The sequence below is a fragment of the Leopardus geoffroyi genome, chromosome A1 (assembly GCF_018350155.1).
Source record: "Leopardus geoffroyi isolate Oge1 chromosome A1, O.geoffroyi_Oge1_pat1.0, whole genome shotgun sequence".
Classification (NCBI taxonomy): domain Eukaryota; kingdom Metazoa; phylum Chordata; class Mammalia; order Carnivora; family Felidae; genus Leopardus; species Leopardus geoffroyi.
Genome location: NC_059326.1, coordinates 92,086,290 through 92,230,468, shown reverse-complemented (window position 1 = coordinate 92,230,468; position 144,179 = coordinate 92,086,290). Strand labels below are relative to the sequence as shown.

The following is a 144,179-nucleotide window of genomic DNA, read 5'->3' as shown; positions in this document are numbered from 1 at the left end:
AAATAAATAAACGTTGAAAAAAAAAAAAAAACCCACAATATAACTATTAGGTGTAATTAATATAATGCTACTATTATAACCAGGTATTTCTTTATTATTTAACATCTTAAATATTTAGACTAATTAGAGAATAAATTAGAGAAGATTTCCTAAGTATTAGCAAAATGGCTTCCTAAAACTGAAGATCCCGTCAAGACATTAGATATTTATACATGCGTGGAAACTCCATTTTTTAGTTATACCCCATAATTAGCACAAATATCATTCTGTGAAGTGGATTTTAGGGTGGTATGAAGAGCAAATGAGATCATTCGTGTGAAAATATTCTATAACTACAGGACAGGGGCACCTGGGTGGCTCAGTCAGTTAAGTGCCCAACTCTGGGTTTCAGTTCAGGTCATGATCTCACAGTTCATAGGTTCCAGCACCACGTTGGGCTCTGCACTGACAGCATGGATCCTGCTTGGGATACTCTCTCTCTCTACCCCTCCCCTGCTTGTGCATATGCTCTCTCTCAAAATAAATAAATAAACTTAAAAAAAAAAAAAAAAACCTACAGGACATAATGCAAACCTAAAAGATTAGCTCCCTTTCTCTCTTGCCCTTTCTTCAGATAAGACAGACTCGCAGTAAACAGGGATAAAATCTGAGTCTGTCCCTCTCATAAATAACATATTGTCTCAGTTGCTAAAACATACTCACTACTGCTTCATGCTGAAGCTTGATGTTTGCCTTCAAATTAATATGGTATCTACCAACATAATTAAATTGAATTACCCAAAGTTGGTTCAACCAAGTACAAAGCATTAACTTTACTTTTAAGAGTCTGTACAATTACAGACATTATAAAACTTCATTCTTCTGATTCTGATAGGATTTGTATGTATAGATAGATGAGAGCTAAATTATTCTAGCAAATGGGGGTCCTCCAGAAGAACTTGGAGGAGGGACATAGGATATGGGCAGCTTTTCCAATTGGGTCTGACTGGACCCAGGAACCTACATACCAGGAGGGGACTGGCTATGTCAAAGAAACCTGGCATAATACAGTCTATGCTGTCATTTGGAGACATTTTGCCACCAGCCTGTAATAGGATATTGAAAGACTTCTCTCTTGTCTCAGAATTTCAACTAAAGCCCAAAGCTGAGGATAATCGGTACTAAGAATCCCCACATTGTAAAAAGAACTGTCAGGCACATGTCTGCAGAACTTAACATTTGCACAACTATCACCCTGTACTCCCACCAGCCTGTGTAATTAATAGATTCGAAATTCTGGAATTCTCGTGTGTTAATGGAGATGTTGGACTAGCAAAGGTTCTCAAACTGAGGTCGAATTGGAAATGTGAGGAGGCATTCCTGGGAGTGCTATTGACTTTGAATGGGCAAGATCCAAGGATGCTAAATATCCTGCAATATAAGGGAGACCTCTGCACAGCAGAGAATTTTCTCACCCAAATTCTCAGTAGCATTCCCACTAGGAAATACTGGCATAAGGTGAAAGTCCTGTGGCTTCTCCATTCCCCCCACCCAAGGACAAGACTATTCTCCTACCCCAAATCCCAGCAGTAGGGATTCAAGAAATTAGCAGTGGCTGCAAAAAGGGCAACTGACATCCATTCCCCAGGTAGACTCTACCTATGAATGGACTTGTTAATCTGTTTCTGTGTCCCTTTGAGAAGAGAATACAAGGGAATTAATTGCAGGAATATAGCTGGCTGAAGAGAGGGGCAGCAATGGAATGGACTGCCCCTACCTTTAGTTATGCCTCCTCTGGGCCAAGTGGACACCCCAGAAGTTATCTAAGCTTAAGCTGCATAGTTATCCAGGCACGTTCTGGCTGCCCACGGAGCAAGAAGAGAATGGCCATTTGATGTCTGCCACATGGTGGACATGGCTAGCCAACAAAGAAATGCAGCACTCTTCTTACATAGGACACATTTGTTCTTCCTCCATTCTTCCTCCCAAACTCAACACACTGGAGGAAAGACAAATCCCAGGCGACGGAAGGAAAGAGGTAACGTGAAGGAGACAGAAGCAATCCAGCCCTCCACCAACACAGGTCTTGTGAGTCTCCAGCCAAGCCTAGTGTAGAAGAGTTCTTTATTAGATAAGAAGATGAGAGTGCAGCCTGATTAAGTTAAGCTGGACACGGGGTGGCTGCGTGGCCCAGTTGGTTAAGCATCCAGTTTTGGCTCAGGTCATGATCCCGTGGTTCATGGGTTCGAGCCCCGCATCGGCTCTATGCTGACAGCTCAGAGCCTGGAGCCTGCTTCAGATTCTGTGTTTCCCTCTCTCTCTCTGCCGCTCCCCTGCTCATGCTCTGTGTCTCTCCGTTTCTCAACAATAAATAAATGTTAAAAAAAAAATTTTTTTTAATTAAGCTGGACTGGAATTTTATGCCCAACTGTCCAGTGGGATCTCTCCAAGATAGTGTTGAGATTGGAAAGACTTAGCTCATGTTTGGTGGCAGAAATAAAAAAAAAGGGGGGGACATAAGAAACAAAGCTGTTTCATTCTTACATCTCACCAAATCCTGGTTAATAAGGAATTCTTGGCTGATAACTTTCTATATAAAGTATAGCAGTAATGCCAATATGTGAATAGAGAGACTTTTCAAGTAACCAAAAACTGCTTTTAAAAACTTTATAATAGCTATCTGTGTTGGCCAGGGTCAGTAACCACATGTGACAAATACATAGTAGCTCTCTTAGGCAAAGAGTAAACTTACTAAAGAATATCACAAGCCTATAGTGTTCATTCATTCAATAAATATCTATCAAAGCTTCTTTTTCTTCTGTAGACTTGTCTTTCATCTTGCTGTCATTACAGGCAGTTGTTCCTAAAATTTCAGTCACTTAAGTGCACCCATGAAACAGGAATATAGAGTTCTTCATGTCCCCTGGACTTCAGTTTGCCTCCGTGTTGTGGCAGCACTGTGGTACCTGACGGCCATGGTGATTTGACCTTGTCATGCCCCCTGTGCCTACCTGAAGGACATCTAAGAGCCCTTCCTCTTCCTGAATTTGAATCATAGCCTTGATGTGGTCTTTATTGTTTTGTGTCCTCATTCTTAATATAAAAAGAGTTTAACTGCTTCTTGGTTGTATTGGAGAAGCATTGGGATAAAATTTTAACTGGGTATTCTTTAACCAGTTTAAATAATAAATAAATAATTTTATTTATTTATTTTGAGAGAGAGAGAGAGAGAGAGGCAGGGAGGGGCAGAGAGAGAGAATCCCAAGCAAGCTCCACACTGTCAGTGCAAAGCCCGATGCAGGGCTCAAACTCACAAACCGTGAGATCATGACTTGTGCCAAAATCAAGAGTCAGACGCTTAACAAACTGAGTCATCCAGACACCCTTAACTGGGTGTTCTTGAATCGCTTTTACAATAAACCAATTCTATAATCTTGAAAATACATACATACATACATACATACCTATCCAGCACTATGTGACAGGTATTATTCTGGGCATCAGGATACAACAGTGAACAAGAGACAAATTCTTTCCCTCCAAAAAGCTCAACTTCCAATGGGAGAGTCAGATAAAACAAACAAGAATGTATCCAGCATGGTAGATCATGCTAAAAGAAAAATCAAAACAGGGATGGGAAGAAGGAGTTCACTTGCGGGGGTGGGATGCATATTGCATATTTCTCTTTTAAATAAGAATGGTTAGTTCTGGAACATAACATGAAGTTGACATTGCAAAGACTTGGAGGACATAATGGCACCGAACAATGTGGCAGGAGGTGAAATACCACCACCACTAGATGCTGCCGCTGTCACGGAGATGAACACTAAGGGCTGCAGCTACCAACAAATTCTAACCATCCCTTCATTTTTGTCTCTCCCATTCATTTCACCACCTCGCTCCAGGCCAAATATCTATGTAGCTGAAGGCAAGCAGAATATGTCATCCCAAGTATGCCTTTTTGACATAAAAAAGATTTTTAGCTGAAGCAGGATTTAAGAAGCAGCAAATTCAGGAAAAGCTCTCTCTATCCTCCCCACTTTCTGCCTAAAGGCAGGATTTAAATTTTCTTACTGGAGACAGAGTCTTATCAGCCCAGAGACAGAACAAGAAGAATCTGCAAACAAACCTCACACCATTAGTTTCCTCCCATAGATTTATCTTCCCATGGTTTGCTGCCCTTGGAAGCCTAAAATCACTTTCTTATGTCCTGTCATTTCTCCACAAATATATTTTTCTTTGTTGAAGATGCTACATAAGCTGGAGTTCTAAGCCACCACTTTGAGTTACTCTATTTGTAAAAGACGTGCTATGAACACATTAACAAGCTGTTTGTCTCTTGTTAATCAAGTCTCATGATGCTCACTCTTTTTTTTTAATGTTTATTTTTATTTTTGAGAGGGGGGCACAGCAAGAGAGGGGGACAGGGGATCTGAAGTGAGTTCAGCAGCGAGCCCAATGTGGAGCTCGAACTTGCTAACTGTGAGATCATGACCTGAGCTGAAGTCAGATGCTTAACCAACTGAGCCACCCAGGCACACCCCAAGATGCTCACTCTTATTTTAGGTGTTCTTCTAGGATTTTTTGCCTCCTATTTTCTCTGCAAGTGGCCAGCTCCTAATCAAGCCAGATGGTAATTTGCTCAGTGTTTCTCAAAATGTGGTCCTTGGAACAGCTGCATCAGCATCATAGGATAACTTGTTAGAAATAGTAATCTCAGACCCCACATCTGCTGAATTAGAAACTGGGGGGTGGGATCCACCATCTTTGTTTTAACAAGCCCTCCAGAGGATTCTGACAGAGGCTTAAGTTTGAGAACCACTGCTATAGGTCTTATAGCTATTCTGGATACTGTACCTTCTCAGAGTGGTTCCCCACACCTGGAGCAGCCATCTGCCTGACTCTCATTAGACCTCACATCCCTCTCACAGACATCTGTTGACCTCTTTCATGAAGCTTCCCCAACCCTGGGCACAGGAAATCTCTGCCTCAAAAAGTCATTAAGAACTTGTCCTTACCTATAAAGTTCACATCAAACCTACAAAACCTTAAGAGAATAAAATGTGCAATATTGTATTTTGGCAAACAAAAAGTAGGATGGGTACCATGGTACCTGAGTTAGGAGGCCATTGAGAAAAAACATGTATTTTCTGTATGGCATTCAAGACATTGACAGAGCTGAGCAAATATTATCAAAATGCTTATCTATTTATTGGAACAGTTGAATCCTGGATGTATTGTTGGCGAACTACCTATCATAGGCCCTTCATGGGTACAGAGTTTGCTCACAGTACAATGAAATCCATGTATGGTGAGATGATTAAAAACAAGGTTCTGGTAAAAATTCTATAGCTTTTTATAAATGCAAATTTACACCCCTAGGTAATCTTCATGCAGTCCTTTTTCACCAGAGCAAAATGAGACTCCTGAGTTTCCATGGATTTATGATTCTCCTGAGTCTTGAGAAAAACATTCTAGTATTCTTCCCCAGTGAAATTTTACTTTGGAATACCTTGTAAAATGACTTTTTTCCTACTTCTCTCTAAATCACCTGCACATGTCTTTTGATAAGTTAATTTCTTTATTAATAACATTTAATTTTTCTTATTACAGAAACAAAATATATTCACTGTAAAAATGAGAGATTGATTTCAAGTCACTGTTGTATTTTTCTTTTATTTTTATAATTCGATTTTATAATTAGTAGTATTTATCAGGAAAAAGGAACTATTTTGTAGAGATTAATGCAAGAAAGCAACTTGGACCTTCTGTCTTTAATGACAAAATGGCAATCTCTATCCTTGTTGTTTTAAAGATGTTGGTTGCCAGGGCACCTGGGTGGCTCTGTCAATTGAGCCTCCAACTTCAGCTCAGGTCACAATCTCATGGCTCGTGAGTATGAGCCCTGCATCGGGCTCTGTGCTGACTGCTCAGAGCCTGGAGCCTGCTTCAGATTCTGTGTCTCCCTCTCTCTCTGTCCCTAACCACTCACAGTCTGTCTCTGTCTCTCTCAAAAATAAATAAACATTAAAAAAAAAAAAAAAGATGCTGGTTGCCAGTGTGTAATAATGCACACTGTATTTAAGTGAAAGTTTATGGTCAAATTAAGTAAAATGTCATTATTTAATATGTGTTGAATATCTCCCCATATCCTAAATGGAGTCACATTTTTGTCCAAACTCTTTTTTTTTCCTTCCAAATTTTTATTTAAATTCTAGTTAGTTAACATATAGTGTAGTATTGGTTTCAGGAGTAGAATTTAGTGGTTCACCACTTACATATAACACCCAGTGCTCATCACAACAAGTGCCCTCCTTAGTACCCATCACCCATTTAGCCTATCCCCCACCCATCTAAGACCAGTGTGATCTCTAGAACCCAAGAGGGCCTCAGGCCCAAAGACACTTAGAAGCATGGTCCTCCATCATTTGGCCAAAAGGATATGAATTCTGCCAACAACCTGATTGAGTTGGGAAAGACTTTTCCTGGTCAGGCCCCCCGCTGAGAATGCAGCCCATCTAACACCTCAACTGCCACCTCATGAGGGCTGAGGTAGATGGCCCCAGTAAATCTTGCCCAGGTTCCTGACTCACACTAACTGTAAAATAATAAATGTGGGTTGTTTCAAGTCGTTAAGTTCATGGTAACTTGTTACACAGCATAGGAAACTAATACACTGAGTCAACATGGAACCCTTTTCACTTGGAATCAACAAAGCTCAGTAACACCATTCCTTCATGTATGTGTGATGATTCCACTACAGAATGTGTGCCACTTATTTCTGTGAGGTTTCCTTCCTTTCAGAAAGGTCTGAAGTTATAAATGAACCCCCAGAGATACCTTTTCATTATTTCAAAGAACTAAGGATCACCTCTACTGAAAGACTATTTAGACTAATCTTAAAGAAAGAACTAGAGGGGCACCTACATGGCTCAGTCAGTTAAGCATCTGACTCTCTGTTTCGGCTCAGGTCGTTATCTCACAGTTTGATGGGTTAAAGCCCCATGTTGGGCTCTGTGCTGGGACCATGGAGCCTGTTTGGGATTCTCTCTCTCCCTCTGTCTCTCTGCCCCTCCCCCACTCGCACTGTCTCTGTCTCTCTCTCTCAAAATAAATAAATAAACTTAAAAAAAAGAATGAAGAACTAGAAAAATCAAGAGTAGAATCTTTGATCTCTTCACCCCCTCATTCTATAAAGCAAAAACATAAGGATTTATTTGAACAACAACAGTGACTCAGTTAGCTATTCTTTCAATATACACTAGAAGAATTGGGATCACAAAATAATCACTGAGCAGAGAGCATTCCTGAGGTATTTTTATCTTTAAAACTCTTGTATACTTTTTGTATAACAAACATCTATGGAAACACGTATTTACCAGGCTTGAGGCACCACTGACAATTTTTCACTCATTCAACAAATATTTACAAAGAACTGTGTGCCAGGCATTGTTCTAAATGCCTTTTTTTAAAAAGATTTTATTTTTAGGTAATCTCTACATGCAACGTGGGACTCAAACCCACTACCCTGAGATCAAGAGTCACAGGCTCCACCAACTGAGCCAGTCAGGCGTCGCCCCGCAAACACTTTTTAAATTTATTAGCCAGTAAATAGAATAGCAAAGAACTTTGCCCATGTGACACTTACAATTTAGGGAGAGGAACAAATAATAAGCCATAAGAATAATAAACAACTAAGTTATGCCCTTAAAAGTGATAAGCATAGGGGCACCGGGTGGCTCACGTGGTTAGGTGTCAGACTCTTGATCTCAGCTCAGGTCTTTGAGCTCAGGGTCATGAGTTCAAGCCCGTCATTGGGCTCCACACTGAGTGTGGAGCAAAATAAATAAAGTGATAAGCATAATAGCAAAATACAGTAAAGAAGGGGTAGCTGAGCACGGGGAAGGGTAAATGGGGTACAGTATGAAAGATGGTGGTGAGTCTAGGGCTCCATATACATATGGGATCTGAGCGAGGACTTACTGCAAAGGATGAATTCAGTCAAGCAGACATCTGAGGGAGGCACACTTCAGATGGAGAGAACAATGCAAGCCAAGGCCCTGAGGCTGGAGCCGTATCTGCCACTCCTCAAGGAAAACCAAGGGGCCACTTACAACATTAGCCCAGAAGGTCCCAAATTTTCTAAGTTCGGGTCACTCTTAGTGTCTCAGTAATTTTTTTGCCCCATGCCAGAATAAATACCTAACAGCTCCTTTCATGGAGTCATGATAGCCAAAAAACCAAATACATACTTATATCCTAACAGTTTAGTAGCCATTTGGAAAAAAACAATTCACAAACATTAAAGGACAAACTGCTCCCCTTAATTATCAAATAACCATAATTAATTACTTGCAAAGGAGATGTATATGCCTCTTAGACACAACAAACCTCCTTCAACATCGGCATCAGATTACACACTGCCATCTTTATTAACGATTCCATACTGAGTTCCATACAGACCTGCTTTTTATCCCATCAACTTCTGAAGACCCAGCTTTGCAAAAATATGATGTCACCCAAAGGCAAGTAGAGCAACCTAATATTTATGCTTGGAAGCCGTTTGCTTGGTTTCTGACAGATGTCATTCTGTTTCTCTCAAAAACCAGAATGTTTCAGGGACGCATGGGTGGCTCAGTCGGTTAAGCATCTGACTTCGGCTCAGGTCATGATCTCCCGGTTTGTGGGTTCCAGCTCCAGGTCCCCATATCAGGCTCCGTGCTGACAGCCTGGAGCCTGGTTCAGATTCTGTGTCTCCCTCTCTCTCTCTCTGCCCCTCCCCTGTTCATGCTCTGTCTCTCAACAATAAACATTTTTTTAAAAATGTGTGTTTAAGTCAAATGTATCAGAGCATCATAGTGAGTTTGCTGAGGTACCCCAGGGATGTCACAGCACCCAGTTTAGGAACCAGGGAGTTAACATATACCTAAACTTCTTTCTTTCTCATGGCACCAGCTACTTCTAGCCTCGTGAGTAGCTTCCATGGCTTCCTTTCTAAACTTTCTCCTTCCCAGTCGACTTTTTGAGTGGCCCTGTCTTAATAAAATCATAAGGCTCAAGGAGATAGAGGTAAAGAGGTATAGTATATGTAATTGTGCACCTGATTACATGAATGCAATTGTTCAGAGGCCTCTATCCTGGTGAAGGACTCTTCGCCCCCACCCTCTGGGTTCTTTAAAGGATTTACCCCATTTGAATGTTTTAAACACCAAACAGATCAAAACATAATGAACAAATTAAAATATGTCCTCTTACACCTATAAACAATAGAAGGCGGGGAGAATATTACCTGTCCCCTCAAAGATAATTCTGTGTATGGTGGAAACCAATGATCTCATCTGCTAGAATTTGCTTTTAGACATTACCTTAAGGCTTAACTGTTCAATTATTTTCAACATCATAGTAACAGTCTGAATCACTGAAAACTATTTTTTAAAGGGCAAAGAGGGGCACCCAAGTGGCTCAGTCAGTTAAGCATCCAACTTCGGCTAGGGTCATGATCTCAGGATTCATGGGTTCAAGGCCCACATCCGACTCTGTGCTGATGGCTCGGAGCCTGAAGCCTGCTTAAGATTCTGTGTCTCCCTCTCTTTCTGCCCCTCCCCAGCTAGAGCTCTGTCTTTCTCTCTCTCTCTCTTTTTCTCTCTCTCACAAATAAATAAACTTTTTAAAATTTGAAAAAATAAATAAATAAAAGGCAAATAAACGTTTTAGCCCATTCTGGGACTTTCCAAGGACTTTGAGAAAACTAATACAGTTGACCCTTGAACTAAGTGGAAGTTAGGAGCGCTGACCCTATGCACAGTTAAAAGTCCAGGTGTAACTTTTGATTTCCCTCAAAACTTAACTACTAATAGCCTACCAGTATTGACCAGAAGCCTTACCTATCACATAAACACATTATTTTGTATTTGATTAACACATATTTTGTATATTCTATGTGTGATATACTATATTCTTAAAATAACATAAGCTAGAGCAAAGAAAATGTTAAGAAAATCCTAAGCGAAAAGACGTTTACAGTGTAGTACTGTAACGAAGAACATCCACACCTAAGTGGTTCCGTGCAGTGCAAAGCTGTTTTGCTCAAGGGTCAACTGTACTTTTATGCCAAGGGAAATTGAGTAGTCATTAGCTTTCAGAGAAGGGGAGACCAGAAAACACGGTCTCATTGTTAGAATCAATCACGCACCTTCATTTCTCGCGATCTCAAGTCACCTTCCAACTGCTCGCGTGACACAGCGTTAGCGGCAGGAGGGAGGCTGTCATAGCCCATTACCAACGCCACACACTGTGAACGAGAGCTGGCAGCAGCCTGGCATTCTCTCCCTCAAAGTGAGAATTAAATCTAATTGAACTTGCTTTATGCAGAGGTAAAATATCATACGGTGGGTCCCTGACCCACCCCTGAAAAACTAAAAAAGGTCACGATTTCTTAACAAGTAAAATGAAGAGGAAATGAGTGAAAACTCTTGAGTTCTTGGCTAATTACAAAATTAGAGATGCGCTCTCCAACCACCAGCCCCGGGGGCCAGTCTTCCCCGGTGACCTGGCGCCATCTAGTGTCAATATCGTCTTAAGGGAATTCAAAAGCTCGTAAGGGGCTCGGAAAACACAATGGTGAAATCAAATGAAATCAACAAATATTTACTGAGCACCTACTGTCTAAATACGATATGCTGGTTTCTTTCCCCAATTCGTCATAAGCCTTCTGAAGCTTGAATTGCCCTGAGGTTTGTGGAGATTATTTACACCGTGGGTAGGAGGAAAGAAAGACAGCTCTTTTGGAAATTTTAATATGAGTGTGGAGGTGGTCATCAGGTTGCTCAGCTTGAGCGGAGCCCTGATTACATTCACCCCACCCCTTCCCAGAAAAATATGTGGCTACTTAGCATTTATATTGCACTTTTCGGCTCCAAACCACTTTACAGAACCTCTCTGATTAATTCCCCCAACACCCTTGCAAGTAGTTATTACTCCACACTATTAGTTTCTTTATGAAAGATTTTGATGATCGTTTCAACTGCATGCGGGTGAGTTGCATTTACTAAAGAGAATTTCTCCAAAGACTCATGTCCAGAGTCAAGGAACAATTACCATCTAACACCTTAATGTTTTCCCTTTTTTTCAGAGGGGAAAAAAAAAAGGCTTCTAATTAATGTAAACAGTGGACAAATTACCCCTTTCCCCTTCAAGGATAAGAATGTCAGAATTAAAGGGAAGGAGTGGATCATATGCGATTTCTCCCCAGTCCTGCCTCACTGCTACCAGAGGACTCTCCCCTAAAATAATGGCATTACTGTGTCCTCAAAATATAGAAAGCCCAGGAGACAAGTAAGACGGACAGGCTGCTAAGGAGGACCTTATAAACTAAGAGTCTTATATATTGAGGAGCTGACTTTTTTTATTTGAAATCTAAGCATCCACCACTCCTAACTCACTTTTCGTAAACGAACTATTCCTTGTAACATTTAAATTAGTGGTGTAATTTAGAACCAAAAAGAAAAAAAAATTGTAGAGAAGTTGTACTTTACAATTTCTTTTTTTTTTTTTAATGTTTATTTTATTTATTTTTGGGAAAGAGAGTGCGCATGCACGCACACAAGCGGGGAAGGGGCAGAAAGAGAGAGGGAGACACAGAATCTGAAGGAACCTCCAGGCTCTGAGCTGTCAGCACAGACCCCCACACGGGGCTCGATCCACTAGCCGTGAGATCGTGACCTGAGCTGAAGTCAGTCGCGCAACTAACTGAACAACCCAGGTGCCCCAGAAGTTGTATTTTAAAATGAGTAATATTCACATTTTTTTCTGTACATAATTCAAGTTTGAACATCTTAACTGGACTCTTCCCTTTTTAAAAAGAAAATGATAAAGCATTTTTAAAATCACAAAGCACATTTACTACGTGACTCCCACACAATAAGGGATAAAATACAAGTGTCCCAAGAGAAAGAGCACACATTAAGAAGCGTCCCAGGGTGGGGCACCTGGGTGGCTCAGTCAGTTGAGCAGCCATCTCTCGATATCTGCTCAAGTCATGATCTCACAGTTTGTTGAGTTCGAGCCCATCAGGCTCTGTACTGACAGCATGGAGTCTGCTTGGGATTCTGCCTCTCTTCCTCCCTCTACCCCTCTCTCGTGTGCGTGCACACTCTCTCTCTCTCGAAAATAAATAAATGTTAAAATTTTTTAAAGAAGAAAAAGAAGCAGCAGCATCCCAGGGAAACACAGAACAGAACAAGGTGAGAGAGCGGGATCCTAAGCAAAAGTATGATGATAGGGGTGGGAGAAGCCAAGACAAACCCATATCATCAGTGAAAGGCTCGTCTCCCTCCCATTAATTTTTCTGCTTTCATGTTTATTTGTCTTCATCCCCAAGATCACTGACCAAAGAGACACATGTGACAGGTATTTCCCAATGCATATCTGATGATGGGAAAACATTTCACATTAGAAATAATCATCCAATAATTTCAGCAAAAAAAAAAAAAAAAAAAAAAAAGATTATTCCATGGTATGTGAGAAGCAGTAAGTCAGACTTAACGTATCACATGCCATTTCCAAATCCTTTCTGCAGACCCAGGAAGATGTTTTTGGCGATGTCTCAATGCTAGTTTTTAAAATAATCTCTACTTCCAGCCACTTTTAAGTAAGGAGATTCATTGCCATCCTGTTACTTAATGTATTTCAGTATATTTTAGGATTTAGGAAGAAAAAGTAGATAGTAGGAACCAAAATAAAAACTCTAATGAACATATTCATTGGGCTAGATTATTTCCTAACTGGAAAACTTATAATTTTCATTAACAAGAGATTTTACTTTGAGTTGTTGAAGGGAGCAGTGTGAGTCCATCTTGGGCAAATTGGAAAGTTCAAGTGAGTAAAAGGGAAGAGGAGGTGTATTCATGATCTATAACGCAGAGATAGCCAACGTTACCAACAAACCCTCAAAACCCCCTCTCCCTCCCGCCATTGCCGACCAAAGAAGTCTAACCCCATGGCTTGTGTAGGATAATCACTGGATCACACTGCATTCAGATGTGGCCAGAAAGCCTAACTTCTTTCTGGAAAGCTGGCCTCATCTTCTTCATCAGGCTCCAACCTTGCTGAGTAGCATGGATAATTCAGATTTGCAATTGATACTATTTTAATTGCTTTTGTTTGCAACAGTTTAAATGATTTCATTTAAATACTCTGTCTATTCAAAGTATAGTGAGTTTCCACGATCTCTTTTGGTTTGGAATTTTTTTGTGTGTGTTGTTGTTGTTGTTGTTGTTGTTGTTGTTTTGACAGAGACAGAGACAGTGTGAGCAGGGGAGAGGCAGAGAGGGAGGGAGACAATCCCACATGAGGCTCCAACCCATGAACTGTGAGATCATGACCTGAGGCTAAACCAAGAGTCAGGTGCTTAACCAACTGAGCCACCCAGGCGCCCCTCCATGATCTCTTTTGGATGACTCAGACCCATTCTACCAAATTTCAGTCTTTCAGATTTTGCTCCCTCACCTCCAACTTCCCCCAAATGGCCACTATATATGTAAAGGGGGCTCACTGTCCCCTCCTGGCAGCAGCAGGGAGTGGTCCTCAGGTCACTATGGCATCCTCTGGATCCACTCTGATCTTTGCTGCAAAGCGGCTAGATTGCCCAACCCCCTGGGGTGCTTTTGGCCATATCTGGCTCTTTAGGGTGATGGGAGAGCATCCACCTCTGGGCCCATGTTTGTCCCCAGTGTGGAGGGCCACACCCATGGAATCTGTCTATTCTCACTCCAGATTTCCTTCAGCTCCCAGATACCTATCTAGAAAGTCCTATAATCCCTGATGCCTGACCTGCTTGGCCTCCCTTCATCCCTTCGGTAGAGGGGATGGTGGGACCTCAGACTTTTCTTCCTCTTTGTCAGTGCTTCTAATTCTTTTTCCTAGCAAACATAAAATGTGCTAATATTTGTACTGTACACTGGGGGAAACCAGAAGAGGTCTGGGGACATCTACAGGTGGATTTCTGAAAATGTGATCACATTGTTTTTATAATATACAATTATAATGAACAAAAGGCCAAGTATTAGGAAAGTTACTAAATTTTGAAATTTTACAAAAAAAATACAAGTAAGATATTTTCTAGTGTTTTAAGAGACACCTAAGGTTGATCCAATGGATATAAATTGTATATCAGTCCAATATCACTTGTCATCAGGGAAATGCAAATCAAAACCACAATGAGATATCAACTCATGTCTGTCAGCATGGCTAAAACCAAAAACACAAGAAATAACAAGTGTTGGCAAGGATGTGGAGAAAAAGGAACCTTCAGGGGCGTCTGGGTGGCTCAGTCTATTGAGCATCAAACTCTTTGTTTCAGCTCAGGTCATGATCTCCCAGTTTCATGAGTTCGAGCTCTGCATCAGGCTCTGTGCTGACAGTGTGGAACCTGCTTGGTATTCTTTCTCTCCCTCTCTCTCTGCCCCTCCCCTACTCACACTGTCTCTGTCTCTCTCAAAAATAAATGAACTAAAAAAAAAAAAAAAAAAGGAAACTTCATGCACCATTGTTGGGAATGCAAATTGGTGTGGTCACTCTGGGAAACAGTATGGAAGTTCCTCAAAAAATTAAAAATAGAACAGTATTTCACTATGATCCAGTAATTTCACTGGGTTTTTACCCAGAATTCACAAAGATACATGCCGCTCTATGTTTATTGCAGCGTTATTTACAATAGCCAAAATAGAAAAGCAACCCAAGTGTCATTATCAATTGACAATTGAATAAAGAAGATGTAAAATATATATATATATATATATATATATATATATATATATCAGCCATATATATATAATATATATATTATATATATATATCAGCCATATATACTATATATATCAACCATATATATATTATATATATATCAGCCATATATAATATATATATATAAAACTCAGCCATAAAAAAGAATGAAATCTTGCCATTTGCAACGCATGGACAGATCCAGAGGGTATAATGCTAAGTGAAATAAATCAGACAGAGAAAGCCAAATACCATACGATTTCACTCATGTGTGGAATTTAGAAAAGAAAACAAAGAAAGAAAAAAAATAGACAAACAAAACAACAGACTCTTTAGAAAACAAACTGATGGTTACCAGAGGAGAGGTGGGTGAGGGGATGGGCAAAACAGGTGATGGGGATTAAAGAGTATGTTTATCACGACGAGCACTGAGAAATGTACAGAACAAGTGAATCACTATACTGTACACTTGAACCTAATATAACACTGTATGTTAACTATACTGGAACGTAAACAAGTAAACAAATAAAGTTATGCTAAAACCAAAAAATAAATACATTGTATATCAGCTTTTATTCCTAAAATGGGCACAAGAAATGCCTGATCAAGTTTTATTTTGTTTTTTTGTTATTTTTTGAGACAGAGAGGGAGAGACAATGCACACACACTAGCACAAGAGAGAGCAGGGGAGGGGCAGAGAGATGGGAGAGAGAGAATACCAAGCAGTCTCCATGTCCAGTGTGGGGCCCACTGTGGGGCTGGATCCCATGAACCGTGAGATCATGACCTGAGCCAAAATCAAGAATCAGATGTTCAACTGACTGAGCCACCCAGGCATCCCTCCTGATCAAGTTTTTAATGATGAGTTGTTCAAATTCCAGAGACTTGAGACTGATGAGAAACTTTACTATCACAAATGGGTGATAAATTTAAAACCATTGTTTACACCACATATTTTACAACCCTTCCAAATTTTGGAATTTTCCGAAACTCCAAAATGTATATTAGTTGAAATGACATTGAGAGAATTAATCAGCATTTTCTTTTCTTTTGTAGACAAATAAATGTTATAACTCTTGATAATGACACCAAAGCACTTCATTTCCAACCCAACTTTTCCCCACGTCAAGTATTCATACTAATGGTAAAGATAATTTGCAAAGAGGCTCATGCATTGTAAGAGCAGCCACACTGTCGCTAGCTCGGGCCTATAAAAGGGTACATCTGCTGTACTTCAGTGAAAGCATCTAATATGCAGAAAAACAGCTACAAGAGGTCTACCAGAAGCTCTCACCAGATCTCCCTCTACTATGAACCTTGACGATAAATGCACAGGTTGCACCCCCTGCTCCTGAGCTCAACCTGGAAGAAGAGTGATCTCCAGCAGCATCAGAGGCCATGGGTCCACAATGGATAGCCACACACCCTACCCATCAGCTCGCTGCTGAAGTTCATGCCCGAGTGTAGAGCATGAAGGCCAAGCCCAGGGAGAGTACCTGATTCCATTCTGCTTAAGTCCCAGACAAGATTATCCATGTCCAGAAACTACCAGCCAAGGAGCCTGGTTACCTCAGGTCATGCCAGGTTTTCCTGAAGACCAAAGGTTAAAAGGTGCCTCTAACCCACTGGCAGGACACAGGTTGGGAAGCATCATTCTGTCTTAGTTTTGATTCCTACATGGGCATCAAGCCTTAGGGCCTAGCCAGGCCCTAAAAGGGACAGGGGAATCTTTTCTTTCTGTTGTATTTTTTTTTTTAAGTAGGATCCACACTTGGTGTGAAATCTAACACAGGGCTTGAACTCACAACCCTGAGACCAAGACCTGAGTTGAGATCAAGAGTCAGATGCTTCATGGACTGAGCCACCCAGGCGACCCCCACAGGGAGTCTTTTAAACACTGCAGGGGTGCTTGGGTGGCTCAGTCAGTTAAGTGCCTGACTTCAGCTCAGATCATGATCTCACGGTTCATGGGTTCGAGCCCCATATCGGGCTCTGTGCTGACAGCTCGGAGCCTGGAGACCGCTTCAGATTCTATTGTCTCCCTCTCTCTCTGCCCCTCTGCTGCTCGTGCTCTGTGTCTTTCTGAAAAATAAATAAGCATTAAAAAAAATTTTTTTAATACATAAATAATGAACACTGCAGCAGAATCCTATGACCTGAGTCCTAAGGGATGTGTTCTCCACCTGTTAAAGGAAGTCAGAAAGGTGTCTTCCTTTGAAGACAAAACTTGGCTTCCAAGCTCATTGTCTTGCTGCTAAATTCTATGTTGAGTTTCATAAGCTCAATATTAACACTTGCTTTTCATTTCCACCTTGAACTTTAAGAATGCAAACGTCTCTGCTCCCAACGAAGTTGTAGGCCTTGGCTGACTGCAGAGAAAGCCAAGAGCATGGAAATAAAAATGGAGAAGCTCATCACTATTTTTCAGTGGACCCTGCTACATGGGCATTCAATGTACCTCAGCCCATCTCTACCCTCCTCTCTCCTTGCGCTTCTCTGCACAGGAACGTTGCCAAACTAGACAACGTGGCACTTCTCGAACAGGTGTCGAGCAATCCTCCTTTGCTCATGTTACTCATTCTGCCTGGGAAGCCCCTCCCTTCCAAACAAAACAAAACAAAATCTATCCTTTTCCATCAATATCCATCCTTTCCCGGGTCTCTCACCCTATTTGCTCCATGCTACACTCGCACATCTTTAGCCTCAGCCCTCCGCATTTTCCATATCCTTCTGCATGTATCCAACTTCACCTTGTGCTGGCTGATTGTGCAAGTTCTTTCCATCATCCTGGCTGGTGGGCTCCTTGACAGTGGCGAGGAGGTCCTGTTTCCCTTTGTGTCTACTCTGTACTTATAGGCTCAAGTTTGAAATGATTAGGGCAGCAGTATCAGAAGTAGGTTTAGCTCTACTTAAAGAAAAATATTAGGGGCGCCTGGGTGGCTCAGTCAGCTAAGCCTCCAACTCTTGATTTCAGCTCAGATCATGATCTCATGGTTGGTGAGATGCAACCCCGCACCAGGCTCTGTGCTGACAGCGTGGAACCTGCTTGGGGTTCTCTCGCTCTCGCTCTCACTCTCTCTGCCCCTCCTCCATTTACACTTCTCTCTCTCTCTCTCTCTCTCTCTCAAAATAATAAAATTTGAAAAAAAAAAATACTAGGAGCTTAAATACATAGGGAGGATTCTGTCACAGCAGACGATCCAAGCATAGGGCTGTTTGTCTCAGGGTAGGCAGCCCAGGGCATGAAGTTACCGGGGACCCAGGCTCCTCTTCATTTCCTGCCCTGCCATCCTCAGAATCTGACGTACATGCTCAAGGACGTGTCACACAGCTGTTCCGGTTGTCATATATGAATTATAGTCAGCCAGAAAGGGAGAACGGGAAAAAGAGCAAAAAATAGTACACTTATATCTCCAAAAATAAAACCTCAAAAAATGGGGACAACAAGCTACACACACCTACACACACAATATACCTGACAGAGAAAGAAGTCACAATTCGTGCCCGTTGTTTCAGGGAGTGAAGGGATATGAGGGAGCCTGTCACAGGCAACCCAGAGAACAAAGGATTCAGATTACTGGCTTTGGTGCTTCCAAGTCCAGATATAAAGCACAAATATGGCTACTTGCAGAGACCTTTTTCCACCCATGACAGGGGCTCTCTCAGCTGCACCAGCAGTCGGAAGGAACGCAAGAGTGCCAGAGACTAGCAAGTGGCCCTGAAAACTACCTCTGCCCACTTCAGCTGAAAGGATCCACCGCTACGTTTGGGGATGTGTGATCATTCAAGAGCTGAACTTTGCTTCCTAAATGAAAGGCTAGAATTCATCCAGACTCTGCAGTGGTGGAGCAGACATGGCGACCAGATAGAGGGAGCTAGAGACAGCCCCCGCTGAGTTCTCATGACCCAATGTGGCTTCAAAGAGCATCACAAGTCTCCTTGACCTGACCCTATGGAGGCTCCGTGCAGCAGAGAAAGCCCAAGAACCTAAAGAAGTCTTGAGGTCAGTCAGATTAAAGAAGCAGGGAATATCTTCTAGAACTTTCACTTGAAGCCATTTGAGAAAGCCAGTATTTCATGGATGCTAGCAAGGATGGAAGCTGATGACTAAAACAGGCAGGAATAAGCCATTGTGACTGAGATAGACAGATGCCAGTATGGGCCAATGACCCAAGAATAAGATGCCTCTTTCCCTCCCTACAAGAAGTAGGACGACTCAGAATTAACTAAATGGGGCTCAAGTTCAATGTTAAATTCCATTAAAAAAAAAAATAATAAAGCTAGAGGCACCTGGGTGGCTCAATCCATTGAGTAAGCAACTCTTGATTTCTGCTCAGGTCATTATCTCGCAGTTTGTGGGTCAAAGCCCCACATCGGGCTCCATGCTGACAGTGCAGAGCTTCCTTGGGATTCTCTCTCCCCCCTTCTCTCTGCCTCTCTCTCTCTCTCTCGCTCTCAAAATAAATAAATAAACTTAAAAAATAAAGTTATATGTTAGATATACGGTATCTTTAAAAACTACACCCAGGCCATCAGTGATGAAAGTAACTGCCTGATCTTTCTGAGGAAAGACTTGAGGAGATGGTGGGGTAGCTGAGCTGAGAAGGCTTCACAAAGTAGTATCAGACCCAAGTATAAGGACCAACTAAAAACTCACCTTGCTGACAAGGTGGTCATAGGAAAATGTTCTTGGCAGAGGTTCCTTGTATGTAGAAGTGGTGGCGTCTCCAAGATGAAGGGAAGAGCCCCTGTGGGAGACAGACTTAGATCGTTCCCACCCTTCTCCTTCCATGGGTTTTGGCTATACACACTTTGGATCCGACTGTGTTGCATTATTATTCTTCTTTTAAATCAAAAGTACTTGATGGAATTAAAAATTTAGGGGCACCTGGCTGGTTCAGTCAGTTGAGCATCCGACTTCAGATCAGGACATGATCTTATGGTTCGCAGGTTAGAGCCCTGCATCAGGTTCTGTGCTGTCAGCACAGAGCCCACTTTGGATCCCCTGTCCCCCTCTCTCTCGACCCCTCCCCTCCTCATGTTCTCTCTCTCTCAAAAATAAATAAATATTTTTTAAATATTTAAAGAGAGTGCCTTGGATACCAGCTAGAGAAAGTTAAGTATATCTGTTTATGGATTCCATTTGGATGTTCATCTCTTCCTAAACTGGGGGAAAGAAACATGATCAAATAGGATGCATTAGCCCCAGCTACCCAATTCTTTTTTAATGCTTTATTTTGTTTCAAGAGACAGAGAGAGAGCGCACAAGCAGGGGAGGGGCAGAAGGAAAGAGAGAATCTCAAGCAGGCTCCACCCTGCCAGTGCAGAGCCTGATGCAGAGCTCAAACCCACAAACCATGAGATCATGACCTGAGCCAAAGTCAGACACCCAACTGACTGAGCCACCCAGGTGCCCAAAGCTGTCTTTACAATAATGCCAGAATATTATTTGCCTTTTTTTTTACTCTCCTTAGTCAAGAGTGCAGTTTTCTAAAGAATATGTGCAGAGCAGAAATGAGAACCCAGCTGTCTTCTGTTTAAGCTGAGCACTTAAACAATTTGCAAAAATATAAAACAATGCTACTCTTCTCACTAAATTGTTTGCTTATTTTGGAAATTTTAGCTTTTTTTTTTATAAACATGTGTTTGTATTAAAATGCAATGTGTTTATTATAGTTATTTTTAATGAATTAATAACTACTTCTTAAATTTCTGTTGTAATTTCTAACATGGTAAATATCAATTGATATAACCAACACAAACAAATGGTCTTTGGAGGGCTCCATAATGTTTAAGGTCATGTAGAGGGCTTTTGAAAGCAAAGAATTTGAGACCCCCTGCCCTGGTGAATCAAACCTGAAAGAGTCTGAATGTAAGGACATCCTGAACAGTAGAAGACAAAAATAAGGCATGAAACAACCAGAGAAGTACAGAGTCTATGTACTGATCTATAGAGACTCTCTGCCCCTTACCTCCATTCAGTGCCCAGATATCTGGGATTAAATCACCCCATTTCAGACAGGAGGTACAATTCTTTTCTGGGGAAACCAACCAAGTAAAGGGGAAAGTCTGACATTTGAGAGTCCCCTAATAAATAACTCTGTACCCCCAGGATCATCCTACAGTGAAGCTGCTGACAGGCCCTGCCCGCACATAGAGCCTACATCAGCTTGTTAATGCCTCACATAAAGAAGAATGGACAATGTGTAGAAAGCTTCTAATGTGAGAGAAAATATCAAAACAGGCAAACAAGACAAGAGAAAGGCCATGAAGCAAAAGAAAAACTTGAAACACAAAATACTCATTGACATCCTAAGAGATGACTTCAAGAAACAAGGAAGGATTGCTTAAAAAAAAAAAAAAAAAAAAAAAAAAACAGAGAACTTGGAAATTTAAAACAAAACTGTGGGGCACCTGGTTGAGTGGCTCAGTTGGTTGAGTGTCTGACTCTTGATTTCAGTTCAGGTCATGATCTCACAATTCGTGAGATTGAGCCCCAAGTCAGGCCTGGGGCTCTGCTCTGTCAGTACGGATCCTGCTTGGGATTCTCTCTCTCCCTCTCTCTGCCCCTCCCCTGTTCACACGTACTCTCTTTCTCTCTCTCTCTCTCCCTCAAAATAAATAAATGAACATTAAAAAAAAAATTGTAAAAGATCAGTGAAGGGTTAGAAAATAAAGTTGAGAAAATGCCCTAGAAAATACAGCAAAAACATAAAAACATGGGAACCAGGAGAGGAAAGGCAGTTGGAGGTTTAGAAGGTGCAGTGTCTGACTTTAAAAAACAAAACAAAACAGAAGATAAAAGAGAGGAAATTATTAAAGAAATAATTCAAAAAAATTTCCCAGAGCTAAATGACAGATAGAATGGGCTCACACAAATATAAGCCACCAAAGAGGAAAAATGTCAGAAACAAAGGATAAGAAATCAAGATGCCATCATCACTTCCCAGGATGACAAATGAATAATGCCTTCTAAATACTAAGGGGAACATTATTCAGCCATAAAACAAAGAAAATCCTGCCATTTTTGACAATATGGATGGATCTTAAGGGCATCATGCTATGTGAATTAAGTCAGACAGCAAAAGAAAAATACTATATGAACTCACTTGTTCTTGGAATCTGATAACAAAGCCAAAAAAAGCCAAATTTATGCCAAAAAAAAAAAAAAACAGTTTCTGAATGCTAATTGATGAAGACCAACAAGACTAAAATACAGGTGTTCTATCTGTAAGAATAAATTACTAAAGGGGTCCCTGGAAGGCTCAGTCTGTTGAGCATCCAACTCTCGATTTTAGCTCAGGTCATGATCCCAGGGTCGTGGGATCGATCCCCATGTCGGGCTCTGTGCTGAGTGTGGAGTCTGCTTAAGGTTCTGTCTCTCCCCTGCCCCTCTCCTGTTCACATGCACTCTCTCTCTAAAATAAAATTTTAAAAAATTACAATGAACCAGAACCCCTAATCATTAAAACTTAGCTTTGAGGCAGAATCAAACACGCAAGAACATCAGCACATATCTAGATATATGTACACTTTACACTGGCCTAAACCAATCAATTCTTGGTATTGTGCTGTCCATAGCCATGGGTTCAGTGAGTGGCCCTCTCACTGCAGTGAAGTGTCAGGAGACAGAGGCAATATGGTTGTGAAGACAGAAGATCTGTAGCTGCCCCCAAGGGCAGAACTTGTCTGAGAATAGAGCCCAAGTGGAGGGGACAGAACTGCCAGAGGAAAAGAAATTCCACCCCACTTTCATTTTTCGATTGTCTAACGAAGACATTGTGCCTTCTACCAGGATCTCTCAGTCAAGCATCTATCCACCAGTTTTAGGGAGGTCAGACGGACTTTTTTTTTTTTTTTTTTTTTTTTTGTCACAACTGAAAAAGTCCTAAATGATACAAAAATAAAAGATACTTGAGGCAGAGGCTCTTTCACGTTGGCAATGGCCTGCCAGACTGTGACTCCAGCCCAGCCTCCCACAATAGAGACACTTGAACCTGAAAGCACAAAGCTGCCCTCTGGCTGTGATGCATTTATGTCAAGAAGCCTGCATTTATCAACCTTATCCCTCATTTTAACATCTGCTCTGCTGCTGTAGCAGCATTAGGTAATATATTAGTTTCCTACAGCTTCCATGACAAATCACCAAAAACTGAGTGGTTTCAAACAATGGAAGTGTATTCTTTCATAGATCTGGAGGCCAGAAGTCCGAAATCAAGATGCTGGCAGGGCCACCTTCCCTCCAGAGCTCTAGGGAAGATTTTACTCCTTGCCTCTTCCAATTTCTGGTGAATATTGGCATTCCAGACTTGTAGGTACAAGCCTCTGCAGTCACATGGCCTCACATAGTTTTTAAAGACTCCCCCAAGTCGTTCTGACATGCAACAAAATTTGGAAGCCACTAGCTTCCTTTTTATTGTTATTTATTATTTTATTTATTTATTTTGTATTTTTTATATATTTTTTTAATATCTTTTTTTGAGAGAGAGAGAGACAGAGTGAATTGGGGAGGGTCAGAGAGAGAGGGAGACACAGAATCTGAAGCAGGCTCCAGGCTCTGAGCTGTCAGCACAGAACCCAACATGGGGATCAAACCCATGAACCATGAGATCATGGCCTGAGCCATGAGCAAACTGAGTCAGTTGCTTAACCAACTGAGCCACCCAGGCACCCCTATTGTTATTTTTTAAGTAGGCCCCATGCCCAGTGTGGAGACCAACGTGGTACTTGAACTCATGACCCTGAGATCAAAACCTGAGCTGAGACTGAGTCAGACCCTGGGTGCCTGGGTGGCTCAGTCGATTAAGTGTCTGACTCTTGATTTCACTCAGGTCGTGATCTCATGACTTGTGGTTTCAAGCCCCATGTTGGGCTCTGTGATGACAGCTCAGAGACTGCTTGGGATTCTTTCTCTCCCTCTCTCTCTCTGCCCCTCTCTGCTTGCTTGCTCTCTCTTTCTCTCTCAAAAAATAAATAAATAAACTGTAAAAATTTTATTCAAAACAAAACAAAAAAAAGTTGGCTGCTTAACCATCTGAGCCACCCAGGTGCCCCAGGAGCCAAAACTCTCCTAACAGTTCTTTGTTTCTGTAGATTTTCACTAATCTTCAAGTTCAAACTCTCCAGTCTACTTTTTCTGTTTGTTTATTAGAACTCTTAAATTTTCTCTTGTGATTTTTCATATTAAAATGAAGTCATTTAACAAAAGTAAAACAAAAGAATATCTTCTTGGCTATTTGGTTATGTTTTCCCTTGTGACTGTGTTTCTAGGAACCTAGAAACAGCTTTCACCCTAGAGACCCACAAATCTGCCAGTCTCTGCCTCAAGTAGGCACATCTCTGCCAAAGGCAAAGGCAAGTTGCTTTGGATTTAATTCCTTTGAGTAAAGCTTTGTACCCATTTGAATTACATATCATTTTCAAAGAATTGCTCTAAATTCTAAAAGGAATTTAAACATTTAAATTCCTAAAAGGAATGATTAAACATTTAGTCTATAAAATATTAAACCCAGAGAAGAAAAGCAAGGGATAGAATTTTGAAGGCATCTTAATATGAGTGTGGAAAAGAGATACTCCTATTCCTTCTATTTCAAGAGAGATGGTTTGGAATGCTTTGGAATGAGGTCTCTGATCTTTGCATTGATTTACTTTTTTAGTTTTTTTTAATGTTTATTTATTTCTCTGAGAGAGAGAGAGAGAGAGAGAGAGAGAGTGGGAGAGGGGCAGAGAGAGAGGGAGACACAGAATCTGAAGCAGGCTCCAGGCTCCAAGCTGTCAGCCCAGAGCCCAACACGGGGCTCAAACTCACGAACTATGAGATCATGACATGAGCTGAAGTCGGACGCTTAACCGACTGAGCCACCCAGGAGCCCCAAGGTCTCTGATTTTTTTTTTTTAATGCTTTTATTTATTTTTGAGACAGAGAGAGACAGAGCATGAGCAGGGAAGGGGCAGAGAGAGAGGGAGACACAGAATCTGAAGCAGGTTCCAGGTTCTGAGCTGTCAGTACAGAGCCCGACGCAGGGCATGAACTCAAGAACTATGAGATCATGACCTGAGCTGAAGTCGAACGCTTGACCGACTGAGCCACCCAGGAGCCCCAAGGTCTCTGATCTTTGAGAGAATCTTAGGGCACAGTATTGGTCCTGAGACTGGGTGCATTCAGGAAGATACCTAGTCTCTTTTTACAGAAGAAGTTTACCTTCTGTACATGTTACATGTACCTTCTGTTACATGTGAGCCACACATGTAGTTAAACTAGCTCTTACATACTGAAACCATCACCTATCTTCCCATTCTCCTTATTAATTTTTTTTTTTTTTTAGAGAGAGAGAGAGTGCATGAGCTGGGGAGAAAGGGAGGAGAAAAAGAGAGAGAGACAGAGACAGAGAGAATCTTAAGCAGACTCCCTGCTCAGCACTGAGTCCAACAAGAGGCTCAATCCCATGACCCTGGGATCATGACCTGAACTGAAATCAAGAATCAGATGCTTAACCGAGCCACCCAGGCGCCCTCTTTATTAATTTTTGAATTAAATTTGCCATCATTCTAATCAAATATTTTAGGTAAAGTATTTCCCAGGGCGCCTGGGTGGCTCAGTCGGTTAAGCACCTGACTCTTGACTTCAGCTCAGGTCATGATCTCATGGTTCGTGAAGTGGAGCCCAGCATCAGGCTCTGCCCTGACAGCACAGAGCCTGCTTGAGCTTCTCTCTCTCTCTCTATGCCCTTCCCCGACTCGCACTCTTTTTCTCTCTCAAAATAAATAAACTTTATATTTCTCTCCACTCACATTTTACTCCACTCTCCAGTTCATCTCCACTCACACTGAATCTTAAAGTTCTCAGCAAGGATATAACCAAAAGTTGTTGCATTATCCAAAATCCCAGAACAGAATGGATCACAGTTTATATTTACCAAAAGAAGGATTTTAGCTTTTTTTTTTTTTTTTTTTTTTTTTAGGCTGCATGGCTATCTGATATCCAGGAGGGACCAGCCTCCCTTTCTTTTTTTTTTTTAATTTTATTTTTTTAATTTACATCCAAATTAGTTAGCATATAGTGAAACAATGATTTCAGGAGTAGATTCCTTAGTGCCCCTTACCCATTTAGCCCATCCCCACTCCCACAAGCCCTCCAGTAACCCTGTTTGTTCTCCATATTTAAGAGTCTCTTATGCTTTGTCCTCCTCCCTGTTTTTATATTATTTTTGCTTCCCTTCCCTTATGTTCATCTGTTTTGTCTCTTAAAGTCCTCATATGACTGAAGTCATATGATATTTGTCTTTCTCTGACTAATTTCACTTAGCATAATACACTCTAGTTCCATCCATGTAATTGCAAATGGCAAGCTTTCATTCTTTTTGATTGCCGAGTAATACTCCATTGGATGGATATATATATATATATATTTCACATCTTCTTTATCCATTCATCCATAAATGGACATTTGGGCTCTTACCATACTCTGGCTATTGTTGATAGTGCTGCTGTAAACATTGGGGTGCATGTGTCCCTTCGAAACAGCACACTTATATCCCTTGGATAAATACCTAGTAGTGCAATTGCTGCGTCGTAGGGCAGTTCTGTTTTTAGTTTTTTGAGGAACCTCCATACTATTTTCCAGAGTGGCTGCACCAGTTTGCATTCCCACCAGCAATGCAAAAGAGATCCTCTTTCTCTGCATCCTCACCAACATCTGTTGTGGCCTGAATGGCTAATGTTAGCTATTCTGACAGGTGTAAGGTGGTATCTCATGGTGGTTTTGATTTGTATTTCCCTGATGATGAGTGACATGGAGGATTTTTTCATGTGTTGGTTTGCCATCTGGATGTCTTCTTTGGAGAAGTGTCTGTTCGTGTCTTTTGCCCATTTCTTCACTGGATTATTTGTTTTGTGGGTGTTGGGTTTGATAAGTTCTTTATAGATTTTGGATACTAACCCTTTATTTGATATGTCATTTGCAAATATCATCTCCCATTCTGTCGGTTGCCTTTTCATTTTGCTGACTGTTTCCTTCACTATGCAGAAGCTTTTTATTTTGATGAGGACCCAGTAGTTCATTTTTGCTTTGGTTTCCCTTGCCTTCAGAGACATGTTGAGTAAGAAGTTGTGAGGCCAAGATCAAAGAGGTTTTTGCCTGCTTTCTCCTCAAGGATGTTAATGGCTTCCTGTCTTACATTAAGGTCTTTCATCCATTTTGAGTTTATTTTTGTGTATGGTGTAAGAAAGTGGTCTAGGTTCATTTTTCTGCATGTGGATGTCATTTTCCCAGCACCATTTGCTGAAGAGACCGTCTTTATTCCATTGAATATTCTTTCCTGCTTTGTCAAAGATTAGTTGGCCATACCTTTGTGCGTCCATTTCTGCGTTTTCTATTCTGTTCCATTGATCTGTCTGTTCTTGTGCCAGTGCCATACTGTCTTGATGATTACAGCTTTGTAGTATAGCTTGAAGTCTGGGATTGTGATGCCTCCTGCTTTGGTTTTCTTTTTCAAGATTGCTTTAGCTATTCGGGGTCTTTTCTGGTTCCATACAAATTTTAGGATTATTTGTTCTAGTTCTGTGAAGAATGCCGGTGTTATTTTATATCTATTTTATATTACTAAGTGATTTCCCCCACACAAGAAGTTTGACACCAGTAACAAGCTATTTCTCAACAGTTCATTTTAACACATATTTACTAGATTAATATCACTTTTACATCATATTTTAATATTTGCTGAAGACTTTAATAAATCCTTGGGGCACCTGGGGGGCTCAGTCAGTTAAGTGTCCGACTTCAGCTCAGGTCATGATGTCATAGTTCATGAGTTCAAGCCCTGCCTCAGGCTCTGTGCTGGCAGGTCGGAGCCTGGAGACAGCTTCAGATTCTGCATCTCCCTCTCTCTCTGACCCTCCTCTTCACAAACTCCGTCTCTCTCTCTCTCTCTCTCTCTCTCTCTCAAAAATTAATAAACATTTAAAAAAAGACTTTAATAAATCCAAAATACTATTCTCTGTCTTCCAAAGTCATATAGCCATAGGATACAAGGGAACTCAGATCAAAGTCATCAATAGCTGTAATTTATTGAGTGCCTACTTTATTTTTTTATAAAATTTTTAAAATGTTTATTTACTTATTTTGAGAGAGAGAGAGAGCAGCAGAGGGGTAGAGAAAGAGAGGGAGGGAGAGAATCCCAAGCAGGCTCCACACTTTCAGCACAGAGTCCAATTCAGGGCTCGATCTCACCAACCATAAGATCGTGACCTGAGCCAAAATTAAGAGTTGGACACTTAACCAACTAAGCCATCCAGATGCCCTTAAGTACATTTTTCCATACAGTACATTTTTCCAGAAGTGAGATACCAAGAGGTCCAAAGGCACTCCTGAGTGAGAAAGATTTGCTTGGCTATAAGGGTAAACTAGTACTAGGATCAGAAGAGCCACTAAGCAAGAAAATCAGTAGGAGAGAAGGACCACAGACACAGAACTATACGTCTCAGGGGGCAGATGTTCAGGTCATTCTTTGTCTTGCATCCACTCCTTCCTTTTCAGGTAACTGCACTCAGCTTCCCTTGGAAGATCCACTCTCAGTTGGCCGCCATTACGGATCCTTGACCGAGTGACTGAGTGGGCAGTCAGACAAGAGCCAGAGGCAAAGACGGTGACAAATAGGTGACACATTAGAAGACTGAGGGCACAACATCTTCACTTTGAGGATTTTAACATCCTGGCTTTACAGTTTCCAGCTCCCAGAGGCCACAGGTGCAGAACGCAAGGTCTCCTCTTCAACCTCTGCCCCAGGGTAACCTATAGCTTCACTGGGATACATTTGCATTGTGGTTTCAACCCCCTCCTGGGGAAAGAAGCCATGACAGTTCTGGTAAGAATCTTGTGGGCTAAAAACTCCCCCTTCCAGCTTATAGGAGGAGTCCTTCTGATGAAGCAACCTCAGTCACCACGACCCATAATCTATGCAAACATAAAAAGAAAAGAAACCCTTAACCCAGAGCAGTTGACACCTCTGTGCCTGTCCACTCTCCCTCCTTGAGAGCGTACTCTCCTTAATAAACTGCTTTGTGCTCGCTTCCTTCCTTCTGGCTAGCTTTATTTGAGTGCTAATCCTCACATAAATCCTTCATGGGGAATCGAAGAACCGAGATCACTATTCAACAATGCAGGCTAAACCAGAGGATGCAAAACTCCCAAGTCAGAGTCAAAACACCTGGTCACTCACAGCAATGGCAGTTGCCAGAATATTTGCATTTTTTGTGTCAATTCTCTGAGCCCCACTTCCCAAAGGGCAATGCAGAGAGATTCAGGGGACACCCACCTGCACACGGGGGAGCGTGTGAAAAATTGACATGACTGGAGCCATTTTAAAATGGAGCAGGTACTGCAGAGAAACTGCCTTCTCCACCTTTGGACAGGGCAACAGGGCAGTTGTTTCAAGCAATTACTGGGAAAGGCAGTGAAAGAAAGGAAATCCTGATCACAAGACTGATAGTAAGAGACTTTCTGAGGACAGACTCAGTAGTCAGTCAATGTATATCCCAGAGTAACCTAGCCATTATCACACACACCCCTAGAAAGTTTTTTTCTTTCTTTTCTTCACCTCAGGTAGCTCCCTACTTTTCCTCATAAAAACCTCTTGCATTCACCCTACAAGCGGGACACTATTTGGATTCCTACCTGAATCTGTACTCCCTGAACTGCAATTCTTTTAACCCAAATAAAAGCACATTTGCCTCTCATTGTGCCTCTTTACTTTCAGGTTAACAGGTGTGTTGCAGGAACCCAGCCTTTTACAAGGACAGTAAGCATGCCTGTGCTGTGTTCCAGAGGGAGACGTTGTCTCTGTCTTCCAAGGCTGTTTGCTATACACACATCATTGAAAAGATAGCCCAAAGCAAAGTCACTCAGTGCCTCTGTTCACAAGACAGGCAAAAACACAAGAGACGCGGGAAGAATTGTCTCACAATATTGTTCGTGTTTTTCTTTTTCTTTCTTTCCTTCTTCCCAGGAAGTATGCTGAGTGTACAACCACTCAATTAATTGACTAGTCATCTAGAGCTTGTTTCCTTAATTCTCCAATGAGAAGTAAGGACCAGAATATCCATATTAGGTGCTGTGCTTAACCACACCTCAGAAAAGCAGAGAAGTCTTGCTGGGAAATTTTGTCCCCAACAATTCCCAAACTTTAGCTCTTGGGAGAGGGCTTTGGGTTTCACAGAGAGAGACAGGCTGCAGCCATTTTAAGAAATCATCTTGTTTTGGGGGGCACATGGATGGCTCAGCCGGTTAAATGTCTGACTCTTGATCTCCACTCAGGTCATGATCTCACAGTTCATGAGTTCCAGCCCTGCATCAGGCTCTGTGCTGACAGTGTGGAGTGCTTGGGATTCTCTCTCTCCCTCTCTCTCTGCTCCTCCTCTGCTTTCACTCTCTTTCCCTCTGAGAATACATAAACTTAAAAAAAAAATCATCGGGGCACCTGGGTGACTCAGTCAGTTAAGCGTCTGACTTGGGCTCAGGTCATGATCTCACAGTTCATGAGTTTGAGCCCCGCATCAGGCTCTGCGCTGACAGCTCAGAGCCTAGAGCCTGCTTCAGATTCTGTGTCTCCCCTTTCTCTCTTCCCCTCCCCCTCATGCTCTCTGTCTCTCAAAACTGAATAACATTGTAAAAACCAATCTAGGGGCGCCTGGGTGGCGCAGTCGGTTAAGCGTCCGACTTCAGCCAGGTCACGATCTCGCGGTCCGTGAGTTCGAGCCCCGCGTCGGGCTCTGGGCTGATGGCTCAGAGCCTGGAGCCTGTTTCCGATTCTGTGTCTCCCTCTCTCTCTGCCCCTCCCCCGTTCATGCTCTGTCTCTCTCTGTCCCAAAAATAAATAAACGTTGGAAAAAAAAAATTAAAAAAAAAAAAAAACACCAATCTAAATACTGCATTGATTTTTTGATGCAATAAACATGCATCAGTAATAAAAAAAAAACTGAATAATGTTAAAGAAAAAAGATTTTTTTTTAATCATCTTGGGTTTTTTTTCCTGGGGTAGAGAGAACAGTATCTTCTGTGCCTCTGTAAATAGTCGATTTCATTTGCCAGGTCACTTTCAAATGATCTCAATTTAAAGATGAATATGCATCATGGAAATAAAAATATGTTTTCCCTAATTTCTTTTGTCTGATAAAATAACAAATAAAAATGCTTGTGCTTGGGAGAGGTGGTTTTATTACAAATAAGAGGACTTTTTCTTCTTAACAGATAAACTGTGGGCAAAAACCGAGGGAGCCCATTACGTTGAAGAGATCATGCCAGTGTGCTCACTTCGGCAGCACATAATCTAAAATTGGAACCTTGAAACACAGAAGATTAGCATGGCCTCTGTGCAAGGATAGTACATAAATTTATGAAGCATCCCACATTTTCATTGTACATCCCCGAAACTAAGATAACACAGTTAATTACAATGGAAAATAAATAAATAAATGATTTTTTTTTTAAAGAGGGATCATGCCAACAGATTTTTTTTTCAAAGATTCAGATAAATTCATGGATAAGAAAGGGAAAGCAACTTACAGGGAACACTTAGATATTGGAGGCCATTATACCTAGCCGTGAGATGGTCTCTACTGTGACATTAAAAACATAGATACTAAGCTAATCTGTAACTGGTTTATTATGTGTCATGATCTTATTCTGACCTCCAAAAGCTGCGTTTAATATGATCAAACACAACGGGATTCTTGTTAATGACTCATTGATATCATTGTCTTTTTCTGCTCTTTCCTGACCAGATGAAACCGTGATTCACCATCTACTGAACAATGGGCAGATTCAGAATGAAATACTGCCAAGTACCCAGACCCCCACAGGACACTCACCATGCACCCCTACACACACAAAGAAGCCCCTCCCAGGTAGTTCTCTCCAGTTTATGACCTCATACAAGGCAGTAGAAGATTCACCTTTTTTAACGACAGTGAATATTTGTGAGCACTTACTAAACTGTTTGTACACCTTAAAACCATCCAAGGGAGGTGTTGGATCCTTCTGTCTTCAGGTGAAGATGCTAAGGAGTCCGGCAACTCGCTCAAGCCCTCCAGTGCAGGGAATGGAGGTGGCATGCTCTCCCCTCTACCCCCACAGCCTTAGGAATAGTAGTTGTTATTCCCTACCTGGTAAGGTACCCGTCAGAATCAACCCCCCTGCGTTTATACCATTTTCTCAACACATGTCTAGAATTTGAAATGTCACAAGGCGTCTCTTGCCCTCAACGTTAGGGCTATCATTTGGCACATTATATGGTCTGGGTTTTTTAAGTGTGTTATTGATTTCTTGGAGCTGTAAATTTCTCACCCTTCACTCAGATGGGTGGAGAAAATGGACACTTTTTTAAATCTTGCCTATCATTCTTCTTATTGTGCCCACAAGCACCCACCAGCCAGTAGTAGCAGAGGGAAAACATTTACGTTTTAGTGCAATCCAGCCATCTGTCTGAGATTTTGAGGTATCTCTTGAGGTAACATCTCTTTTCAGGACTACAAGGCAGAGCCCGCGGCCAGGATCATTCAGGAGACACAGCTAGATTTCTGCTTGGGACTCCCAGGTTGTGATAATGCCGGGCTTTCAGAAATTCCCCCATCTTCCCACCTGCCTTCAGATGGGATACCCACTCACAGCAGTGGAGAAAGGGATCTATGGTCTAGGTGGTGTCCTTTTGCTTTTCTGATCTCTACATCAACCACCCTATTTGGACTGGACACTTTTCTCTATACTTACATTTATTTCTTCTAATGTTTTTGGTTTTTTTTTTTTTTTTTTTTTTTTTAGAGAGAGAAGAGAGGGCAGAGAGAGAGAGAGAGAGAGAGAGAGAATCCCAGCCAGGCTCCACACTGTCAGTGCAGAGTCTGACATGGGGCTCAAACCCATGAACTGTGAGATCATGACCTGAGCCAAAACCAAGAGTCTGATGCTTAACCAACTGAACCATCCAGGAGCCCCTATGCCTACATTTATAGCACAAATTTACATTTATAATTACGGTGCTTCGTATAACTTGTGGTTTGGTCTCTTTGGCTTGCTCTGGGCCTAGCAGTGCTCACTGGTTAATTTGGTTCCTGGACATGTTGTGTGTGTAGGGGCCAGGGGTAAGTCACCCCTAGATGCGCCACTTTGGCATGCCAATTATTTAAAGCTAAAAGCCATCAAGGCCCAAAAGGCTCTGGAAGAAACTTTGACCTTTCCCTTAACCACCTAAAAGAATTTAGGGATAGAGGACCTGCTCCAGGAAGAGAGCTATCACCATAGATCACTATATTATATGAACTAAATGTGGTAGACAGGGAAGAACCTAGCAAGACTTGTTTGACCAAAGTCCTCTCTTGGTCCCATTGTTTCTGAGCAGCCCAACAAACACTGTCTACCAAACATTTACTCCTTTCATCTTCTTGTGAATTGCATTCCCTCCCCCTGAAGTCTCTTCTCCTTAGTTCAGGATGACACATATACCTCATTTTGTTTCCCTGTCTTTGGAATCTCAGGTTTACATGCATTCTCCATAAACCCAAAATTAAATTTGACTTTCTCCTGTTCATTTAATGTCAGTTTGATTCTTAGACAAGCCAGAAGAATTTGGAAGGGCAGGGGAAAATTTTCCCTCCCCAACAAATGTCTCCTGTGTGATCCTGGCCCAGGGGCTCTGCCTCGCAGCCTTCAGCTACATGGTGACATCCACCGCCCTGGCCCCCCCAACCTCCACCCCAATCTGGAGCAACTTCCTCTTAGAGGAAGACTCTAAGCAAAATTAGAGTCTCAGCAAAATTTCATGTACTTCCTAGAGATTTGGGAGCCTTCTAGATCTTCTCTAGACCCTCCATTAAACAAAGGTGAGTGGGAAAGCTATGCTTAGGTCCCTCCTTTATGCCTAACAACAGTGGGTCACTGAGTTTAATTGGATGTGGTTTCTGTCACAAATTAGGGGGGAAATTGCAAATAATCCCCAACTCTCAAGAACAAAATATCAATCAAGGATGCAGCTCCCTGCCCTTGGCATTCCCTTCATATTATTTAAATATTTTAGCCCAGAGAGGAGAGGTTGAGATGTCTCTCACTCCCTACATACTCTGCCTCTCTTGTCCTTCCTTATCCCATAATCCCTCAGTGAAATAGTATTTCATTCCATCCTTAGGGCAGCAAGTCTCATGGATTCATAGGTAGATGGGGGTGTTTATTTACCTTTATGGAAGAAACTCTGATACTCTGATCCAAGTTCTCTCTGTTTGGTTCTCGATATGCTTAAAATGTGAGAAAACTGTCTCTTCCTCAACAAAGTCTGTTGTTGCAAAATTCCTGCAAAATTCTGTCTTCAATGGCAGAAATTGAATGTTAATTCTTTATGCTCTTTATACTCCTACTGTAACAACCCCTTATGAATACCTCACCTCAGCCATATGAATCCCTCAGGGTATAGAGGAAAAAATACATGGAAAAAGATAAAAAAGAAAAACACAAATATTTTTAAGAATACCACTCTAGTTACACTCATCTTTTCTTAACTTTTTTTCTAACTAAAACAGTGGACAGTTTCATTTTCACATTTCACAATACAAATGAAAGTTGCTTTTTTTTTTTTTTTTTTTGGTCCCACTACTCCCCTGCCAAAACTATTCTCTCTTTGATCAGAAGGGGGAGTACTTCTTCCTTGTCATACTGTTAGAAAACACCGTAAGTCACAGCACTGGGATCTCCAGGTGAGGTAGGACACGTAATATAAAATGGAGATAAAGAGGTTCCCATCTCTCCTTATCTGTCTGGTCTAGTCATTTCTGAGCACCATCAGGGGACGGGTGGGAGGTCTCATCATGGGGGACCCAGGCATTAGAGGCACACAGCCTCTAATAAGCAGCCTCATTCCAGAAGCCATTCCCACTGGCATCTACCCAGGGGGAGGAGGGCCCATCGTTGGCATCATGGAAGGGCCCTCCATATGGGGTATTGGCATCATACCCGGGTGAGGAGGACCCAGGAGACTTGGGGGAGTCAGGATCATTGCCCCTGGAGGAGGGGGAGCAGGAGCAGAGAACAGAGTAGGAGGTATCTTTCCTTGTTGAAATGCTGAGGCTGTTTTGTTGATCAGATCCGGTTCTGACAACAGGTTTTCACAGTCTCTTTGTGTTTCCTACCGCCTCAGTGTGTCTTTCTCACAGATGGAGAGTCATGGACGAGGTGTGTGTCACAGGAGTCACCATAAAACATAGACCTGTTGCTCTGTAGGAATTGGCCACTCTGTCCTGAGCCGCCCGGAAATGACCCAAATACACTCATATTTAACGGCTATAAGTGCATGCATATTTTCTATGACTCTTTTAGGTAAATACAGCTTCTCCTTTTTTTTTTCTTCAAAACGTTCCCCTATTCAACTTCAGAGCTGTTCTTTTATCCCTTTATGCCACTTACGAGCTTTTCCGTTGACCTTTCTCTAGAGCAATAACAGGTACAGGTAAGTCTTTTAATCTTGATATAAAACTACTAGGAATGATTAAACTAATGTCAGAAAGTGTTCCTCATCTTCTTATCATTTAGCAACACTTTGCTTGAGGTATCATTTCATTTCTGAGGCATGTTTACCCCCGTTTGTGTGATTCTGATGGTCTGACTTATCGCGCATTCAGTGGGTATGGATTTTTATGGCTGAGAAACTTACCTCCACAGTTTCAGTATCAACAACAGTAGCAAGGCAGAAGCAAATGCCTAAGAGCTTCACTCTTCTGAAGGCAGCGAAATGAATACAGCGCACCAAAGAGAAGCAGCATGAGTTGCTCTAACGACATGTGGAAGATGCACAGAAATGATGGTGGCTACCGTGCATCCTGAAAACATCCTAGTTCTGAGGGAGGCCCAGCAAAGTGGGTGTGGTGGGGGGCGGGGGGGTAAAATAGTTGGAGTTCTCACTTTCCCACACAGGCTGGGGGCAGACCCAAGCCGGGCACTCACACCCAGGCACAGAACCCTGAGCTGCCTCCTAAGACACTAAGACAAGGGAAGCTAAAGCCAAGAAGGTTGGTTAGGATTTGAAAACTCCAACCAACCAACACTCTCTAAAGCTGATCGGGCAGCAGACTAATCTGAGAAAGACACTGTCATCAGAAAAAACTTTTTTCAACCGGCATTAATTTATAGGTTCTGTGTTTCAGGCTGTGTCCAAGCCTGTGAGAAGATCCTCCTTGTTCTTAAGCTGGGAGACTCTTCAAGGATGAAAACATTAACCCAAATAAGAATAATGCTCCAACGCCACCCAAACTATAGATACCATGTAATTTTGCAATGTAAAATACACTAAGCTCCTGAGGCACCTGGCTGGCTTAGTCAGTAGAGCATGTGACTCTTGACCTTAGGATCCCAAGCTAAGGCTCCCACACTGGGCATAGAGCCTACTTAATTTAAAAATAAAAAAAAAATTTCAGGGGCACCTGGGTGGCTCAGTTGGTTAGGCATCCAACTTCAGCTCAGGTCATGATCTCACAGTTCATGGGTTCGAGCCCCACGTCGGGCTCTGTACTAACAGCTCAGAGCCTGGAGCCTGCTTCAGATTCTGTGTCTCCCTACCTGTCTGCCCTTCCCCTGTTCATGCTTTGTCTCTCTGTCTCTCAAAAATAAATAAATGTTAATTTTTAATTAATTAAAAAATAAATTAATAATAATAAAATTTTTTAAACCTCTAAGCTCCTAAATGGATAGCTATTCACCCCTGTTCATGTAGCATTATTGACAACAGCCAAACAGTGGAAATAACCCAAACGTGTATCGACAGGTGGATGGATAAACAAAGTGGGCTATTCATACAATGGACTATTACTCAGCCTTGAAAAGGAAGGAAATCGTGACACAAGCTACAACATAAATGAAACTTGACGTCGTGGTAACTGACATAAACCAGTCACAAAGGGACAAATGTTAGATGGGGTACTCAAATATTCAAATTCACAGAGACAGAAAGAACTGAAGTTGCCAGAAGCTGGGGAGAGAGAAGAATAGGAAATTAGTGTTCTATGAGTTGAGTTTCCATTTGGAAAGATGAAAAAGTTCTGGAGATGGACAGTGGTGATGGTTGCACAGGACTGTGAATGTGCTTACTGCCAATGAGCTGTGCACTTAAAAATTGTTCAGGGGCTGGGGCACCTGGGTGGCTCAGTCAGTTACGCGTCCAACTTCGGCTCAGGTCATGATCTCACGGTTCGTGTGTTCGAGCCCCACATCGGGCTCTGTGCTGACAGCTCAGAGCCTGGAGCCTACTTCTAGTTCTGTGTCTCCCTCTCTCTCTGCCCCTCGCCTGGTCACACTCTGTCTCTGTCTCAAAAATAAATAAACATTAAAAAGAAATTTTTTGGGGGGCGCCTGGGTGGTGCAGTCGGTTAAGCGTCCAACTTCAGCCAGGTCACGATCTCGTGGTCCGTGAGTTCGAGCCCCGCATTGGGCCCTGTGCTGACAGCTCGGAGCCTGTAGCCTGTTTCAGATTCTATGTCTCCCCCTCTCTGCCCCTCCCCCGTTCATGCTCTGTCTCTCTCTGTCTCAAAAATCAATAAACGTTAAACAAAATTTAAAAAAAAAATTTTTTTTAATTGTTCAGGGGCACCTGGGTGGCTCCATCGGTTGAGTGTCCAGCTCTAGGTTTCGGCTCAGATCATGATCTCACAGTTTGTGAGATCGAGCCCCACATCAGGCTCTGCGCTGGCAGTATGGAGCCTGCTTGGGATTCTCTCTCCCTCTCTCTCTGCTCCTCCCCACCTTGCACTCTCTCCCTCTCTCTTTCTCTCTCAAAATACATAAATAAACTTTAAAAAATTGTTAAAAGGGAAATTTTACATTATATATATTTTACCACAACATAAACACACACACACACACACACACACACACCCTCCCAGAACTGTGTCCTTGTTCTGAATATAAAATGTTCCTCAAATATGCTCTTGTACTTGCTTATGTACGATTGAGGATTTGATTTTCTTTTTAAGGTCTCAGTCCTGGAAAGCACACTTTCACCTGCTGTAAACCCACTTCCTCTGCCTCAGGGGCACCCTCCTCACATTGGATTAGAGGAGGCAGAGGAGGACCCCAGGACTTCTGTCTCTCAAGCTAAAGCATCTTGGTCCCATTCTGACATGTCCCTGCTTGCCCCAGGTGACAGCTACCACTCTTGGTGACAGCTGAACCCAAAGGGCTCTTTGCCTGCTCAGAAATCAGCCTGGGAATGACAGGTATCGCTCTGAACATGCATTAAAGATTCAGAACAGTTTGAAACAGTGTGAGACAGGGAGGGAGGACAGCCAGGACCTCCAGGGCCTCACCCTAGCTCTTGACTGAGGAAGCAAAGGGAAGGGTCTTGATGGGGAAGTTAGAGAATACAGTAAAATCTTGGTTTGTGAGCATAATTCCTTCCGGAAACATGCCTGTAATCCAAAGCACTTGTATATAAATGCAAATTTCCCCCTAAGAAATAATGGAAACACATGTGATTCATTCCGCAACCCAAAAGTATTCACATAAAAATGATTACAGCACTGTAATATAATACAAAATAATAAAGAAAATACAAACTATAAAAAATAAACTAATTAACCTGTACGTACCTTTGCAAACCTTCGTGGCTGGTGTGAGGGAGGTTATTATGGAGGACGACTCTCATGATCACTAACGGAATCACTGCTATCTTTTGGCTCAATGGAATCTTTTTCTTTTCATGCAACTGTAACAAGGGACGTATCCAATGACACTTGCTTTTGCCTCCTTTTAAGGATGTCAAGGAAATGTGACATTACACTGATAATCACCCACAATCCTGCAGTGAGAGAGAAAAGAACCATTGGCTCAGTTGTGATCATGTGACATTCAGTATCATGTACAACTCCTATTACAGGACATCGCTCGTTTATCAAGTTAAAATTTGTTAGAAATGGTTGCTCGTCTTGCGGAACACTCCCAGAACAAGTTACTCGCCATCCAAGGTTTTATTGTACTCTAGTTGCCCTTCCTTCTGACCTTGCACAAGACCACATGAATGCCCCCCCCACCCCTGCCCCGCCGGTGTGGACCCTAACCTGCTTGGAAGTACCATATTACCTCTGAGTCCAAATGCCTTCAACACGAGTTGGAGTAAGGGTTACAAACTGAGGCAGTAAATTCATCTGTGGCCTTTAGAAAGTACCTTCTATCGGGAATTGGAATGTGACTAGAAACATGTTGAGGTCCTTTCATCCTGACAGCCCTATGTGCCTGGTCTTCATCCTGGCCCCTCTGTCAACCACTCATCTGTGTGGAAGACTCCAAGTTAAGCTTCAGGGATGCACTTCCCCACTTGTCATAAAATCTCATTGCAGGGGTGCCTGGGTGGCTTAGTCGGTTGATTGTCTGACTTTGGCTCAGGTCATGATCTCACAGTTTGTTAGTTTGAGCCCCGCATCAGTCTCTGTGCTGACAGCTCAAAGCCTGGAGCCTGTTTCGGATTCTGTGTCTCCCTCCCTCTCTGCCCCTCCCCCACTCATGCTCTGTCTCTCTCTCTCTGTCAAAAATAAACATTAAAAAAAATTAAAAATCTCATTGCAGGCAGCCACACATCTGGTTCTTCTTTCTTGGGGGTTTTAAAAACAGGTTGGAAATCTCAAAAGAAGTTATTGGATAAAAAATTCTTAGCTGGATCAATGTAATAAATTGATTTTTTTTTTTTTTTTTTTTTTTGGAAATAGACTTTTTGACAAGAATAGGTCAGTCCTGGTGTCCTTGCAGAATTTGTTCATTTCAAATCTGTGTGTTCCAGGGCTCACAGTGACAGAGTCTCAAACCTGAGACCTTTTGTGGGAGATTCAAGGAAAGAGGTGAAAACAATACCATATGAACAGGAAATAGGAGGGCACTTGGGATTGGCTCAGCTCAGGCTTGAATTAAACCATTCATTAAAGCTCTGAATTTTCTCTAAGCATTTGGCAGCAATTTCACCCACAAATGGCTTACAGTATCACTTAATTTCCCATTGGAGCTCTGGAGGAAATAATGATGCTAAGAATAAAATGAAATAATAGATGTGTAAGCACCTAGCTCAGTGTCTGGTACCATGTCAGCGCCTGGTTGAATCTGAAAAACAGTAATATCGTCTTTCATTCAACCAGTTCTAAAGCCATTTCTGTGTCGACACTTGATGGCGGTGTTGAATGGCAATGTTAAGTTGTCTGTTGGTTGCTTCGGTCTCCAATACACGTAACTCCTGGGTGTGGGAAGGAAGGCACACAACAGGGCTCCTTCACCTACCACTTCGCAGAAAGAAAAACCTAGAGGGTTCAGCTCAACTCTCTCTCCTAACCTCCAAAAATAGTTAAGCTTCAGGAATGAGACAAGTGTAAGATAGAGCAACAGGACGAAAAAATCACATTAATCCACTGTACCCCCCCTCCCCAGTCCTGTCCATAATAGGATTAAAAATGCTTAAAGGGTACAGTAGACCCCATGAAGACATGACTCACTTGTGGATTTAGGGAAACAGCTGCAGCCTCCTTGCACACCGTCTGCACTCTCAAGAGTGAAAGAAAATTGCCAGACCAAGACAACCGTATTGATACTGGCTTGTTTTTTCAAAGGATAAACCCTTACATGACAGAGCTTGGTTTTACAAGCCTAAATGGGAAAAGGTTCCTCAGTAGATATTGGAGTCCTCCTTATTTATAACTTGTTCAGCTAATGGCATGCTTCTTATGTCACTTGAACCACCTGAAAGTTTTGTTGTTGTTTTCACTGTTATTGTTTGAGAGAGAGAGAGAGAGAGGGCAAGTGCCAGCTGGGGAGGGGCAGAAGGAGACAGAGAGAGAGAATCCCAAGCAGGGCTTGAATCCACGACTGTGAGATCATGACCTGAGGCAAAACCAAGAGTTGGACACTCAACTGACTGAGCCACCCATATGCCCCAAGAAAGATTTTATTTTTGATATAGGCTTTTTGCTTGGAGCAGTAAGCCTAGGTTTCATTTCCTGTGTGCTTTCAGCATTATTTATTTTTCTTGATTTCTCTAAAACACTGTTGTCCTAGATTCTACTCCACCTCAGAGCCATTTTTATTCTTTAAAACCAGATAGGTGGTTTCTTTCCTTTGTTTGTTTTTGTTTCCTGACTTTTATGTTTAGTGGGAATGAAGCCTTATGCTAGGGTATTCCTTGTGAGATAACCCAGTATCCTCTTATTATCTGCATTCTTATTTCAGAAGGCTCTAGAACCACCCTAGACAATGTGTAGGCAGAGAAGAGAAAAACTGCAATGAAACTACTACTTGAGCGGGATCTGTAGAGAAGACAGAAATGTCTGAATATGTTCATACCCTCTCTCTTGGTCACCAAAAGAACACTAATTTTCTTTTTTTTTTTTTAACATTCATTTTTGAGAGACAGAGACAGAGCATGAGTGGGGAGGGGCAGAGAGAGAGGGAGACACAGAATCCGAAGTAGGCTCCAGGCTCTGAGCTGTCAGCACAGAGCCCAATGCGGGGCTCGAACTCATGGACCACAAGATTATGACTTGAGCTGAAGTCAGACGCTTAACTGACTGAGCCACCCAGGCGCCCCAAGAACACTAATTTTCTAGGTGTAAGGCATCTTTCTTTAGCCCCCAACTGTGTCTCCCCCTCTCAGAACCATTTTACGAGGAGATTGAAAGCTTTGGTGAGAGACTCTGGGTTTGGGCTGGAGCACACGTTCAATGCTCAAAACATTACAATTCTGTCTTAGCCTTCACCTCCTGCTTGCCCAGGTCCTCAAGGTCAACCAGGGGTTGAGGCCTTCTCAGGTCTTTTCTGGGTATGCTCACAGCCTGGCAGATGGCTTTCTAGATTCCCAGGAATAAGTCAAAGCTTTTCAAAGCCTGCTGTGTATATCTTCTTTCCCAAATTTTCCTTCTAAGTTTCGGCCAGGCTTGTTTGTCCCAGCTGGTATCACAGCTTAAAGCAGCCCAGATGTCAAACAATTGCTGCTTATTGTTCTTGACAAACACCTTGGAGATAGAGCCTTTCCCATAGTTTGGAGTCAGGTCAGGTAACTACAAGACCATTCCTCTTACTAATTGCATTTTGTTTCAAAATATGTAGTTCTTTTTCATTAAAAGTATGCTATTTGTGTTAAAATGTAACTAGTGCTTTTTCAATGAAGTAATATAATTCTTTCTTTTCTCACTTTTAATATTGACTACATTAAATATTGATAGATTGATAGATATAATCCATATAAATGACATGTCTTTTGGGTCCTCAATGATTTTTAAGAATATTAAGGAGTTCCAATATCAAAACATTTTAAAACTACCAGCTTAGCTAAAAGTAAGAATCTAAAGTTAAAGGATTTTTCCTTTAACACTTTAAAACTACTTCTCCATTATGTTCTTGCATTCCATGTCATGGAAGAGAAGTAAGCATCAATTTTATTCTTGTTCCTTTATGAGTTATCTGTTCTTTCTTCCTGGAAGCTTTTAGAATTTTAACTGCTTTTTAGTTCTTAAATTTTATGATAGCATATGTAGGTGTAGGTTTCTTCTTACTTTTCCTATTCTGTACTCTATGAATTCTTTCTACTTTCACTCATTCTGGAAAGTTCTCAGTCATTATTCCATAAAATATTTACTTCTCTGTTTATTTTTTTCTTCTCCTTTGAAGCTTTCTATTTTTATACAGACGCTAATATCTCTTTATTCACATCTCTTTACTTTTTGTTCCTTTTCTTAATCAGTGGCAGTTCCTCAAAGTAATTATATAGGGTTCTAATTTATGTTTTTATATTTTTGAGTTCTCATTCTATTCTATTATCTTCATCTCTTTCATTGTGAAACATGAAAACAGAGGAAAATACATAAAACATAAATATATAGTTTAACAAATTATTGCAGAGTGAATATTCATACAATCACCCCCAAGGCTGACTTCATGGGGGAGCAGTTACACACGGACTCACACTTAGAGGGGTTCCATGCTTGGTCTGATGACCTAGTGTCACTGTCTTGATATTTCTAATAATCTTAAAAACAAAGGACCCCACACTTCCATGTTGTATAGACTCCACAATTTATGTAGCTCCTCCTGATGACCATCCATGTCAAGAAATAAATAATTGCCTTATGTCCAAAACCCCACCCTGTCCCTTCCCAGTTACAATCCCTTTTCTTCCCACGAAGATAAGATCTATCTTGACTTCTATGGCAACCACTTTATTGATTTTCTTATAACTTTACTAGCTGTGTATGATCCTTAATACTATAGTTTAGTTTTCCCCGCCTTACTGAATATTTCATATTGTAGCACATCATCACGATTACAGATGCCACTAAAATACTATTTGTGAAAAATTATAGGGAATGGAAATCCTGACAAGATGGCTGATTATCATAGGCTCTTGCTTCCCCCTCCAAAGCAACCCTGAAGATGTCACGTAGAAAAGAGCCATGGGGCGCCTGGGTGGCTCTGTCGGTTAAACATCCAACTCTTGATTTCATCTCAGGTCATGATCTCACGGTCATGGGATCGAGACCTGCATCAGGCTCCAAGCTGGATGTGGAGTCTGCTTGGGATTCTCTGTCCTTCTCTGTCTGTCCCTCCCCGACTCGCACACACTCACGTTCTGTCTCTCTCTCTCTCTCTCTTTTCCCTCTCTCAAAAAAGAAAAATAAAGAAAAGAGTCACGAATGGAGCTAAGGAATTAATGTAAAAAGAAAGAGAAAGCTACAATGTCCCAAGCAGCATGTCACAATGATGACCTAATAAGGTACCTGCACAAACAATAATGAGCAAGCAATCCCACAATGAACATGTGTAATAAATGTCCAGGGGGAAAGTACCTGGTGCAATAAAGGCACATAATGGAGATCTGACCAAGCCTGAAGTGTCTGAGATCTTCCCAGGAGTTAACTTTTGCTCTGAGGTCCAAAGGAGTTAACTGAGATGAGATCCTTGCTTTTGGAAGGAGCACGACAGGGCTGAAGGATTCTAAGAAGACAGTATATAGCAAGCAGACGAACCTGGAGAGAGAAGCAGGGTCCAGATCAGACAGGCTTTATCCCAACTGCAAAGATTTAAAATAGGTTAGTGACGTGATCCAGTTAGGTTTTAAATGGTTACCTGAGTTACAGATCTCACAACTCATGGGTTCAAGTGCCACCCCCACCCCCCACCCCCCCCCCCACCCCCCGCCTCCCGTCAGGCTCTGTGCTGACAGCTCAGAGCCTGGAGCCTGCTTCAGATTCTGTTTCTCCCTCTCTCTCTGCCCCTCCCCTGCTCATGCTCTGTCTCTCCCCCTCTCTCAAAAATAAATAAACGTTAAAAAAAAAAAAAAGCTTTCATGTGGCTTCAGATCACACACAGGAGTTTATCATTTAAGAAAGAAAAAAGAAACAGAAGGAAAGAAAGGAAGGAAGGAAGGAAGGAAGGAAGGAAGGAAAGAAAAGAAAAGGCACAAAAACAATAGTTACTTCGTGCATCTTTCTTATTCCTTTCTCCAGTTCCTGGAGAAACTAATGAAGTCACAGGCACTACTCTTACTGGGACAGTCTCATTCTCAGGTCAGGACTCTATCTGAAGAGCTCTATAACCTATAACCTCTGATATACAGCTATTCCCAGTCCCTGGACATTAAATAATACTAATACTAATAATAAAAATAATAATAATACATTTAACAACAACTCGAGAGAGCTCCTTAAAGAGCACCGTATAGATTCTGAGCTCTTCTTTTTGGGTGCCTACAAACATATTGAACATAGGTGCTCGTGGAGAATGATGACGAGACTGGACACATAGCTCTTTCTCAGTAAAGGAGAGCAATTAAGTAGAAGAATCTGACTTTCTGCATCAATAGTTTTTCAGACAGTATGTGCATCACTTTTCCTTAAAAGGCTGCAGATGTATTCCATATGAATGTAATACTTCAGCACTAATCATTAATAATTCAAGAGTTCCCACCATACCACTATTCCAACAAAGTCTGATGACTTCCATTGCATCAGTGATCAGTGTTTAAAAATGGACACTCATTTTACTCATCTCACAAAGGGGTGGGGGATAAGTAATCTACCATGCTAGCATGTTAGCCAAGGTCAAGACACTCTTCAAGCGTTCCCTTTGTTCTAATAGCAATGTCCCATATAGAAACAGGCGTTTCTTACTTGCCATGTCTGCTTCTCCTTGCATGATAAATAAAATTCTCTTAGCACCAATTATTAATTTATTAATTATCGCCAAGTAAAAATCTGTTAAAAATACCCAGAGGATGGGTCCTGGAGGTTCACAGCTGCAGATCCAACAGAGTTTATGAACTTGTTGCCAATGAATTAGGAGGCTTCCATATGCTCAGAGGCCATTATATGAACCAAAAATAAAATTTCTAATTATTTCCATCCATAAAATGTCCAGCAGAATGCTATGCTATGCTAATTTTAAGAATATAGAGTAATGTAACAGATGTCATGGGTGGGCCACTACCTAGGAGGGACAAAACCCTTCAGTGAAGGAAGTGTTCTTTTTGGCATTATCATATTTCATGAGTTATGAGCTCCTGTTATTGAATAAGAAACAACAGTGCATTATTGGAATGTCCTCTCTTGCCCAGACTCTGAAACAGGTGTTTTCCATGGTATCTTGTTCAATCCCCACAATTTACAAGGTGCATATGACCTGTGTTTTACAAAGGGAAATCCTAAACACATTAAGAAACTTGCTCCCAAGTCAAGTGCATAAGTAGACAGCAGAGCCATCAATTAATGCTTCATCTCTGGACCACAGAAACTCTACAGGAAATAATGGTAAGGAACAAGTGGCACCCTGCACATGTTAGAAATTCTAGAAGGAGAAAAAGAAATCCCCCAATAATGAAAATTTTCAATGTGCTTTTCACTTCAGGTCAATTCTTGGTCACGTCACGATACAGAGAGCAGAAAAGACCTAAGCCACAGAAATCTTGTGAAAAGCTCTAAATCTGCTTCACGAATTCCTTTTCTTGTTTGGTGTAAGAGGTTAAATTAGGTTGCCAAGAACTAATGCACAAAGATCTAACATTAACTTGAGTTACAGGGAAACAATAGTCAAACAGAATTAGAGTCCACGGCACATGTGAGCAAATGACTTCAGAATTCTTCCAATCTCCCTCTTTCTCTACGTGCAAACCAGGAATTAGACATTTCCTCAAGACAGAAGAGCAATGACAGTTATCACATTTTCACAACGACTTTTTTGATCATTTAACGTCAAAACCCCTTGCTTTAGAATCTCTCTGCCACAACCTTCATTTTCCCCTCTTAGTTTTTGGGTTTCTTAATTTTTTTTTCCTTTCCATAGAAACCTAGGCTTCATATAAAATATTTTCTTATGAAGCTGAGGGATCTGCTGTTATGGGAACATACTGGTTCTGTGAGGGTGCTCTCTTAGGATCCTGGCCACTCTGATAGTCGTCTTATTCTGGGAGCAGGTCACCAACATTGGGTAGCCATATGATCCCTTTCAACGTCATCTCCTTTGCCATCTTTTGGAATAGAAATGTGCCCAGCCAAGGTCTCCATATTTCTCCCTGATCCACCCATGAGATTAATCCACCAAGTTAAAGATTACTAGAATCCACTAAATTCCATTTTTGAGATCTGTCCCTTCCCAATATCCAAGGATACAGCAGTCAGCTACGTATCCCTCTTCAATTTGGTTTAAATGATGTTGTATCTAGAAGATATTCTTTAACCTGTGACATGGCATTTAGCTGTTTCCTAGTTTCATTATAGATATTGCCCTCCTATATTTGATACATTTTATTCACTTCCATAGTTTTCAGAGACAGGAATAAGGTAAACTTGCTCTTATTTTATCATCTTTCCAGAAATTTCTCCAATATGAATATTTAAATACTGGAAAAAATATTGAATATTCATCAAAGTTTGATTAAATATTGTATATTTAAATAGGCAGAGCCAGAGAGTCTGGGTAGCTCAGTCAGTTGAGCATCCCACTCTTGATTTTGGCTCAGGTCATGATGTCACAATTCATGAGATCCAGCCGCACATCGGGCTCTATGCTGACAGCGTGAAGTCTGCTTGGGATTTTCTCCCTCCCTCTCTCTCTGCCCCTCCCCCTCTTGCTCACTCTCTCTCTCTCTCTCAAAATAAATATTTTTTAAAAATTTTTAATGTTCATTTTTGAGCAAGTGAGCGAGCGAGAGAGACAGAGCATGAGCAGGGGAGGGGCAGAGAGAGAGGGAGACACAGAATCCGAAGCAGGCTCCAGGCTCTGAGCTGTCAGCACCGAGCCCATCGTGGGATTTGAACCCATGAACCGAGAGATCACGACCTGAGCCAAAGTCAGACGCTTAACTGACTGAGCCACGTAGGTGCCCCCCAAATAAATATTTTTTTTAATTTAAATAAATAGGCAGAGCTATACACTACTGAATATCAAGAAAAGATACCAAAAATGCAAGCACCTAAAACCTCTTCTGACGGTCAATGTTGAGAGTACTTACCTAAGCTTTGTTCGAGTGTGAACCTTTGACACAGGCTTGAGAAATCATGTCACCCACTCCCTTTTAAACACTGGCTTACCAGTACTGGTCTCCTGTGCAGCGTGCTGGGACCCTATAGGAACACAGAGTTAGCAGGGAGGGTAACCATTCTACTAAGACATCCTATAGATAACCACCGACAACCGGGTGGTTAGGCAGGCAGATTAGCTTGCACCATGAGCAGGAACCACAAACTGGTGCTTTGCGTGCCGTTTAGTAAGGAATTATTTGATGAGCAGTGGAAATATCTTCCTAGAGTATGAATTTCATAGTTACACACTGCGTATCAACTGAACCTGAACCACAGCATGAAGCAGCCCCAAGACCACATGGCCTGGGTCACCAGACTACACCATAACCCTTGTCACAATGGGCTACTCACTTCTCTGCAGGTCCCACAAACATCCCTCTACCCGAACTTTTCCATTTCTGCTTGTCCATGTTACCCATCTTTCCAGAGCCAACTCAAATGCTTTTCCCCCTCCATGAAGCCTTTATCATTGCTTTCTCTGATCAAGATTATCCTTTCCCTACTTTGCATCTCTATTTTACCATCTGTCCTATGTCTCCATTCAGTCAATCATTAGTACCCAGCACCTATGATCGTCCAAGCCCTATTCTAAGGAGTATGGCCACAGAACCAAAAAAGGCACAGTTCTTGTTCTAGGAGCTCATAGTCAAGTGGATGACACAAAGTAACAATCAAAAATAATTTTATGTCAAGTGCAATTTGATGCTGTGAAGAAAAATTAAGCTAGGTAAATGGTAAGATGACTAGAATGAATGACCCTGAAAGGGATCAGGGAAGACTTCCCTGAGTATGTGACATTTGAGCAGAGACCAAATGGAGTGAGGGTGTGATCATGGTAAGGTGGGTGGAGAGCCTTTGGAGTAAAGAGAATAGTTGCAGAGGCCCCAAAGCAGGAATTAAATGCTCAGCTTACTTAAGGAACAGTAAGGGGATGCCTGGGTGGCTCAGTTGGTTGAGCATCTGCCTCTTGATTTGGGCTCAGTTCATGATCTCATGATTTGTGGGATCGAGCCCCACATTGGGCTCGGTGCTGGCAGCGTGGAATCTGCTTTGGATTCTCTCTTTCCCTATCTCTATCTCTGCCCCTCTCCTGTTCATGTGTATGCACTCTCTCTCTCTCTCCCTCTCTCAAAATAAGTAAACATTTTCTTCAAAAAAGGGAACCGTTAGAAGGCTAGTGTTGCCTTGGATGGTGGGGGAGACAGAATGGAAGGAAATAACGTTTAGGAAGGCTAAGTGGAGTAGAGTCTGGTAGGCCTTAATGACTTCAGGAACTGCTCTGGACACCTCAACATCCTTTTCTTGGGTGAACTCCCACCATCCCCCATGTGGCTCTATTGAATCTCCATCACAACACCCCGCTTGCTTCCCAGCTACAAAACACATGACCCACGTCAGGTCTCCTCTCACCCAGTCAGGAGGTGATCACGTGACCCAAGCAGGGTCAAAAGTTTCAACAACTGCATTGCCACCTTGTGCCAGAGGCTGTCTGCACCCCACTCACCACTGCCAATGGGAGTCCTTATTGTCAAACAATTCATGCATAATCCAGATCCAGAATCTTATCCCAGCATCTGCATTTTGAAGTCAGACTCTGAGGAGGAGAATGGTATCCAGGAGTGTTCTGATGATGGATGCCTGAAAGGGGGAAGCAAGGAAGCAGAGTTGGCCAGAGGAAGAAGATGAGCCTCAACGCAGTCCCACTGGCGGTCTCCATGCTTCCCATGGGAAGTCTTGATGCTGGGATGACCCTTCAGAGTTATCCTGAGTTGGGACAAGAGGACTGAGCCTTTGTGTCCCGGGTATTAATCAGCCACTGGAGATGGGCCACTCTGGGTAGGGGACATGACTTGGGCAAGGCAGTTCTGTTCAGCTGAGGCTGCAGACCTGTGAGGATCTGACATCTGAGGACTTCTGCCAGCAGCCCACCCAGTATGGGGGAATAAGTTCCTCCTTCCCAATGGTGTACAGAGTAACTAATCATGGTGTTCATCACAGAAACTATGACTAGCAGTAAATCATGGATTCTTATGAGACTGTTTTAAAGCAGACATACATACATAATAAAAATGTCAATGTTCTGGGGTGCCTGGGTGTCTCAGTCAGTTAAGCGTCCAACTCTTGATTTCGGCTCGGGTCATGATCTCACAGCTCATGAGTTCAAGCCCCACACTGGGGACCCGCGCTGACAGTGCAGAACCTGCTTGGGATTCTCTCTCTCGCTCTCCCTCTCTCCCTGTCCTGCTCATGCTGTCTCTCAAAAATAAATTTTTAAAATGTTTAAATGTCAATGTTCACCTATTAGGTAAACGCCTAAAGACTGTCAACTATAAAATGCTTAATTCAACTTAATGTTGTGATAGGATCAAATGGAATGAGAGACTGAAGCACCTCATGTCAAGCTTGGCACTCAGTATATGTTTTCAAACTAAGTATAATAAAATGTGACCATTAATGTTCCAGTTCAAAAATCTACACATAACTCCAGCATCATAAACAGATGTTTGTGAGGAAACTCATACTATAGACATTTCAGTGAAGCTTCTGGTTGAATAGGTCAGGGCTTGGACTGAAAACAGATGGAAAGAATAAAGAAATTTTAATGAAGTGTCTGTTTACAAAGGAGGCAGAATTCGGGAAACATGAGGCATAATGAGGCACCCCATGACTAGCAATAACAGAAAGATACTACCACCCTTAGGCTTGATGGAACAAGGGAAGGAACGAGAAGTTACTAGAAACGAGAAAGTCCTAACTGTGGCAGAGAGCTGCCTGACAGGAGCTATGGCTTTTAGCAGCAGATTGAGGACACGGCCAAGCTACCCAGTGACCCAGAGGACAGTGATTCAGGGAAAGAAGTTCTCCAGCTCTCTCTCTCACCTTCTCATCTCATGCTGGTACCTCCCATTGGCCAAACCCAACAAGAAGTCAGAGTAAAGGGGTGCCTTGGTGGCTCAGTTGGCTAAGCATCTGACTTCAGCTTCAGGTCACGGTCTCATGGCTCTTGTGTTTGAGCCCAAGTAGGGCTCTTTGATGACAGCTCAGAGCCTGGAGCCTGCTTCCGATTCTGTGTCTCCCTCTCTCTGCCCCCCACCCACTTCCTCAAGAAGTTGTCAGAGGACATAAAAGTCAGCATCCCAGGCACAGTTAGAAGCATGGGTCTGTAGAGACAAGTGGAGACAATTTCACCACAGCTTGCTGAAATTCAATACACGACATTGAGTTTTAGATATAGTCAGGTATGTGTATCAGTACAGATGAAATTGTTGTTGTTTTTAAGTACACTTTATTGATTCATATTGTTAGCTTTGGTGGGAAGAGGTATGAATGGTGAACACTTGGGTTCTTCTCTTGGTGTGGCTGAGGAGATTGCCAAAGACAGAAAGGATCTAGAAACAAAGAGAACAGGGAAGTGGGGGAGAAAGAAAGAAAGAAAGAAAGAAAGAGGAAGGAAGAAAGGGAGAGAGAGAGAGAGAGAGAAAGAAAGAGAAAGAAAGAAAGAAAGAAAGAAAGAAAGAAGAAAGGAAGGAAGGAAAAAAAGAAAGAAAAAGAGAAAGAGAAAGAGAAAGAGAAAGAAGAGAGAAAGAAAGAAAGAAAGAAAGGAAAAAAGAAAGAGAGAAAGAAAGAAAGAAAGAAAGAAAGAAAGAAAGAAAGAAAGAAAAGAAAGGAAGCAAGCAAGCACATCTTTTGAAGACTTAGGCGTGTCCAGACTCTTTTTGGGGAGAAACAGAAGATTGTCCCCGAGATAGGTGGATCCAAAGCACACGCCGTGGCCACTCTTCGTGTCTTTGTTTAGCGATCTGTACACAAAGGATGCTACAGAGAATCTGTCCAGCCACTTTCCCAGAGTGGTCTTCGCATTTGACTTGGGTTTTCTCACTCTTCCGGTCTGAGGAATCCAAACATCAATATTTATAGCACTTCCCTTATGTGTCATCAATATTGCTTACACATATATTTATAGGGTTACCACTGGCTCTGGAAAGAACATAATGCACATAATTAAGATATGTCTAAAGCCAACCAGGGAAGGGGGTAGGAGAGGATTAGTCACAGGGAAGAATCTGCCCAAGTTCCCTCCTTAACTAAAAAAGCCCTCTTCAGCAACACCACCAGCTCCCAGGGGAAAAGGGCCAAATTTCATGCCATGACTGTAACTGAAATATACAAATGTCTCAGAACCAAAGAATCTAAAGACTACAACCAGTACCATCCCCAGTCCTATGGGAGCCAAGGGCACATCTTTCAAGTACACTTTGGTAGGAGGAGAGCCCCAATTCCAGGGCATCCTTTTGACTTTTTAAAAGGTCTGGTCCCGGTCAAAGCTCTCCCTTAAACTTTGGGCATCAGGTTGTCTATCTATGAAACAATAAGACTGAACTACGTAATTTCAAAAATTCCTCCCAACCTAAAATGAACTTGAGAACTTGCCATTAAACCACTGCGCTTTTTCCACTCAATAAAACAATGAACCTCGCTATTGGTGTTTGAAAATGCGTAAAGCAGCACCATCTAGCGGACAAAAAGTAGTAATACTAGCGACGATTAAGACCAATGAAATGAAATTTCACAAGGATAAAGTAATTTTTGTGGGACATTCCAGGGAAGATCTCTTAACTTCTTAGTAGATTGTGGCCCTCTTGGAGAATGTAACAAAAGTTACAGACCCTCCTACCACCCAACAATGCAAAAGGCACACATACCAAAAATTCTGTGGGAATTTTGTGGGAATATGGGAACTTCCCCAGCTCTCCCCAATCATGCATGGGCCACAGTTTAAGAACCTCCTGTAGGGACACCTGGGTGGCTCAGCCAGTTAAGTGTCCCACTTCAACTCAGGTCATGATCTCACAGTTCATGAGTTCAAGCCGCACATCGGGCTCTGTGCTGACAGCTCAGAGCCCGGAGTCTGCTTCAGATTCTGTGTCTCCCTCTCTCTCTGTCCTTTCCTCTCTCTCTCTCACTCTCTCTCTCTCTCAAAAATAAGTAAACATTAAAGAAAAAAAAAGAACCTCCACTGTACACATTGTAAGGAAAGTGAAAAATGATCCTATAATCATCAGGAATCACTAAATGTTGTAACAGAGTTACAATTTTTTTTAACTTAACCATAAACCAAACCACCTTTTTTTTTTTTAATTTTTTTTTAAGTAGGCTCCACGCCCAACATGGGATTTGAACTCATCATTCAGAGATCAAAAGTCACATGCTCTACTGGCTGAGCCAGCAAGGCACTCCCAGATCCTTCTTTTTCCTACTGCGTAACAGAAAGGGTACCCACTTGCCCAGTCATTTGCTCCTACCACCTCTGATTCTTGACAGGATGTGACAAAGATACAGGGGATGTTATGCCCAGAATTCGTGATCCCCAAATACCGCCAGGGAGCCGAGTCCGATGCAAAAGCAAAAGAGCCTTTATTCGAGCTAGCTCGAGCTCAATCCCCTACCTGCACCGATGCAGCGGTGAGATGCCGGGGAGAGCGAGCGAGTTTCAAAAGCACAAAGGTTTTATAGGGGTCTAGGGGCAGTTGGTGAGGTAATGGCTGTGGCCTCAGCCGATTGGCTGGGGAAGGGTCGGAGTCCTGTTCCGCAGGTCTCAGGGCATGTTTTGATCGGGTAGTTTGAATGGGTGAGCGGGAGGTTACTCAAGGGAAGGAGGCATGGTCTGAGGTGTCTGCGATTTTCCCGGAAAGGGGGCATGCGGGGACATAGTCACTCAAGGTGGAGGACACAGAACAAGATGGAGTCGGCCGGCGTAGGTCCACCCTTTCAGGGAGGCTGGAAAACCGTTGAAAAAGAAGTGAGAATCTAGCACTGGCAGCACCCAGTAGCAGCAGAGCCAGGGGTGCGGTCCTGAGCCTACCTTTCCTGAGCTCTAAGTCCATCTACCCCTGCCTGTTTCCATGCCTCATCCTTCAAATCCATTAATTCTGGAAGCTGTTTGACATCCTTCCAATAAAGCCCTTCACCACTTTGAGTCAGTATGTGTTACTTACAATTAAGTAACACCAAAGGTTGTGATTGATACATACGCCAAATCCATAGGGGTGAACTGAAAAGGTAACTCTTCCTCAGTGCAACATACTTCATCATGTACTTAATAGCACTTTTTTTTTTTAATTTTTTTTTCCACGTTTTTATTTATTTTTGGGACAGAGAGAGACAGAGCATGAACGGGGGAGGGGCAGAGAGAGAGGGAGACACAGAATCGGAAACAGGCTCCAGGCTCTGAGCCATCAGCCCAGAGCCCGACGCGGGGCTCGAACTCACGGACCGCGAGATCGTGACCTGGCTGAAGTCGGACGCTTAACCGACTGCGCCACCCAGGCGCCCCAATAGCACTTTTAACTTAAAGCAAAAGACCAAAAACTAATCAAAATTTCCAGAAGCCACGTCTTCTCTAAGGATGATCAAAATATTGGCGGAACATTATAGGTGTCCTTCTCTCGCGGGATGATCCCGCATTATGCTGTTTATACAGTCCTCCAAGAAATCATTTCTTGTTTTGGTATTTTCCCCTACATTTCACACCAGAATTTGGTTTAATACAATCTCAAATCCTTTTTGGAACAAGGCAGAGTCTTTTACATATTTATATACTCATATAAGGGTTTCTGATGTTTAGCCAAGATAAATTAAGGGTGGATGAAACATGTTCTTAGGAAAAAAAAAACTCATAACTATAGAATTGTGTTTTTTTTTTTTTTAATTTATTTTTGGGACAGAGAGAGACAGAGCATGAACGGGGGAGGGGCAGAGAGAGAGGGAGACACAGAATCGGAAACAGGCTCCAGGCTCTGAGCCATCAGCCCAGAGCCCGACGCGGGGCTCGAACTCACGGACCGCGAGATCGTGACCTGGCTGAAGTCGGACGCTTAACCGACTGCGCCACCCAGGCGCCCCAATAGCACTTTTAACTTAAAGCAAAAGACCAAAAACTAATCAAAATTTCCAGAAGCCACGTCTTCTCTAAGGATGATCAAAATATTGGCGGAACATTATAGGTGTCCTTCTCTCGCGGGATGATCCCGCATTATGCTGTTTATACAGTCCTCCAAGAAATCATTTCTTGTTTTGGTATTTTCCCCTACATTTCACACCAGAATTTGGTTTAATACAATCTCAAATCCTTTTTGGAACAAGGCAGAGTCTTTTACATATTTATATACTCATATAAGGGTTTCTGATGTTTAGCCAAGATAAATTAAGGGTGGATGAAACATGTTCTTAGGAAAAAAAAACTCATAACTATAGAATTGTGTTTTTTTTTTTTTTTAATTTATTTTTGGGACAGAGAGAGACAGAGCATGAACGGGGGAGGGGCAGAGAGAGAGGGAGACACAGAATCGGAAACAGGCTCCAGGCTCTGAGCCATCAGCCCAGAGCCCGACGCGGGGCTTGAACTCACGGGCCGCGAGATCGTGACCTGGCTGAAGTCGGACGCTTAACCGACTGCGCCACCCAGGCGCCCCATAGAATTGTTTTTAAAAAATTATGGCCAGGGGCACCTGGGTGACTCAGTTAAGCATCTCATTCTTGATTTCAGCTCAGGTCATAATCTCAGTTCATGAGTTCAAGCCCCACATTGGGGTCCATGCTGATAGTGCACAGCCTGCTTGACATTCTCTCTCTCTCTCTCTCTCTCTCTCAAAAATAAATATTTAAAAAAAAATTATGCCACATGGAAAAGAAAGACCCACCAACAGTAAAAATAGGTGTTTGGTTTTTAAACCCAAAGAGAATAGGCCCAATATTTTTTAAAGGCGATTTTCTTGATTTAAAAATCCTTTTGAGGGGCGCCTGGGTGGCTCAGTCGGTTAAGCGTCCGACTTCAGCCAGGTCACGATCTCGCGGTCCGTGAGTTCGAGCCCCGCGTCGGGCTCTGGGCTGATGGCTCAGAGCCTGGAGCCTGCTTCCGATTCTGTGTCTCCCTCTCTCTCTGCCCCTCCCCCGTTCATGCTCTGTCTCTCTCTGTCTCAAAAAAATAAATAAAAACGAAAAAAAAAATAAAAATAAATAAAAATAAAAATCCTTTTGAAAAAATTTATCCAGGTATAGCTAAGACCATTTCCATACCCAGATCATTCTGTTTATGGAACCATATGCTCCACTGCTAGCTAAGTATACTTTAAAATAATGTAATATAATTGTTCATACCCTCTCATCTAGTAATACCACTGCTGGGTAGATGTCCTAATGAAATTATTTAAAATAAGAAAATGTTTGCATTAATACTAGGAAAAAAAGACAAAATTAGGGATTTTATTATAATGAATGAAATTTATTAAATATCACATAGCCATTACTATGAATGAATTAGAAGTCTGAAATAGCATGGGAGCAATATTATCATATAACTTTAGATGAAAATAAATAGAATAAAATATTGCTCCATACTAAAAAGAGACTAGGTAAAATTCATATTGAATAATGAATTTTTCTCATCGTTATTTTCTTTACTGCTCTTAGTAACTTTTTAACGTTTATTTATTTAATTTGAGAGTGACAGAGACAGAGCGAGTGGGGCAGGGGCAGAAAGAGAAGGAGAGAGAATCCCAAGCAGGATCCACACTGCCAGCACAGAGCCCACTGCAGTGCTCGAACTTAGGAACTGTGAGATCATGACCTGAGCCAAAGTCAGAGGCTTAACCAACTGAGCCACCCAGGTGCCCCTGCTGTTAGTAATTTCTTAAACATTTATTAAATACCTGATAGGCATTGTGCAAGAAACTCAGTATATAAAATGGAAAGATTCTCCACCTCCAGGCCGTGTATGGTCTGTGGAGCAGAAGAAGGCAGCACATGAAAACAAGGAATACAATTACTCTACTGAAAATATGCAAATTAGGAAAAAACTAGACCAATACCTAGGAGTGGAATGCTTTTAATGCTTTTATGTGTATGTTTTTATGTGTTTTACTTCTTCAGAAAATGCCCAACTGTTTTCTAAAGTGGTTCTATCATTTTACATTCCCACCATCAGGGAATGTAAACATCCTTGCCAACACGCTAGTTGCTCTAACAGATATGTAATGGTGTCTTATCGTGGGTTTTAGTTTGCATTTTCCTAACGCCTAATAGTGTTGAGCATAATCTCATGTATTTATTTGTCTTCTGTATGTCTTTTTGGGCGAAATATCTTTTCAACATGGCCCAGCTTTTTAATTGGGTTGTTTTCTTATTGCGGTTTTGAGAATTTTTTTTAGGTATTCTGGATACAAGTCCTTTATTAGATATATGTCTTCCAAATATTCTCCTGCAGTCTACTGCTTGTAACAGTGTCTTCTGAAGAACAGAAGTTTTGGGGTGCTGGGTGGCGTTCAACTTTGGCTCAGGTCATGATCTCATGGTTCATTGGTTTGAGCCCCACATCAGGCTCTGTGCTGACAGCTCAGAGACTGGAGCCTTGCTTCGGATTCTGTGTCTCCGTCTCTCTCTGCCCTTCCCCTATTTGTCCTGTCTCTCTCTCTCTCTCTCTCTCTCAAAAATAAAGAGTGAAGAACAGAACTTTCAAATTTTGATAAAGCCAAATTTATCCTTTTGTTCTCCCAGAGACAGTGGATGTAAGAAATCTTTTCTCCTGTTTTCGCCTAGCAGTTCCACAGTTGTGGCTCTTACATTTAAGGCAATGATCTATTAGGAGTTGATTTTTTTTATATTCTGTGAAATAGGGATCTAAGTTCATTATTTTGCATATGGATAGCCAGTTGTTCCCTCACCATTTGTTGGAAGGGCTATAACCGCCTCCATCACATTGCCTTTAGGCGCTTGTTTAAAAAAAAAAAAACACACACACACACACACAATTGTCCACAGATGTTGGGGTTACTTCTAGACTCTCCATTATGTTCCATTGATCTATTTGTCTATATTTATGCTAGTATCAAGCTGTTTTGTGTACTATAGCTTTGTAAGTCTTGAAATCAGGTAGTGTGAACCCTCCAAAGTCGTTCTTTCTCAGAGTTGTTTTGGTTATACTTGATCCTTTGCATTTCCATATGAATGTTGGAATCAGTTTGCTGGGGTCTACAAAAGGAAAAAAAAAAAAAGGCTGCTGGGGTTTTGATTGGGATTGTGTTAACTCTATAGATTTTGGAGAGCATTTACATCTTAACAATACTGAGTCTTCAACCCACGAACATGGTATTTTCTTAGGTCTTCTTTAATTTCTCTCAGCAATATTTTGTAGTTTTCAGCCTATAAGTCTTTCACATCTTTTGTCAGATTATTCTTCCTAGGTATTTGATATCTTTGATGTTATGATCAATGGTATTATTTTCATTTCCAATTGTTTGTTGCTATTATATAGAGATTTTAAAATATTTTGGAGGTATATTGACCTTGTATACTGCAACCTTGTTAAACTCACTAACTTGTTCTAGAAAGTTTCTTAGAGGGAAAGTTCTAGTTTTGGTATTGCATAGCTAATAATTTTGCCTGCCCCAGAATTTTCATTCTGGGAATATTACTTTGATAATCCTTTAGAGAACCATTTCTCTCCTATCCTTCGTCCATGTGTTTGAGGTGAGCATTTACTATACATTTGGTCAGTTACCACAGTGATAATAGACTAGTGTGGAGATAAGCACATGACCAACTGATCCAGGAAGAGTCAATCGTGGAACTTACAGGAAAACATTGCATTTTTCTAGCTAGTTCAAAGTCGGACATTACTCATTTCCAACTCAAGACCACTGTGGTCAGAGAACACACTTTGTGGCACGTGAATCCTTTCAAATTCATTGAGATTTTAAAACAAAACTACCAGGGGCACCTGAGTAGCTCAGTTAGTTGAGCGTATGACTTGATCTCAGGGTCCTGAGTTCAAGCCCCACATTGGGCTCTGTGCTGGACATGAAACCTACTTTAAAAAAAATTTTTTTTTTTTTTTTTTTTTTAATAAATAGGGATGGCTGAGTGGCTCAGTCGGTTAAGCATCCAACTTTAGCTCAGGTCATGACCTCACAGTTTGTGGGTTCAAGTCCCACATCAGGTTGCAAGCTGACAATGCAAAACCTGTTTGGGATTCTTTCTTTCTCTCTCTCAAAATAAACTAAAAACAAACAAACAAACAAACAAACAAAAACACCTTTAAATACATACATGCATACATACATACATACATACATACATACAAAATCACCATATTGACTCAGCAATCCTACTTCTGGGTATGTATCCAAAAAATTGAAATCAGGATCTCAGAAGGATACATGCTTTCCATGTCCAGTGCAGCATTATTCAAAATAGCAAAGACATGGAAACAATGTAAATGCCTATCAAGAAACGAATGATTGAGAAAATGTAGCACATACATATGATGGAATGTTATGCAGCCTTAAAAAAGATGGGGCGCCTGGGTGGTGCAGTCGGTTAAGCGTCCGACTTCAGCCAGGTCACGATCTCGCGGTCCGGGAGTTCGAGCCCCGCGTCGGGCTCTGGGCTGATGGCTCAGAGCCTGGAGCCTGTTTCCGATTCTGTGTCTCCCTCTCTCTCTGCCCCTCCCCCGTTCATGCTCTGTCTCTCTCTGTCCCAAAAATAAATAAACGTTGAAAAAAAAAAATTACAAAAAAAAAAAAGAAAGAAAAAAGAAAGAAACCCTGTCACACACACAACAGTATGAATGAAGCTGGAGAACATTATGTCAAGTGAAATAAGCCAGTCACAGGAGGACAAAGAGTGGGTCATGCCATGTACATGAATAAAATCTAAACAGTCAAAATTGTAGAAACAGAGAATAGCAGTTGCCAGGGACTAGGGAGAGAGGGAGATGAAGGGTTGCTGTTCAAAGGGTAGAAAGTTTCAGTTATACAACATGAGTACATTCTAGAGATCTGCTGTACTTATGGGCCTCTAGATCTGCAGATCTAGAGATTTGCACGTTGTTAACATTGTGCACTTAAAAATTTGGTAAGAGGGTAGATCTTCTATTAAGTGCTCCTGCCGCAATAAAATATAAATGTTTTGAAATTTGTTTTATGGCCCACGAAATGGTCTATCATGATACATGTTCTGTGTGCACTTAAATAAGGTGTATTCTGTTGCTGTTAGGTTGATCAGATCAAGTTGGTTGATAGTGTTCTTCAAGCCCACTGTATCTTTTCTGATTTACTGCCTACTTTTTCTATCAATTATTGAAAAGGGGGTATTGAAACGTCTGACAATAATTGTGAATTTGTCTGTTTTTCCTTTCAGTTCTATCAATTTTTACTTAAGTATTTTGAAGCTCTTTTATAGATGCCTAAGTGTTTAAGATTATTACGTCCATTGACCCTTTCAATCATGACTAAATGACTGTCTTTATCCCAGATTATATTCTTTGCTCTGAATTTTCCTTTGCCTGATATTAATATAGACATACTAGTGTGGTTTTTTTCTTTTTCATTAATGCTAGCAGGGGATAACTTCTTCCATTTTTTTTTTTAACTTTTACCTTATTTGTGTCTTTATACTTGAAGTACATTACTTATAGGCATCCTATAGTTGAGTGTTGAATTTTTTATATCCAATCTAACAAGCTCTCTGTTTTATTTTTATTTATTTTTTTATGTTTATTTATTTTTGAGAGAGAGACAGAGCGTGAGCAGAGGAGGGGTAGAGAGAGAGAGGGAGACCCGAAATCCAAAGTAGGCTCCAGGCTCTAAGCTGTCAGCACACAGCCCGACACAGGGATCGAACCCACGAACCGCAAGATCATGACCCGAGCCAAAGTTGGGACAATCCAACTGACTGAGCCACCCAGGCACCCCACAAGCTCTCCCTTTTAAATGGGATTTTTAAATTCTTTTTAATTAATTAAGTAATCTCTCCACCCAACGTGGGGCTTGAACTCACAGCCCCAAGATCAAGAGTCACATGTGCTTCCAAATGAGCCAGCCAGGCATCCCTTAGTTGGGACTTTTAGACATTTAATATGGTTATTGATTTTGTTAGGTGTGCATCTACCATCTTGCTACTTGTTTTATTTTTGTTCATTATTTTTGTTTCTATTTACTTCCATTCGTTGTTTCTTTTTTCCTCTTTTCTGTCTTCTTTTGGATTTTTACAAGTCTGGCTGATGGGAACAGGCACTATTCCCTTTAATCCTTTCAAACGTTTTTCCCCCTACCCTTTCTGCCCATGCATGCATTCCAGGGGGACCATCTACACATCTCTAGGCTTCTCTCTGTAAGCAGTTCTCCCTCTGGTATTCTGTTCTATGAACTTGAGCTGTTGGGTGTTCCCACTTTCAACTCTGTCTCCTCAACTCAGGAGTCTTGTCATATATATATGAAAAAATATATGTACATATATATGTTGTTTCGAGCAAGAAAGTAAATCTGGTCTATGTTACTCCATTTTAGTTAAAAGTGCAAGTCCTTAGGGCACCTGGCTGGCTCAGGTGGTGGAGTGTGAGACTCTTGATCTCCAGGTCATGAATTCGAGCCCCACACTGGGTGTAGAGATTATTTAAATTTATTAGTTAATTTTAAATAATTTAAATTTATTACTTTAATTTAAAAAACAAGTGCAAGTCCTCACTACCCCACTTTTAAAAATTGCTGTAGGGGTGCCTGGGTGGCTCAGTCGGTTGAGCATCTGACTTCTGATCTCACAGTTCCTGAGTTCCAGCCCCACATCAGGCTCTGTGCTGACAGCTCAGAGCCTGGAGCCTGCTTCGGATTCTGTGTCTTCCTCTCTCTCTGCCCCTGCCCTGCTCCCGCTCTTTCTCTCTCCCAAAAATAAATAAAACATTAAAAAAAATTTTTAAGATGCAAAAATATCTCAATAAAGAGCAGACTTCTCCACAGTGGTGTTGGACCCACTGGATAACCACATGTGTAAAAAGGACTGTCAACCTAAATATCACAGCTTGTATAAAAATTAACTCTAAGTGGATCATGAATCTAAATATAAAATATAAAATTACATAACTGTTAGGAAGAAACATAGAGGAAAACCTTCACGGGTGCCTGGGTGGCTCAGTTGGTTAAGCGTCCAACTCTTGATTTTGGCTCAGGTCATGGAATCATGGTTTGTGAGTTCAAGTCCCACATTGGCCTCTGTGCTAACAGCACAGAGCCTGCTTGGGATTCTCTCTCTCTCTCTCTCTCTCTCTCTCTCTCTCAAAATAAATAGATAAGCATTAAAAAAAGAAGAGGAAAACCTTTAGTGACTGGAGATAAGGTTCTTAGACATTACATCAAAGTCACGATCCTTAAAAGAAAAAAAAAATTGCTAAGTTGTAGTTCATCAAAACTTAAAACTACAGGGGCGCCTGGGTGGCGCAGTCGGTTAAGCGTCCGACTTCAGCCAGGTCACGATCTCGCGGTCCGTGAGTTCGAGCCCCGCATCGGGCTCTGGGCTGATGGCTCAGAGCCTGGAGCCTGTTTCCGATTCTGTGTCTCCCTCTCTCTCTGCCCCTCCCCCGTTCATGCTCTGTCTCTCTCTGTCCCAAAAATAAATAAACGTTGAAAAAAAAAAAACAAAAAAAAAAAAAACTTAAAACTACAAAAATATTGTGAATCTACAAAAAACTACAAAAACTACTATGAAGACAACGACAAGACAAGCGACAGGCAGAGAAAAAATACTTGCAAATCACATACTGGACGAAGAGCTCGTACTCCAAATGCAGCAGCCCTCCCTTTCTGCGGTTTCAGTTACGGACAGTCAGTCTCAATCCACAGGCAGACGATTCTCCTTCTCTGGCACCATCAGGTAGGTCGCAGCCTAACGCCATGTCACAGCACCTACGTCATTCCCCTCACCTCATCCCATCATGCGGGCATTTTATCATCTCACAGCATCATAAGAAGGGTGAGTACAGGACACTAAGATAGTTTGAGACCACATTCACATAACTTTTATTACAGTAGACGGTTATAATCGTATTTTATTTGTTGTTGTTAATCCCTAACTGGGCCTAATTTAGAAACTAAGCTTTATCATAGGTGTGTACGTATAGGAAAAAACGCAGTATATAGGGTTCGGTACAATCCATGGTTTCAGGCATCCAGTGGGGGAGCCTTGTACATAAAGGGGAGTACAGGCTATAAGGAACTCTCAAAACAACAGTAAGAAAATAACTGACTTAACTTCTAAAATGGTCAAAATTTGGGGTGCCTGGGTGGCTCAGTCGGTTGAGCATCCAACCTCGGCTCGGGTCATGATCTCACAGCTTGTGGACTGACAGGACTGAGTGACATAACAAGCATAATAAGCATATGAAAGATGTTCAACATAAGTAGCCATTAAAGAGCTACAACCGAAAACCATGATCAGATACTGATGCACATGTAAAAGAATGATAAAAACAGAAGATACTGACAATAGAATGGCTAAAATAAAAAAAACCAAGAGGGGCGCCTGGGTGGCTCAGTCGGTCAAGCGTCCGACTCTTGATTTCCGCTCAGATCATGATCTCACAGTTCATGGGTTCAAGCCCTGTGTCGGGCTCTGCGCTGACAGAGCAGAGCCTGCTTGTGAATCTCTCTCCCTCCCTATCTCTCTCTACCCCTGCTCTGCTCTCTCAGAATATTAAAAAAAAAAAAAAAAATGAAAGAAACAACAAGTGTTGGCAAGGATGTGGTGAAAAAGTAAAGCTCTTGCACCGTTGGTGGTAATGCAAAGTGGTGCAGCCACTCTGGAAAACAGTAGGGAGTTTCCTCAAAAAATTAATAGATTACCATATGATCCAGTAATTGCACTACTGGGTATTTACCTAAAAAATACAAAAACACTAAAATGCACCCCTATGTTTATTGCAGCATTATTTACAATAGCCAAGATTTGGAAGCAGCCAAGTGTCCATCAACTGATGAATGGACAAAGAAGTGGTGTATAATACACAATGGAAGGTTATTCAGCCATAAAAAAGAATGAAATCTTTCCATTTGCAACAACATGGATAGTGCTAAACGCTAAATGAAATAAGCCAGGGAAAGACAAATACCATATGATCTCACAGATATGTGGAATTTAAGAAATAAACAAAGGGAAAAAAAGAGTGAGCAAGAGAGAGAGAAACCAAGAAACAGACTCTTAACTACAGAGAACAAACTGATGGTCACCACCAGCGAGGTGGGTGGGGGAGGATGGGTGAAAATAGGTGGTAGGGATTCAAGAGTACACTTACCATGATGGAAGAAACAAATAAAATAAAAAGAGATGAAGAGAGGTTGTGAACATATCCCTCTTAGATATATTGGATTGCCTCTGGCAGGTGTCTTGGTGTAAATTGAATTAATTACAGTATACTAATATTTATGAAGTTATTGCGCCAAATAGGAAAACCTAACATGCAGAATAGGCACCTTGTAATAATAAATAGTTCCTTACACTGTTCTTCAATGGAACATAGCAACAATTTAATAAAATTGATGTGTATTTTCAACTTAAAGAAAAAAAAATGTCCTGACAACTGTTAAGTGCTGTCAAGCATGTGGAGCAACCTGAACTCTAAAATATCGCTGGTAGGGATGCAAAACAGAAAAGCCACTCTGGGAAATAGTTCGGCAGTTTCTTATAAAACATACACTTACCGTATGATCCTGCGATTACAGTCCTAGGTATTTACTCAACAAATGGCAACTTATTTTCACACAAAAAGGTGTGCACAAAATAGCTGTTCTATGTATAATCACGTGTGCGTATCCTAGGTCAATGACTAAAAAAATGGCATGTTCTATACAATGGGATACTACCCAGCAATAACAGGAAATGAACTTTAATATACACAACTGGGATCAGTTTCAAAGGCCTTATGCTGAGTGAAAGAAGCCAGTCACTGTGTGATTCTATTTATGTAATATCCTCAAAAGAAGAACACTAGAATGACAGAGAACAGACCTAAGGCTGGCTGGCATTATGGGTGAGAGGAGGCTGTTAAGTACAAAGAAATGGCATGAGGGAGTTTCAGGGGTGATGGAACTATATCCTCATCAAGGACAAAGTTCTACAAGTCTGTGTGTCAAAATTCAGAGTTGCACATCTAGGAAACATTGATTTTACTGTATATTAATTATAAAAGTTAAATGAGCTCTCGGGGCGCGTGGGTGACTCAGTCGGTTAAGGGTCTCTTGATTCCAGCTCAGGTCATGATCTCATGGTTCGTGACTTGGAGCCTCACATCAGGCTCCGTACTGTCAGCTCGGAGCCTGGAGCCTGCTTTGGATTCTGTGTCTCCCTCTCTCTCTGCCCCTCCCCAGCTTGTGCTCTGTCTCTTCCTCCCTCTCTTTCTCAAAAATAAATAAAAACATTAAAAAAATTGTTTTAATAAATAAAATGAAATAAAAGTTAAATAAGCTTCACAGAAAACTTTCCAGTAAACCTAACACTACATGGTGATGACCAGTTGGCCAGAGGTTCTAGGAAGAGCATTCCAGGCAGAATTAAGAGCTCACACTCGTCTCTGGGCTAGAACACACCTATATTCAAGAAACAGTCAGGAGGTCAGTATGGCTGAAGTGGAGTAAGTGTAGGAGTTGGGGAGAGACCGCCTGAGATACAAGACAGGACCAGATCATGTAGGTATCCGTGCCATGGGAAGGACTTTGGCTTTTGAGAGAAACGGGGAGCCACTACAGGGCTTTGAGCAGCCAAGTGACACAAATTGAATGTTCTTAAAAGGATCACTGGTTTCTGTGTGGAAAACAGACTGGTGGCAGCGGGGAGAGGTCAAAGAGGGAAGACAAATTTCAAGAAGCAATTTCAATAACCCAGGCAACAAGGACCGTGGCTCAGTCCAGAGTGGGTGTGACCGACGCGGGGAGAAACAGTCCGAGTTTAGATCTACTTTGAAGGTAGACCCGAGACAATTTTCTGATGGATGAGACCGAGAGAAAGAAATGCGTCAAGGATGACTGTACATTTTCTGGTCTGAGCAACCGAAAGGCTGGAACCGGCATCAGCTGAAGAGAGAACAGCTTTCAGTGGAACAGGCTGTAGGAAGGAACACTAGTTCCATTTTGAAAATGCAGCGTTTGTGGTTTTAGGAGACAGTCAAGCGGAAATTTCACCCTTGGCTGGAAAGACCAAAGCACACCTGGTGGCCCTGGGCACGCTGAGTGCACTGTGTGGTCCAGTGTGTGGGGAGGAGCTGTGGAGAGTGCTGGAGCACAGCAAGCACGTGTGCCACAGGAAGCTCACACAGACTGGCAGGTGTTGTCACTTGTCGGTTACATGTGTGGTCCGAGCGGATCCAGGGGTGAAGCTCACCTGACTTAGTCCTCAAGACTTTCCCTGCTGCAGGAAGTAAGATTTTATATGGTGAAGAATGAGTCTCTGAGGACAAATTCTTAAATTCTCAAATTCGGTCTTTTCTTGAAGTACACATTTCAGATTATGCCCCCCGCCCCGCCAATCTCTGCTGTAATTGGTAGAGTGAGGCTGGGGTGTTCAGTGGATATAGTGGCACATCACCAAAATGCAGTGTCCTGACTGAATGCAAGGTGAATGGCTGCGTAGTTTACCATATTCAAAAGATTTTATGTTGAACACATCTTGAGCTTTTTTTTCCATCCCCTTGTGGTAATGAGGCAAATTTTTTCAAGAAAGAGATACTGATGTGAAATCATCACCTTCTATATATCAATTTAGTATTCTTCAAGGTGTTTGAAACTCGTTAATAATATCTCAAGGGATATTATTGATAAGCCCTATTATAGAGCATCAGAAATAACAAGACCTAAATAATTTAACAGAATTTCATTTAATAAGTATATTTAAAGTTCATCTCTTCCAAAAACAGCATTTTAATTACATTCAAATTGTGTTCATTTTAAATATCAACAAACTCATCATTTACATACAGGGCTAGATATTAGAAAACAGAAGGACATTAAAACAAGTTTTATTTTTTAAAAGTTCTCACTTCCAAATTTAGAATACCATAAACTGTTAAATATATACCCAAACAAAATGTATATACAGTATCAGGAGAAAAAAAACACAAGTTGCTCTAATAGGAAAAAAAAAAAACCTGTAATACACATACAGCAGAACATAATTCACATAGGCTCAATTTACAAGTGTATCTCAAAGTATAAAACAAACCAACAAAAAGCCAGTAACGACAAACACAGGCAAAATTCACAGCTGCCATTCTAAACTACTGCACCAACACACAATACTTTCCAAGAGAAAGACGGGTTCCCAAGATCTTACGTTGACCCAGGACTTTTCACTTCTTTGTTTTCAAATGCAGAAGCAAAAAAGCCTTAAGAGTTTTCTTCTTGCCTTTAAATTAGATTCATGTTGGTTTTTCTTCAATAACCCAAATATATCATGAGAAGTGCTATCAAAGCTGTTCTATTTAGAGCTCAATAACCAAGACATTTCTTTCATTCCGTATTTCCCTGTACCTCTATTTTCCTTCAAAAAGCCACTGGGGAAACTTTACAGAGTGGTGGTAAAGAGATCAAATAATCCTGAGAAGACAAGGAAACAGGAGAGCTGGCACTATCACTGGTTTACCAAAAATTACACCCCCCCCCCCCCCGTTTATTAAACCATAAATGCAAAACAGTAAGAAATCCAAAAACGCAAGGAGCCTGAAAAGTACTGGAAAGCAAGCAGAAGGCATGCTGAATTGTGGTGTGGCTTTCGTTTGAAAGACATACACCAACCAGGCTCCTGCTAACTGCTGGGCACTTTTTGTAACATGCACCATTTGTTTACATTTTTAACTTGTCCAAGCTGAGTTTCTCTAGCCAAAGCAGAGAGGTCGTAATTACCGTGCTCAGGTAAGAGAGGTGTGAAGGTTGTAAGATGAGAGGAGGGGGTAAGATGCGGGACCAGGAATAAAACTAAGCACTAAATCTGATCCAGTCAAAGATAGGAAAGAACCCTGATTTTCTTCAGATTTTACTGCACTTTATAATCAAAGAAAAAAGAACATCTCTCCTTTTTTTCGTAATGTAGCTCAGGTTTAAAATGGCAGAATGAATAGTCCTTAATCAACACACACTATTTTTAAAAGGGACATTTTTAGAATTGGATTGTTTTTAATGACAAATCTTAAGAGTTATTTAGCTCTTCTAAAATGGTGCTCAGAGGTACTGATACAGGCCCTTCTTAAAAGGAAACAACTTACTTTGCATTAAAAAAATCATCAATAAGAGTTATGAGTCAGTGTTTTCAACAAATGAAATGTTTAACTTCAAATTAAGTATGTTTTTCAAGTAACTGCTGTTGTGCCAAATAGAGTTACCTGCTACTATTTTATTCAAGTATAAACATATAATTAACAAACATTACTTAATCATTCTTTATGATCACTATAAAAATTTAAATTACCCTTTTCTCTTTTATATGAAGATGGTGGTTCTAAAGTAACATTAAGCCAGAAAAGCCCATTCATTCATCACACACATCTATCTCCACCTCAGTTTTTAGAAGTCAGTGCATTCAGTGGTTATAAGTAGGTGCAATGTTCTTCTGTAGTTAAGAGATCTGAAAGAGTTAAAAAAAAAAAAGAGGGGGGGTAAGTAATTTGAAAGATATCCTTAACAATCATAAATACTGCCAGTACTCAAAGTCAAGTATAGTGTAACCTGAGTTCAGGTCAATCAGTCGTGGTTTTTTCTCCTGACGGAAGGCGTTCCCATAACTGGAGCAACTGTTCACCAACCTGAGGCTCGAGCTCCTGGATAAATCACAAGTCACACAACAAACACCAAGGGAAATGGATTGAATTTTTTTTAATCACCAAAACCTATGCTGATAGAAATGTAAGAGAAGTACTTTGAATTTCATTTTTCTACCAGAACATGATAAAATCATGCAACCTATGTTCAGGTTTGTGAAGTTCACTTCCAGACTTCAAGATTGTAGTTAACCCTCAAATACAGCAACTATTTGTGACAAAACGGTAAAGAGATTTCCATGGAGTTCTTCTGGAGCTTTTTACTATGTGGAAATCATGAATTTTTTTTTAAATGGAGATTTACCAAAACCACTCCACTTCAACTTTCAAAGGTTTACTGTGAAACCTAGCGTATTCGATGTTTGGGGGGGTTGTTAAGAAATTATGATGAGTATATAATATTCTTATCTTAGGAATTAGGCTTATTTCAAAATCCTTAGTATAGAATAAAAATTAAAATATTCTGATACAACTGAAAAGAATGTCATTTATAGTCCTCTTGTGATACGATGTGCATTTAAAAAGAACCCAAACACTTTTCATACGGCGATTTAAAGCGAGCCACACTGGTTTAAATAGATTATTAGCCGTGTGACCTTAGAATAATTTCTCCTATTTCTCCTACCTAAAATTGAGTAATAAAGCAATATGCATTAAATTAAATGACCTCATGGAAAGCAGCTAGCACAGCAGTCCATATATATGTTAATTCCCATCCCCTTAACCAGCTTAAAATACATGTCAGCAGCAATGATGAAGGCAAAGCAAACATAACAGAAACAAAACAAGTCACAAAAATATAAAAAGGCTGTTTTTATATTGCATCATTAGTTAAAGGCACAAAGATGTCAGATGCTGTTTTTACCCTCAGTGAGATTACTTCAGAATTACACTCCGTTTTGATCAGAGCTTCAGTTACTATGACAACAGGAGCCTCCATGAAGTAACTTATGAAAGACTTTGTCCGTAATGATGGAGAGAAGTCAAATTTACCAAATGTTAAAAAAGCAATGAGCTTTGCCAAACACCAGTACGAGCAGGTTTTTATACTAACTCTTTTACAAACCTGAGCCACCGTCTCCCGTGTGCACACAGAATATACAATTTGTACTCCTACGTCTCCCTCTCAAATGGACCACTGCGTAGCAGCAAAACAAAACCAAGAGACCAGAGGAAGGCAAATATGAAAGGCCACCGTATACCTGCCCGTCTCTGCTGATCTGGACCTTCTTGTTGTCGTTCCAGGGGTTAAGTAGATGGTGTGCAAACTGGAAGGGAAGACTCTCCTTCCGGACCCACTCCACCTTAAACACTCCTCCCAGTCCAGCGGAGCCCCAGTCCTGGCTCTTCTCCCTTCCTATCTCCGAAGACATCCTAGAAAATCCCTGTGGGTCAAATGAGGGCAAGGGGAAAGGTAAGGAGGATATTAAATGTCTGAATAAAATTTACCAGAGAAAGCTCTCCATTTTTTTTCTTTAATTTTAAGGTAAAGTGTAATATAAAAACAACAGATATCTAACAAAAACAAAAAGAAGTTGTTTTTTTTTAATAAAAAAGATGTGTTAGCACATTTCTAGCCTTCTAACATAATTTTAGTATGAACAGATATTTTCTAAATAATGTATTAACAGCCCTAAACCCACATTTATTCCATGATAAATGGATATACTCTAACCTATAAGTTTTACTTCCAAATATTATACATCAAGTCAAGATGAGTTAAGAAACATACTCAAGTTTCTGGATTGTCAATTCTAACATGCTTGCCTATTTAAATAAACATTTTACCAAAAAAGTCAAGCTTCGCATTACTCTTAATCCACCTGAAAAACAGTAAATCTAAAGTTACCTTCAGAAGGAGAAATGGTTTATCTAAAGAGATTCTGGTAAGACAAGGAAAACAAAGGGATCCCTATTATCATTCCCCTGAAGAGGTACAATACATTCCTCATTCTGTCAAGCAAAATGCATTCTTGCATTCTGAAGCAATAAAAAGGCAGGGTGTTTTTGGTTTTTGTTTTAATCTCTGTGGTCTAACCTGCAGCCAGAACAACCCCATTTTACTGGTTCAGGATGGCTCACCTGGAAATGTCCAGATCCTTGAACAGAAAATACCAAGTAAACCATGCTGCTTTCCCAAAAGGCTCGATTTAGCTTCCGCTCATTACTAGGGGTTGTAGACCAGATACCCTTCTGCTGAGAAATTTCAAGGTTTCTCAAATTGCTACTCTTCATTATGAAGTATCGAATAGGCATGTTTGGTCTTGGTGAAGGAGATTTTGAGCCCTATAAAAGAATGCATAAGTTCTTGAAAGGTAATTTGACCTTTCAAAATCAATAGGCTCCATTAAATAACATCTTCATAAACATATGAACCAAAGTATTTTACCAAATATCCAACAAAGTGCAAATAGCTCCATTGTGCCTGAAAAGCTACACAAGGCTCCCTCAGAATGAGGTTACAGAGCCAAAACCAAGCACTCATTTTCAGAGCATTCAAAATCTCTTATCAAGAAGGATTTGGGATTATAAACTTTGATTTATATTCCAAATGTATTTTCAGAAACTATTTTAATACACTTTCAAAGGCTGAAAACAAAGCAAAAATTTGCTCCAGCTTCCCGCCTGGATACAGCTTCCAGGCAACAGTGCAGGGAAGGGAAACAGAATCCAGCAGTCTCAGTGAACTGCAGAGAGAGAGCCTGGAATTGAGAGGCCAGGGTTAGAATTTGCACAGCAGTGTGCTGGATATAAGAGATTTGCACAGAAGGAGAGTTCCCAAGGAACTGAAGAAGGGTACCCACAAGTTTCTGACAAGTACTGACCTGCACGTGAGTGAGAAAACATGATTTAACGCCAGGGAAAGATCCTGACAAAAGCAGTAAACTAAGTAATTCCTGGAGCTCACACGGGGTTCGGAGTATTTGATGTTCTCCCCAGCCAGAATGGAAACAACTGTTAATACATAGGGCATCAGCCCACAGAAGGCTCATGCCTTAGTACTGAAACTAAATTAGTACCAGAATAAAATCTGCTCAGGACCTGCTATAACACTTAAAAGAAAAATCTTAAAAACATTTAACTGATTGCCACTTACTTAGTGGTATACCAGAGAGATGTCTGACACTACTTAAAGGAATACAACAAAAATCTAGCAGCCAAATGAAATTATAAGGAATGCAAAGAAACGGAGGAGAACAGATCCATAACCAGGGAAAAAATGAACCAACAGGAAAAGATTCACATCTGACAGATGATGGAATTAGGAGACAAAAAAATGTCAGAGCAGCTATTATAAATATATTCACTGTGTTCAAGAAGGTAAAGTAAACACGCATGTGCCTTAAAGGAGAAATGGAAAGTGTTTTTTAAAGGCCCAAAGGGCATTCTAGAGATGGAGATATAATATTTAAAGTGAAAAATACATTAGAAAGAATGCACAGCAGATGAAACACTACAAATAAAAACATCAGTGAACTTGAAAACATAGCCAGAGAAACCATCTCAAATGAAACAAAGAAACCAAAAAAGAATTGAAAAAAATGAAGACAGCCTCAGTGACCTATGGTATAGTTATCAAGTGGTCTTGCACTTGTATATCCCTAGTCCCAGAAAGGAGGGGGAAGCGATGAGACATAAAAAATACGTGAAGAAATAATTATCTTAATTTTTCCATATTTGATGGAAACTATGAATACATAGATTAAATAAGAACTACAAACGGGGCACCTGGGTGCTTCAGCCAGTTAAACTTCCGACTCCTGGTTTCAGCTCAGGTCATGATATTGCAGTTTGTTACTTCAAGTCCCATGTCGGGCTCTGTGCTGACAGTGCACAGCCTGCTTGGGATTCTCTCTCTCTGCCTCTTCCCTTCTCTCTCTCTCTCTCTCTCTCAAAATAAGTAAATAAACTTAAAAAAATTAAAATTAAAAAAAGTTCTCATCATAAGAAAAAACATTTAAAAAAACTACAAATAGAAACATATCAAAATCAAATTGCTGAAAACCAGTGATAAAGAGAAAATCTTAAAAGCAGGTAGAGGAAAAAGATACATTATATACAGAGAAACATTACATACAGAGAAACAAAAATGATAGTAAACCTCCCTCAGAAACTATGTAAGCGAGAAGATAATGGAGTGACATCTTTGCAGTAACAAAAGAAAACCACTGTCAACCTAGAATTATATACACAGTAAAAACATCTTTTGGGGTGCCTGGGTGACTCAGTCGGTTAAGCTTTCAACTCTGGCTCAGGTCATGATCTCATAGTTCGTGAGCTCAAGCCCCATGTCAGGCTCTGTGCTGACAGCTCAGAGCCTGGAGCCTGCTTTGGATTCTGTGTCTCCCTCGCTCTCTCTCTGCCCCTCCCCCACTCACAGTCTGTCTCTCTCGCTCAAAAAATGAATAAACATTACAAAAAATTTTTAAATAGCTTCCAAAAATAACAGTGAAAAATGGTTTTTCAGACAAAAGCTTAAAGAATTCATTTCCAGAATATCTATACCAGAGAAAATGTTCAAAGAAGGTTTCCAGACAGAAGCATATGATCCAAGATAGAAATCCTCATCAACACAAAAGAATAAAGAACACAAGAAATGGTAAATATTTAGTAAATATAAAACACATTTTTCTGACTTTTGGTACAAGATAATTTACTATGAAGTAAAAAAAAAACCAATACACTGCAGCAAGTATAACAAATATACAAATAAAATGTATGAGACAAGTAACACAAAGAACTAAAGGGTAAAATAAAAATACACTTTTGCAAGGTTCTCAAACTATACCTGAGGTGGCATAAAACTAATTCAAGATATACTAGGGAAAGTCAAAAAATGGCTACAGTAGTGAATTCTACCAAACATTTAAGGAAAAAATCATATCAATCCTATGCATCTCTTGCAAAAATGAAGTAGAAAGAAAACTTCCCAAATAATCTTATGAGGCCAGCATTACCCTGATACCAAAACAATACAAAAATAACACAAGAGAACTATAGAATATCCCTCATGAACAAAGATCCCAAATTTAACAGAAGTTCTGATTAAGCAAAATCAAATCCATTAATATTTAACACCATAATATGTCATGATCCTGCGAGGTATAAACATTAGAAAAGCAGTCAACAAAACCCACTTTATTAATAGAAGAAAAAAAATTGTGTTATCATTTCAACAGATGTAAAGACAAAAAAAGCACTGAACATAATTCAACATTTATTCCTAATAAACCCTCTCAGCAAACTAAATCCAAAAAGAAACATCCCACAGTTACATTATGATAAGTGGTGACAGATTTAATGAGGGATGGGGGTTAGGAGGGGGGGGTTGTTTTCCCTCAAAGGTCTGTTCTCAACACTGTTATTAAACATTTTACTGGAGGTTCTAGCCAGAGAGAACAGACAAGAAAAAAAATAAACAGAATCAATACTGGAAAGGAAAAAAGTGAAACTACCTTTATTAATAGATGAAATGGTTATCCATGTAGAAAGTCCTGAGAAATCTCATATAAAGCGAACAGAATTAATAAATGAAGTAAGATCACGGCATATTGGGTAAATATACAAAGGTCAAATGTATTTATAAATCATAGCAATGAACAACTGGAAATTAAAAATTTTACAAATAGCATCAAAGATATAAAATATTTAGCGATCAACTTAACAAAAAATGTATAATACCTGAACTCTGAAATTTACAAAACACTTGTGAAAAATTAAAGAATACCAAAAGAAATGCATATATATACCACACTTAATAGATTATAAAACTAAAAACTGTTATCAATTTTCTTCAAACTGATCTACAAATTCAATGCAATTCCACTCAATACCAAAATATGTTTCTGTAGAAATTAACAAGCATTTTCTAAAGCTTATATGAAAGACCATTAGAACACCTGAATACCAAAATAACTTTTTTTGAATGTTTCTGTATTTTTTTGAATGTTTCTGTATTTTTGAAAGAGAGGGAGACCAAGCAGAAGAGGGGCAGAGAGAGAGGGGAGGACAGAGGATCCGAAGCAGGCTCTGTGCTGACAGCAGAGAGCCTCATGTGGGGCTCAAATTCACAAACCATGAGATCATGATCTGAACCAAAGTCGGACACTTAACCCACTCAGCCACCCAGGTCCCCCAAAACAGTTTTTAAAAAGAACAAAAGAGTTGGAGAAAAAAATTAAATGGTTTCAACTTAGTATAAAGCTACTATAATCAAACTACCATAGCAAAGGCAAAAACAGAGAAGTAGTATACAGATCAATGAAACAGGATACAGTCCAATAAATTGACCACATATTTACAGTCAATTGATTTTTGACAAAGATGCCAAGATAATTTCAATGGGAAAAGGAGAATCTTTCCAACAAATGGTGCTAGAACAATTGTATAGGCAAATGCCAAATTATGATCCTTGATCCACCCATACTATAAACAAAACTTAACTCAAAACAGATCATATGCCTAAATATAAGAGCTCTCACTGTCACACTTCTAGGAGAAATACTTTGTAATCCTGAGTTAAACAAAGACGTCTTAGAACACAAAAAATATGAACCATAATAGAAAAATAGATGACACCAAAATAGAAAAAAATAGATATGGTAGACTTTATCAAAATTAAACACTTGCTCTTCAAAAGACACTGTTAAGAAAATGAATATGCAGGCACAGCCTATTAGAAAAAGTTGCAAAACATATATAATTAAGACTTGTATCTAGAAATATATTTTTAAATCTTACTACTAAATAAAGAAGACAACCCATAAACAACCAAAAAAGTTGAACAATTTGAACAGCTACTCCACACCAAAGAAAATTCAGGAATGGTAAATAAGCACATAAAAAGATGCTCACCATCATTAGTCATCAGGGAAGTGCAAATTAAAAACAAAATGGGAGATCACTATATACCCACTAGAATGGCCAACAGTAAAGAGATTACTATTGTCAAGAATATGGAGTAAATGGGACTCTAATAGATGATGGAAGGGAATAAAAAAAGTACAGCCATTTTGGAAAATGGTGGGGATAGCTTCTTGTAAAGATAAATGTACACTTAACCATACAACCCAACAATCCTATTCCTGGGTATTTACCCAAGAATAGAAACCATACGTACACACAACGACTTGCCCTCAAATATTATAGCAGCTTTATTCACAACAGCCCAAAAGTGGAAACAATCCAAATGTCCATCAACAGGTGAATGGATAAACATTCTATGAGTATGAGCCAAAGAGTGGAATACGATTCAGCAATAAGAAGTAATAAACTAATAATACACTGAATAATTTGGATGAATTTCAAAAGTGAAATAAGCCAGTCACAAAAAATTACACGCATAGGATTCCATTTACAGCAAATTCCAGAAAAGGCAAAACTCTAGGGACAGAGAGCAGTTCAGTTCAGTGGTTGTCATGATCCAAGGGTGATGGGAATGTTCTGTACCTGGCTGTGATACAGTTACATAATTATATACATTTGTCAAAATTCACTGGATTGTACAGTTTAAAGTGGTGAATTTTACTGTGCGTATCTAAATAAAGGTATTTTAAAATAAAAACCTCAAAACCTAAGAATGCAAATCCACAAAAAACATTTTATTTTCCTCTTATTTAACAAGAGTGTTTCAGCAGATATTTTCCTCACCAGAACACAACATATAGCTAAATAACCCTAACGAAATACTTACTCAGTACCAACAACAGGAGAAATAAAAGTAACATATTCTAAACATTTGAAATCATTTGTATTACAAATTTTTTAAAAGATACATAGTTCTCAATTCCCTACCAACATCTATCTTCCTAACCCCACCCTGTCTTGTATTTTTTTAATATAACCACTGAATTGGAAAAATCAATAAATAACTGAAAAAAAAACTAATTTGAGACCATCTTTTTAACAAAAAAGGTTCTAATAATACAGAAAGGAAATAACAGATGGCTGAGTTATGGCATATAACTCAGTAAATGATCAATTAGTTTTAAAACATCCCAAGATGGTAACAACGAGAAATGTTTGGCAAGCAAGAAAGACAAAAAAATTTACTCAAGGTGTTTCAAGTTTACCAGATTCAATTTATATCAAGAACAAAGACCATGATGAGTAACTGAAAAGTAGAACTGTTCTATAATTTTGCTTAAATCTGCAACATTAGATGTGCTAGGGATCAACTTGTGTATACCCTACCTTTCCTGAGGGTGGAGGAGAAGGGCTGGCACAAGGACTCGGGTAACTACTGCTGTCTGTAGATTTCACAGAAGACTGATCCGATCGGTCATCAGTGCTTCGTTTAGGATGTAAAATTCCTCTATCTTTGTACTTCTGAGGTGGGTGTAGTGCTGGAGATGGAGATTTCATCAATACTCTTGAGTGAGAAGGAGGAAGCAAAGATCAGTTACATACAAGCTCGTGATTGAAAGCAGACGCCATTTCAAACCAAAGTTTCAGGGGCGTTATGATTTACGGAATAGTATTTAAAAAGGGAATTTCATTCTTCTCTTACATTTTTTTTTAATTTTTATTTTTGAGAGACAGAAAGACAGCACAAGTGGGGTAGGGGCAGAGACAGACACACACACAGAATCCAAAGCAGGTTCCAGGCTCAGAGCTGTCAGCACAGAGCCTGACACGGGGCACGAACTCACAAACCATAAGATCATGACCTGAGCCGAAGTCGGACGCTTAACTGACTGAGCCACCCAGGTGCCCCCTCATACATTTAGAAGTTTAATACCATCAGGGACATTAAGGGACACTTACAAAAAGAGGTAAAAATATATTTATTAGCGATCTACAGAAGTCCTTAACTTAATGTTAACAAATACTCAAAGTATGATTTCCCTTACAAAATTCCTAGCCTCTTGTATGATGGTTTAGGAAAAGAGGTCTTTAACATTCCTGGCAGTCAGGAATTTTATAATTTTTCTAAAAGTATATGTCTTTGTGGAATAACCAGACATAAAAAAGAAAAGATATTATTGAGTACGTCCTAAAGTCATTCAATAGTAAAGTTCACAGCACCACCTATAAATTATACCTGTCAAAATACTGGATTTAATCAAGCTGTGAGAGCTAACTGCCAGTTTACACAAAATACATATGGTATGGCAACAAATAATGCCAAGAAGAAACAGACAAATCCAGAATGTGGTACACCTCACAGTATCACCACCCCACTTTCTTCAAAAAAGTCGAGAGGACCTGCTCTGGATCACGAGAGACTCAAGACACATGACGCCCTGAGAAATGCATGAGCCATTTTACTGGGACTGATCATTGGAATTCGATTATGTAGGAAAAATTCCTCTATTTTTAAGAGATGCATATTTAAATATGGAAGGGTAAGATGACATGATATGTGGGATTTATTTTAAAATATCTAAACCAGAAGCATTTGGGTGGCTCAGTCAGTGACTTTGGCTCAGGTCACGATCTCACAGCTCATGAGTTTGAGCCCCACCTTGGGCTCTGTGCTGACAGCTCAGAGCCTGGAGCCTACTTCGGATTCTGTGTCTCTGTCTCTCTCTGCCCCTCCCCTGCTCCTGCTCTGGCTCTCTCTCTCAAAATAAAAATTAAAAAATTTACAAAACTTTAAAAAAAAAATAAAATATGTAAACAAACAAAAAAAGCAGGAGAGAACAAAGAATATTTGGTTAGATACGGATATGGAGTTCATTACGGTATATCATTTAGTTTGCTATGTTAAATAATATTTATAATAAGCGTTTAAAACAAAAAACGATGTGTTCAATAATTCATAAGCTTCCAGAGAGTCTTGTAATTAATAATTACTCTTCCTTCAAGACAAGTTAAAATAGCTAATCCCCACAATTCACCCCTGCTTCAATCAGTATCTTTAATCCAGGATTATTTCTTTCACAAATGAAATAAAATAGCTAAAGCCTAAAGGTATTAACAAAAGAATATATAAGGAATGCACATCTGAATCATCAACAACTTAAGAAGTATAAAAAACAACCTTTCAGGGGCGCCTGGGTGGCTCAGTCGGTTAAGCATCCGACTTCGGCTCAGGTCATGATCTCACGGTCCGTGAGTTCGAGCCCCGCGTCGGGCTCTGTGCTGACAGCTCAGAGCCTGGAGCCTGTTTCAGTCTGTGTCTCCCTCTCTCTCTCTGACCCTCCCCCGTTCATGCTCTGTCTCTCCCTGTCTCAAAAATAAATAAAATGTTAAAAAAAAAAACAAAAAAAAAAACACAACCTTTCAGGGGTTTTTTCCTTCATGAATTGATGTCCAATGCATTATCTAAATTCAACCCCTAAAATCCCATCGTTCCTACCCTAGAACCTCAGAGACCTGAAAATTAGGCAAAAGAACTTAACGACGGTAAAACCAGGACTCAAACTCACAAACCATTAAGATCATGACCTGAGCCGTAACTGAGTTGGATGCTTAACCAAATGAGCAACTGAGGCACCCTAAAGTGTTTTTATTTAAAGAAATTATGAGGGCGCCTGGGTGGCTCAGTTGGTTGAGCGTCCAATTCTTGGTTTTGGCTCAGGTCATGATCTCACAGTTTGTGGGTTCAAGCCCCACATCGGGCTCATGCTGTCAGAAAGAAGCCTGCTTGGGATTCTCTCTCCCTCTCTTTCTGCCCCTCCCCTGCTTGTGCTCTTTCTCAAAACAAATAAAAAATTGTTTCATTAAAAAAAAATTATGTACCATATATCTTGCCAATGTACAGTGAAAACATGAACTACAGATACTTTTTCTCTAAGAAGTAATCTCACAGACTGTAATTTCTCCTTTCAAGTATAAATTTTCCTAAGACTCCTCATTCTTTTCCCCACCAAATATATCAACTTCAAGGCATTATCTATCAATAACACCAAAAGCCTGAAAGTAGATGAAGTTCTGTATCTCCCTGTTCAACAGGTAAGAATGAAGAGTGCCAGACTACAACTTGTAAGGAAATTAAAATGGTATCACAGGTGAAAAACTGAATTTATAAGACAAACAATATCTAAATTGTAACTAATATTACACTTTATAATTTTAATTGTATTAAATTTATTTTACTAAATAAGCATGTATTACTTTTATTGAGAAACAAGTAGCCTTTCTCCTAAAAATGTGTGTGCATGTGTGTATATATGAAAATATAGGCACACACGTATATACATCTGTATGTATACACACAGACCCATACATACACAACACACAGAGTCTCTACGAACCTAACATATTTTTATAGATGGGCCTAGGAATAACACTACCACCTAGCAATGTCTATGGAAATCTGTTCCCATATTCTAAACCATTTTTCAAGTAAGCTTTTAGATCGATATTTCCAAAAAGTGGGCAGTGTCTAAGAAGAAAATGTGCTTTTCACTCTTCTATCGCTCAGGAGGGCCTACATCAGAGAGAAACATTCAGGAATGCACATGATGAAAAGGTTTTCTTGGCAAACGACTGAATTATTCCTCAAATGCAGTATGTGAAGAACTTGGAAACCAGTACGAATTACTTCTCTGTAATTCAAGTCTGACCTAATGAAGCCTTATGCTTCATTCAAATGTGCAAATCTGACCAAAAGAAAGTACAAACAGCCCCATTCGATCCTTACAAAACAGTAAACGTCATGTATCTTTTATGTTTCCACTGTTCTATTTTTCTTTTTAACAATGAAATATTCTTACTACACAGACTTTCTACCAGTACTGCCGAAACCAGCATCACAGGCAAGAATGTCATGTTCATTATCAATTCTAACAGGGTAAAAAAAATTTTAAACTGATATAAAGAAATTCTGATTCTTATAAAATATAAATTTGATTCTAACAAATGGGTTTTTTTTTACACAACAAATATTTCTGAATCATGGCCAATGATTCATTATAACCAGTATTATATCATCATAATACGTTTTTTGATAAATAATTCAATGTAAGAACTCTCTTATTAATAATAATCATATAGTAAATAAAAATACCATGTATAATTGCTAAATGTTAGAAAGAAAAGAAGAACCTGGCTAAACTGTAATAGATTTTGCCACTAGAGTAAATTTGTTTACTTCTGTATCATATGTCTCTGCTGGATAAAATAAAAACTCTTTGAAGGAAGAGCTCTTGTCTGTTTGGTACACTGCTATCTCTCTTACACCAAGAACAACACACATTCAATGTGTCACTAAGAAAGTGAATGAATAATTGATCTTCTGTAGGAATACTAGTCAGCACTACTGATACCCAGGTAAGACTTGTGAAGAGGCTGTTCTTTTAAATGGCCATAACCCATACTTCTTGCTATAAGACATATGCGAAAGATGTTGCTTGCCATGTATCAACTAAAATACAGAATTTTAATATACTGCTATCTTTCTAACAGACCCTAAATCTGTGAAGTCTTGAAATTAAACATTTTTAGTCTTTCCCAATAAAAAATTTCCTTATTAAATGACTCACAGATACCAGTAGCTTAAAATCCCTCATATTATCTTACTACTTACAAAAACTATGTTTTAAAAGTAAAACGCTCTTCGCATTGTATTGTAACCTTTTACGTACACTCTAAGCAATTTTTAAATATTATTAAAACATCTGATTCTCTGAGAAATAACTCATTTTCCTGGAGAAAATGTCCCCGTTTTGATAAAACGTTATAAATGTACCTTTCTGGGGCGCCTGGGTGGCGCAGTCGGTTAAGCGTCTGACTTCAGCCAGGTCACGATCTCGTGGTCCGTGAGTTCGAGCCCCGCGTCAGGCTCTGGGCTGATGGCTCAGAGCCTGGAGCCTGTTTCTGATTCTGTGTCTCCCTCTCTCTCTGCCCCTCCCCCGTTCATGCTATGTCTCTCTCTGTCCCAAAAATAAATAAACGTTGAAAAAAAAAAATTTTTTTTTAAAAAAATAAATGTACCTTTCTGCAGTAGCAGACTCATCAGAAAATTCAGTATCTGCGGAAGTTTTCCTGCTATTATTGGACCTCCAAGATGATGCCAAAGGAAGTTCTTCTGAAGACATAGGCCTTGGCCGCTGGCCTATCCCAGACGGCTGCTGTAAACCTGCACACTGTTCCTCAGTGCTTAAAACAGCTATAATTGCTCTTATGGTAGCTTCATCAACTTGAGACCAAGGTTTGGATGGAGCTTTCATTCGGCGTAAAAATAAGCTGTGCCACTTCTGTCTGAGCTGCAGCAATAAACTGGCTGCCTGTAATGAAAGTTCAAACAGGTACAAGCAAAATGTATACCCTACTTGCAAGACACCCATTTACTAGTTAAAGGCTGCAACTGTTTCCAAAGAACACTCTGCAACTTGTAAGGAGTTAATGTATTCTAACGTATTACATTTTATGTAGTTTACTGTTAATTTCATTCTTTTTGTTGCCCGAATGAGATAAAAATTCTTATTTACCATATTGGAGGCACTAGAGACACAAAATCAAATGAAACAGTCCGATGGAAGAGACGGTAAACAATGTGTGGCAGAGTGTGATTAAAACTGGAAATGGTAACAGCACAGTAAATGAAGAAAAATACATTTAGTTCCATTCGTGCTTTAGTGCCTACAGAACATCCAAATGATGATGCCCAGAAGGCAGCTAGATTCACAGAAAGGTTCACAGAAAGGCCTAAGCTAAAAATATAGACAGACTTGGGAGTCATCAGTGCATAAGTGGTTACTGAATCTACACAGAGAGGTAAGTCCCTGGAGATTGTACAGAGACATAAAAAAAGCAGAGAAAGGCCTGGAGTAGTGGAGAACATCTAACATTTAAGGCACAGACACATAGAGAAGAGTCAGTGAAAGAACCTAAGAAGGAATGACCTTTGAAGAAAGAAGAAGAATCAGAAAAGATTCATGTCACAGTTAACTTGTGACAAAGAAGTTGGGACAGGGGTGAGGAGGAAAAATGGGGAAGGGCAGAATTATGAAAGGAAGGGTATGGGCAATAAATAGTGCCCAACAGGAGAGAAAGAATGAATTCAAGGACGGCAGGCTGGCTTGGACAATGTGGGGCATGTGCTGACCTTGGCAAGTACAGTTTCAGTGAAGGGAATGGCTGGTGAAAAGGGAAGTAAGACAACTGTCGGCTTTAGTGATGAATGAACAGACAGTAAAAAAGTTAAACCTAGCCAGCTGTCGATTACTGACAGCTCAGCCAACCACATCCCCCCAAAAAAAGGATATAGAATGATCTTTTAATACTAACAGTTGACAATTAGAAGTGGTTCAATGATGTAACAATCACACTGCTTCAACTTTTTCTTTGTTGTAGTTTTCAAATTGTCAATTTTTAGCTATTGAACAGATTTTAAAAGCAAAATAATCATGCTGTATCTAGTCTCAGAGTTCAAGTCTAAATGTTTATGTGAAAACTTATTGCAGCAAACTTTCAACATGGCAAAGCAACTTTAAACTCTAATTTAGCCAAATGAAATATAATCTGAAATTATATTACAACATTTCCCTTGTCTTTAAACTGTTTGGTGTAACAGAATACTGATTTAGTGGATTTCACCACTTAATACACATTCTCCTCCTTTTCTTCCCCCAGTAATAGTATTGACCAAAAATGTGCATTTCTGGGGCACCTGGGTGGCTCAGTCGGTTAAGCATCGGACTTCAGCTCAGGTCATGATCTCAGTTTGTGAGTTTGAGCCCCGTGTCGGGCTCTGTGCTGACAACTCAGAGCCTGGAGCCTGCTTCAGATTCTGCCACACCAAGGCTTTTCAAATCCTCTATTAAAATAAACCCCATGGGGTATGTCAGAGAATGCATGAGGGCCCTGTGAAAACTGAAAAACAAACTATATTCTCAAGTACTAAGGGCTCAATAGTAAAGATATAATTTTCATCATGCTGTATGTCAATTCGTACTACCAGAATGAAAGAAACTTACCACACTACTGAAAAGCAACTTACCTCAGGCTCTAGTTTGAAATTGAGCCACTCATCAAGTTTCAAAGCTGCCAAATTAGCAGTGGTTCTGTCCTCCATTTCACTATCACTACTGTCATTAGGAACACCATCCGCTGTTCAAACACATATTGAAAGGAAAAAATTTAACTCTTACCACCATATAGCAAAAGAAGTAAGTAAACACAGACACTGTGTATTTACACAAATGCTCCATACTAAGAGTTTGGGTATGGAGCTCTTCAAAGCCAGCAGTTCACAAATTAAGTCTCAATACTTACAAAAAAAAAGGGGGGGGGGGGGGAAGCAAGGCATAATCTCCATAATCTCTAATCAAAATGCAACAAAATAAAAAAGACTATAACTTAAAAATCAAAACAAAGAGCACCTGGGTGGCTCAGTCTGTTAAGCATCCAACTCATGATTTCAGCTCAGGTCATGATTTCATGGTTCATGAGTTTGAGTTCTGCACTGAGAGTGCAGAGCCTGTTTGGGATTCTCTCCCTCTCTCTCTCTCTCTCTCTCTCCCTCCCTCCCTCCTTCTCAAAATAAATAAATAAACTTAAAAAAAATCAAAACAAAATCTTTAAATAATAACTGAATAAAGATGAAAACTAAGAATATAATTTAAAAAGGGAAGAAAACAAGAAATGCTCATGTAAATTCATAGGTTTCAATTTAAAAGAAGAAAAGGAGAAACCACACCCATAACTACATCTTAGAAAAACAGTATAAACCCCAAAGGAAAAAAAAGTGAAGAAAACAGTGAAGGAAAAAAACTGATATATTAGATAAAACAAAATGGCAGTAGTCAAAACTATAATCCAGTTCCTTGAAAAGACGAGGCAACCCTCTGGTAAGTTTAATAAAGGGAGAAGGAAGCTCAAATCCATATACAAAATCAGAGCTGAGAATAAGATTATAAAAATTAATACAAACTGTTTTAATCTAAGAAGATCCAGTATCCATAAAAAATAATAAATTTGAAACATTCAAAGAAATCTATTCTTTTGTACGAAACAAACTGAAAAAAAAAAAGAAATTACCAAAACAAAGAACAAGAGGTAGGAAAGCCCAGACTATTTCAGGAAGAAACCAAAGGTGTCCTGAAAGAACACCAAACTCAGAAATCCAGTTCATCAAGTCTCTCAAACTTTGAAGAAAACAAACAATGGCCAATTCCTTGCATGAGACAAGTCTGAACTAATCCTAAAACCTGATATAAATAAGTAAACAAACAAACATTTATGAATATTCCCAACACACTCACTAATGAGCAATTTTAAATAAAATGCTAGCAAAACATGAGCAATGCAGTAAGTCCTCCTTAGTCCAAGGAAGGTTTATTCTTATGATAAATATGATAGTCCCATAAGAAAATATATACATTACAACAGCAGGCTAAATAAATTTTGATATGAACAAATGCCCACAAGCTATTTAATAAATTTCAAAATGTGTTTTAAAACTTCAAAAAAAGAGGGGCGCCTGGGTGGCTCAGTTGGCTAAGCGTCCGACTTCAGCTCAGGTCACGATCTCGCGGTCCGTGAGTTTGAGCCCCGCATTAGGCTTTGCGCTGACCGCTCAGAGCCTGAAGCCTGTTTCAGATTCTGTGTCTCCCTCTTTCTCTGACCCTCCCACGTTCATGCTCTGTCTCTCTCTGTCTCAAAAATAAATAAACGTTTTAAAAAAAAAATTTTTTTTTAATTAAAAAAATAAATAAATAAATAAAACTTCAAAAAAAGAACAATTCTGGAGCAACTGGATGGCTCAGTCAGTGAAGCATCCGACTCTTGATTTTGGCTCAGGTCATCACCTCTCAGTTCATGAGATCAACCCCATGTCAGGCTCTGCACTGAGAGGACAGAGCCTGCTTGGGATTCTCTCTCTCCCTATCCTTTCCCTCTCTCTCCCCTCCCCTACTCACATGTGCTCCCTCTCAAAATACATAAGTATTTTTAAAAATTTAAATTTCAAAAGAATTCTTTTTTATTTATTTATTTTTATTTGAGAGAGAGAGAAAGAGAGAGAGGGAGAGCATGCGCAAGTTGGGGAGAGGGTCAGAGGAAGAGAGAATCTTAAGCAGACTCCATGCTCAACACGGAGCCTGACACAGGGCTCGATCCCATAACCCTGAGATCCTGACCTGAGCCGAAACCAAGAGTCAGACACTCAACCAACTGAGCCACCCAGGTGCCCCTTCTACCTTATTTTAATACAAGTACTTTCATTAAAACAAAAATTACTGTCATCATCAATATCACTTTAGAATTTAAACCTTTAAAATGCAACAAGAAAAAGCAGGCCATTAACATGGTTTTCCCAAGTCATGAAAAAGAAATAAAAGGAATAAATTTTTATAACAAATTAAAAATTACCACTTAAAGGTACTCTAAGTTAATAGAAAGTCAAAAGGATTAGTAAGAGCTTAGTAAAGCAAGAGCAAATACAATATACTCTCCTGGGGGCACCTGGGTGACTCAGTCAGTTAAGTGTCCAACTTTGGCTCAGGTCATGATCTCACAGTTCAAGCCCCATGTTGGGGCTCTGTGCTGACAGCCCAGAGCCTGAAGCCTGCTTCAAATTCTGTGTCTCCCTCTCTCTGCCCCTCCGCCTCTCTCACTCTGTCTCTCAAAAATAAATAAACATTAAAAAATAAATTTTAAATACACTCCCCTGTTACATAGTATTCCTTACTAGAAGATCAGCAGGAAAATGACACAAAGAGAACCCATTCACTGTAGTAACTCAAGAACAACAACAAAATCTTAAGAATCATCGTAAGAATATATCCAACCTTTGTAAAACTTACCAAAGAAAAGATATTGCTAAATTTAATAAAAGGTGAATAGAAGAATATACTATATTCCTAGAAGCAAACTCTTAATTAAAATCACAAAAGAACTGGGGCGCCTGGGTGGCTTGGTCGGTTAAGCGTCCGACTTCGGCTCAGGTCCTGATCTCACGGTCCGTGAGTTCGAGCCCCGCGTCAGGCTCTGGGCTGATGGCTCAGAGCCTGGAGCCTGCTTCCGTTTCTGTGTCTCCCTCTCTCTCTGCCCCTCCCCCATTCATGCTCTGTCTCTCTCTGTCCCAAAGATAAATAAACGTTGAAAAAAAAAAATTTTTTTTTAAATAAAAAAAAAAATAAAAGATAGGTAACTCTTGGTCTCAGGGTTATGAGTTCGAGCCCCACACTGGATGTAGTGATTACTTAAATAAATATTTAAAAAAAAATAAAGATGGCAAATGTAATACACAACAATATGCAAGCTTTCAAAAAGAAGATAAAGATTATTTAATAAATGGTACATATGAAGGGAAAGCTGAAAAATATAATAACTGAAATGAAAAGTAAATTAAAGGGAATCAACATCAAGTTAGATGATGCAGAACGGATCAGCGATCTGGAAGGCAGGGTAGTAGAAATCACCCAAGCTGAACAGCAAACTGAAAAGAATTTCTAAAAATTAGGATAGATTAAAGGGACTGCAAGCAGAGTGTCAAGCATACTAACATTTGCATTATATGAGTCTCAGTAAAGACAGTGGGGAAGTGCAGAAACTTTATTTGAAGAAACAACAGATGAAAACTTCCCTAAACTGGAGAAGGAAACAACATTCAGGTCCAGGAAGGACAAAGAGTTCCAAACAAGATAAACCCAAAGAGGTCCACCAAACATATAATTACAAGCCCAAAAAGTAAAGATAAAGAGAAAAGAATACCTTAAAGGCAGCAAGAGAAAAAAAACAATGAGTTACATAAAATGGAAACTCCGTAAGGTTATCCAGCTGATTTTTCAGCAGAAACTTTGGAGACCAGAGGAATGGGCATGATATAGTCAAAGTACTGAAAAGAAGAAACTTATAACCAAGAATACTCTACCCAGCAAAATTATCTTTCAGAACTGAAGGAAAGACAAAGTTGCCCAGACAAACAAAAGCTTAAGGAGTTAATGACCACTAAACTGGCCTTATAAGACATGTTATAGGGATTTATTTAAGCAGAAAAGGAAAGGCTGTGATTAAAAGTAAAAGAATTATGAAAGAAAACAATCTCACTGCTGAAAGCAAACATACAGTAAAGGTAGTAGGTCAACAACTTATAAAGCTAGTATGAAGGTTAAAGAGAAGAATAGTAAAACCTACCTACCCTAATTACTTAGAAGATGTATAAAATAAAAAGATATAAAATACAGTGTCAAAAAATAAAATGTAAGGTGAGGGAATAAAAATATATTGCTTTTAGAATGTGTTCAAACTTAACCACCAATTTAAAATGCACTGCTGTATACACAGGTTGTTATAGATGAACCTCATGGTAGCCACAACAAAAAACCTATAATAGATACATAAAAAATAAACAGAACGGAATCCAAATATAACACTAAAGAAAGTCATCAAATCACAAGGGAAGGGAATAAAAGATGAAAGGAACAGAGAAGAACTACAAAAACAACCAGAAAATGATTAACAACTAACATACCTATCGATAATTACTTTAAATGTAAAAGGACTAAATGCTCCAAAGACAGAGGGTGGCCGAATGGATAAAAAACAAGATCCATCTAATATGCTACCTGTAAGTGACTCACTTCAGACCTAAAGAAAGAGAAGGCCTCAAAGTGAAGGGATGGAAAAAGATAGTCCATGCAAATAGAAACTGAAAAGAAAGCTAAAATACCAATAATTGTATCAGGCAAAACAGACTTCAAGACAAAGACTTGAAGAAGAGACAAAGAAGAGCCTTATAAAGGGATTAATCAAATAAGAGAATATAACAATTGTAAATATCTAAGCAACCAACACAAAAGCATCGAAACATAGAAAGCAAGTATTACAAGATGTAAAAGGAGAAATTAACAGTCACACACGATAATGGTAGCAGAACACAGCATCCACTTCCAGCAATAGCAAATCATCCAGGCAGAAAACCAATAAGGAAACACTGGTCTCAACACATTAGACTAGGTGCACTTAACAGATATATTCAGAATATTCCATCCAAACACAGCAGAACACACATTCTTTTCAAGTGTACATGAAACATTTTCCAGGATAGGTCGCATGTTAGTCCACAAACCAAGTTTCAATATTTTTAGGAAGACTTATATCATATCAAACATCCTTTCTGACCACAATGGTACAAAACTAGAAATCAATTACAAGAATAAACTGGAAAAAACACAAACACGTAAAGCCTAAGCAAAAGGCTACCAAACAAACAATGGGCCAATGAAGAAATCAAAAAAGAAAGGAAAAAAAATACCTGAAGACAAATGAAAACAGAAACACAATGCTCTAAAATCTACAGGATGCAGCAAAAGCAGTTCGAAGAGGCAAGTTTACGGAAATACAGGCGCCTAAGTCAAGAAGCAGCAAACATCTCAATCTAACCTTGTACCTAAAGGAACTAGAAAAAGAACGAAGCCCAAAGTTAGTGGAAGGAAAGAAATGATGCAGATCAGAGCAAAAATAAATGAAATAAGAGACTAAAACACAATAGAAAAGATCACTGAAACTAAGAGCTAGTTCTTTCATGAATTGTTTTTAATGTTTTTTTTTAATGTTTATTTTTGAGAGAGAAAGACAGAGACAGAGTGTGAGTAGGGTAGGGGCAGACAGAGAGGGGGACGCAGAATCTGAAGCAGGCTCCAGGCTCTGAGCTGTCAGCACAGAGCCTGATGCGGGGTTCGAACTCACGGACCGCAAGACCTCAGCTGAAGTCGTATGCTTAACCACCTGCGCCATCCAGGCACCCCTATGTTTATTTATTTTTGAGAGAGAGAGAGTGAGAGAGCACAAGTAGGGGAGGGGCAGAGAGAGGAGGACAGAGGATCTGAAGGGGGCTCTGCACTGACAGGCTGAGAGCAGCGAGCCTGATGTGGGGCTCGAACTCACAAATCACGAGATCATGACCTGAGCCAAAGTAAGATGCTTAACCAACTGAGCGACCCAGAGGCCCCCCGCTCCCGCCAGAACATTTTAAATGCATTATGCCACTTTTAAGTGATAGTATATTTTGCAGCCATTAATATAAAAGATTTTTTAAAACTTATATTCTGCATAATGAAAATAACAATGTAAAATAGCTTAAGAAATATGTAAAAATATTAAACATAATTTTAAAATAATATTAAAAAGTGTTTGCATAAGGGAAATGAGATCATGGGTCACTATTAATATTATTTCCTTAAACAATTACCTTTATTTATGTTAAACTGTTATTTAACTTCAAGTGGGAGAGAAAAGTAAACCTATCAAGATTAATCAAAAATGCACAAATCAATACCAAGTTACCTTTAGAAAAATCAATTTTAAGAACTGAGGTAGGGGTGCCTGGGTGGCGCAGTCGGTTAAGCGTCCAACTTCAGCCAGGTCACGATCTCGCGGTCCGTGAGTTCGAGCCCTGCGTCGGGCTCTGGGCTGATGGCTCAGAGCCTGGAGCCTGTTTCCGATTCTGTTTCTCCCTCTCTCTCTGCCCCTCCCCCGTTCATGCTCTGTCTCTCTTTGTCCCAAAAATAAATAAACGTTGGAAAAAAAAAAAAATTAAAAAAAAAAAAAAAAGAACTGAGGTATACTTCAGTAGTTTCTAATTAGTCTTACCATATCAAAAGGGAGCTACTACTACATAAATTTTCGTAATTTCAAAATTTATTTGGTCCAGTGAAAAAAATTTCATTAAAGATAGATTTTCATTTCCTTCATAATCCATTTACCTCGAAATGATGAAGGTTCTTGAAGAGCGTTACTTGCCAATCTAGCTGGTCCACAGAATACCAATATAGTGACGGGTGTCACTGCTGAACAACATCGAATATTAGCTATTCTATGGGCCCTGGTCATTTCATCATAAATAAGCCAATCTGTAGGTAGTGCCTGAATCGCTGCAGCCTGACCATTGGCTGGAGGAATCTATTAGAAAAATGGATTGAAGAATTGTTAACTGTATGTCACCTAGTTTACCGGCAATACTTTTAAAATGTAAAAAGTCCCTCAATGAAACAGATGAGGTGTATTAATACTCAAGCAAAAACTAAAGCACGTCCTTGTTCATACAGTTAGTAGTCCTCATTACCTAACACACTACCTCTTCCAACTCTAAGATTCCATCAAAAATTTGTTCCAATGTTGAATTAGACATAGGTAACTAATCTCTTAAAGCAGGCTGGTATTTGGAGCATTTTTGGTTGATCTTCAACTATGTAAATTAGATCAGTTTGACTTCAAGGCCTAAGACAGCATTAAAAATGTTTTACCTTTTTATACTGAGGCTGACTGAGAACTGAAGTGGGATGAAACCGAACTTTTTTCTCCTTTGGCCCTGTCAGTACTACATTCTCTCTGTCCACATGGACTACATTAGGATACATGCCTGCCACCAATGCAGCTTTAACGACAGCCCAGTTCTCAGAATTTGTGTTAACATCTCGAATGTCACCACCGCCTCGTGCTCTAACAAAACCTAGAAGGAGGAAAAAACCACACCAACTCTTTCTATTGTGCAAAATATACTTTTAAACGTATGCATTTTTTACAAAAATTGTATAGCCCATGTAAGTTTAGGGATATTCAAATTCCAGAGCAATTAATAAAATCTCCTCTGGTAAGTTTAAGATACAGATTAAATATTCTAATAAAGTTTAGGTTTGTTCACTGGGGATGTGGGACTCTTAAAAAAAATACACACTCTTGCTATAAAGTTCTTCATAAGCTGCGATCAGAAATGTACTAAAATTTAAAAAAAGAAATGCACTAAAGTCACAGCTGAAAATTTAAAAAAATACACACTCTTGCTTTTTATAAAGTTCTTCTTAAGCTGCTGTGAGAAATGTACTAAAATTTAAAAAAATAAATGTACTAAAGTCACAGCTGAAAATCTAAACCACTCTTCTAACTGGTACTAATAACACTGTGGTTATGACAGACAAATTCTGGAGTGAAGTAAATATATTCTTGCTTGAATTTCCAAAGCCCTTCACATTTCCCGATATTTACAACAACTCGAAATCCTTTGGCTCGCTCCTTATATTATTTTAACACTTTAGCTAATCTATGAATCCAGGCTCTGGTAGTCTTTGGCTATTTTTTCAATGTACCATGCTACTCAAAAGGAAATTTAAAGATACAATTCTAAATTGACATAGCAATACTGGCATTCTTTTTAAAAAAAAAAATTAAGTACCTTCAAGTGATTACTAGTTGTTTTATGTTCCACAAACATGAAGACCAGCATTCAGATCAACCTACTTACATTTTTTAACTTCTATTTCACAGAGCTAAATAATCGTTTATTAACAGTGATAAAACAGAGCTACATTATCTACAATGATCTTTGCCAACAAAAAGACTACAAATTGCTCACTGCCTACAGTATCAAAAGGTGCTCATAGATTTCTCAGCTACAGGCCTCCACAATATCATTTTTTAAATCAACAAACTCTGAGATCACATAGGAGTCTACAACACAGTTCATAAATACAAGATCTACAACAATGTGAAAACATCATAAAAATAATGTAAAATGGCATCAGTTAACACTACAAATACTACGAGGTATAGGTAGGGTACTCTCAGTGGTCTAAATAGGTTCTCTGGGAAAACATTACCTGATGCTCTAAGTTGACCAAGCAACTGAGTTCTCATACCAATGATTATTTCCATGGTAGCTTGCGAAAGAAAATTCTTTTCGCAAAAGGCTCGCTCCCACCCATCACTTCGTGCTTTCTGCCATGCCTACAAAAACATAATTATATAACGAGACACATTTACCAAACTCCTTAGTTAGGCAGCAAAGTAACTGAAAACCACTACATTAACCACTCAAGGTCAATTCTCCTTCTAATTATTTGATAAAATCTAGGACTTCATTAAAAAAAACAAAACTCAGGGCGCCTGGGTGACTCAGGTCAGTTATGCGTCCGTCTTCGGTTCAGGTTGTGATTTCACAGTTCGTGGGTTCGTGCCCCACATCAGGCTCTGTGCTGACAGCTTGGAGCCTGAAGCCTGCTTCAGATTCTGTGTCTCCCTCTCTCTCTGCCTCTCCCTGCCTTGTGCTCTCTCTCTCTCTCTCTCTCAAAATTAAATAAACATTTATAAATAAACAAACAAACAAAACTCAAAGATACAGAGAACAGATTGGTAGTTGCCAGAGGTGAGGGAGGAGAGGAAGTAAAATGGATGAAAGGAGTCAAAAGATACAAACTTCCAGTTACAAAATAAATTAAGTCCTGGGAAGGTAACTGTAGTACAGCATGGTAACTACAGTTAATAACACTGTATTGTATATTTGAAAGTTGATAAGAGAGATTTTTTTTTGTCCACTTTTTTTTATTGAGGTATCACTGACATTTAACACTATACTCATTTCAGGTATACAAAATAGTGATCCAATATCCATATATTAATGTGAAATTATCACCACAATAAATCTAGTTAACATACCAGAGAGTATATCTTAAAAGTTATCATCACAAACAGAAAAAAATTTGTAACTATATGCAATGATAGATGTTAACTAGACTTACTGTGGAGATCATTTTGCAATGCATACAATTACAGTATCAATGTGTTTTACACCTAAAACTAATATGTCAATGACGTCTCAATTTTTTTTATTAAAATTTTAAAATTAGGGGGCGCCTGGGTGGCTCAGTCAGTTGAGCGACCGACTTCAGCTCAGGTCATGATCTCGTAGTTTGTGAGTTCGAGCCCCGCGTCGGGCTCTGTGCTGACAGCTCAGAGCCTGGAGCCTGCCTCGGATTCTATGTCTCCCCCTCTCCCTACCCCTCCCCTGCTCACGCTCTGTGTCTCTCAGTCTCTCAATAATAAATAGACATTAAAAAAAATTTTTTTAATTAAAAAATAAAAAAATAAAATTTTAAAATTAAATATAAAAAATAAAACCTAAGACTTTATGATCAAATGAAATTTATCATTAATTTATACTCAAATGCTACGAAAGTCACTGAGTTTATAAAATCCCAATGAGAACTACGTATCCTTTAACTTAAATGACCAGCTGTGTAAACATATTTAACTTTTCATATGTGTTTGCTAATTTTCTTCCACTGAAGTGTGGGAGGTTTTTAACTAAGCCACTATAAACACCACTTATATTTAAGGATTCTGCCACTCCAGTCCTCCAAAAATAAGCTCTATATCAACCTCTTAATCTATCTTTGAATGGGAAGTGGGATTTCTAGAAACCATCTATATGCAGTATAGGAAAACTTCTCTTTGAAAATGACTTTTCTTGCTTTGGAATATAACTGAAAGACCAAAGCAGTAATTTATCCTTTCTGCTCTTGAAGGAGCTGGGGGAAAAGCAAAGAATACATAGGAATTCTACTCCAAATCTCCCTCTAATTATTATCTACTCAACAAATCTACTGTAAGACGTGGTATCTAATAGACTCAATAGCATTGCATTATCCATTGTTCAATAATGCTCACAAAATAGCTTGCCAGTGTTTTCTTTAAACCGTATATAGTGAAAAAAACATCTATGCCTGGAAAAGAGTCACTTCTGCATAAACAAAATGAAATTTTTTTTAATGTTTATTTTATTTTTGACAGAGAGAGAGACAGGGCACGGGCAGGGGAGGGGCAGACAGATAGGGAGACACAGGATCTGAAGCAGGCTCCAGGCTTTGAGCTGTCAGCACAGAGCCCGATGCAGGGCTCAAATTCACAAACGGTGAGATCAACCCTGAGCCGAAGTTGGCACTTAACCAAATGAGCCACCCAGGCGTCCCAACAAAATGAAATTTTTAAAAAATGTATAGTCATAGCCCACATTCAAGAGAATTTAAGGACGCCTTTTCAAGAAATAACATATTCTTCTCCACATAACTGAAATTCTAAATTACATATCATTTCCTTTCCTCAGAATCCTATTTTCCTTATCTTTTCTTGCTTATTTATCATGTTCATCAATTTCTCACTACTGTTATCTTAAAAAGTTTTAAATGCTATTTAGATTTTATTTTATAAAATTAAGTTCTTAGCATCGTGTCTTGAGCACACAAGAAAAAGACATACTCTAAAAAAAAAAAAAAATCAACACAGAGATACTAAATTCAAGATAAGTTTCTTCCTCGGTTTGTTCTACATACTTTGAATAATATACATTATCTCTTTTTTTTTTTTTAGGTTTACTTATTTATTGTGAGAGAGGGGGAGAGGCAAAGAGAGAATCCCAAGCAGGCTCCAAACAGTGTGGAGCCCAACGTACGCTCAAACGCACGAATCATGAGATCATGACCTGAGTCAAATCAAGAGTCAGACACGCAATCGACTAAGTCAACCAGGCACCCCAAAATATACATTGCTTCTCAACCAAAATTTGAGAGCATTTCCTGCCCAAGATATGATTAAAAGGAACTTGGATATTAAAAAATACATATAAGTAAATAAATATATACATACACATATTCCTACAGGGAGAAAACTGAGAAAATAAAAGAAAAAAAGGTAGAGAAAAACAGTGATATTTTAACACAAGGACAGCAGGAATGTATGTTTCTGAGCTATTTACAAAATGTGACTTTATAAGGAAACCAAATTAATGGAGTCCTAGCTCTTTTTTAATTTGTTACACTTGCCCCAGAAGTCTGTTCAACCAGCAACATGTTCAGAAATGAAATGACAACAACGACCAGTACCTGGAATGCTCTGAGAAGTGCCATGTGGTCACTGAAAGTTCCTGCAGTGAAGCGTTTCCTACAGAGCATAGCTGCGCGCTTTTGAGAGGCCTGGGTTGGCAGTACAAAAGGGTCTCGATAGGCCAGGGTGCAGGCAATTGTAAGGATGGGGTCCAGACACTTTAACACGACAGCACACAGGACCATTTTTCCAAGATGTGGTTCTACGGGCAGGTCAGCCAAATGATACCCAAGCTCAGTGAGATCTTCCCACGCGTCCATTGCATCTATTGTCTAAATAAAAGCACACAAAACAGAATCTGGCAGGACCAAAATGTTTCATGATGTTTAATCGAACCACATACTTAAAAATCATAAAGAAATAAAAATGTAAATTTTCTTTTGCCACATTTTATAGAAAACATCGTTTGCTTCAAATATTTTATATAAAAAAAGATCTACATCAACTGTTTTACTGTAATTACCATGAGAGTATTATTCAAAGTACATGCTTCTTTCAGATAATCTTTTTAAGTACAAAAATCAGGCAAGATATATTCCCCCTTTAAATTTCAAGTAAAATCAGTAAAGTGAAAACTATGAAGACACGAACCTTAAGCATGTGTACAGCATTTCTTACAATTAAAGCAGGTGGAGGTTCAGGAGCTTTCATTAGGAAATCGGCAATAGGACAATTAACTGGGGCTAACAGCTTAGTATGTAAACAAAGTTCCTGCAAATAAGAACAGCAAATAATGTTGAAATGCTGAAATTTATGGTGATTTTGTTTTTTAAAGAAATCATGGGAAACACAGTCCCCAAACCGACTAGTAGAGTCTCTGCTTAAAATGAACAGTAGAGGGAACCATGTCTTTCTATGAAAGACAGGCTCTAACCTTGCCCTAGGTGCTAGAACTTTAATATAATAAACACCCTCCATTACCTCCTATCAAGATTACCATTGCCCACACTGGCGATGTCTCCTCACACAGTTCTTATACATAACAGTAAGAGTTATTGTCCAGAAGTCTCTTTTTTTCCTTTACATTACATTCTAGAATCTTTTATCCGTTCAACAAAGTGCTTGCCAGGTGCTAGGGACTATGCAGCAAGTTGGGAGAAAAAGAAGATAGACAAGTGTCTGCCCTGGTGGATTTTTCATTGTGGGAAAAACAGAATAATGACACAATTAACTACTTAGTTACAATTTTTATAAATGCTGTGAAGGATACAGAGAACTAAAGAGATAAAGGAAAATATTTAATCAAGTTCAGGCAAGGGCAGGAGGAGGCCATGGGAAGTCAAAGACAACATCTCTGGGGACCCAGCACTTAAACTTGGATGTAACGACTGAGTAGGAGGTAATTATCAAAGAAACAAGAGGGAGGATTCTAGGGAGAGCGGAGCATACAGAGGAAGCCCCTAATACAGAAACAAGGTGTGCTTGAGAAATTCGAACTACTGGTATGAGCAGAGAGAGAAGGAAAGACAAGATGTCAAAATTAAAACTAGAGACACAGGAAGGGCAGATAATTTAGGCTCCTGTTAAGAGTTTTGTATTTTATCCTAAACCCATAAGGCATGGAAAAGTGGGAAGTCATCCAGGTACATGAATACCAAAAACATGATCCAGTACCTCTGGAAATGTTTAGAAACCAACATCCATCTCAGCACACCAGATAATCAAATTAATGTACTTCCGGTAGTTTTCCCTAGAAACTACAATGTCTGGCTGTTCTGTGAAGTGAGAAGACCTAAAGCAAAACAATAAAGGCCAGGAAATCTCAGCAGACTCCCTTCTAAACTACCATCGTAATCTCAGCATCTTAAACTGAGATTGTGGCATTATCTTTTGGACCTTAAATAATTTGTTTTCTAATCCTCAGTGAGAATGTGAAAGGTGAACACAATGTGGTCGTTAGACTTCTAAAATGTCGCATATAAAAAAAAGCATATTTATAAACTGTACCATAATTTAAATGCATTCAAGTAACTCTTTAAAATTTTAGAGGTTTATGGAATTTCTAGTATAAGAAAAAAATGTTAGGTACATAACCACCCTACATAATATACATTTTATAAGTTCGTTTTATGAGTTGATTATTTAAAAGTCCAACTAGTATAAGTTAAAATGGTCCTTTCTCCTCTGTCACCCACAAAAATAGCCTCTAATTTAGAGTTTCGTAAATTCCTACCTGTAATGGCATTCTCAAAAGTTCTGGAGTCTGAAATTCCAACATATTCTGGAATCGGAGTCTGCTGAACAGCCGGAAACAAATTCCAGGTCTACATCTCCCTGCCCTTAAAAGTGAAATAAAAAATTGAGATTCAAACAAGAAATGAACACTATATCAAGGAAACTATACAAGCAGTGTGCTAAGGAGACAGAGCAATGGACCAGGGTCAGGACATCTGAGTGCAAATCCCTACTATGATACTCCTCCCCTCTGAATCTTTCCAGAAGGCACTTTACCCATCTGGGATTCATTTATAAAAATTCATGAATGACACCCACCTGATAAGCCTTCTAAGGAAATGATTAAAAAAAATTTTTTTAGGTAAGATACATATGAGACTAAAAATAAAGAAAAAATACATGGTAATTTAAATTTCACCAGCTTTGTATATGTAAATGATGAATCACTGAAACCTACTGCTGAAACCAATATTGCACTGTATGTTAACTAACTAGAATTTAAATAAAAATTTGAAAAGAAAATAAATTTCATCAGCTTTACTGAACTGACACAAGCACTGTGCTCAGAGCTCAGTGCATATGCCGCTGTTTAGAATTGCACAAAGCAGGCATTAAACAGCTCCCAGGGAGTGGCATCCCCACCACCCTCCCCATCACCGTACAGACTTGTATCATTTTCTGGGAAGCAGCAGAAAAATATCTCGAAGAAAAGCAGTCTCTTTTCATTTCACCCACAGTCATCATGTCCGCTAATGGCAAGGCTGAGTATGCTAAATGAGAGACATACAGAAATATCCCTACCTTGGCAAAGCTCACAATCCAGACCCCCAAACATAACTAACACACTGGTATAGTTACAAAGTTACAAAAAATTAGACTCTGGACCACTGCTTCCTTCATCAGTACTTTCCTCACTATCAACCCATTCGCTTTCCCTCCTCTCCTGCCTCTTCTGAGATACCTCTGTCTTTTGCCAGTCCTTAAATGTTGATGTTCCTGTGAGGCTGGACCTCAGCCCTCTGCTCTCCTGCTCTACCCTCTCTCCCAAGGGGATCGTAATTATCCTCCTGACTTCAATTTCCATCCACTGAGATCTCTTCATCCTAACCCTACATTTACCCTTATGAAACCTTTTAGCCCCACTTAGGTTTTCCAGTCAAACTCAACACAACCAAAAGTTCATTCTTCTCCCCAACAGAACCACTATTCCCACTTTCCATGACGACGGCACCACCATCCACAAAATTTCTAAGACACCTGTATGACATCCTTGACTCCATAGTATTCCTTACCCCTTAGTATCTCCTGAATGAATTATCTACTTTATTTCTCCACTATCACAATCCACACTACTGTCATCTCTCCCTTATTTTAAATGCAAATATTAATGAAAGAGCCTCCTACTGGGTCCTCCTACCATCAGTTTTGTCTGTACCAACTCATTCTTCAAAGAGCTAGAAGAATATGATCATTGAACCATCCTCTGGTTTATTAAGAAGAAAGACAGAAAACACAAAAGGGTCCTTAAGGACCTGTCCGCAACTTACCTCTTTCTGCTCTTTTCACCATTCTCCTCTAAACTAAACTCCACCCAAACAACTTTCTTGCTCACACTTTTCTTTAGGCCTTTGCGTAAGCCTTGCCTCTGCTAGAAAAGCCTTCCCACAACATCTTTTTTTTTTTTAACATTTATTTATTTTTGAGAGACAGAGAGCCACAACACCTCTTTATTCATATTTATCTCAGATTCTACCTTAACTCCTCTAGAAGCATAATCCAGTTGTAGCACAAATCACATAGTATTATCATTGCTTACTTTACTGGATTCCAAGAAGAACTACACCATTCCCCCCACCTCAAACTCTACTCATCAGACTCTGTTGGATCATTGTATCCCTAACACTTGCACAGTGAAGGCTGTAAAAAAAAAAAAAAAAAAAAATACCTGTTGAAAGAGATGACAAGAAAAATTTTTACAATTTCTGATTTTCATCCCTAATAATATACTATTAACAGCCTATAAACCTAGCTCAGTGTATCAAGCCACACCTTGTCATAAGAAAACAACTGATACAGTAATAGCAACAAGCCCTCAAGAACATCCTATGAAAGTATAAAGCACAGAAATAATGCATCCACCATCTTCAGCATAAGAGGCACATCTTTAAAGTCAGTATCTGATGTTGTTCTATCAGTTAAAATGAAAGAAAAAAATCAGTCAAATGATTATCGAAAAATACAATACTTTTTAATCTTTTTTTAAAAAGAAAAAGTAACGCAAGCATGTTATTTATTAAAATAAGTAACCAAACTACAAAGCAATAAAATGAAAATTAAATCTCCTTCAAGAGCCCCACAAACCCACCTTCTCAGAGTCAACAATTGTTTTTTTAATGTTTCTCTCAAACTTGACAATGCATTTGTGCCTAAATATATACTGGGGCGCCTGGGTGGCTCAGTCGGTTGAGCATCAGACTTCAGCTCAGATCATGATCTCACAGTTTGTGGGTTCGAGCCCCGTGTCGGGCTTTGTGCTGACAGCTCAGAGCCTGGAGCCTGCTTCGGATTCTGTGTCTCCCTTTCTCTTTGCCCCTCCCCCGCTCACACTCCATCTCTCTCACAAAAATAAACATTAAACTATATATACACGTACATATATATATACACATATACATATTTAGCACAAGCAAATACTATTGGATGCACGTTCTACACCTTACTTTTTTCAATTAAATATATTCTGAAAACCCATTCCACTATAAAAATACATACATCTACATCTTTCCTTTTAACACTTACCTAGTATACCATTGTGTGACTACAGCATGATTTATCTAACTACAATACTTCACTACTAATGGACACTACAATGTTCTCAGATTTTTCACTATTACAAACAATGCTGCAGAAAACATTCTTAAACACATCCCTGCACACAGTGCACAAGTATACTCAGGACAAATTATGAGAAGGTGAATCCAGTGGCAAAGGGTAGATCTGGATCGACAGTTTCAAACTGTCCTCTGAAGAAGTCACACCAATTTACACTCCCATCAGCAAACCATGAAAGCTTACTGGCCTATACTTTTGCCAACTCTGTTGTATGTACTGTTAAACATTTTCATCAATGACAATCCGGTGATAAGCAAAAAATATTACCTCACTAATTTACATTTCTTTTGGCATATATGAGGTGATATATGTGAGGTTCATGTATTGGTCTTCATGAATTGATTTGGAAGGGGTTTTTTTTGCAAAATACAGAAATTAGTCCTTTGTCCTATGTAGCAAATATTGAAGAGATTTTCCATTTAATTTTGTCTATGTTTCTTACATCTTCTGAGTATAGATTATACTAGGCAAAAAAATTTAAAATAAGCTGAATTCAACCTTTAAAAAAAGTATATTTTAAAATGGATTGCTTTACAAAAATATAAAAATGAAGATTAACATGAAAATCTTAACATTTTATAGAAAGAATATATATTAAATATGTAATACATACCAAAATGTTTCCATTTTATAGGCAATTGAGTGAATGAATGTACATTACCTGCCTTTTCGTTGTATGGCACTAGCTTTGGAAATCCACACCATTTTTAACATTGTAACAAAATTCAGTGCATCAAAGGATTTCTGTAATTAAGTTTTCTTCATGTTAAAACTTTTATAAAAGGTGTTTAAGAAGAAACAGCAAGAAACATTATGAATATACTTTAACATGCCAAGTTTAATTTAAAGCCTCTTCGCCTGGGTGGCTCAGTCAGTTAAGCGTCCAGCTTTAGCTCAGGTCATGATCTCGCAGTCTGTGAGTTCGAGCCCCACCTCGGGGTCTGTGGCTGGCAGCTCAAAGCCTGGACCCTGCTTCAGATTCTGTGTCTCCCTCTCTCTCTCTGCCCCTCCCCTGCTGAGCGTGTGCTCGCTCTCCGTCTCTCTCACTCTCAGAAATAAATAGGGGTGCCTGGGTGGCTCAGTCAGTTAAGCGACCCGACTTTGGCTCAGGTCATGATCTCACGGTTCATGGGTTCCAGCCCCATGTCAGGCTGTTTTGGATTCTGTGTCTCCCTCTCTCCCTGCCCCTTCCCTGCTTGTGCTCTGTCTCTCAAAAATAAATACTAAAAAAAAAAAAAAAAAAGAATTTTAAAAAGAACCATTATTCCCTCCATACATCCTCAAAGATTCTAAAGCAAAAATTCACTATAGAGAAATACTTTAAAAGAGTGGATTCCTAACTAGAATATATACTTAATCATTCAGTGACTTACACTTTCCCTTTCATAGGATAACTATATAGAGCAATTACAAATGCATTCTCATAATAGTTTAATTATAGGATCTTTAGAAAAAATAGTACCAATAGTTTTTAATAAAATGTCACATTTGTCAATTTTGTATGTAAAATAACTTCTGACACTATCATCATATCCTTAACTATGGTTTACTTGATAAATGATACCTATAGGAATTAATTTCTAAATTATTCAAAATTCACTTGTTCAGCTTTAGCTAATTTCAGGGCAATAAAATCTGAATTTTTATGGACTCACCATTCAGACTTTTAAAGATAATATTCATCACTATCCTCTTATAAAAAAACAAAATGTATTATCCCTTCTTTATAGTATCCAACTATAATGAAATGTCCAAATTTTGTAATAAAATCTTGTGTTCTATAAGATATTCCTTAAAATTACTTTGAAAACATTATAAAGCAATTAATAAATTTTTTTCACATTAAAACATGATCATTTATATCCACTAGAACAGAGATCATTTGCTTTCCCCAACATAGATAGTACCTTTCCTTGAAAATCAACCACCTCTCACTTTCAACTCTTTCAGTAAAAGGACCTACCAAAGTTAAGGGCATTGAGAACTGCTGAGTATTCTAATGCTAACGAAAATAAATGCTGTCTTTTATTTCTACTGGGTTGGCAGTAAATATTTTAGCCTTTGTAGAGAGTCTCTGGTGCAACTAATTCAAATCTGCCATCTGCAGTGTGAAAGCAGCCATAGTCAATAGGCAGAAGAGTGAACATGGCAGTGTTCCGACGGAATTTATTTTTATAAAAGCAGGTAATGGACCCATGTGTCCGCTATCATTTGCTGAACTTTAGTTTTGTCAGCTTCCTCTGAGTATGGTTCTCTCAAACTAAATATCTTTTGAGTATCTGCTACATGTGGAGCACCGGAGATTAAACATTGAACAGGAGGGACATGGTCCATGCCCACATGTAGAAGGAAAGCATACAAAATATGTAATCAAATTCCCACACTGTGACAAAATTTTCAGTGTAGCTAGCCAACCCTTTACTTTCTTCCTAATATTTAATCAGCAGAAGCTCATTTTTTTAATATAATTTGTTACACTAACTGGATCTTATATTCTGAACTGTTTAAAGTAAAATATTCACTTTGGAGAAATCAACGACTACTATGGTAAATTCAGGCAGAACCAGAAATTTTCTCACTAAAGTGAATTCTGCTTATAAAAGCATTTATTGGAATGTAACTTAATCTTCTTCATTAAAATAAAATACAATTCCTCCAACCTACCTCTTTCACCTTACCAGAATCAATAACAAAGACAACATCATTGACTGTGATGCTGGTTTCAGCAATATTGGTGGAAAGGATCTGCAAAATGGAATGTTATGTTACACTTAATACGAAAACAGGACCAATGACTAATAAAATGGACAAAAGAAGATTTTATAAAGCTTACAATTTTTCGAACACCAGCAGGCGGGTTTTTCAATACCTTCTTTTGATCAGATGTTTGCATATTTGAATGAAGCATAAAGACTTGATATCTGTTGACAATGAAAGGGAAAATACACTATGGTACCTATCTGTTACTTAAAGCAGCAAATATAAAGCTTTAGCTTTTACCTGTGTGTGTTATCAGCAAACCGCTTGTCATCAAACAGGATACGATCCCGCAGTCCAACAATTTCATCATATCCAGGCAGGAAAATTAATATTGCTCCTTGGAGAAGAATAATGTTTTTAACAGTAAACCTCTGGTTTTACAAACCAGAACCAATCAACAGAACCATCTATAATGAACTCTATCACGTGTTTTTATGTACTAATAAACTGTGATACTTATGATGTTTAAGAGATTATTTATGCAATACTGCCAATGGAATTACACAAAAATCTGTACACACAACATATTAATTTTGAAATCGAAGTATACACTGTTGTTCCAGTTATTTTAGACAGTAGTTATTTACCAGCATCGCAACCATGGCAGATATTGTATAGAAGGTGCATGATCAAATCCAAGTCTACTTTTTCATCATCAAAACTGTGATGATAAGCTTTCAGGAGCTCTCTGTCTTCTGCACTGAGGTCACTCCCATTTGTGTGTACCAGAGAACTTTCATCTAGATTTCCAAATTCCAGTGAAGCACTAGGAAAAAAAAGACAAAAACAACAACAACAAAAAAAACCCACAAACTCAATTTTCATCAAAAAAGAGTAATCCTTTAAGGCCAACAATTCCCATGATATCCTTCTTCAAATTTTAAATACACCCTAAAGAGGGTAAGTGATACTTAATGTCCCAGCTACAATTCATGTTTTGGTTTACAGTACATTATCCAAAGTAAAATTTGTCAGTAAGTGATTTTTGAAAACACAATCTGAAGACATTTCTCCAAAGACAATATACGAATGGCCAATAAACACACTGAAAAGATATTCAACATCATTAGTCATCAGAGAAATGAAAATCAAAACCACAATGAATACCACTTCACACTCACTAGGAGGACTACAATAAAAAAAAGACAAGAAAGTAAGTGTGGAGAGAGGGTGTGGAGAAACTGTAACCATCATACACTGCTGGTGAGAGCATAAAATGGTGAAGCCACTTTGAAAAAGAATATGGCGGTTCCTCAAAATGTTAAACACAGTGTGACCACACGTCCCAGCAATTCCACTTCCACTGCTAGGTATATAAACAAGGGAAATGAAAATACATGTCCATATAAATATGTGTACACAAATGTTCATACCAGAATTATTGGTGAGAGTCAAAAAGTGGAAACCCAAATGTTCATCAATTGATGAATGGTTAAACAAATCGTGATGTATCCACAGAGTAGGTTATTAGTCAGAAAAAGAACACCTGCTACAACATGGATGAACCTTGGAACACATTATGCTAATGAAAGAAGCCAATCACAAAAAGACCATTCCACTTAGATTAAGTGTACAGAATAGACAAACCTACAGAAACAGAAAGTACACTAGGTGTCGAGAGCTGGAAGAGTTGCGTTTTTTGGGGGGAGATGGGTAATGAAAACGTTCTCAAAATTGATTGTGGTAATGACTGTGTAACATGGGTGAACTAACTCATGTGGTATGTAAACTTTACCATAATAAAACTTAAAAGACACAAATTTTCAATCATCATTTATATTTCAACAGGTTGTTCACTCTTATAAACAATACTCTGAAGAAAAGTCTATGTTAAAAAAACAAACAAACCACAATTCTACAGGTACCAGCTTAACATGACTGCTAACTTGGTAATTCTATTCTAAAAGCAGATTGATTTCACTACTTTCCAAAAGCCCAGAATCAGCATAAATTAAATAATTGCTTGCTTCTTCATCCTCTATATAAAAATATAAACTACTGCCATCACTAGTAACTATCAATAAGATTTCGAGGAAGTTCAGTTCAGCCCATTTCTCTTAAAGAGCTTAGCAGAAAATGAAGCCTGATCTCAATAGGGAAAATATTAAACTTAAAATTGTAGTATTTTAAATTTAAGATCCTTTTTCAAATACTCCAAGTTTTTTGGTTTTTTACTTCTTAACAGGTAAATGAGGAGAGGAGTGTGTTCTTTGTTTAAAGCTCTAACTTCAAGGGAGCCTGGTTGGCTCAGTCAGTTGAACACCCAACTCTTGATTTCAGTTCGGGTCATGATGTCATGGTCGTGGGATGGAGCCCCATGTCGGGCTACATACTGGGTGTGGAACCTGCTTGAGATGCTCTCTCTCTTTCCCTTTGACCCTCTCCACTAGCACTCTCAAAAAAAACCCACTAACTTTACATATCAATTATCAATAATCCAACACACATTTTATTAATAAATTGCATTTTAAATGTTTAAAATTGGTGATTGATAATGTCATGATCTGTGGACTAAAAAGAAAGCCCAGGTAGCCAGGATAATTAGAATATTATCCAGATAACTCCTGTACTTGGTAATGTATAGTGTCTACTGAGATACTTCCTAGCACCCTAAGAAGCATTCAAAGTGGAGCATTCAAAGTATTAGCACTAAAAGGACTGCAAGTTCTGGGTGCTATTAACTGAAATGACAACAAATCCTGCCATTGCTAAGAACTTTGTCACTCTAAACATCATTAGCATTTAATTGAAATTAAAACGAAAAGACTAATTTCATACTTCAAACATACTTCATCTAATACCTGAGACTATATCTATAGAATTAAATACAAAACCCCAACTCATATAAAACATTTATATGTTCTTCAATAAAAGATGTTTTGATATATTTTAACTTCAAATTCCATTTTTTTCACTTTTGATTCTTACGGGTTGAAGACCGATAGATGCTATCCACGTATTACTAAACATGTTTCCTCCAGGTACCTTTTCCTTTAATAAAGTATCTTTCTCTTTTCTTAAGATATCTAATCTAAAATCTACACAATCTGGGAGCGCCTGGGTGGCTCAGTTGGTTAAGCGTCCGACTTCGGCTCAGGTTGTGATCTCGCAGTCCGTGAGTTTGAGCCCCGCGTCAGGCTCTGTGCTGACAGCTCAGAGCCTGGAGCCTGTTTCAGATTCTGTGTCTCCCTCTCTCTTTGACCCTCCCCAGTTCATGCGCTGTCTCAGTCTCTGTCTCAAAAATAAATAAACATTAAAATCTATACAATCTGACCTAAATTTACCTAAAACCTTTAATTACCAAAATGAAGGCTTTGTTTCATAGGATTGTGAAAAGTATTGTCTGATTCTTCTTTTTTAAATCAAAGTAGAATCAGTTAAGGAGGATCAGTAGCACAGGAGGTAGACTGCAGTAATAGGATTAATTAGGTAGCCCCCATGAAGGTAAGATTTAAACAAAGATATGTGTTCTGTTCCTGTTTTATAACACATTGTTTCTCTTTCATGAATATTTTCTATTAGTTTTTGAAGTCTTCTTCTGGTCACTAACGCTTAGTCCCATCCAAGTTCCAGGTTTTTTGGTTGCTATTGTTGTCTGTTGGATTGTGGGTGCTTTTTCCCCTCAAAGATTCCCAGTGATCAATCCCCAACGTTTTGTTCATCTTTAAAGACAATGAAAAAAAAAAAACAAAAAAAACTCCATCTGCACAGGTGACAATTGCTGAGCTATCTAGTTTAAAGATGGTCATTTCACTGAAGGAATACCCAACCTTCTATAATTCTAATTCTTTTCCCTTGGCTTCGTCTGTTTTCCCAGGAAAGAATTCTCAAGTTTTCTGCTAAAGAACATAAGCTTCAAACAGGAAAAGGCAACAGGACAGCAGTGGAAGGGAGCGGATGGTACCTCAACTTTCAGTCTTTAGACTTTTCTGTTTGATGCCTCACTCCTACTCTCCCACTGTGCCTGGTACCTCCAAGTCCAACATGTCCGTGGCTTTATTTTTTAATATACTTCCCACTTCCTGCAAAGGTGGGGAAGTGGTATCACCTGGTGGAGGGGAGAAGGGAATCTGGAATTCTAAATGTTCCTCATAGAGAATTTCAATCAATTCTGGGATCTTGGGGGGTTTTTTGTTGTTGTGTTTTTTGTTTTTGTTTTGTTTTTGGCCTTTTCTTTCACTGTTATTCAGAAGTAGTTAAGTGAGGGGCGCCTGGGTGGCTCAGTCAGTTGAGTGTCCGACTTCAGCTCAGGTCATGATCTCATGGTTGACGAGTTTGAGTTCCGCGTCGACCTCTGTGCTAACAGCTCAGAGCCTGGAGCCTGCTTCAGATCTGTGTCTCCCTCTCTCTCTGCCCCTCCCTACTCACGCTCTGTCTCTCTCTCAAAAATAAACATTAAAAAAAAAAAAAGATTCATTTAAAAAAAAAAGAATTAGTTAAGTGAGCCTCTAAGAAGCTAAAATGAATCTGTTTCTCACTGGCACTTCCTTCTGTGGGCACTTAGGTTTCAGTTTTCTCAGCTCTGCCACGTCAACCAGCACCGATCCACTAGCCTTCTAGTACCCAAAAATTTACTAATTTCTTCTATCAGTTGCTATGACCTCTTCCAATCTCTTTCACTTTATTAGCTTGAACATTCCTTCTGTACCATTTCAATGAAGTTTTGTGAAAATGCAGATAAATTACATGTGTTCTAGCTACCATGTTTAACTGGAAATCCTTCTGTTTTTCAAAATAAAATAAATTATTACAGCATAGTGGATCTTACCGGCACCCTACAAAATTTTTTTTTTTCCTTAGAACTCCTTAGAATTCAGAAACCAACAGCAAAAAAAAAAAACACAAAAGAAAATCTCTGAATAAGAGACTATAGCCTACAGCATCATACTGATTTTCACAGCTAAGCTTTTAAAAAAGAAGTTAGGGGGCACCTGGGTGGCTCAGTCAGTTGAGCGTCCGACTTCAGCTCAGGTCCTGGTCTTGCGGTTTGTGAGTTCAAGCCCCGCGTCGGGCTCTGTGCTAACAAACAGCTCAGAGCCTGGAGCCTGCTTCGGATTCTGTATCTCTCTCTCTCTCCCCCTCCCCTGCTCATGCTCTGCCTCTGTCTCTCAAAATGAATAAATGTTAAAAAAAAAATTTTTTTTTTTTAAATAAAAAAGTTAGGGTTAATTAAGCACAGAATAAAGTTTTACCTGTAAGATTCCAGAAGATCCACAATTTCAGTCTGTCCAAAGTGTTTAGCCCAATCTAAAGCCATCCTGCCAAAATTCAAAGATATCAAACTATTAGAAAAATGATGTTTTCAAAATTATAAAACTAGTCACATTATTCATTCACCCATTAGAGATATTCCAGCAATTATTATAGAACAGCTTTTAACATAAAGACAAACGTAAGAAATCAAAGACAGTATGTGTAGCTGGACCAAGACATACAAAGAACGGATGCAGTTTACAATTACCAGCCATTTGACGCTTTACTGTGCACGTTGGCTCCCATGCTAATTAACTGCTCTACTTGACTTGAAAAACCTCGTCCAGCAGCAACCATCAGAGCTGTTGCACTGGTTTCGCTATGCCTATAATCAACTAAAAACAGGAAAGGATAAATATAGGTTACATTTCCAAATTTTTTAAATCGTTTTAATTTTTTTTAAGTTAAATGAAAGAAATAAATGACTGTCAGGAGAATTCACTTGGGACTTTGCGCCTTAACCCACTACATGGTAACAGTATTACATAACCTTAACTCAGATCATCCAAGGAGATGTCATTCATATGCTTTTAATATAAACACGATGGGGCGCCTGGGTGGCGCAGTCGGTTAAGCGTCCGACTTCAGCCAGGTCACGATCTCGCGGTCCGTGAGTTCGAGCCCCGCGTCGGGCTCTGGGCTGATGGCTCAGAGCCTGGAGCCTGTTTCCGATTCTGTGTCTCCCTCTCTCTCTGCCCCTCCCCCGTTCATGCTCTGTCTCTCTCTGTCCCAAAAATAAATAAACGTTGAAAAAAAAAAATTAAAAAAATATATATATATATAAACACGATGGAGGAGGGGTGCCTGGGTGGCTCAGTCAGTTGAGCATCCAACTTTTGACTTCAGCTCAGGTCATGATCCCAGGGTTACAGGATTGAGCCCCATGTCAGGCTCCATGCTGAGTGCAGAGCCTGCTTGGGATTCTCTCTCCCTCGCCCTGTGTCCCTCTCCCCCACTCACACTCTCTCTAAAAAAATAATAAATAAGTAAATAAATAAATAAATAAATAAATAAACAAACAAATAAATAAATAAATAAAAATAAATGATGGAATAGGGACAATCATTTGGAAGGCAAGAGAAGGAAAGATAGTTGTTAAGCTGTCTTAAGATCACCATGATAATTAAAACAGAAGAGGAAAACCAGTAACTTGCAGAACCCTTAAATAATTTTCCTAAGCCTGGATATGTCTTAATCATCAGATGACAAAATACAAAGAATTAAAAAGTTATGGGGCGCCTGGGTGGCGCAGTCGGTTAAGCGTCCGACTTCAGCCAGGTCACGATCTCGCAGTCCATGAGTTCGAGCCCCGCGTCAGGCTCTGGGCTGATGGCTCAGAGCCTGGAGCCTGTTTCCGATTCTGTGTCTCCCTCTCTCTCTGCCTCTCCCCCGTTCATGCTCTGTCTCTCTCTGTCCCAAAAATAAATAAACGTTGAAAAAAAAAAAAAAAAAAGTTAATGTTCATCAGCAACTGGTAATGAATGCTTAAAAGTGCAAATGCAAAGTTCAAGACCATTTTTTGTTGTTCTTTAGTTTTGTTTTCATTCCACCATTCCAGGCTGTTACTTACTGAGATGTTTAATGGAAATAAAGCATTGGCAGAAAGTTTACAAACCATAAAATCCCTCCATGAGAAAAACAAAGTTCTATTGAGTTTAAGTTCTTTCCTAGAATATATGTCTCAAGGAATGCAATATAATAAAATTGCTTATGGGGCGCCTGGGTGGCGCAGTCGGTTAAGCGTCCGACTTCAGCCAGGTCACGATCTCGCGGTCCGTGAGTTTGAGCCCCGCGTCAGGCTCTGGGCTGATGGCTCAGAGCCTGGGGCCTGTTTCCGATTCTGTGTCTCCCTCTCTCTCTGCCCCTCCCCCGTTCATGCTCTGTCTCTCTCTGTCCCAAAAATAAATAAACGTTGAAAAAAAAAAAAAAAAAAGTTAATGTTCATCAGCAACTGGTAATGAATGCTTAAAAGTGCAAATGCAAAGTTCAAGACCATTTTTTGTTGTTCTTTAGTTTTGTTTTCATTCCACCATTCCAGGCTGTTACTTACTGAGATGTTTAATGGAAATAAAGCATTGGCAGAAAGTTTACAAACCATAAAATCCCTCCATGAGAAAAACAAAGTTCTATTGAGTTTAAGTTCTTTCCTAGAATATATGTCTCAAGGAATGCAATATAATAAAATTGCTTATGGGGCGCCTGGGTGGCGCAGTCGGTTAAGCGTCCGACTTCAGCCAGGTCACGATCTCGCGGTCCGTGAGTTTGAGCCCCGCGTCAGGCTCTGGGCTGATGGCTCAGAGCCTGGGGCCTGTTTCCGATTCTGTGTCTCCCTCTCTCTCTGCCCCTCCCCCGTTCATGCTCTGTCTCTCTCTGTCCCAAAAATAAATAAACGTTGAAAAAAAAAAAAAAAAAAGTTAATGTTCATCAGCAACTGGTAATGAATGCTTAAAAGTGCAAATGCAAAGTTCAAGACCATTTTTTGTTGTTCTTTAGTTTTGTTTTCATTCCACCATTCCAGGCTGTTACTTACTGAGATGTTTAATGGAAATAAAGCATTGGCAGAAAGTTTACAAACCATAAAATCCCTCCATGAGAAAAACAAAGTTCTATTGAGTTTAAGTTCTTTCCTAGAATATATGTCTCAAGGAATGCAATATAATAAAATTGCTTATGGGGCGCCTGGGTGGCGCAGTCGGTTAAGCGTCCGACTTCAGCCAGGTCACGATCTCGCGGTCCGTGAGTTTGAGCCCCGCGTCAGGCTCTGGGCTGATGGCTCAGAGCCTGGGGCCTGTTTCCGATTCTGTGTCTCCCTCTCTCTCTGCCCCTCCCCCGTTCATGCTCTGTCTCTCTCTGTCCCAAAAATAAATAAACGTTGAAAAAAAAAAAAAAAAAGTTAATGTTCATCAGCAACTGGTAATGAATGCTTAAAAGTGCAAATGCAAAGTTCAAGACCATTTTTTGTTGTTCTTTAGTTTTGTTTTCATTCCACCATTCCAGGCTGTTACTTACTGAGATGTTTAATGGAAATAAAGCATTGGCAGAAAGTTTACAAACCATAAAATCCCTCCATGAGAAAAACAAAGTTCTATTGAGTTTAAGTTCTTTCCTAGAATATATGTCTCAAGGAATGCAATATAATAAAATTGCTTATGGGGCGCCTGGGTGGCGCAGTCGGTTAAGCGTCCGACTTCAGCCAGGTCACGATCTCGCGGTCCGTGAGTTTGAGCCCCGCGTCAGGCTCTGGGCTGATGGCTCAGAGCCTGGGGCCTGTTTCCGATTCTGTGTCTCCCTCTCTCTCTGCCCCTCCCCCGTTCATGCTCTGTCTCTCTCTGTCCCAAAAATAAATAAACGTTGAAAAAAAAAAAATTTTTTTTTAAATTGCTTAGCACCAGTTTGCTTAAATTATGGTAATTTCAAAAATAAGGAACCACTGGGCGGGGGGGGGGGGGGGGAACCTCTGCAATAAAATTTAAGATAATTACAAATGGAAAATTTTAGATACCCAATTATTCTCATTGTTTAATAATACGCTACAACACGGTAACCATTATTAATACAAATCAATGGTTCTTAAGATGGGGAGGAGGACTCAGAAGAGAATTACCTCAAGCTTCTTATTTCTAAAAGCACAGATAGCCATGATTTACTCTAGATTCAGAGTCGGTAAGTCTGGGATTGCCAGGCACACACATTTTTAAAAAGGTCTGAAAAGATTATGACCTATACTCACTGTAAGAGAATTACAGCTTCAACTGAATAGTCATTTGATAGCCCTGGAGAACAGAACCAAAATGTGTATATTTTTGAGCAGCAGGTACGAATAAGTATGTATTTTCAGCAGCAGGGTATTAATAAGTATCCAACAATTCCTTAGTACTCCTCTCTTCAAGAGGCAGAGCCTAATTCCATTCTCCTAGAGTAAGAGCTAGACTACGTAACTCACTCTAAAAGGTACCTACAGCTTCCTGCTTGCTTTTTCTCCTTCTCTTGATCACTCACTCTGAAAGAAGCCAGCTGTCACATCCTAGGAAGAATAAGACAGCCAGCCCTATGAAGAGATCCACATGGCAACGAACTGAAGCCTTATGCCAAAAGCAGAGATGACTGGAGGCCTCTTGCCAAGAGCCACGTCAGCGAGCCTCCTCGGAACCAGATGCTCCAGTTCCAGTGAAACCTTCAGATGACCAAACCCCTAACAACAGCTTCACTACTGTTCTATGAGTCACTAGGAGCCAGAACCACTCAGTTTTGCCACTCTCAAATTCTTGATTCTCAGAAGCAGTGTGAGATAATAAATGTTTCAGGTTGCTAAGTTTAGGAATGATTTGTTATGCAGCAATAGGTAACTAGGACAATAAGCATGACAAAGAATGCCTGCATCTTACTAACTACTAACTGCTTCCACAGGATCACATGGAGAAACTGACAACATTAAAAAGAAACCTATGAAGCCCAGGGTCTCCTGGATTACATGAAGTATTTTCAACTCTGGTGCCAATTAAGGATTGAGATTTTAGAAGAAAAATAAAAAGACAGGAAGTCAATAACTGTTCAAAGAATTACTACAACATTTTAGTTTGCTTCACACAGCTTAAAATACTAGCATAGCGCACTCTAGAAAATGTCCAGTGACACTTTTATAAAGATGCAGGACCTGGATGCATAGGATGATGACATCCAAGTAATAGTATACACTAAAGAAATATCTAGGATGAAGGTCAAGAATAATACATTAATGCTTCATAAATATTTTAAGGCAACTTGCCTCAGAGTTCAAATTTTCCTAACTTTCAGGTAAGATGGCAAGGCATTTCTCTTTTGGAGAAAAAAAGACTGCCAGAAAACTGGAGATGAACAAATGTTCACATTTCCAAATACAAAAAGTTACTTTTCAAAATACAGATAATTTATTTTTTTAATGACTGATAAACTGGAAAAAAAAAAAAGTAGATCAAACTAAATTTACAAAGATCTTCATTTCCTTCTTAAGAGGTCTGTTAGATTAGTACATTATGGAATTATAACCATTTGAACAACTACACCTAAATATTGACCTAAAGCCTCTTCTAGCATACATAGCACATGTTCATTGACCCAGGCCTTCTGAGCTAATAAACTGAGAAGGTTTATTAATACACTAGGTAACAATTAGAACTGGGTGGTGGGGGCGGGGGGGAGGGGGGTTGTTAACCAAAACCAATGGGCCAAATCTAATTATGAGATTTAAAAACTCAAAAAAAATAAAAATAAAAAAAATCAGAACAACATGTAAATGATAGGGGGCATTCATTTAACAAAATCCCATGTTAAAAAAAAAAAAAAAAAAAAGAACTAGAAGTTTTAAAGGTGATATGAATCACTAAGACAATGTGGTTGGCAACGAGCTAAACTAACCATAGGCTGAATTGATGTAAGTAAAGAGTAAAGATTTTTAGGCTGATTGACCTACTGTACCTGAAGCTAGTCACTAAGAGACAATAAGTATTTAAAGCTATGACTAGATGAGAACCACAAAAGGAGTCCGTGTAAATTGAAGCAAGGCCTAAGGACTGAGGCCTGGGCCACTGCATATTTAGAGGTCAGGAAAAGGGAAGATTCTGCGAAGGAAACCAAGAAGTTCCAGCTGGAATAGGATAGGCTGATTGAAGGAAATGTTTCAAGAAAAGAGTGATCAATAATAATAATAACAACCCTGAGAAGTTTAGTTGAGGGGATAAACCACTTGACATCTAAATCATTTCCAGTACTGACTCTCTGGCCTTTCATTCTGTCTTTTGCCTAGAAGGCTTCAGAGTTCTGAAACTCACCTCTGGTTACCAATAGTCACTATAATCAACTAACAAAATCAGGCTAGGTCATTATGAAAACGTATCACATGACATAAAGCGTGTGCATGTGAATGAGTACTTGAGCTTATATAACTAACGGTATGTTAAAATTCTCCACTTACTAAATACAAAATCTAGAGCAAAGTTATCAATCTTTTTTTTCCTTCCTTTTTTGAAATCACAAATTTCAAAAAATCAAAGATATTCCCTTGGGAGGGAAAGGAACATGTATTTATGGGTACAATATATATACAGAAATATGGGTACAATATATATACAGAAAAATACCTCTGCACATAACTGCACATATATTCACAGACCCCCACATAGCTATTCTGAAGACAACTAGATTAAGAATCCCTGATTTAGGGGCGCTTGGGTGGCTCAGTCGGTTAAGCGTCCAACTTCAGCTCAGGTCATGATCTCACAGTTCATGAGTTCGAGTACCATGTCGGGCCCTACCCTGACAGCTCAGAGCCTGGAGTTTGCTTCAGACTCAGTGTCTCCCTCTCTCTCTGCCACTCCCACTCCCCCGCCCCACTCATGCTCTGTCTCTCTCTCAAAAATTAACATTAAAAAAAAAAAAAGAATCCCTAATTTAACACAATATTTATTCTACTATGCTAATAAGATCTTGATTTGTCCATTTGAAATAAGTACTCCAAAAGAACAAATTATTGGTTGTGAACAACAAATGTAGTACATACATTCTGAATTAAACTACATTTCCACCATAAATAACTGTAAGAGTAAAAAAAAAATATTTTTTAAGAAGTTATACATACCGCTAACATTTTCAGTTAAAATAAGGTGAAAGACCTGAGCGAAGGCATCGACATCTTTATGTAGCCATATGTCAGAAAGACAAGCATCCATTTCCTTTATTAACCATGGTTCAAGGCAATTCACATCTTTTTCTGTCTTTAAAAAACAAAACAAAAGCAGAGGTTATAAATTACCTGACAGCTTAACCTTTGCTTGCAAAGAATATGAAATGACACAATGGCCACAAGAACTACTAACCACATATAATATAATAGCACAGGCTTTGACATAAAAGTTTCTCATCTGAACACACACACTCCACTTACAATATCGTATCTTGTTCTTACATTTATCTTTCATCTGAGAATGAGTTTGTAACCAAAGGAGCATGATTCAGACAAAATATTACCTAAGCGTGTTCTAGCAAAATGTTGCTAAATATACTTGTACACCAGTGGTTCTCTCTCCCAGCTGCACATCAGAGGGGCCAACACTGGTGTATTTCAACACTGATGCCAAGTTCATGGGAGGCAAGATTCCATAAGGGCTTTAAAATAAGTTCCTGAGGTGATGCTCATGTGCAACCAGGCTTAAGAAACACTGATTTAATGGTCAAAAGGCTATTCACTGAACCAAATGCACCTGCATATGTACCTTCTCATGCTCAAAACAGTTAAATTCTTTTTCCAAAAAGTGCATAGGCCCAGCAATATTTTGCATCACACTAATCACCAGTGCCTTTTAAAGAATTCTAAACCAGAATTAAAGACCAGAAGGGACCTAGGAAATCAGCTAGTTCCAGTTTTCAACCTGGATTCAAACAGTTTCAATGGAACCCAAGGTAGCAGAAGCTCCATGTAGGGATAGGAGTGGACAGTAAAGACGAGCAGGCAGGGCTTCTACAAAATATTTCATTTGTAAAACATTCTGTGGCAAAATAGAAAAAAGAAAAGCAGAAGAAAAGAATAAACTGAGGTCTACAGCAGGTAACTGATTTTATAAAGTCACATAGCTGGTTGGTTGCAGAAACAACACCAGTATTGACTATGGGCTCTAATATCAAAAGTTTTTTCTCAATTTTCTCTTAACTGAACTTACATTGTTCAGCTCACAGGTTCTTAAACTTTTGAGATGATAGGGGCACCTGGGTAGCTCAGTGGGTTAAGCATCCAACTTTGCCTCAGGTCATAATCTTGCGGTTCATGGGTTCGAGCCCTGCACTGGGTTCTGTGCTGACAGCTCAGAGCTTGGAGCCTACTCTGGATTCTGTGTCTCCCTCTCTGTTTCTCCCCCACTCATGTTCTGCCTCTTTCAAAATTAATAAACATAAAAAAAATTTTAATAAAAAAAACTTTTGAGATGACAAAATATCAGGCAATGATAACATATATCCATAATATCTTTATTGTCTTCAAAAAAATCAGAGAAAATATTGAAATAATTTAAATTCATATAAAACAATGTTTTAATGTTTTATTAAATGTTTTTAATATAATGTTTTATTAAATGTTTTAATAATAAAACATTTAATGTTTTAATAAAAAATGTTGCATTATTTGCCAAAAAAAGTGTGTTAGAAAGTTTTTCTGAAAAATATGTTGTAGCCTAAGATAAACTAACAGAATTACACTGTAATAATTCAGTAACATATTATTATCTCATAAGATGTTCTTTAAACTACACAATTTTCACTCAAAATATCAGTGTGAAATCAACAAGGTCTTACCAACTGGCTGAAGACAGCATCACCACCATCATCCAACAAATCATACTCTTCAGTCACATTCGGAACAGTTCTCTGCCTCTGAGATTCAGGCTTGGATGTATTCTCTTGAGCTGAATACCATTCTGTAAGAGTAGTTTGTTGCTTCTCTTCTAAATTAGTAACAACAACAACAAAAAAAGTACACAAATGCTTCACGTTGGGGAATATATTGTGCTTTTAAAAATTAAGTGAATCTGAAAATACTTCAAAGTTGGCTTTTTCAAAATACATTAATGAGAAACATCCAGTAATGTTTATGCTTAAATACATCATCTATTCCACGTTATTGGTGAGAAGTTTATTTCTAAGTCAGTCCAAATTTCAAGAAAACTATTTGAGCCATACTATAAATATTGCTTAAAACAATGACTAATATTCAAACAGCACTTTGTAGAAAAACCATTCATTGAACTTCTACCACCATGCCAGTTGTTTGAGGTACAAGTGATCTACAATTTTCACCTTCAAAAGCTTAGAGATCTACTAGTTTTATGATCTACATATGAAATAGGAATTGCTAATTCCTACTGCTTTTATTCAAGTGGAGAATCCAAAGAACTTAAGATTCTTGTCCAAGGTCACACAGACTAAACAAAGGAAGCAAAGCTTGAAGCCAAATCTCATATCGCAAATAATGAAGTTAAAAGTAAGCAAGAAGAAGGGCGCTTGTGTGGCTCAGTAGGTTAAGCGTCCGACTTCGGCTCAGGTCATGATCTCACTTAGTGAGTTCAAGCCCCACGTCAGGCTCTGTGCTGACAGAGTGGATCCTGGAGCCCACTTCAGATTCTGTGTCTCCCTCTCTCTCTCTCTGCCCCTCCCCTGCTCATGCTCTCTCTCTCTCTCTCTCTCTCAAAAATAAACATTAAAAAAAATCGGAAAAAAAAAAAGCAACCAAGAAGAATCTCACCCTAACTCCAAAGCTGAGATATACTGTAAGTCGTGATTAAGAGATGTATTAATGGGCAAATAACGCTAAGTTGTAAGCACAGATGCAATTCATAACGAAATCAAGATTTGAAAACCTGGCATTTGTATCACAGATGAACCTGTTACTACTCACATGCCACTCCCTTCAACGCCTCCTGCCTACTCCCCATCCGGGTCCTGTGCAATGTGCTGTGGCGGGTCGCATTCTTACCGTATGCGGCATGTCAAACACGCGGCAGCACATAGTCTTCGGCCTCCTTAAAACAGTGGCTGCATCTCTGGATACAGACACACTCACCCTCCTCCACCCCAGCATCCACTTTCAATTCCTCTCTATAGATGATAATTTATGGACATAAACCACCACGTAGCAGGTACCCTTGGGACCAAACTCTAATATGATTTTATACAGTTACATGCAAGGGAAAAATACTTTCAAGTGTCCTTGTACCTCCACAGGATAAGACCAAAAACTTAGTATTAGTAGTACTTTTGTTTTAAATTTGTTTGATAAAAAGCTTACCTCGTTGTTTTTCCTTTTTGTATTTTAACATTTCTTTGTTTGTGTATCCAGTAGTTCTTAAGATGTCTTCCAGAAACATTTCTTTTACTTCAAAAGGTCTTCCCTGTACTAAATAATAGGAATACTTTAAAGACTCAGTTTGCATCACAGAGATGATGCACATAAAAACATGAGAATCCTGAGTTAATGAACTGGAGTATAAAAATCCAAAAGCAATTCCAGAGGTCAAGTGATCCCCATGATATTGTCATGTCATTATATTTAAATATAATTCTGATTTTCATTTTACAGAACTGCTCATTTGCTTGTCTTTTCTAGGGTTTACTATCTACTTATCCTGTGTCTGTCATCATGGCAGACCCCAGGAATACAAATCATAAGTAGAAACACAGCTGCCTCCTACTCTCTTGAAGCTTACACACTAGAAAGGGAGACAGACATTAATCCAATAATCCAGAATATAAATGTGAAAACAGAGTTGTAATAAATCCTCTCAGAGAAAAGCACAGGATACCATCACATAATAGGGGATTTGAGTTAAGAAAATCATCCTCTCAGAGAAGATGAGGACCAAGAGAAGGGATAAATGAAATACTAACCTGTATGCAGAAGAAATATACAATGAAGAAAACAAAAGCACATGCAAAGATCCTATGATGGGAAAGAGTATGATGTCTTCAAGAAACTAATTGGCCAAGCTAACTGGAACATGGTGGGAGATGGGGAGTAAAGAGGGGTTGTAGTTTGAGATGAGGCAGGAGAAACAGGTGAGTCTTATTAAGGATTTAGGTCGTCATCCTGAGGTAATGGTTATCCAAAGTTTAAGCTCAGCAGAGTGCTCAACATCCTCAGAATTCCAGGTCAGAAAAGACCACTCTGGCTGCAGTAGATAACACAGATTTAAAAGAGAGCAGAGGAGAAGCACCTGGATGGCTCAGTTGGTTAAGCATTGGACTTTGGCTCAGGTCATGATCTCATGGTTCATGGGTTCAAGCCCCACATCAGGCTCTGTGCTGGCAGCTCAGAGCCCGGAGCCTGCTTTGGATTCTGTGTCTCCCTCTCTCTCTGTCCCTCCCCTGCTTATGTTCTCTCTCTCTCTCTCTCTCTCTCTCTCTCCCTCTCTCTCTCTCTCTCAAAAATAAACAAACATTAAGGGGCACCTGGGTGGCTCAGTCAGTTGAGCGTCTGACTTTGGCTCAGGTCATGATCTCACAGCTCATGAATTCGAGCCCCACGTCAGGCTCTGCTGACAGCTCGGAGCCTGGAGCCTGCTTCAGATTCTGTGTCTCCCTCTCTCTCTGCCCCTAACCCACTCACATTCTGTCTCTGTCCCTCTCAAAAATAAATAAACATTAAAAATAAATAAACATTAAATTTTTTTTTAAATAAAATAAATAAAAGAGAGCAGAGGAATGGGGGTGCCTGGTTGGCTCAGTTGGCTAGGCATCCAACTCTTGATTTCGGCTCAGGTCAGTTATGACATCAAGCCCCGCATCTACGCTGACAGCATGGAGTGTGCTTGGTATTCTCTCTCTTCTCTCTCTGCCTTTCCCCCACTCTTTCTTGTGTGCATACGTGCACTCTCTAGATAGATAGATAGATAAAGAGAGCAGAGGGGATGGAAGAGACCAGGTTATCATCTGATAATTCAAGTAAAAGAGAACATTTGAATAAAACTGGTGATGATAAAAACGGACGAGAGACAGACTCCAGAGATAGGAAGCAAAATACACAAAACTCAGCATTAAATTGGATATGAAGGAATGATATGAAGGGTCAACCATGTTTCTTAGATGTCTGGTGCACAAAACCGGATAGATGATGAGGTCAATCTCAAAGGTAACAAGCAAAGCTAAAAGCAACAGACTGGCTGGTGGGAGCTGGGGTTTGGTTTTAGACATGACAAATGTGAGGTGACAAAACGAGCTTTCAACTAGCAGTTGTATAAGTTTTGTAAGAAAGACTGGTTTGTGATGTAGGTGATTAGGTTGATGGTATGATTAACTAAAACGGACAACACAGATTTTTTTTTAATTTTTTTTTTAACGTTTATTTATTTTTGAGACAGGGAGAGACAGCATGAACGGGGGAGGGTCAGAGAGAGAGGGAGACACAGAATCTGAAACAGGCTCCAGGCTCTGAGCTGTCAGCACAGAGCCTGACGCGGGGCTCGAACTCACGGACCATGAGATCATGACCTGAGCCGAAGTTGGATGCTTAACCAACTGAGCCACCCAAGCACCCCAACACAGATTTTTGTAGAAGAGATTAAATATTTAGGTTGGGACATATTAGAAATCAGCTGCTTATAAGACACCAAAGCCCAAAGCTCTGGAGAACAGTTTGAATTAGAAACAAAGATTCAGGGAGCCCCTGGCTGGCTCAGTTGGTAGAGCATGGGACTCTTGATCTCAGGGGGTCATGAGTTCAAGCCCCACTCTGGGCATAAAGCTTACTTAAAGCAAATGTTCAAAATAAACAAAAAATAAACAGAAACAAAGATTCAGGGTCCATGAGTATAAAAAGAAAGTAGAAGCCACAGGCATGAATGAGAGCTTCCAGGGAAACTACCTGTGCATCTCCAGTACCTAGTAGAGTACAGCACAGACCAGGAAAGAAGAGGAAAACAAAGGAAGGAAGAAGGAAGGGGAGATGAATGAGAAAGAAGGAAAAAAAAAAAAGGATCAAGGGAATAATCCCAAAGAATACCAATATATAAGCACCATGCAAAAGAGAAGCCCACCAAGGAGACCATGAGGGTACAAGTGCTAATGCAGAATTAAGAGACAGTGTTGTCAAATAAATTCTGGGATGTGAGCATTTCACATACAAAAAAGAGGAGCCAACCATGAGAAATTGGAAAATTTAAGTAAGATTTTTGTGGAAAATTTAAATAGTAGGCTTGGCAATTATATCAGTATCAAAACAATACTGGTAACAATACATGAATGAACAGCCCCATACACTACAGAAATATAAATCATTTCAGCTCTTTGAAAAAGTAAAATGGCAAAAGCTGTCAAAATTAAAAACAGATACACTCTTTTACTCAACAACTGTACTTTCAGGAATCTATCCCTAGAAATAAGAGCACCAGTATATAAGGATATACATACAGGATGTTTATTATAACACTGTTTATGGAGGGGGGATGAGCAGAGTCTAGAACCAATCTGAGTGTTCAAAAATAAATGGTTAAATAAATCATGGTACATTCGTATTATGAAATATTAAAATAGCTGCTTAGGGGCTCCTGGGTGGTTCAGTCGGTTAAGCGTCTGACTCTTGGTTTCAGCTCAAGTCATGACCTCACGGTTTGTAAGTTCGAGCCCCGCATCATGCTCTGTGCTGACACCATGGAGCCTGCTGGGGATCCTCTGTCTCCCTCAACCTCTACACCTCCCCTGCTCACTCGCTCTCTCAAAATAAATAAACATTTTTTTTTAAATAAAAAAAACATATTAAAAAAAAGTACACAGGAAGTAAACACAGGAGTGTAGACTCCTCTTTTTAAGGAGTCTAGCAATAAAGGGGAAGCTGTAGGACAGAATTTAAGGAGGATACAGGACCACAATAAAGCACATTTCCTTTTAAGAATGAAAAACTGCCTCACAACACAATATCAACGAGTATAGGTGGAAAAGGAGAGGATGGAAATATATACAGATGAATGATTAGGAGGCAGGTCTCAGAGAAAACAGAAATGGATGCACTCTACTTCAGAACATTCCCCAATTCCTATTACAATAAATATAATTATGCCAAAAGTATACTTTCATTAAAATCCTAGAAGAAATCTGACAATTTAACTTACTATAGATCACTGGACAACTTCCAAAATATCTTATAAAAAGATTTACATCCAAGGCGGCACTAGAAAGAATAAGTTTCAAAGTTGGGTGCTTTTGCAACAGATCTCTTAACTTTGTAAGTAAAAAATCACTAAATCGATCCCTTTCATGTACTTCGTCCTGCAGTAAACAAAAAATAAAACCATGGAATAGTTAAAACATTATGGATGACTAAGCCTTTAAAATTATGGGGCTGCTGGGTTTTATAGTAATTCAAATTAAATGTGAATAAGGCCAATTGGTACTCGTGAAAGTGTTGTATTACGGACAATTCAGAAATAATCAGACATTAACAACCAACTGAAACAAAGCACTGCCTCTTAACATAATATAAAAGACATACAAACTACAACAAATTCGGAATTAGTGGAGTCTAATTTAACATACTTTTGATAAATATAGAATCTATTTAAATATGCTTCAATTAGCATCAGGGTACAGGTGCGCCCTTTGGTTTGAATGAACAAAACTAGTAAGTTTTCTAAAGCTGCTTATTGCAAGTTTCTAAAACTTAATCTAATTGTTTTCTGACACAAACTGTATAAAAGCTTACAACTTTTTAGTAAGGTGGTAATTCATCTACTTCATCAATAGCTACTTAATTTAGCAGCTTAACTATGAAGTTAAATGACTATAAAGCGAAGACTGGGAAATACATATTAGCCAAAGGTGGAATCAGATGACTAAGCAGAGAGAGAAAAAAAAGAAAATTTTCACCCCATTCTGAGGAACGCTAAGTAGTTGTATCATTTTCACATATAAAAAGCACTTTTTGAAAATCTACCTATACATTTAATTTGCCCTCATAAAACCTAATGGTAAGAATTCTTTACTTAATACAAGTAAAATTTATTTCTAATAATTACAGGCAATAAAAAGTAACTTCATTATAATACCTGTTCAAAAAAAAACTGGCTTTCACCCCTATTCTATTCTAAAAATATAATTAATTACATATTCAAATTTTTAAGCAATCTAAGTTGTATACGGCAAAACTCAACAATATTCTTACCACAATAACATGTGTCACAGTCGACAATGTACTATCTCCCGCCATCAATGTACGAAGCAATACCCCATTAGTGCAAAATGTCAGAAGTGTCTTTGGAGAAACCCTTTTTAAAAAAAAAAAAACAAAATAAAGTATACAATTACAACTCTTAAATGTAATTAAAACATGATTACATTAAATGCTAATCTCATATGTAAGTTTTATAAATGTTAAAGTTACTAATATAGCATAGCAGTTTGTATGCTTTATTAGCCAAGTTATTGAAATATGTATTTTATACCTGAAGAACTCACAAAATTTTTATTACTAACAGGCTTTTATTAATTATTTTAAGAAACCATTAAATAGATTTTTTTTTTTAAAAACCTTAAGGAGGCAAAATAACTTGTATTCTATCATAAATCCCCCTATGAAATGGGATTTGTATCCATGGCCCAAACTCTTTCTTCAACTATGTATTCAAAACCTTATGAAGTTCAGACATGACCTCAACATCCTATCAAAGACTTACTTGGAGCAAAATGATCATCTAACTTTTTGACTAACATAGTCCCTATTTAATGAAATATAAACATTAATCTTTTCTAAGAATGCTAGGCTACAGGAGAACCATGGTTACCTGCTTTCTAATCGGATCTGATATCCAATCGTTTGACCAATCCTTTCTCTTCTCTCTGCAGCAACTCTTTCAGCCACAGCAATAGCTGCTAACCTTCTTGGCTGGGTACAAAATATACGGCAGGGGATACCATTTTTAAAGCAATCATCTAAAAGGAACTGAGGAATCTGAAATGAAAGTTTTAAAGTACTATAAAATGACATGACTATATACCCAGAAAGTCCAAGTCAATCACAACTGAAAAACTACTAGAATTAGAAAAGTTTGGGGCGCCTGGGTGGCGGTTAAGCGTCCCGACTTCAGCCAGGTCACGATCTCACGGTCCGTGAGTTCGAGCCCCGCGTCAGGCCCTGGGCTGATGGCTCAGAGCCTGGAGCCTGTTTCCGATTCTGTGTCTCCCTCTCTCTCTGCCCCTCCCCCGTTCATGCTCTGTCTCTCTCTGTCCCAAAAATAAATAAACGTTAAAAAAAAAAAAAAAAATTTAAAAAAAAAAAAAAAAGTTTGGTAACGTGTCCAAATAATCATAAAATCAACAACTTTTATGTAACTTCTAACAATCAGCTAGAAAATGTAATTTTCAAAGATCTGATTCACAAGAGAAACTAAAATGAAAATACTAAAAACAAATTCATACAGGGGCACTCAGCTGGTTAAGCATCTGACTCTTGGTTTCAGTTCAGGTCATGATCTCACAGTACCTAGGATCGAGCCCCACCTCAGGCTCTTGTGCTGACAGCAAGGTGCCTGCTTGGGATTCTATCTCTATCTCTGCCTCTCCCCTGCTCACTCTCTCAAATAAATAAATAAACTTTAAAAAAAATTTTGTAAAAAAAACCAAATTCACAGAGAAATAAGGCTTGCACAAATACAAATTCCACAAATATAAAATACAACTAAAAAACACTAACTGAATAAAGAAATAGGACACAATCTTGAGTAGAAATAATCAATACTTCAAAAATGTCAATTCTATCCAAATTATTCTATAAAGTCAACGAAACAACAATCAAAATTCCACTGGAATTTTTTTAAATAGTGAAAAGCATAAAGAAAGCAAAAATAGCCTAATACTGGGATGTACATGTCAGAAGGACTTAAAAAGTAAGTCTTTCTTGCCGTACCACTACCAGTATTCTCCAAAAAAGTAACTACTATTGGGGCGCCTGGGTGGTTCAGTCAGTTAAGCATCTGACTTTGGCTCTGGTCATGATCTCACATTTCGTAAGTTCAAGTCCCGCATCAGGCTGTGTACTGACAACTCAGAGCCTGAAGCCTACTTCAGATTCTGTGTCTCCCTCTCTCTCTGTCCCTTCCCCACTCACGTTCTCTCTCTCCCTCCCTCTCTCTCTTTCAAAAATAACTATTTTTAAAAAATAACTACTTCTTATGAACTGTTTCAGGGAAAAAATGTTTACACAATTTAGGATATTTGTGTATATTAACAGGCTTTTATTCACACAAAGCGATTACCGTACTTAATGTTTATAAAATTTGCAGATTTCACTTAATACTCAGATCTACCTAATCCATTCTAATAGCTGCATATTCCATCCTAGGGATGTGCTATAATTTAACAAATATCATGTTAAATAATTTCTAGTTTTTTTAAGTTACTGATATTATTGCTTGCTATTATAAAAATTGCTGCAGTGAATATCTTCACAAACTTTTATAAAGATATATATGCAGGGGCACCTAGATGGCTCAGTCAGTTAAGTGTCCGACTTTGGCTAAGGTCATGATCTCATGATTTGTGGCTCAAGCTCCACACTGGGCTCTGTGCTGACAGTTCGGAGCCTGGAGCCTGCAGCCTGCTTTGGATTCTGTGTCTGTCTGTCTGTCTGTCTGTCTCTATCTCTCTGCCCCTCCCCTGCTCATGCTCTCTCTCTCTCTCAAAAATGAATATTTAAAAAAAAAGGTGTGCGTGTGTGTGTGTACACACACACACAGGTCAAATGAAAGAGCATGTAAATGTTTTAAGGTGGGTTTTGTTTGTTTGTTTGTTTTAGAGAGAACAGGGGAGAGGGGCAGAGGGAGAGAGAGAGAGACCCAAGCTGACTCCATGCTCAGCACAGAGCCCAACACAGGGCTAGATCCCACGACCCCAGGATTATTACCTGAGCTGAAATCAAGAGTCAGATACTAAACCAACTGAGCCACCCAGCCACCCCAAGAGTATGTAAATTTAAATTGGAGAGAAGTAGTATCAAATCGCCCTCCAAAACAATTTATACTCCTGCCCATAAAGCAGAAGATGCTGCTTTCCCAACACCTATGCAAATATGTATCGTTAATGTTTTAGTTTCTGCCCCTCTGATAGTTGAAAAATATAATCATTGTTTTGATTTCATTTAACTGTAAGTGAGAGAGAGAGAGCATCATTTCATGCATGTTTCAGCCTCTAGGATTTTTTTAAACTTGACTAGTTTATACAGAAGCATAAATGAACACAAATAGGAAATATTTAAGGAAATAATTTTCTCTTAGGAAATATTTAAGAAGAGAAGATAATAAACTGGAATATTATGCTACATACTGTAAAACGACAAAAAGCAAAAAAGAGGGATCCTGGTGCAAAAATAATTAAAGACAGATAACAAAAATTCCAGAAATAGACCCAAGTACTATAGAAACTTCGTTTGATCAAAAGGGCTACCTTAAGTGAAGGGGGAAAAGTTAATTAAATAAAAATTATATCGGAACAACTAGATATTAACTTGAAGAAAACAGTAAGATGGATTCCTACCTGACATGATATTATAAATTCCAGATGGATTTTTAAAACTATAAATACAAAAATACTAGAATAAGGTATTTATAGAAAAATGTTTTTTAATCTTGGGATAGGAAATGCCTTTCTCAGCATGGCTCAAAGCCCTAAAAAAAAGATTGACAGATGTGACTAAATAATTAGTAAAGCTAATACACAAGATACCACAAAGCAAAGCTACAGAGCAAACAAAAAACTGAGAGAAATCATTTTTAGGATATCTAACAGATAACAGGCATGTAGGCATAATATTTAAAACACCACTAAATACCTTTCTGGTTATAAACACGGTCTTCTCTACCTCACCTGAAAACCCAGACTCAGGAGGCCTCAATCCCTGCCTCCCTATTCCCAGAAGAGCCAAAGCTAACTATGTAGGAGGCTTTTTCAGAGGATAAGACGACTTTGTCTTCCCAGAAGATAAACCCTCTACTTTCCTTTATGAGGCAGATAGCAACCCCAAACCACAGACAGGTTGGGACCTGCGCAGGCCTCAACGTCTACAGTCAACTTTATATTAACGTTTGGTATTATTAATATTGCTGTTAGTTTAACTCCTATGCACAAAACACTGACAGGCACTTTATAGACCTCTCTAAACGTCATAGTGAACGGGAGCAAGTATTAGCTCCATTTTACAAATGAGGGCTCCAGCTCACAGAGGTTAACAAGACTAGTGCCCAGTCCATATTCCTTTCATGATGCCAAACCACATCCCCGCTTCTATTTAAATGGAGGCCCAAGGTGCTAGTTTAAAAATACTTTAGGGGCGCCTGGGTGGCGCAGTCGGTTAAGCGTCCGACTTCAGCCAGGTCACGATCTCGCAGTCTGTGAGTTCGAGCCCCGCATCGGGCTCTGGGCTGATGGCTCAGAGCCTGGAGCCTGTTTCCGATTCTGTGTCTCCCTCTCTCTCTGCCCCTCCCCCGTTCATGCTCTGTCTCTCTCTGTCCCAAAAATAAATAAACGTTGAAAAAAAAAAAAAAAATTAAAAAAAAAAAAAAAAAAAAACATTTCCTTTCTACCAATTCTCAAAACATACTCCCAGTAACAATTTATTTTTGAAACAAACATTAAAGTACCCAAAAGGGGTTGTTTTTGTTAAAATACATGTAGTATAAATTTGTTATAAAACTGCCATGTGGAAAAAAATATTTTTTCTTCCATAAACAACAAAGAAGAAACCAACCTGTGTAGTCTTTCCAGACCCAGTTTCTCCTACGATCAAAACTACTTTATTTTCTTTAATTATTTTAACAATTTCTTCTTGTTTCTCAAACACTGGCAGAGACTGCCTGAAAGAATCAAATTCAGATTCTCCTCTTTTCACTGGAATCTGAGGTATGCCATTGTTGAGTCGCCCACTCGTTTTGCTCATTTCCCGGTTTTCTTTGAAAATGAATAAAAAACAAAAACATTTATGATCAACATTTTTTAAAAAGCGTTAAACACAAAGATAAGTAATTTCTCTATTCAGTCTGTATAAAGTTAACAAGCAATAGCTTAGTGTTGTACTCTATGCTTAATATTCTTTAAAAAATAAGTTATAAATTTCAATAGTAATTAGAAAGCAAATTGCTAAAAGTGTTTCTCGTGCATAACATTTACAAACAAACAAAAATCAATCACTCCATACCCATTAAAAATAAAACGTGATTCTGATATCCTAAAACAGTTTTCAGGCTTGCTTCTATCAATAATTAGACACAAAAAATTAAAATTTTGTAAGTAGGTAACAATGTGCATTATTTATAAAGTCTGTTATGTACAATATGAAAACACGTTATGAAAAGAAAAATATTCTCTGTGTTTAAAGCTAACTATGTAAGATTATGTGAACAGATAGAATGATATGTGTAAACATAAAGTCCTAATGCTTAACAAATTTCCTAATTGAGAATTTTTGCCAACAGCTACATTTTATTAATAAGAATAAAAAAGCATAATGTTTTATACTCTTCACATAATTCAAAACATTTTTGTGTGCATGTATTTAAAACTTAATTCCCTCGCTATCTAAGACCATGTGTTTGCTACACTCTGCAAACCTACTCCAACAGACGATGGAAATTATGAAATCTGTTGCTTTAGGTTATTAATGGTTTTCTCACTAGGAAGTTATTTTTCCAAATAATAAAATTACAGCTTCATTCTATAACCTAAATGTATCATGTATCTAGCTTTCAGCAAGTTAGTGTAATGAAGACTCTGTCCTCTTACCAGAAGCTAAAGCCCCAGTTCAAAATCGCACTCATTAGCGTGCCTCGGCAACATTAATACAGCAAAGTCCAGACCTTGAAGCCAAATCCCAGCTCTGCCGTTTACGGGCTGGTTGAGTAGCCTTGAACAAATTATTTAACTGCTCTGCACCCCAGTCTACTCACCCTTGAAATAGAGGAAATTCTTACCTTGGGAGGGTTGCTATGAGGCCCTCTATAAAGAGTTTAGTATCCTGCCTAGCACACAATAAGTGCTCCAAAAATGATAGCTATTACTGTGACACTTAAAGATTTGTCTAAATTCATGACATGCCTTAACACTGCATTTCATTCCCAAATTTTCACAGTTCTTTATCATTTCTAACAGACTATTCAAACTGAGAAATCTTACTGCATCTTAGTGTTTTTTTTTTAATTAATTTAAAATGGAAAAAGAACAGTCATCAATTAATAGGATAAACAAGGAAGCTCCCCCAGAAAATACATACCAGCTTCAACTGCAAACACATTTCCTCTTTCTGTTTTAGGCAGAAGTTCAGTACGCTCTTTATTGGTGACAGGAAATCTTTGAATTAGGCTCCTAACAGCATGTTTTGTATTATGAGTCAAATTACAGGTCATCATTGCATGAGCTGTTTCTGATCCATCTTTCTTCTTCACAGTTAGGTATCTATTTGCTCCCTTTCTGAATATTAATAAAAATCATTTATTTACTATATATAGTCAATTGGTTCACATATGATGTATGCCTACTTAGGCAACACGTCTTAAGCAAAACATTGGAAAAAATCAAAATGCTTTGTGAGAAGATGCTGAAAATCCCCAAAAATTCAATAAGGAGGGGTTTGGTGCTGAAGTGGCCAAAAGACCATTTTCAATTAAAGTTTCAAAATGCTACCAATCCAGTTTTTAAACTGCAAAAAATGGCTTACTTACCCACAAATGTTAAAGTCTAGTCTTAGCAGACTTCATGGTGGATGAAACATCACCAGTTAATATATGCTGGAAGCATACAGAGGGAGAAAACCAATCTGTTGAACAACAGAATCTAAAAATGATCATTAAAAAGTTATGGTTCACTGTACAGACTAATATATCCCACTGAACGTTTCCATAGTATGCTGGTAATGTCACATCCCATGAAAACCTGTTAAAAGAACCAAGCTTAGTGGTTGGACCAAAAAAGCATAAATCAACATTACTGATAAGTATTTTTATATGCATACGGGGAGAAAAAAACAAACTTTTCAAAGCTTCTGGCTCTAGCCTTCAGTTATAAGGTAATGGTGATTTATAACAGTTCTCAAATGATTTGATGTAGGTATATTTATTTCTTCAACTGATCCAGACTAACAATGTCTTTTTTGACTTTTGTAGCTTCTAGAGTACTAGGTATAATGTTAGACACACAGGAAGTCCTCAAACGTGTTTTGAACGATTTAATAATGCATGTCTATAATCCAGTACAATACAGTACTAGAAAAGAGCGCAAGCTCTAAAAGCATACCAACCTGGGTTTGAATCCTAGCTCTACCACTTAGTAGCTGTTGGGACCATAAGCAAATTATTTAACAGCTCTGAGCCTACGATAATAATAATACCTGCCTCAAATGATTATTCATGTGATTAAATAAGATAATGCATGTTAAGGGAAAACATCTGTTAATGTTTGAGTAAGTTGAGCAGAATAAGCATTAAATGAATTAAAGCTGTTATTATAATTTTAGTCTGGGAAAAAAAATCACTTATTTTTAAAAAGTTACCCAAAATACTTCATAAAAGGTTCTATCATTTGTTAATGTCACTATTATATTACAGAAATGAGCAACAAAGCCACAAATACAATGGTAAGTATATGTACAATTTTTCTAATTTTCATTAGATTTAAAATTTTCAACAAAATCTTCACCGTAAAATAACATAAAACTGGAGATTAATCTATACAGTTTTGGCTCTCTAAGACTTCTTAAGTGAGGCTTTTGATTTACCAAGGTTTTTAATTTCTGGAAACGTTTTATGGAATGCTTTAATGGATTATAAGCTTTCAGTGCTGTCATCTGCTTTTTAAAAAGTGTTTAGTCATCTTGAAATTATGGGATAAAAATGAACTAACTAAATTTAACCTGATCTAGGAATTTCAGCTATTTCCATGGTAAATGACAATTGCTGGATTCTAAAAGATGATCTCTGTAGTAGGTTCTTTTCTATGGACCTTTCTGAAAATTCAGCACAGTCGTTATAGACTTAATCATCCATTCCCCATTTACTTCATAAAAATTTTAACTACAGAGGGCTGGAAGTGTGCTGGAATGATCACTAGAGCAAGACTCAGTAGGCTTGTGTTCAGCTAGTAAAAAATCTTTCAACTAACTAGCTGTGTGATCAAAAACCATTTTATCTCTCTGACACTGTATACAACTTAATTCAAAAATCTCTACTATTTCTGCCAGTTCCAAGAAGATGCTTTAATTTTCTTGGAAGTTGTCTTGGGAAAGCTATGCTATATTTCACCTGTAACTAATTTTATCCCATTCATTCAATCAATCGTTAATCATATATTAAGCCCCTATTCTATGCCAGGCGCTATGCAAGAAGCCGGGATTACAGTTAAGTAAAACATACTCTCCTCAATAAGCTCACAACTAAAATCAGTCAGATTCAAACTTTCCTAACAGAGCCTGCCTACTAAGAATACATCATTTATGTACAAAAATAAGCCAAACTAAGCATGTGTGAGTACTCAACCATTACCATTTAAAATGTACTGAATTCACTTTGAACATGGGTGAGGGGGCAGAAAGATATTATCAACTTGGTAGTTTTCATGTTTTAGTAAAAGATTCTACTTGTAGCTCTCAGTGCTCATTCCTACCGTATTTAGCTCCACGGTGACACTGATAAATGATAAAAAGATGAATGAAATGTTTGGTAAAATATTTGCATCGTTGTTTTGAGGATGAAAACATTCAATCTAGCAGAGATTTGTCCTACTATGTAAACACGCTGAGGTCTAATTTTGCTTTCATCCCAAAGTGGCACTACTCTTTGAACAAAACCACTAAGAGACTCCTTTTCAGGGGCACCTGGGTGGTTCAGTAGGTTGAGCGTCCGACTTCGGCTCAGGTCATGATCTCACCACTTGTAAGTTCAAGCCCCGCATCAGGCTCTGTGCTGACAGCTCAGAGCCTGGAGCCTCTTCAGATTCTGTGTTTTTCTCTTTGCCCCTCCCCTGCTCATACTCTGTCTCTCAAAAAAATAAATAAATAAACATTAAAAAAAATAATAAAAAAAAAAGAGAGACTCCTTTTCAAAGCAAAGTTAACTAGAAACTAGCCGCACAATGTGGAAGAGATGCTAAATACATTAATGCCACAATAATTTTTTCAAATAATGAAATGTAAGCTCCATATGCAATTTTTAATATAAAAATAAATGTGCTAAAATTATAGGCATGAACATCATAGTATCTAACTTTCAAAGTGTGAAAGTAATCAATACATGCTATAATTAAGTTTTGGCTTCCTTTTAAGGAAAAATAACTCATCAAATTTGATGCAATTTTAATATTAATCAATTTATCAATTTACACAGTATGTTGCTCAACACTTAACTCAAATACCACCCTATGCCTTATTATTCTCCACTCTCCAAATCCATAAACAGTTTAAAAAATCAGCTAAGGAGCCATCTGAAATGACTTAAAAAGTTCACAACCACCAAGGACCTAATCTCTCAAAAAATAATACATATTTGTATGATGCTTTGCAAATGTGTAATTTCCTATTTCCTTAGTTTAATACTTCCATTATGCAGAAAGATGCAAAGACCTAACTCCAAACCATTTTCTTCCTCATACTGTAATACAGAATTGCAAATTTATTAAAGTCTATTATCATCCTAATTTGTACTTTATTTTATGACTATGTGGAAATTAATAAACCAACCAGTTAGCTTTGTCCCTAAACAAAGTTGCTCTCATATCATGGACACTATAATTGTGGTACATTTGTTCATTCTGTGACTTTGGACTATAAGCAACTTAAAGATGAGACCTATCTAATAATTCGATTTTAACTGCTCACTGCTCCTAGGACATCACCATGAACTCACTGTAAACATCAAAAACTAAACATTAACTATATTCAAATCCTGGCTCTGCCACTCACTAGCCATGTGACCTTGGGGAAAACCACTTAACCTCTCCAACCCTGAACTGTCCCATCTATTATACAGGTATCAGACATTATTAATAGAATCTACTGGTTAAGACTATTGTGAGGATTAAATAACCTACTTAGGGGCGCCTGAGTGGCTCAGTTGGTTAAGCGTCCAACATCGGCTCAGGTCATGATCTCAGTTTGGGAGTTTGAGCCCGTGTAGGGCTCTATGCTAATAGCTCAGAGCCTGGAGCCTGCTTCGGATTCTGTGTCTCCTTCTCTCTCTGACCCACCCCAGCATACACTCTGTGTCTCTTTCCCTCTCTCAAAAGTAAATAAACATTAAAAAAAAAAAATTTTTTTTTAAGTTAAGGGCCATGACCAAAGCTAGAGAACCAGGTAGTAAGAGACTAGGAGTCAAATCCAGGTTTCCTGCCTTTTCCTCCAAAGGCTCTCTCTCAAATACATATTAAGGAACCATGATGCCAGGTACAAAAGAAAAAAAAAAAAAAAAAGGCAGAAAAACTATCTTATTAAGTTAATGAAGTTATGCTAGGCACTGGGGGAAGAAAGAAAAAAAAAACCTTTACTCAAAAGTGAACAAAAAACCCATGAAAATATAAGTCACGTACACATTCTCATGCAAATAAAAAGAAAGAACGTGTAAGAAGTTCTTCATACATATGAAAACAAGTAAAGGCATTTGAAAATCACAAGGAACACTAGATAAACACTATACTACCTTTAATCAATGATAAATTGGGGAGGGAAAGCACTAAGAAATATCCTAAGAGGGCTTGCAGAGCACTAGGAATAGGAACTACGGACTAGATAAGAAGGCAGGGTTGCCTTGTTTCCCTTAGCATCTTTTTTCCTCTCTCTGTCTCTTCAGTGTTTTCTCACCCACCTTTTCTTGTCCTGACAGCTTCTATCTTGCTCTCTACCTTTCCCCAGGTTTCTCCATTCTGGATCATCCCTTAAACAGTTATGCTACTGAACAGAAACAGAGGTAGACTATTCCAGTGGACTTCTTTACTAAGAGTAATTTCTTTATCTTTTCTTTTTTTTAAGTAGGCTCCACACCCAGCACAGAGTCCCACACAGGGCTTGAACTTACGACCCTGAGATCAAGACCTGAGCTGAGATCAAGAGTCAGACAGACACTTAACCGACTGAGTCACCCAAGCACCCCTCTAAGAGTAATTTCTAATGATCATTTCGAAGTTAACTATTTATAATTCAAAACCAGTTTAGGGGCACCTGGGTGGCTCAGTCAGTTAAGCGGCCGACTTCGGCTCAGGTCATGATCTTGCGGTCTGTGAGTTCAAGCCCCGCGTTGGGCTCTGTGCTGACAGCTCGGAGCCTGAAGCCTGTTTCAGATTCTGTGTCTCCCTCTCTCTGACCCTCCCCCGTTCATGCTCTGTCTCTCTCTGTCTCAAAAATAAATAAATGTTAAAAAAAAAATTTTAAAAAAAACACAGTTTAACCATAGAAATGATATAGCTGCTTTACAACAGACATTTGTAAGACAGACCTGAAACCTCTAAAAGCAACTTTTTCTTTTTAATATTTTTTTTAATGTTTGTATATCTTGAGAGAGAGACACAGAGAATGAGCAGGGGAGGGACAGAGAGAGCAGGAGATACAGAATTCCAAGCAGGCTCCAGGCTCTGAGCTGTCAGCACAGAGCCCAATGCGGGCCGAACCCCCAAACTGTGAGATCATGACCTGAGTGGAAGTCGGATGTTCAGCCAACTGACTGAGCCACCCAGGCACCCCTCGTATCTGCAACTCTTCAACCCAAACAACAATGAAAACTGGAAGATCTTTCTAAGTTTGCAATGTGAAAATTAATAAAAGGAAACCTCATTAAAGTGGACTGGGGATGCTAGAAGAGGAGGCTGGTAGGGAAAGCCAAACCACTCATGTCAATTACAGGAAAAATTGTCAATTACAGACCCAACAGAAGACTCCTCCAGAGGAAAGCAGATTCAATTACAAGCCCCAACAGGAAAAGATGTACACTGCATCTTCTACAACCACCCAAGCAACCCAGCCAATTGAGAAACCAACATCACCCTGAATTTCTTGCTTCTCTCCAATGGACTTTTGTTCAAAACAACCCCTCCCAACTTCCTCCTTCTTCTTCATAAAATAATGTTCCTCTCTTCTGTTTGTTGGACTTTTGGATGGTTTTGTACACTAGCCTGCTTGTCCCACATGGCAACTCTCTACTTCCAAAGAAACCCATCTTCTGCTGGTAAAATAACTGCCAGTTTTAAAGTTGACAGGGGCGCCTGGGTGGCGCAGTCGGTTAAGCGTCCGACTTCAGCCAGGTCACGATCTCGCGGTCCGTGAGTTCGAGCCCCGCATCGGTCTCTGGGCTGATGGCTCGGAGCCTGGAGCCTGTTTCCGATTCTGTGTCTCCCTCTCTCTCTGCCCCTCCCCCGTTCATGCTCTGTCTCTCTCTGTCCCAAAAATAAATAAACGTTGAAAAAAAAAAAAAGTTGACAGCAACAACTTCAGTTGGTATCAAAACCTGATTACATTGACATGAGGCTATTTCCAGCATTTATCTTTTTTTTTTTTTTTTAATTTTTTTTTTCAACGTTTATTTATTTTTGGGACAGAGAGAGACAGAGCATGAACGGGGGAGGGGCAGAGAGAGAGGGAGACACAGAATCGGAAACAGGCTCCAGGCTCCGAGCCATCAGCCCAGAGACCGATGCGGGGCTCGAACTCACGGACCGCGAGATCGTGACCTGGCTGAAGTCGGATGCTTAACCGACTGCGCCACCCAGGCGCCCCTCCAGCATTTATCTTACTGTGAACAGCCTGTATTTTTCAGCAGAAATATTGTGATTAAAGGTGATGCCTGCACCTTACGAGGAGTTGTTACATAACATACTGCAAAAAAATCCTAAAATGTTCCTAAAATCTGAATCTCAAAATCTACTTAGTCCAGGTATTCTTGGATAAAGGATTATGGCCCTGTACTCTTTTCATTTTCAAGTGCTGTATTTAACCTACACAGAGGACTATGCTATGGGCATGATTGAAACCTAACCATTGCTTCGCACACTGGCCTTAGTAATGTTCAAAAGGCACATTCACCCCATTTGCAACTATGTGGATGGTACTAGAGGGTATGATGCTAAGCGAAATTAGCCAGTCAGAGAAAGACAAATACCATATGACTTCACTCCTATGAGGCCTTTAAGATAGAAAACAGATGAACAGAAGGGAAGGGAAGGAAAAATATAAACACAGGGAGGGGGACAAAACATAAGAGACTCTTAAATACAGAGAACAAACAGGGTTACTGGGGAGGTTGTGGGAGGGGGGATGGGCTAAATGGGTAAGGGGCATTAAGGAATCTACTCCTGAAATGACTGCTGCACTATATGCTAACTAACTTGGATGTAAATTAAAAAAATGAATTAAATTAAAAATAAATAAATAAATAAATAAATAAAAGCTGAAACACAGAAACAAAAAACAAACAAACAAAAGGCACATTCACCTAAGCTAAATCCCGTGTCACTCAGTAATGTATCACTGTGGGCATTCAAATACCAGACATTCCTACACCAAATATTTTCATCTTAAGACATGCCTGTTGTTTATTAATATATTAACCTAACAGTCATTTGTTTTCTCTCTTCTTAACCTAAACCCTGGTAAGCTGAAATTTTATCTTCCTTTCCCCCTCTCGGTGGCTCTTAACCAGACACAATTTTGCTCCCCAGAACATTCTGGCAATGTCTAGAGGCATTTCTGGTTGTTAAAACTGTGGGTGGAGGTGTTCCTGGCACATATCAATACGGTTAGATATACTTCTAAATATCCTACAATACACAAGACAGCCCTCCACAATAAAGAATTATCCAGTCTAAAATGTTCATAGTGCCAATACCAAGAAACTCTGCTATATATCAACCCCACCATCCTTATTCCCAAAATGGAATCATTCCACATAATTTTAGAGTTCTTCAATTTGGATGGTTCAAGTGACTTTTTCCCCCCTACAGATGAGGGACCCTGAAAAAAATACATACTGTTTCTTCCTGTTCCATTCTATCTAATCATTTCTAATCATAAGATTCTTAAGTTGGTAGGAAAGAAAACGATTATGTATTCTAAAGTTACCACTACAGTATGGTAACCTTAAAAGAAATAGTTCTGCAAATAATTGTACTTACTATCTTTAGGCCATCCACTCTTTTTAAAAAATGAGACTTAGTTTCTATGAAAAAAGAAAACATCCTCCTCAAGCAAGCAACTTCATCTTTTAAGCTATTTTTCTTACATCTTAAATTTTATTTATTTATTTATTTATTTAATCTCTAAGGGAAAACAAAAGAGGGAAGGATAAGAGGAAAAGGAAAAAGCTGAGTTTGGTACAGACATGAATCAGTTTATCTACATACAGTATAATTAAGAATGTGAATCTAAAACAGTAATAACTACTTCAATGTAATGAGAAACACTTCTCTTTTTTTGGCAAATAATTCTTTTTAAATAAGAAAAACTATCAGCTTACCCTTTACTTTTAGAAACCAAACCAAGAGACTGACTCAATCGATGAATAAAGGCTCTTTCAGTACTGGTCAAAGAGGAAGGAAATTCCATTTCTACATGAAAAAAAAGAAAAAAAAACAAACAAAACACAAAGTACCATTTGGGAATATACAATTTTCTTTCAAGGTACTTCAATATAGACACATAAATGTAAAATATGAAAAAATCATACAAATAATCAAATTTATAGGTTACCTGAAAAGTAGATATTAATTCAAGAACTACTAAATGTCTGCCAGAATTGCGATATTAGTAAAAATTACAGAAACATATGATAGAAGGCTCTAATGTTCACCAAAGATTACTCTTATTTGGGCTGGAATCTTCAATTGGTACGATGACTGATGAACATATTTTACTCTTTTAACTTAAGTCCTTACTGGCTTCATTAACAAAAGGCTCACTTCCTTCCATGATGAAGTATGCTCAAGCATTATGAATGCTCAACGTCAAACTCCACATGGTCTTTGCTTTCAAAACAGTACAGACTTATCTCAGACTGGATTTGTTGTTAAACACTATTGCTGAGGCTCTGTGTAATGTAAGTTCACTCTGTCCAGTTCGGGACATTGCCTGTTCGGGACCGTAAACTCCGGGTTAACGAACGGGTACCCTATTTAGGCCAGCAAAACGGACTGGGCACTCAATATGCTGTACGGATGACCGCGGGTCGGCTGCCCGTTCTGCACTGTGTGACCCAGGACAAGCAGCCTTCTAACCGTAAGAGGTGTGAGAAACGTTTCATCTACCAAAGTCTGATTGTTTTTAAGTGTTTAAGGGTGATGCTCTCGGGATGTAAACAATGCACTACGTGTTCCCAATGCATTTATTTGCCTGATTTCCTTCTCTTCTACTTCTGTAGCTTAAACGTGCCTCCGCTAAGGCTGCCACAATTTCCTTTAAAAAAAAAAAAAAAAAAAAAGTAGGGGCTTACCAATACCTAAAAGCTGTGGCTAAGCCGCCCCAGGCTGCCTACAGGCCTCTCTCTGGGGAAAGAAACGCCCCCTGCAAAGGAGCAACCCGACTCTTTTCACAATGCCGGGCAAGTGCCTTCACCCTGCAGACGCGCAGGACGCCGCGCATCCCACAGAGGGCCACCAAGCGTGGCCCCCGGCCGCCGTGGGGGCCGGGACGGGGGACGGCCCGGGTCTGCCCTCCCACCTCTGAGGCAGCCCCTTCACTCGGTGGGCCCGGGCTTGGGGGAGGCGGGGCAGCCGGCGGGGTCCCTGTCAGGAACCTCACCTCTCTGGTCCCCGTAGCGGAAGCGCTCCAGAGCGATATTGACTGCGATCTTCACCTCCTCGTCTATACGAATGTCCTTCAGCCCCTTGGCCCGGCCTCCGCCCCCAGGACCGCACGGAGCGGGGCCGCCCCCGCCGCCAGGCGCGGGCGGCCGCGGGGAGACGCTGCTCGGCCTGGACATGGCCCTGAAAAGTTCTCCCCTCGGGGGAGCGGCCAGGCCTGCCGGCTGACGGTCAATGACAGGCGCAGAAGGCCACCGCCGGGACTGGACCGCTCCGCAGACTGCGCTGGGCCGGGGTCACCAGAGACCCCACCCCTACCCCCCACCCCGTCACCACAACAGCAGAGGAGGAGCCGGTGCCGCTGAAGCCCAGGCGAGGCCGGCAGCGCGGGCGTGATGACGTCACCGGGGCCGCAGGCGCCGGTGACCTCAGCGCGTCAGTTTCCCGGCTGCAGCAGGCCAATCTCGGTTTTCTCTGTCTTCCCGCGTGCCCACCCACAGGTCCCCCGCACCAACGGGCTCTCGTGCAGCCTTTTATTCACTGACTCATTCTTTCCTTAAATCCTTTTTTAATTCATTCCGTGAGCAGGTGTGCGCTCCCACCGTGTTCCGACAGGCACTACGCTAAGCGCAAGGTGTACGTTGGGGCCCGGACAGACGTGGTTCCTGCCCGTATGGAACTCACATTCTAGTGGGAGTCACAGATTTAGCTCATAAAAATGCAGGCTGCCCAGTTTGTTAGCATTTCAGATGACGAATAGTTTTTTTAGTATTCGAATTTCCCATGCAATATTTGGGAACACCTATAGTAAAAATAAGTTGTTCTACCTGAAATGCAGTTTTAACAGAGCGCTCGTATTTTATATGACCATCCTAAATGAGAATGACAGACAATAAACAAGTACATGGTTAGATGATAGTTATGTGTTAGTTGAGATGATGGAATAGGAAGGTGGAACCCTTTACTTTGGAAGGTCAAAGATTGTGAGAGTTTGGACTTGCTTGTATACAACTCCATTAACATAAACCTAGTCACAGCCACCCTAACTGCTTCCACTCGGGCCTTCCCATGATCCATTCTGCAGAGAGCAACCAGAGTGATCTTTTTAAAAATATAAGCCAGGTAGGATAACCCTCCTACATAAAGCACTCCAGTAGTGCCCCATTGCAACTACTAAAAACCCTCAATTTTTTACCATGACCGTCTCAGGACCCTGCCTGAACTGGCCTCTGCCCTACCTCCAAGGAATGTCATCTCCACCACTCTCATGTTCACTTACAGTGCTCAAATGCACTTCTTTCCCTTGTACACACCAAGTTCATTACCGTCAGGGGAACTCTCCACTTTGTATAGTTTCCTCCTGAATAGGACAATCTTCCTCCCAGTACCCCATGTGGATGCCTCTTTCTTGTCATTTAAGGCAGGACTCAGTTACCTAGACAGGCTCTCTCACATCAATCTGTTATCACTCTCACCACTGTTTGAAATTATTTTATTTATTTATAATTTGCTCTTTTCATTAGAATATAAGCTCAAGCGCAGGATCCTTGGTTATCTTGTTTGTCGGTTTCATCAGCAACTAAAAACTGCAGAGAAATATTCATTGGTTAGCCATATTTTAGAATCTGGAATTGGGATTGTTCATCTCTACCCTCTGAAAACTTTCTTCATAATCCTTGAACTCCTAATCTCTTTGGTTGGTTGGCAACTAGAATGAGTTCTGAATAAGCAGAAAATGAAGGCCAGCTTCATTCCAAGACAAAACTCAGATGGTAGATAATATCTGGATGCACCAGATATGCTGTGATAAAACATTTTTACTTATTTTTTTAAATTCCTTTTATATTATTTTATTTTTAAGTAATCTCTACACCCAATGTGGGGCTCAAACTCTCAACCGGGAGATCAAGAGTCACATACTCCATCGACTGAGCCAGCCAGGCGACCCTGTGACAAAACATTTTATTTTATTTTATTTTTAAGGTTTATTTATTTTTGAGACAGAGAGAGACAAAGCATGAACGGGGGAGGGTCAGAGAGAGGGAGACACAGAATCTGAAACAGGCTCCAGGCTCTGAGCTGTCAGCACAGAGCCCGACGCGGGGCTCGAACTCACAGACCGCGAGATCATGACCTGAGCCGAAGTCGGCCGCTTAACCGACTGAGCCACCCAGGCGCCCCAGTGACAAAACATTTTATATGGGGCCAGACACATATTGTTTTCAATCTCACTCCAAAACTTCTTAGTTCCATCATTTATTGGCTCCATCATTCATTAGTTTTGTGGCTTGACTACTTACGCTGAAGTTCAGGTTTCCCATCTTATTGAATACTCATTTTATAGGATTGTTGTGAATATGGTATAATATGTAAGTATCAAGCATTGATTTAATGTTGTGTTCATTCTTTCATTATTTCCTTTCTTTTTAAACAAATGCCAAAAATCTTCAAACTCCATGCTGACAGCACAGAGCCTGCTTGGGATTTTCTCTCTCCCTCTCTTTCTCTCTTCCCCTACCCTGCTAGCCTGGTACACATGCTCTCTCTGTCTCTCTCTCTCTCTCTCTCTCTCTCTCTCTTTCTCAAAATAAAAAAAAATTAAAGCTTTTTTTTAAATGCCTAAATGCTTATATTCCTGGTGCCTACGAAGAATAGGGAATATGTTCATTCAAATAAAAAATATTTGCCCAAAGGTAGGTAGCAATAAATTATAAGGTTAACCAGCTTCTACATTCTCTGGTATTTTTCCTTACCCCTGGAAATATCTGGGTGCTGAGGGTGAAACACTGCAATTCTTTTTACATGTGCTTCAGAGAAAAAATTAAAGTAGGGAACGTATAGGATATTTACAAATGATTTCAAGTTATCCTTAGCATAGAATAGACCTAAAGTTTTCATCCTTGTTTTTACCACTTAGAATTGTGTAGCCTCATGTAATTATTTAACCTCCCTGTGCTTTAATTTCCCCATCCATAAAATGGATCTGATAACACCCATGTCACAGTGATATTACCGGGATGAAATCAGATTATATTACCTTTATGCAGATGAAGTGCTTACCGTAATTCCTGGCTCCTGGCTCAGCCTTAGCATTCTGTTATAGTTCAATGCTTTTTACTTCAATAGACAGAAAACCCAAGCAAAAAAGACCCCAAGTGGAGCGCCTGAGTGGCTCAGTCAGTTAAGTGTCTGCCTTCGGCTCAGGTCATGATCTCACAGTTTGTGAGTTCGAGTCCCACATCAGGCTCTCTGCTGTCAGCACGTAGCCTGCTTCAGATCTTCTGTTCCCCTGTCTCTCTGCCCCTGCCCCATTTACTCTCTCCCTCTCTCTCTTAAAAAAAAAAAAAAAAAGACCCAAGTAAGGACATTTCTTACCTTATATAACAAGAAGTCTAAGGGTAGGGTGGTTCCAGGGTTGATTATTTCAACATGGCACATGATGCCCTCAGTCACCTAGCATCTGTCCACCTTACCCCTCTGTCATCCTGAGAGTGTTTGCCACTCCTCTCTTGGTTGCACATCTAGGTAATCACATCATAACACACCACCAAATAAAGGGCAAGAACAGTAACTGCCCACTGCCTGATGTCCTTTTTTTTTTTTTATGTTTATTTATTTATTTATTTTGAAAGGGAGAGAGAGAATGAGTAGAGGAGTGGCAGGGAGAGGGAGAGAGAGAATCCCAAGCAGGCTCTGTGCTGACAGCTCAGAGCCCGACATAGTGCTCAATCTGATGAATCATGACCTAGGCTGAAATCAAGAGTCGAACACTTAACCAACTGAGCCACCCAGGTGCCCCTCTGATGTCCTTTTTTTTTTTTTTTTTTTTGAGAGGGAGAGAGGGTGCAAGTGAGTGAGGGCAGAGAGAGAGAATCCCACGAGGGGCACAGAGAAAGAGAGAGAGAGGTGGGACTCACCTGAAGTGGGGCTCGAGCTCACCCAATGTGGGACTCAAACTCACAAACCGTGAAATCATGACCTGCGCCAAGGTCAGATCCTTAACCAACTGAGCCACCCAGTTGTCCCTCTGATGTCCCTAAGAGACTTCTCAGAAGTCCCAGGAGTAGACATCCTTTTGTCTTGTAGCCAGAATATGGCTAATCCAATAACCACCAAAGAGAAATGAATGGGATTACCATGAAAAGTGTGGTCTTTTCTGTAGCAGATGTCACCCAGAAGAGAGTAGACAAAATTAGGGTTCTCTTAGCCAGTAATAAGGGATGGAGAATGGCTATTAGGTCAGCAACCAAGGAAGTTATGATAATCATCAGTGATGTTCACCAAATATTTCTGGTTTGCTTCTTTTCCAAGTGGGTAGCAGAATTGTACTTCCTGGGGGCTCCTGGGTGGCTCAATGAGTTGAGTATCCGACTTCGGCACTGGTCATGACTTCGGCTCAGGTGGTGATCTCACGGTTTGTGGGTTCAGGCCCTGCATCAGGCTCTCTACTGTCAATTCGGAGCCCACTTCAGATCCTCTGTCCCCTCTATCTCCACCCCTCCCCTTGCCTCAAAAATAAACTTAAAAAAAAAAAAAAAGAATTGTACTTCCTGGCCCCCTTACATATGATTAGCTTCAGCAAATGGGTAGTGAATTGAAATGATATATGTCACTTTCAGGTTGGTCTCACTTTTCACTGTGATTATCTGTGAATAGCTAGCAAAGCACATACAGGAAAAAAAAGTGAACTATCTTATTCCATTCGACTGATTTAAATAACCAAAAACTACAAAAGGAGATGATAAGGAATAAAAAAATTAAAGATTACATAAATGAAAAGATACACGTGTTCAGGGGCCAGAAGACTCACTAATGTTAAGATAATAATTTTCCTCACATTGGTCTGTAAATTCAACAAAACCCCACTCAAAAGCCCAGCACATTTTTTTCCTAAAAAATTAACAATATGATGCTTCATATGGAAATGCACTAGAATGGCCAAAACAACTTGGAAATAGAAAAAAAAAAAAACAGTTTGAGGACTAAAACTACCTGATTTAAAGACTTATTATAAAGCCACATTTAACAACACAACATGGTAAAGGGGCGCCTGGGTGGCTAAGTTGGTTAAGCATCTGACTTCAGCTCAGGTCATGATTTTGTGGTTTATGAGTTCAAGCCCTGCATCAGGCTCTGTGCTGACAGCTCAGAGCCTGGAGCCTGCTTCAGATTCTGTGTCTCCCTCTCTCTCTCTGCCACTACCCAACTCGTGCTCTGTCTCTCTCCCTCTCAAAAATAAATAAAAATATTTTTTAATTAAAAAAAAAACGCAGCATGGTATTGACATAAAGATAGGTAAGTAGATTAGCAGTACAGAATACAGTCCAGAGACAGACCCACATGTATTTGTACAACTGACTTTCGACGAAGGTAAAAAAAAGACAGTCAAAAGGAGAAAGGATAGCCTTTCTAACAAATGGTGTTTGAACAATTAAATGGCCAAATGCAAATAAAAATTTAAAAGTACTATCAAACCTGGGGCACCCGGCTGGCTCAGTGCAGTATGTGACTCTTGATCTCAGGGTTGTGAATTCAAGCCCATGCAGGGCATGGAACCTACTTTAAAAACATTGTTATAAAAAAATAATGATAATAATAGGAGCACCTGGGTGGCTCAGTCAGTTAAGTGTCCAACTTCGGCTCAAGTCATGATCTCACAGTTCATGGGTGCAAGCCCTGCATCAGGCTCTATGCTAACAACTTAGAGCCTGGAGTCTGCTTTGGATTCTGTGTCTCCTCTCTCTCTGCCCCTCCTCCCACTCATGCGCTTTCTCTCGCTCTCTCTCTCTCTTTCTCTGTCTCTCAAAAATAAATAGACGTTAAAAAAAAATTTTTAGGGGCACCTGGGTGGCTCAATTGGTTAAGCATCCAACTTCAGCTCATGTCATGATCTTGCTCGTGGGTTTGAGCCCCACGTCAGGCTCTGTGCTGATGGCTCAGAGCCTGGAGCCTGCTTCAGATTCTGTGTCTCCCTCTCTCTCTGCCTCTCCCCTGCTCACGCTCTGTATCTCAAAATAAAGATTAAAAAAATTTTTATAAGAAATTTTTTTAATAATGATAATATCAAACCTTACTTCACATCACACACAAAAATTAACTCAAAATGAATTACAGGCCCTTATCTAAACATGAGCTAAAACTGTAAAATTTCTGGAAGAAAACATAAGAGAAAATTTTTGCAACCTGGGATTAGAGAAAGATTTGTTTTAGATGTGACACCAAAAGCACAAACCACAAAAGAATAAATTGGGTTTCATATAAAGTACATACTTCAGGGGAGCCTGGGTGGCTCAGTGGGTTAAACGTCTGGCTCTTGATATCATCTCAGGTCATAATCTCACAG

General features: G+C 39.5%; 1 protein-coding gene and 1 non-coding gene across 3 annotated transcripts; one reads left to right on the top strand and one right to left on the bottom strand.

Annotated features, from left to right (window-relative positions):
• Nucleotides 1-31,058: 31,058 nt before the first annotated feature.
• Nucleotides 31,059-31,168, top strand: LOC123581702. Its single transcript, XR_006703952.1, has one exon. It is a non-coding gene; the product is annotated as a U6 spliceosomal RNA (small nuclear RNA).
• Nucleotides 31,169-65,997: 34,829 nt separating this feature from the next.
• YTHDC2 (YTH domain containing 2) lies at nt 65,998-138,233 on the bottom strand. 2 transcript variants are annotated; one of them, XM_045486004.1, is made up of 30 exons: nt 137,835-138,233; nt 136,555-136,645; nt 128,343-128,539; nt 126,825-127,024; nt 122,869-123,035; nt 122,250-122,352; nt 121,201-121,357; nt 117,387-117,494; nt 115,898-116,046; nt 114,192-114,327; nt 107,787-107,913; nt 107,518-107,583; nt 102,913-103,091; nt 102,566-102,662; nt 102,399-102,486; nt 102,230-102,310; nt 100,227-100,309; nt 96,672-96,777; nt 95,090-95,209; nt 94,498-94,770; nt 91,441-91,567; nt 90,091-90,296; nt 89,551-89,746; nt 82,842-82,951; nt 80,834-81,126; nt 76,145-76,322; nt 70,034-70,237; nt 69,154-69,336; nt 67,860-67,951; nt 65,998-67,758 (listed from the first exon to the last, which is right to left on the bottom strand). In XM_045486004.1, exons 1-29 carry the CDS (start codon nt 138,013-138,015, stop codon nt 67,871-67,873), a joined length of 4,287 nt encoding a protein of 1,428 aa, XP_045341960.1. In that variant the 5' UTR covers nt 138,016-138,233; the 3' UTR covers nt 65,998-67,758; nt 67,860-67,870. The 2 variants fall into 2 exon arrangements, with proteins under 2 accessions (XP_045341960.1, XP_045341969.1); XM_045486013.1 differs by lacking the exons at nt 128,343-128,539; nt 137,835-138,233.
• Nucleotides 138,234-144,179: the final 5,946 nt, after the last annotated feature.

Excerpts from the sequence above, each read along its gene's own strand:
- YTHDC2 (XM_045486004.1), bottom strand. The coding sequence starts at position 138,015 with ATGTCCAGGCCGAGCAGCGTCTCCCCGCGGCCGCCCGCGCCTGGCGGC. Across the intron at positions 103,092-107,517 it reads GATCTTCTGGAATCTTACAG|TGCTTCACTGGAATTTGGAA; the intron begins GTAAAACTTTAT and ends TTTTTTTCCTAG. Across the intron at positions 67,952-69,153 it reads AGATCAGCAGAGACGGGCAG|GAGCTCGAGCCTCAGGTTGG; the intron begins GTATACGGTGGC and ends TGATTTATCCAG.